This window comes from Macaca nemestrina, chromosome 16 (genome assembly GCF_043159975.1).
Source record: "Macaca nemestrina isolate mMacNem1 chromosome 16, mMacNem.hap1, whole genome shotgun sequence".
Classification (NCBI taxonomy): Eukaryota; Metazoa; Chordata; class Mammalia; order Primates; family Cercopithecidae; genus Macaca; species Macaca nemestrina.
Window position 1 is genome coordinate 74,116,516 of NC_092140.1, and position 144,179 is coordinate 74,260,694.

The 144,179-nt window shown below is 40.3% G+C and overlaps 2 protein-coding genes across 3 annotated transcripts; one reads left to right on the forward strand and one right to left on the reverse strand.

The window, feature by feature from the left end:
• The first annotated feature begins 26,807 nt into the window (after positions 1 to 26,807).
• CNMD (chondromodulin) lies at positions 26,808 to 63,020 on the forward strand. Of its 2 annotated transcripts, none has more exons than XM_071081276.1 (7): positions 26,808 to 27,006; positions 27,460 to 27,600; positions 33,310 to 33,450; positions 42,035 to 42,148; positions 53,569 to 53,722; positions 57,740 to 57,906; positions 62,502 to 63,020. In XM_071081276.1, the coding sequence occupies exons 1-7, from the start codon at positions 26,854 to 26,856 to the stop codon at positions 62,712 to 62,714; spliced, it is 1,083 nt and encodes a 360-aa protein (XP_070937377.1). In that variant the 5' UTR covers positions 26,808 to 26,853; the 3' UTR covers positions 62,715 to 63,020. The 2 variants fall into 2 exon arrangements, with proteins under 2 accessions (XP_070937377.1, XP_070937376.1); XM_071081275.1 differs by having other exon boundaries at positions 26,809 to 27,006; positions 62,499 to 63,020.
• Positions 63,021 to 78,559: 15,539 nt separating this feature from the next.
• Positions 78,560 to 114,360, reverse strand: LOC105485613 (SGT1 homolog, MIS12 kinetochore complex assembly cochaperone). Its single transcript, XM_024794009.2, has 13 exons — positions 114,216 to 114,360; positions 114,071 to 114,128; positions 109,508 to 109,598; positions 108,638 to 108,707; positions 107,855 to 107,925; positions 104,717 to 104,770; positions 104,299 to 104,315; positions 103,370 to 103,392; positions 101,615 to 101,711; positions 100,436 to 100,543; positions 90,470 to 90,560; positions 86,294 to 86,475; positions 78,560 to 78,685 (listed from the first exon to the last, which is right to left on the reverse strand). The coding sequence occupies exons 1-13, from the start codon at positions 114,251 to 114,253 to the stop codon at positions 78,584 to 78,586; spliced, it is 1,002 nt and encodes a 333-aa protein (XP_024649777.1). The 5' UTR covers positions 114,254 to 114,360; the 3' UTR covers positions 78,560 to 78,583.
• Between the last annotated feature and the right edge of the window lie 29,819 nt (positions 114,361 to 144,179).

Here is a 144,179-nt window from a genome sequence, read left to right on the forward strand (position 1 = left end):
CTCTCTTGCCCAGGCTAGAGTGCAGTGATGCCATCTCAGCTCACTGCAACCTCTGCCTCCCAGGTTCGAGAGATTCTCATGCCTCAGCCTCCTGAGTAGCTGGAATTACAGGTGTGCACCACCATGCCCAGCTAATTTTTGTATTTTTAGTAGAGACGGGGTTTCAGCATGTTGGCCAGACTGGTCTCAAACTCCTGACCTCATGTGATCCACCCGGCTTGGCCTCCCAAAGTACTGGTATTACAGGCGTTAGCCACCATGCCCGGCCTACAAAAAAAATTTTTTTTTAATTAGCTGGGCGTGGTAGTGCACACCTGTAGTCCTAGCTACTGGGGAGGCTGAGGCAGGAGGATTGTTGAGCACAGGGATTTGAGGTTACATTGCGCTATGATCACAACACTGCACTTCAGCCTGGATGACAGAATGAGACCTGTCTACAAAAATAATCTTAATAATCATGATCATAATAATTGACCGAATTACAGGATTTCTAGAATGTCCAAGCATTCTATGGAGGCCCCAGCAGCTGTTGCCCCTCTCCCTCCACCAGCATCATATCCCTGCATATCTTCTGAAGCACCCCAGAAAAGCTGAGTTCTCCGTGGCTTTCGGCTGTAGCCTGCAAGGTGGTGGAACATGACCCCAACTTGCAGGAGACAGGGGTGGGTGAGGAGGGCTTTGCAGAGTTATGAATCCACTCCTGCTCCACCTTCACCGACTTGGAAGGCCGTAATGTTTGTTCTCTCAAGGGTGGGCGAAAGAGTTGAATATACTAAATAACCATTTTTTAATTTAAGTTGGTGAAGCATTTGGGAATATCAATGGTGTGAACAATTCTCACAACCAAATAACATTCAAGGCACCCACCACAGTGACTACTTATGTCTCAACACTTGTTTCTTTCCTTATCATCCCTCTATTGCTTCAAGCCATGATTTGATGAATCTCGGTGCCAGAAAAAAAGCAAAACTTATTAAAATTGTGCTATCAAACTGTTGTGATTTTACTTCATCATGCGTTCGACTGTTTAAAAACAATGTTCCCTCCCCAACCCTTGAGCCCTAAGCTTGGAAACAATACCCGCCTCAGGTTCTTCTGCTTCTTTCTTGCACAAACAGAAGTTTCTCCTATAATACTGGGGTCTATAAAGGTCCAGAAAGGGAAATCTCTTGTTGTTCCCCCTTCCTTTAACTACATGTGGGTTGTCATTACTGTACACATGTGGCATTTTGAGATTGAAAAATTACAGCAATCAGAATTCTGCCATGCCATGCCCCAGGAGGATCCCCTGGAAAAGGTCTGAGCAAAAGGCCCTGATCTCTATTAGATTTTTGTTTGTTTATTTTTTTGAGACAGAGACTCGCTCTGTCACCCAGGCTGGAGTGCAGTGGTGCAATCTTTCCTCACTGCAACCTCCACCTTCTGGGTTCAAGCAATTCTCCTACCTCAGCCTCCCAAGTAGCTGGGATTACAGGTTTCTGCCATGATGCCCAGCTAATTTTTTTATTTTTAGTAGAGATGGGGTTTCACCATATGGGCCAGGCTGGTCTCGAACTCCTGATCTCTAGTGATCTTCCCACCTTGGCCTCCCAAAGTGCTGGGATTATAGGCGAGAGCCACCACACTCAGCCATCTATTGGGTTTTGACCATATCAAGGACCTGGGCCCTGCAAATGAGCTGAATGGTGTAAATTCAGGAACTCTCGAGGTGATCCTACAAGATCCTAGACCTTGGAAGGTATGGGATCATCCAGTCTTTTCAGGTGAGAGAAGGCCATTATCAAGGGTGATGGCTCCCTTCCTGGAGACCTAGTGGCCACTGGTGAGCCTAGGCCTTTGTGACCAACTACGCTAAACCTACCCTTCTTGAATCAGCCTCAAAAAGAAGCTGGTGAAAGTGTCTCTGTGAAATCATACCAGGAAATGCTGGGGAAAAAAACAAGCTGTTTGGGGACCTGGCCAGCAGTGGCACCCAGACTAATTGGTGACAGAACTTTCGTGAAACTAAAGTAAGGAATCAGCACTCTATGATCACATTCATTTCCTCCCTCTTGTATTTCTGTGTTGTCTGGTTTGGATTTGTTTTTCCAGTGCATTTTCTAGTAAGATTTCCTTGGGAAAAATTCAACTTTACTTCAGCTGAACCATGGGCAGAAAGGATGCAGACACCTGGACCCGAGTAATGAACAAAGATCAGTCCACCTCCCCGCATTGGTGCTTGGAGGAGTGGTGACTAAAGCTCAAGTGGAAACGGGAGGGCAGGCAGAAGACGGTGGGGTAACCAGGAGAGAAAGCAAAATGTCAGAATCAGGAGCTAGAGACCCTCCTGGGCTCCTCCTGGGGCACTCTCTCTCACCCTCTTTAGCTCCTCCAGTCTCTCACCTACACTGACTGCACTGAAGAGCATGGGCTGCCGGCAGGGGAGAGAGAAGAATATTAAGAGCACAGACTTTGCACTCAGACACGCTTGGGTTCAAGGACTCGCACTGCCACACTTGGCTGTGTGACCTTGAATGTGACATTGAATATCCCTAAGCCTCTTTTTTTTTTTTCATTTGTTAAAACAGAGTAACTAAAGTACTGCTACTGCATGATAGGTTGTTGCTGGAATGACATGAGATGACACATGCAAACACTGAGTGGAATCGTGTGGCTCAGCCAGCCCATCACCTCTGCCTCTTCTGGGAAAGCATCCTTCTTCTCTTGGGGAATTACCCTTCCTCCCCCAACTTCACCATAGCAATCCAAATGGGAGTTGCTGCCTTTTTACATGACCTTGAAGACAGTGACAAATCAAGAGGTGATCACCCATTCCAAGTTATGCCAAGCATGGTACACACCCCATAACTACCCTCACTGGTCGAGGGATGGGTGTGTGTCCTAAGCAGGTCAATGAGACTCTTCCAAAGGAACCTAGATGGCAGATATTGAAACCCCTGGCTCCAGTCACCCGGACCTTCTGTAGTTGGCTATATGCTAATTTGAATTGTGGTTATGCACCATACAGGCAAAAGGATCCTGTAACAGCCACAAGGGGGTATTTAAAGTAACAGAACCTGAAATGTGGAACTGGCTGAATTCAGGATATGGGGGTTTTAACAAACATCTGCAAATTCTGTAACACCCCTTCCATCAAGAGGTAGAGTCTCTGCTCCTTCTTGAAGTTGGGCAGGTCTTGGTGACTGCCTGGATTAACAGAATGTGGTAGAAATGACACTGTATGATTTCTGAGGTTAGGAAAGAAATAAGCCATGGGGCTTCTGACAGTTTTCCTTGGGACTCTCACTCTGGGAGCCTTCAGTCACCACAGAAGAAATTCAGATCCCCGAGGCTGCCATGTGGACAGATGGCGTAGAGGGGGTTGCCTGAGAAGCCCCAGCTGTTGGAGTCTTCCCATTTCAGTCACCGCCTTCATGGCATGAAGTCTTTGCAAGAACCCCTTAGCTTCTGTCTGATACCATGAGTAAGGCCTCCCTCGCTGAGCCCAGTCAACCCCCAGAATCGTGAGCAAAATACATGATTGTAATTGCTTTAACCACTGTTTTGGGTGATTTGTTGTGCAGCAACAGATAACCAGAATAGCAAGTGAAGGCAGTCAGGACTCCTTCTTTCTGATAGCAATCTTTGGTAAGAGTCAGTTAAGCTCTTTGTTAAGTGATTACCTGCCGTGTCTGGGGACTCAGCCCACTGAGACTAGAACTTTAGAGATTCGGGCAAATTGAGAGTACTTAAATGTATCATATCATCTATAAATTGCAAGATCCTAAGAAGCTTCTCCTGGAACTAATGAAAAGGAATGAACGTCACCAATGATGTGGTTGGGTATACAAGATATATATGAGTTAGATATGACTTTGAAATATTTCAAGATGCTGAGGAAATAAGTAAGCATGTAATCTTTCCATGAGATAGTTGCATTAAATTGGACGAGACATTTCTGGAAATGCCTTGAAAGGACTGTGAGTGTGTGTGTGTGTGTGTGTGTGCACATTCATACCCAGACACTGAATAGCCAAGGATATGGACTGTAATGGATCTATTTTTCTCTTTACCCTGCATTATTTCCTTTTAAATACAACCCTTTCTCTGTCTTCTCCTCAGGTTTACCCTCAGGAGAGCCATCCCTCCTGTCCATTCACTAGAGGATCTGAAGCTGCCATTATCTTAACATGATGGGTTAGGAGGTAAAACCTGGCCCATGCTGGGCCTCCCAGAGGTCTTCCCAGCATTGCTGACCTGAGCAGGAAGGCAAATAGGGGAGTGAGAGGGAAAGACCCTTCGCGCTCTGCACTTGAATCTGTAATAATGAAAGACCAAATCTGAGAGCGGAAACGCTCCTAGCCTCATGCAGGATGAAGCCAACACAGAGAGAAAATAGTTGGTGGGAGACCAGAAAAGCCCATGTGGTGCTTGAGTAGCTACCTTTGCCACCACCGACTTACAGCAGCCAAAAATTCACGGCCAACACTGTTTGATTTAATCATCAGCAATCAACAGAATCTTTTAACACAGTTCCAGGGCCACAGAAAGCACCCAATAAATGCTTTTCAAACCTGTTTTCTACTGTTGTGCTTCAGCAAGAAGGAGAAAAGTCAACTATGCATGAGAAATGTGTTCAAAGCCACACTCCATTGGGGCTCAGTGGGCCACGAAGTCAGCTCACTCCATCAGCCTCCTGTAGAGCCCTTAAAATATAGCAGTGCCCAGATCCCACCCCGGATCCCTGAATGAGAATCTTTAGGGATGGGGCCTAGTGCCTGTGTATTGTTAAAAATTTCATAGGTGGATCCTGACTAAGTAAACACAGGTGCTTATCTCCACTCCTTCCTAAAACCCCATAAAATGACAGCAAAAAGAATTAAGGAGCTAAAAATATACAAAAGCAAAAAGAACAGGAGTAGAGCCAACAGCAGATGAGAAATGTCAATAACATTTTGTACCATGGAAACTGCATGGAAGAGTCAACAAAGAAAACCGAATCTAAATGCCCACGGGAAGATAAACAGAGGCAAGGCTGTTTGCACACAGGACCCCAGAAAGGCCCAGAAATTGATCATATGTACCAGGTACCCTGAAAGACAGAGGGGCAAAGTTGGGTTGAAAACAGGAGGATTGGTTACAACCCTGTGCAAGAAGCAGTTTGTGCCCCGATAAATGTCCCACCCACATTGCCAGGCAACAGCCCTTCCTTCAACAGGCAGAAGATAAGGTTCGTTCTCTAGGGAGGATCAACAAGCCAGGTGCTAGAATCTGGGACTCAGGCACAGGTGAGGGCAAGAGGAGATGTCCCTAAGATTAGGAGAGTTAAAATATCACAGGCTGAAAGGAGAGAACCTCCATCCCTCTTCCCTTCCTGCTTCCCCAGTGCTGGAACTAAACTTAAACCTTCAAGACAAGAGCATAGAGAGGAATCCTCCCAGAGAAAATTGATAGGCCCGAGAGAAAGACCCACAGGTAAAGACGTTTGGGTGTCCCCATCAAAAAGCCAAATCCCCACCCATTGACCATATCAGGTCATGATCCTACCCATGTGCTCCAGGCTTCCATTTAGCTTTTCAGAGACTCACATTTAGATGTGAATGACAGCCAATGATCCCCAACACGTGAGGAAAACTACTTCAGGAAAAGAGACCAAAACCGTTACATGGGACAAAGACGCCTGGAAGAAAAAAGGCAATGAAGGGAGTAAAAGAAAACTTCTTTAAAAATTGTAATTAATCTGCTCACAGACAGAAGATATTACAGCAATGAAACTAAAATAAAATGCTATTTTTAAGAACCATTTGAGAACAAGAAAGATTATGGCAGAATAAAAGAAGTAAAAGATAAAGTCGCAAAAAGCTCACAGAAATTAGAATTTTTTAATGGAAAATAAAAGAGAAAAGATGAGTGGCCATTCAAAAAATATTCCAAAAAGTGAAAACTTAGAGGAAAAATTTAACCCCCCCCCCAAAAAACTACAAGAAAAATCATTAGAACTAAGGACATGCATTTCCCTTTTATGATGGCAGGAGGTAGAAACTCCAATCTCAAAACCCCAAAACCACTGGTTAACTGCTCATTTTATCTCTACAAACTTACATTCACAGGAAATACATGGGGATAATAAAATAATTACTACTTACTGAGAACTTACTCTATGCCCAGTGCTTGCTGTGTCTTACATGCCTTATATCTCATTTAATCTTCATAGCAATCCTATGAAATGGGTGCTATTATTTTTCCTGCTTGCAGATGAAAAAACTAGAATTCAAAAAAGTAAAGTGATTTAGGGGCTATAATTCAACCCAAGACTGCCTGTCCTAACCTATTCTGCTTCCTGCCTGTTAATACAAACTGCATATATGCACACATACACACACACACACACACACACACACACACACAGATCTTTACCGGTGCCGCCCCTTGCTCTTACCTCTTGGGTAGCTGCTAACCAGTTTTGTTACTTGCTTTCTTTTGTTATTTTACTTTTCATAAAGACTTAATCCTTTTTGCCACTTCACATTCTCAATTTTTAACTAAATTGGCCATTTTCTGCTTTTCATTTGGGAGCTTTGCACACAGAAATGTGAAAAATAGCTCAGTCCTTGGGCTTGCTGTACCAGCTCATATGGCCCTTTAACCTCACAGTCATTCTTCAGAAGTCAAAATCCCCTGAAAAAGAAAAATCTTCCTTTTGTCCCTATTTGATTAGGTAAGAGGCTGCTAAGGAAGGACTTTGCAGAGATGCAGAAGAGTTCACATCCCCCGTGAAATGCAAAGACCAGCTGGGAGACAATATTGATAGATCTTGGGATAGGAACAAGACCGCCTTTCACCAAGGACTGCTTTATTTGAAAGTGTGAAGATAATGTCAACAGTGTCTGTCTTTGGGCTCCTCTCTAAAGAAAGGGTATGTGTTCAGCTGGGCTGAGCCGGCCCACTCCGAATAAAGGCAATGACAGAATCTTTCAAGGCACGTTGGCTCTTATGTGAACATTATGGTACATTGGCACTGAAAGCTTATAAAATACCTCAAAGGCTACAATGTTACTGCACAGCAAGGAGAGGTTTTTCTTCAAGGATGCACACATGCAATTTCTTCAGTCCTATCTGTCTATCTAGGTATTCTTTTATTTTTAAATTTTATTTATTTATTTGTTTTTGAGGCAAAGTCTTGCTCTATTGCCCAGGCTGGAGTGCAGTGGCATGATCTCGGCTCACTATAACTTCTGCCTCCTGGGTTCAAGCAATTCTCCTGCCTCAGCCTCCCGAATAGCTGGGATTGCAGGCATGCACCACCACGCCCAGCTAATTTTTTGTATTTTTAGTAGAGATGGGGTTTCACCATGTTGGCCAGGCTGGTCTCGAACTCCTGACCTCAAGTGGTCTGCCCGCCTTGGCCTCCCAAAGTGCTGTGATTACAGGCGTGTGCCACCACGCCCAACCTATCTAGGTTATTTATTTATTTATTTATTTATTTATTTATTTATTTATTTTTGAGGCGGAGTCTCACTCTATTGCCCAGGCTGGAGTGTAGTGGCACAATCTCCGCTCACCACAACCTCTGCCTCCCAGGTTCAAGCGATTCTCCTGCCTCAGCCTCCTGAGTAGCTGGGACTACAGGCACATGTCACCATGCCGGCTAATTTTTGTATTTTTAGTAGAGACGGGGTTTCACTATATTGGCCAGGCTGGTCTTGAACTCCTGACCTCGTGATCTGCCCCCTTCGCCCTCCCAAAGTGCTGGGATTACAGGCATGAGCCACCACGCCCAGCCCTATCTACATATTTTTAATGTATCTGTTTCCATAGTGGGTCAGAGGCTCTTCTGTTCCACAAAAACTGTGTGACTAATGCCGACTTTTTAGCAGGGACCATCTCTTCCAGATTCACAAAGGGCGAAAGGAATAATGAGGCAACTAGGGTTAGCTCCCTAATATGTGTCATCACTGAAGCAAATAGAGAGGTTAGAAAACAGATGATATCCACCACCAAAAGGAGAAAAGGTAGGTACAGTGACGGGTCGACTTTCAAGACGGGATTGTCCTGTGAGTCGTTGAAAACAATTCCATAGTAACAAAAGAACATCATTTTGCTAAGCCACCAATATAATTATGCCTTTGGCTATTTATGGGATTATGAAAATCTTGAAAATCACCTGTAGATCAAATTAAATGAATGGCAGCATTTGACAAGATATAAAAATCATTAAATTATCCCAAAGTTTATAATACTTAGGGCATTCCACTTAAATATTCTTAAATTAATTTGAAAAAGAGGCCAAGCATGTTGGCTCATGTCTGTAACCGCAGCACTTTGAGAGGCCAAAGTAAGAGGATCACTTGAGTCCAGGAATTCCAGACTAGCCTGGGCAAAATAGCAAGACCCTGTCTCTATAAAAAAAAGTTTAAAAATTAACCAGACATGGTGGCACCTGTAGTCCCAGCTATTCTGGACGCTAAGGTGGGAAGATTGCTTAAGCTAGGTGGTCAAGACTGCAATGAGCTGTGATCACATTGCACTCCAGCCCGGGGGATAGAATGAGATCCTGTCTCAAAAAGAAACCAAGAAGAAAAAGAAAAAGTTGTTAAAATAGTATTTTGCAGACTACCCAGTGTTTTTCACATCATTTTGTTTGGAGCTTTAAGATACATTTATGAGATGGATATGTCTCCTGTTACTCTCCTCATTTTACAGAGAAGGAAACTAAGGCTCAGAAAAGCTAAGAGATTTGTCCAAGATCACACAACTAGTAAGAATAATGGCTAAATTACTATAGTACTTTACAAGACACTAAGTGCTTTTAAATTCACCATATCCTGTGGAACTCTCCCTATAGTCCTATTAGAACAATGTTTACTAGTAGGCCCATTTCTCAGAAGTAAACTGAGGCTTTGATAAGTGAGAAAGTTTTCCTTTTCAAGGTCTCACCATTGGTAGGATTGGTCAATTCAATACCCACATCCCAGATTCCAAATCTCACTCTCTATCTACTAGAATTCAAATCCAGGTCTACTGACTACGAATCCATTGCACTTTCTGCTGAACCACCTGGCCTTGAAGAGAATAGAGAAATAAATATTCTCCCCTCTTAACTGGCATTTGTTGGGCTGGATATTTTGAAATCCTTAGCGTCCTTGGGCTCCATGTTGATTATTTCAGCTCATTGGGTATTACAGCAATTGTCTACCCAACAGCACTTTTAAACTGATTTACGAATAGAAGATGCCTTAGAAACTACAGAAGTCTTAACATATGGAAGTACGGCTATAGTACGGCTATAGTTTGGATATTTAACCCTCCAAGCTTCATGTTGAAACTTGATTTTCAGTGTTGGAGGTGGGGCCTATTGGAGGTGTTTGGGTTACATGGGCAGATCCCTCATGAAAGGCTTGGTGCTGTCCTCACTCTATTATTCCTGTGAGAGCTGACTGTTGAAAAGAGCCTGGCACCCCTCTGTGTTTCTCTCTCGCTTCCTCTCCGGCCATGTGATCTCTACACATGGGCTCCCCTTCCCCTTCTGCCATGAGTGGAAGGAGCCTGAGGCCCTCATCAGAAACAGAGGCTAAGGCCATGCTTTTTTTTTTTTTTTTGGAGGCGGAGTATCACTCTGACACCCAGGTTGGTGTGTGCAGTGGCATGATCTCAGCTCACTGCAACCTCCGCCTCCCGGGTTCAAGTAATTCTTCTGCCTTAGCCTCCTGAGTAGCTGGGATTACAGACACCCGCCACCACACTCGGCTAATTTTTGTTTTAGTACAGATAGCATTTCACTATGTTGGCCAGGCTGGTCTCGAACTCCTGACCTCAAGTGATCCACCCACCTCGGCCTCCCAAAGTGCTGGGATTACAGACACGAGCCACCGTGCCCAGCCCGGGGCCATGTTCCTTGTACAGCCTGCAGAACTGAGAGTCAAATAAACCTCTTTCTTAAATAAATTATGCAGCCTCAATAATTCCTTAATGGCAGCACTGAATGGACTGAGGCAAGTACATTCATATATAGCATGATATTTGAAATTTTACATTGAAACCAAGACCTATGATTTTAGAAGACCTAAGCATGCCTCAAAATGCCATCACTAAGCCCTCCACCAGGTCAATGTGTTGAATTGAAAGCATGCAGTAAGGTAGTTTCAAAGCAACACCCACGCGGCCACCTACAAAATACCCTGTTGTTCTGAAGACCCTAAACACTCCTCTTAGAGTAATCTAAATCTCACCAGGTCCAACTGGGAGACAACAACGAATCTGTTAACAAAGTCCAAAGGTTATTAGTCCTAACATAGCGTTCTGTCACTTTTCTTCTCTTTTTAATTCAAAGTTAACTTTATTTTGGCATTGATTTTGGTGTCTGGTATAATTTCATTTTTCAAGCAAAATTTAAAGACTGTCATTTCCACACACTTGCACCCAATGAGAAACAGCTTTGGTGACAACTTTTTTTATTAAAGTTCCTCATGACCAAACAATAGTGCTTCATTCATCTGAATTGAAAGACAAGGTTGTCAGAAAATCTGTAAACTGTTTCCTCACAAATCCCCAAGCACTATGAATAGTGCCTCTGTCCAACTTTTTTCAGAGGTCTGGCTTCAGCACAAAACTTGGCTCAGTAGGTTTCATAAAACCAATCTTCAGATGCCACAAATACCCAGCGGGTTTTCTGTTGACTCTGAAAATATCATATACTGTATTTAATCTCTTCATGGGGCACGTTCATTAGTTTAGTTTCCACGTTTCTGATCTATTCGAAGGTTCTTACATGCTCAGGGTATAGTTTTAAGAAATCAAAATGGTTTATTGCTTTTTATGTTTAATACAAAATAATAGGTGTCACTTTTTCTTTTCAACATTTTTACTTTCCTAAACAAAGTGAAGGTAGGGATGAGGGGGAAAAAAACTTAACAGTGTGTTACAAAAGTCCATCATTTTTCTGTTTTCATTTCTCTAATTCTTATGTAACTATGTAGATAGTCTTTGAATTAATACCGAATCTCAATGTCAGTGGAAATCTTGGTGCTGAGAGAACTGCCAGGGATTTAAAACAGAAAGTAGCTCACATGATATATGTAGCTGGCATCAATCTAAGAAGCCAGCTTATTAGGGAAGCTTTTCTTTGAAATGCAGCACGAAAAGGCTTAACTCATTGCTGCACATGAGATCTTTCTTGGCTTCACAAGAGAAGGTAGAGCAGGTGCCTATGGTGATTCTCAGATTACGTATTTGATTTTTTTTGCAATTAAATGAAAACTTAGGAACCTCTTGATTGTTCAGATTTGTTTTTGCTACAGTTGCTCCCAGGAGAAACAGTATTTCTGCCATTTGTAAATTGGCAGTAACTCCCAGCTTTTCCTTTATGTCGTGGCATATGTTATTAGCAGTCTTCTGTTTCTATGATATTGATATGTTCTTTTTAATCCCTGCTTAAAATTCACTTTTCCTGTGCTTCCGTGTGTGAAAACCCACCAGCTTGCGCCACTCTGCCACTACTGTGCATCTTCATTTAACTCAGCACCTATTACATGCTGGCCACTCTCACTGGGCATCTCCACATGTTAGTTCATTTCTATGCTCTCAATAACTTTCAGGGATAAGTGTTTTGTTTTTTTTTTGTTTGTTTGTTTGTTTGAGACAGAGTCTCATTCTGTCACCAGGCTGGAGTGCAGTGGTGCAATCTTGGCTCACTGCAACCTCTGCCTCCCGAGTTCAAGTGATTTTCCTACCTCAGCCTCCTGAGTAGCTGGGATTATGGGCACGTGCCACATGCTCGGCTTAGTTTTGTATTTTTAGTAGAGATAGGGTTTCACCATGTTGCCCATAGGGATAAGTTTTGATGTTCTGATTCTACAGATGTCAAACCTGACATTCAGAGATATAAAAAGTAACTCGTCAGCCAGGCGCAGTGGCTCACACCTGTAATCCCGGAACTTTGGGAGGCCAAGTCAAGCAGATCACTTGAGGTCAGGAGTTCAAGACCAGCCCAGCTAACGTGGTGAAACCCCATCTCTACTAAAAATACAAAAAAAATTAGCTGGGGATGGTGATGCACGCCTGTATTCCCAGCTACTTGGGAAGCTGAGACAGGAGAATTGCTTGAACCCGGGGGCAGAGGTTGCAGTGAGCCGAGACCGCACAACTGCACTCCGGGCTAGGCAACACAGCCAGACTCCGTCTCAAAAACAAAACAAAACAAAACAAAACAAAAGTAGGCCGGGCTCAGTGGCTCACGCCTGTAATCCCACAACTTTGGGAGGCCAAGGCAGCCTGATCACCTAAGGTCAGGACTTCGAGATTAGCCTGGGTAACATGGTGAAACCACATCTGTACTAAAGAAAACCACAAAAATTAGCCAGGAGTGGTGGCGCGGTAATTCCAGTTCCTCAGGAAGCTGAGGCAGGAGAATTGCTTGAACCCGGGAGGTGGAGGTTGCAGTGAGTCGAGATTGCTCCATTGCATTCCAGCCTGGACAATAAAAGTGAACCTCCGTCTCACAAAAAAAAAAAAAAGTAATTCATCTACAGTCACAAAGTTCATCCATAGGAGAATTGGGATTTGACCCCAGGGCTAGTATACTCCAGAGCCTGGCCAGTCCATGTCAGCATGTTGTTCCTTAGATGATGTGTTACATCTGCCTAGAGCAGTAAAAGAGCTATGAATACTGACAGCATCTACATGTGTGTATAAAGGTCACATGGATCATGACTTAGATTCCACAGGTCTTTGAGATCATCTCTTTCAAACTTCTACACCCTAATAAGCAATTCCCTCTACAACATTCCAAGTAAATGGTTTCTCAGTCTGTGCTTGAGCTGTTTTTAAATGAAAAAAAAAAAAAATGTAGTAAATGGCTGTGAATATGATCACACTTACATATAAATATTCATCCCGTGGTTGAGTTTCTGCAGCAACGCTCTATTTGGGAGCAATTGTGCAAACAGCCATGCTCAGGGTGGATCAGAGAATTCCCACCAGCAGAGCCAGGCACCCAGGAGAGACCCAGCAATGAGGTATAATCAAGAATTGCAGTCCTTGTTGTTGTTTATGTGCCTTCCTGGGACTGACAATCTTGAAACTTGTCCCCAAAAGGGCCAAACAGCATCCTTTTAAGATGGCACAAACAAGATCAACATAACACAAATTCAGAAAGAAGGGGGATCCCTTACAATCCCACCGGCCGAACTCATCTGTTTCCATTCTTCTTGCTTCCAATCCTTGCCCACATGTAAACATGATTTTTAGAGTTGTAATCAAGTATACTTGCAATTTGCTATTCCACTCTGCATGTTTAACATTATATCATCACATTTTATGATGCTACGCAGTCTGCATAATTACAATTTTTAGTGTCTATATGGTAGTCCATCAAATTGACACAATGTAATTTATTTAACTACTCACTCTTAAGTAGTTTCTGGTTTTTCTTTATTATGAATTACTCCACAATGATCATTTTCATTGTTATTGATTTGCCTCTTATTTTGGATGATTTCCTTGGAGCCAGAAATCGGTATATTCTTTTTTTTTTTTTTTTTTTTTTGAGACGGAGTCTTGCTCTGTTGCCCAGGCTGGAGTGCAGTGGTGCAATCTCGGTTCACTGCAAGCTCTGCCTCCCGGGTTCACACCATTCTTTTGCCTCAGCCTCCCAAGTAACTGGGACTACAGGTACCCACCACCATGCACAGCTAATTTTTTTGTATTTTTAGTAGAGATAGTGTTTCACCATGTTAGCCAGGATGGTCTCAATCTCCTGACCTCGTGATCTGCCCACCTCAGCCTCCCAAAGTGCTGGGATTACAGGTGTGAGCCACCGCGCCTGGCCAAAATCCGTATACTCTTTAAAAAATAAATGTAAATGGATTCTGTTTTAAATTTTGTAACACACCAAAGATCCAAGGCCTTAGTGGAATTAACATCATGTGTGGTTATTTTTTTGCATTTTATTTAGTTTAGGTATCTAACAGATTTGTGCTGTAAATAGATAAAATCCTGTTCTCGCGGAGCTTACTTGCTAAGAGAAAGTACAAAGAGAATTTTTTCAAGAGTAAAATAATTTCTAAGTCTTCCCCAAAGAAAGGGTTTTTTTTTTTTTTTCACTTTTGTTATCTTTCTGCCTTTTGTTATCTTTTCTCTCTTTTTAAAATTTCAACTTGTATTTTAGGTTCAGGAGTACATGTGCAGGTTTGTTACATGGGTGTGTTGTGTGATGCTGCAGTTTGGGGTACGAATGATTCTGTCACCCTGGTAGTGGACACAGTACGCAATAGGTAGTTTTCAACCCCCTCCCCTCTCTCCCTCCCTCCTCCCTTGAGTCATCCCCAGTGTCTATGGTTCCATCTTTATCTACCAACACTATAAAAATGCTAGAAGAAAATCTAGGAAATACCTTCCTGGACATAAGTCTCAGCAAATAATTTATGATTAAGTCGTCAAAAGCAATTGCAACAAAAACAAAAATTGATCAGTGGGACCTAATCCTTTCTATTTTTAAAGTCTGCCACATTCACCTCACATGGCTCAGCAAACATTGGTTTTTAAATAGGAGGTTTTTGTTATTGGACTTGTTGCCAGAGAGGGCCCCAAGGTGGGAGGAGGCCTGGACAGGGTGGAGGTGTAGCAGGGGTCCAGTTAAGAGACCACAGCAATATCCATGCTCACAGGATGAAGCCCTGTGAGGTATATGTGGAGATGTGAGGACAGGAAGTAGGAATGGTCAGAAGGGTGCAAATGCAGGTGACATTTCTCAGAATGGTCAGGGGTTGAAGATCAACTCGGTGTGCAATTGGATAAGTATGCTTGTTTGGCAGCTCATTTTCTTTTCTTTTTTTTTTTTTTTTTTTTTTTTTTTGAGATGGAGTCTTGCTCTGTCACCCAGGCTGGAGTGCAGTGGCACGATCTCGGCTCACTGCAAGCTCCGCCTCCCAGGTTCATGCCATTCTCCTGCCTCAGCCTCCCAAGTAGCTAGGACTATAGGCACCCACTACCATGCCCGGCTAATTTTTTGTACTTTTAATAGAGATGGGGTTTCACCATGTTAACCAGGATGGTCTTGATCTCCTGACCTCGTGATCCGCCCCCCAGAGTCCTGGGATTACAGGCATGAGCCACCGTGCCTGTCCTGGCAGCTCATTTTCAAATGATCCTGCCCCAGGCTTAGGAGCAAGAACAATAGATACCTGCAAACTCAGGTTCACCTGAAGTATTTCCAAATCTCTGAGCTCACCTGCCAAAAATGCTGCCCCAAAGGAGTCACTTGTTTAAGGTGACATCCCACCTCCCCATCAGCTTCTAGTTACACTGCAACCCACTCTTGAGTGAATGACATATTATTATATCATCCACAAGGTGCCCTGAGGAAGAAGCCACTAGGCTAGGGAGTCAGGGGACCTGAGTCCTAGTCTTTGCTATATTGTTGTGGTAAGTCCCTTGATCTTGCCCAAATTCAGTTTAGTATCTGTACAATGGGGGTAGTAATGACTATCTGCCTGTTTGACAAGGTTTTGAGCTTCATGTGAAATCTTGCATGTGAATTCTCTTTGTAAACTCTGATGTACTACAGAGATATTGGAGGCGTGAGGGAGCAGAAAGGGGAGGCAGGAAGCTGGTCATATCCCCAGCTGGATGGTGGATGGTAGAAAGCAGAGTCCTAAATGAATAAGATACAGGATAGGTAAATTCTGATGAGTGAACCTGAAAATTTGCCTTAGGAAAAGGCTGCTGTTATAACAAAATTCCATGGACTGGATAGCTTAAGCAGCAGATGTTTATTTCTCACAGTTCTGGAGGCTATAAAGTTCAATGTCAAGGTGCCAGCAGATTCAGTTCCTGATGAGGGCTCTCTTCCTGGCCTGCAAACAGCCACCTTCTCACTGTGTTCTTACATGGTGGAGAGGGTGGGCTCTGGTTCTCTTTCTCTTCTTACAAAGACATGAATTCCATCATGGGCTCTCCACCCTCATGATCTCATCTAAACTTAATCATCTCCCAAAGGCCCCGCCTCCAAGTACCATCACATTGGGGGTTAGGGCTCAACATATAAATTTTAGAGAGACACAAACATTCGGTCTATAGCAAGGGCTAACATTTGAGGACAAAGCACTGAGGGAAACAGACCTGAATGGGAGGCTGATGGGGCTTCAAGCACCCAGGACAAGAGGATGCCTGAGGATCCTCTTGGTGGTGAACAATGTTGTGAATCCTGCTTCTGTCACTTTCTAGAGTTGTACAAGCTGGACAGGTTACCAACTCTGCCATACCTCAACTACCTGTTCTAACATGGAGACTCATTTATTCACTCACCAGATATTTATTGAGCAGCTACTGTGTACCAGAAACTGTTCTCAGTGCTGGGGATTATAAAAAGGTGATTAAGACAGACTAAGTCCCTGCTTTTATGAAGCAAACATCCCCATGAGATGTACCAGTGCCCTGCGGGGGTCTCATGTAATCTACATGGCATGGGCATAGTAAGTGCTCTAGAATTGCTAGCTGCTATTATCATCTATTTCACCATTTTTCCTGGGGCTTGTCCTGTTAAGATGCTACGTGAATAGAACAAATGCATAGAAAGCCAGGGTATTAACCCAGAGGTCCATTCATATATTGCATCTGTTTGTATTTGCTTTGTGGATAGAACTTCCAGGGTCACCCCCGCACTGCTCATCTCACTGGGTAGCCAATATCTGTGCTATTCAACCACTCTCTGGGCTGTCTTCTCCAATGTGTCCAGAAGGGCATCGCTTATTTAGGAAATGACATGTTCCGAGTTATTAATACATTCCAAATATTAAAATTTCAGCCGAAGCACTGGGAAAATCATGGCAGGATCATAATTTAGGGAGGCCAGGTGGCTAATGAATGCTTGGTGCCCAGGAATATCTTGATTCCTCTGCCCCTCTCTCTCAATTAACAAAAGCGCTGATGATCTCGGGGCTGTTTCTGGCCAGCTGGGATAAATCAGCCCTCTGGCAGCTGCTCAAATGATGTATTTTAAGGGCACAGGCCATGTGGCTCACGATTGCAAAGCAATTGGGGTCACTGTGTTTGCATATGGATTAACTTGCTGTGCAGGGATCCTACCCGCTTACTGTGCCCGCTGTGGGTTAACACTCAGTAACTATTCAACAATGATAAAGAGGAGCCGGACCTAATGACCCTTCAGAATGCTCCCCATCTTCATTTCTCTCCATTCCTCTTTTTATTACTTGCAGCACAGAGAATTCAGTCGGCTTTCCTATTTTCAGAGTCCTTATTCTTCTTAGAAGTTTTCTACATTTGACAGAAAAAGGTATCTGGGTGACTATGGTTGGGAAAAAAACATACTGATAGGTTGAAAATTATTGGCCTGGCCCATTCTCCTTGGTGATTCCAAGGCAAGTCGCAAAAGTTAGAGTCGTTTTGAATAAACTATTAATTGGATGCGCTGTTCTCTGGGGAAATCCAGGGTAAGTCCCATTGATGGGCTTAGGTGGTAATTGCTCTGCTGTGAACAGTGTCTAGAAGTTCCCGAATAGTCTGTCTCCAGTCCCCTGAGCAATCATCTGTGGCACCAAGGAGGTAACTGACTTAGTCCCTATTTAGCCATTCAGTAAACATCTACCAGCAATCTACTGCATTCAACACACCATATTAAACATGGGAAGGTTCCTACGATGTAGAAGACAGTCCCCAGCAAGCCAAGAGCTTGCTGTCTTACAAAAGGGATCACGGATTCACAAAATAAACACAACACAGTTCATACAGTTTAGGCAACAACAGTTTCATGATCATTGTGATGTGTGATCACAGGTCCTGGATTTTCTGAGCTCATTCTAATACTTCATTTTCCCTATTATTATCCCCATAAATCAATGAAATATTCCAAAAATTCCAATAGTTAAAAATCCAAACTACATTTCTCAGACTACCTCTACTATTTGAAAGCAAGACAAAAATCCTCTGTTAAAGCAGAAGTTCTGGTTTTTACCTAAAATGATGGCCACTGGCCACCTAAGTATTCTTACCATAGGTGACTGGCCCGCTGATGATTCTGCAGTGGTGATTAACAAGGAACATGAGCCTCTTCAGCAAGGTCTTCTGTACAATGACTTGGCGCATGTTTTCAATGGTCCTTGTCCCACTTTCTTTTCTTTTTCTTTTTTTGAGATGGAGTTTCACTCTTGTCACCCAGGCTGGAGTGCAGTGGCGTGATCTCAGCTCACTGCAACCTCCGCCTCCCGGGTTCAAGTGATTCTCCTGCCTCAGCCTCCCGAGTAGCTGGGATTACAGGCACCCACAATCACACCCAGCTAATTTTTGTATTTTTAGTAGAGACAGGGTTTCGCCATGTCAGCCATGGCTGGTCTCAAACTCCTGACCTCAGATGATCCACCCACCACGGCCTCCCAAAGTGCTGAGATTACAGGCGTGAGCCACCGTGCCCGGCCCACTTTTCTCTTCATGTATTAATTTACTATCCTTCTGCCCAACGAACAACAGTAAATAAGACGCAGACCTGAACTCCCAGAAGCTTACTTGATGGTCTAGTGGGGACAACAGGCAATTAAACAGGTCAAGAGGAAAGCAGGGAAGGGACCAGAGCTTCAGATGTGCTTCAAAGGCATTTGGACTTGACTCTGATGGAACTAGGAGACACAGAAGGGTCTTGAGCAGAGGTGCGAGTGGACGTGAGTTGCACTTCAGAAAAGGTGATGTCACCACAGGGGAAGAGATGAAAAGGAGCAGGACTGAAGACAGTGAGGAGGTTCTTGTGTCATCCCAGAGATGACTGCCTCATAAAGCTCCACTGAAAGCGGTTTGAGTTCTTGAGAGCGGAAGGGTGAGATGGAGTCCACAAGCCAAGATACAGTCGCCGTGAGGGGTGCAGGGGCAGAGCATAGCTCCAATTATTTATACATAGTCTTGTATCACTATGCTCTGTGCAGGTCCTGCACACTCTGGTATTTGAATGAGAAGGAGGAAGCTTAGAGACACTCGGTAAAGATAACTTGAAAATTAACCTATCTGTGTGGACTAATATACTTTTAAAAGGCTCAAAATTTGCTAAACTAAAGGGAAGAAACCCTGTTTTGATGATTCCAAAAGGCAGATAATAAATGAATACCTGGTATTTGGCTTTAGAATATGACATTATTTTTTCTGGAGTGTATCTGTCATCAGTGCAATTTTTTTTTTATTTTGCCAATGTAAAAATGTTCCCTGCAGTAACTCCAAATAGGCTAGACAACAGGAAGTAGAAAAGGAAAAGCAAATAGAGCCCGTGAGCCACAAGGATGTAGGGTCTGTAATATGCACAAAAAGTTAATTGCCGGGCTGGGCGTGGTGGCTCACGCCTGTAATCCCAGCACTTTGGGAGGCCAAGGCAGGTGGATCACCAAGTCAGGAGTTCAAGACCAGTCTGACCAACATGGTGAAACCCTCTCTCTACTAAAAATACAAAAATTAGCCAGGCATTGTGGTGGGCACCTGTAATCCCAGATACTCTGGAGGCTGAGGCAAGAGAATCACTTGAACCTAGGAGGCAGAGGTTGCAGTGAGCTGAGATTGTGCCACTGCACTCCAGCCTGGGAGACAGAGCGAGACTCTGTCTCAAAAAAAAAAAAAAAAAAAAAAAAAAAAAAAAAAGTTAATTGCCTATGACAGCCAGACATCAATGCCCTCTCACCTCCCCTCCACCTAGGTTGTAAACATCAGTATCATCATCAGAAAATTCTAGAGATGCTTCAGTTGCTTGACTGGAGTAATTATGTTAGTGACATGGTGAAATTCCCTTAAAGGCTCTCCTTTATCTTTAACCACTTGTCCCTAAGCACCCTCCTTCTCCTAATCTAAACGCCGAGGTGTTCAGAAAGCTGTAGTGATGGAAAGCTGTACGTAAATGTAACTACAATAATAGTGCCATGAATTGGAGCTCTCCACTGCTCCCCAACCCTTCTGGAAGAGAGAAGCTCTGTATGGATTCCCAGGAGACAAGGGGCTGTTTCTGGTTCTCCACTGTCCATTCCAGGACTTGTTCCAGCACCCTCTATCTGCAAAATCTCTTCTGACATTCATGCATCCATTCATACTACCTTCTTCTCTCTCTCATCTCTGGCTAGGGAGTTCCACATAGAACATATTGCCACTCTCTGTCACAATTTCTGCAACTCCCTCAGAGGTTTTTTGGTTTTATCCCTGTCGGGTCCCTATCATGCCCACAGCAACTGCTGTGGTGTAAATGTTTGTGTGCTCCCTGCCACATTCATATGTTGAAACCTAATCCCCAATGTGGTGGTACTGGGAGGAGGGACCTTTGGGAGATGGTGGGTCATACGGGCTCCTAGAATTAGTGTCTTTTTAAAGAGGACTGAGGGAGCTTGTTTGCTCCTTCCTCTGTGTGAGATGCAGTGAAAATGTTCCATCCTGAACCAGAGACTGAGCCCTCATTAGACACAAAGTCTGCTGGTGCCTTGGTCTTGCACTTCCAAGCCTCCAGAACTGTGATCAGTAAATTTCTATTGCTTATATGTTATCCCATTTAAGGTATTTTGTTATGGCAGCCTGAATGGATGAAAACAACAACTTCAAAATGCATGCTAATTTCAACACCTTTCCTTCAATATCCTCAACTCCTAGATGTGTCATGATCTCCAAACCTTTGTTAGTAAGTCCACACTTTAGACCACATTTTTACGCAAAATTGGTCCACCCCTAAAATCTCAAAGTCTGAGTTCTCCTTCTCTGATTACAGACTTCTTAATTTCTCCCTCTCCTGTCCCATCCAGACACCATCATCATGCCAGTCCTTCCCTATTCCTGGTTCATAAACCTTTCCTCACTTCGTGGACCTTCCTTCCCAGCCCGTGTTCTAGAATCACCTAGACCCTGACTCTCTCTCCTTCTCAAGACAGCCTTCAATATCCAATACCCCACTGGGCACGGTGGCTCACACCTGTAATCTCAGCACTTTGGGAGGCCGAGGTGGGAGAATCACTTGAGGCCAGGAGTTGGAGACCAGCCTGGCCAACATGGAGAAACCCCGTCTCTACTAAAAATACAAACATTAGCCAGGCGTGGTGGCAGGCGCCTGTAGTCCCAGCTACTCGGGAGGCTGAGGGAGGAGAATCGTTTGAACCCGGGAGGCAGAGGTTGCAGAGAGCCAAGATCATGCCACTGCACTCCAGCCTGACAGAGCGAGACGCGTTTCAAAAAAAAAAAAAAAAAAAAAAAAAAAAAAAAAAAGCCAGTACTCCTAACATCTTCCACGTTCCTCTAACCTGCTCTGTCCGTTCAGTGCTGATGGGGAGTCTTGGCTCCTTCATGTTCTCCAGCCCCAAATGGTTGCTGCTCTTATAAATTCTTATTGTATTTCTCATGCAACTGATGTCAACTTCTCCCACACTCCCTAAACCCTGCTGGCTGCTCCAGCCTCTTTGTCTCAGCAGATGGTCTTCTTGGCTTATTTACTGACACTCTCAAGTACAACATCTGCACTTGAATTTTCACAGCTCTTCAACTTAACACGTCCAAAACTCATCCAGTCATCCTGACTTCCTCCCTCACTCACCTCACACTCAGCCAGTCTCCAGAGCATGTCGATTCTACCTCCTGCAGCATGGATCTGAAATCCTAATGGACTCCTTCGGATTAATATTTCTTCCCATCTGTATCACTTACAATTATTCTAGTTCAGACCAACATCATCTCTTGCCTGGACCACTGCAAGAGCCTCATAAAGGGTCTACTCTTGGCCAGGTTCAGTGGCTCATGCCTGTAATCCTAGCACTTTGAAAGGCCAAGGGAGGAGGATCGATTGAGGCCAGCAGTTCAAGACCAGCCTGGGCAATGTAACGAGACACTACCTTTACAAGATAAATATATGTGTATATTAATTAATCAGGCATGGTGCATGCCTGTAGGAAGCTGAGGGAGGAGGAACACTTGAGCTCAGGAGTTCAAGGTTACAGTGAGCCTTGATCCCACTACTACACTCCAGCCTGGGCAACACAGCCAGACCTTGACTTTAAAACATTAAAATAAGGCCAGGCACGGTGGCTCACTCCTGTAATCCCAGCACTTTGAGAGGCAAAGGCGGGCAGATTACCTGATGTCAGGAGTTCCAGACCAGCCTGGCCAACATGGTGAAACCCTGTCTCTACTAAAAATATAAAAGTTAGCCAGGTGTGGTGGCGAGCGCCTGTAATCCCAGCTACTCGGGAGGCTGAGGTAGAAGAATTGCTTGAACCCAAGAGGCAGAGGTTACAGTGAGCTGAGATCGTGCCACTGTACTCCAGCCTAGGCAACAGAGAGAGACTCCATCTCAAAAGAAAAAAAAAAAGTAAAATTAAAAAAAACTACCCCTTCTATTTCACCCACTCCAGTTTGATTATTCTACTCCACAGTGACCAAAATGATATTTTTAAAATGCAAACCAGATCATATCATTCCACTGCTTTAATCCCCTTAATGACTTCCCAATACTAAAAGGAAATTTTTCAAAATTCTTAACATAGCCTAGAAGACTTTATTAGCCGAGGTAACTGTCTCTCTCTGTAGAGTCATCTCTGGCCACTCTTTCTTTTATTCTCTACAATCTAGCTTTCCCTTTTTCCAATGCCAAACTACCATTTCATGGCCTTCTAATACGCTGTCCCTCCACATTTCCCACACCCTTTCACCCATCTCCTTTCCCATTTGGAAAATTCCATTTCCCATCTGGAAAATTCCTCTGCTCTCAGTTTTCAACCTAAATTACACTTCTTCAGGTACTTTCCCCCTTCCCCACTCAGGGTAAATTAGATGTTATACGATCTTAGTGTAGCCTATGTTTTTTCCTCATACTGTGTGTCACAAATGCAATGACATCATATTTTGTGATTACCTGCTTAATGACCATGTTTTCCACTATTCTATAAGCTCATCAAGAGCAGGAGCCATGTCTCATTTGCTCAATACTGTGTGCCCAGACCTGGCACAGTGCCTGAGAGCAGAGTTGGGTTATAACCTCCAGAGAATGAGCCTACGGGTGGGCCCAGCAGCAAGGTGGGTGGAGGAAAGCAAGCCTGTGAAAGGGGGCACCCCTTTGATTTCATTCTTCACAAGTGTCTAAGTTCATTTTGTGCTGCTAAAACAGAATACCACAGGCCAGTTAATTTATAAACCAAGCTTATTTGGCTTATGGTTCTGGCAGCTGGGAAGTCCAAGAGTAAGGTGCTGTACCTGATGAGGACCTTCGTGGCAGAAGGTGGAAGGGCAAGAGAACACATGCCCATGTGAGAAAGGGAAAGGGGGCCGAACTCCTTTTATCCTTTTATCAGGAACCCACTCTCACAATAACTAACCCACTCCTGCAGTAGTGGAATTAATCCTTTCACGCAAAGGCAGACCCCTCATGACCTAATCATCTCTTAAAGGTCCACCTCTCGACACCTGCTTTGGGAATTCAGTTTCCAGCACATGAATTTCGAGAAACACATTCAAACCACAGCAGTGAGCCTCCCAGTCTTGCTCCCTTACTGCTTTTTCTACTGCCTTTTCATTATCTATAACCATCATCATGTGAACACACCACCTTAAAGTTGTTGAAAATATGCCACTTTAGGAGAATGTGCTCAGAGGAGGCAACTGATTTCCCTACCCACTCGTCACCCCTCACGCCCTGGTCAGCTACTTTCTGTATATTATGTGTTAAAAATGTATGAATGAGACAAGGTCTTGCATTTCCCCTGATTCCTTGACCTCTCGTCAATGTCTGTTTGACCCCAAAGTATCCACTCACCACTCATTCCCTCAAGTCCTTCTCTCCTTCTCAAGGTTCATCAAGGGAAGGTGGTACCTTCCTTGATCCTCTAACTCCCCTCATCTAACCTCCTTAGATTCATCCTTCTTCCCCTCAAGTTGAAAGTTCTTGAAAGAATTGTCTCCATTTGTAGCATTCACTTCCTCCCCACCTACTCACTGTTATTTAGTGCTTTATTCACTCAGTTCCTGAGTAGCTAATACGTCTTCACAACATAGAATTCAAAACATTCCAGAAGGTTCACAGTTAAGCATCTTTCTACTGGTCTCCCCAAGCTTCACATTTTCCTCAGCAGCAACCCCCACTACCAGCATCTTGTTTGTCTTTCCAGAAAGCATGTACTTACATTTATTCTTGTTTGTGTTTCTTTATACAAATGGAAGCATTTCTATGCATTTTCTACCTTTAGCTTTTTTCACTTAAAGTATCTTAGAGAGTGTTCTATCTACATCACGATATCCAAAGCTGCCTCATTCTTTTAAAGGGCTGCCAAAGCCCCATGGTGAGAATGGATCATAAATTCTCTACTCTGGACATTGAGGATATTACTCGTGCTTTGTTCTAACAAACATGCTGCAGTGAGCATCGTTGCACATACAGGATTTTTCCACCCTTGTGAGTGCATCTGTAGGATAAATTCATAGAAACGAAATAGCACTTTGCATTTTGAAATCAAATTGCTCTCCATAGAAGTTGTACCAATTCACCCACTACAGTAGTCCATAAATTCACTGCCCCTCATATTCCTCAACAGATTGTTTTAACAAGCGTTTTTATGTTTTTCCAGTGAACCAATCTACTTTTAATTTGCATTTCCTTGTATGAATGCAGTTGTTGCCGGGCGTGGTGGCTCATGCCTGTAATCCCAGTATTTTGGGAGGCCAAGGTGGGCGGATCACTTGAGGTCAGGAGTTCAAGACCAGCCTGGTGAACATGGTGAAACCCCATCTCTATTAAAAATAGAAAAATTAGTCAGACATGGTGGCTGGCGCCTGTAATACCAGCCACTTGGGAGGCTGAGGCAGGAGAACCACTTGAACCCGGGAGGTGGAGGTTGCAGTGAGCCAAGATCGCACCAGTGCACTCCAGCCTGGGTGACAGAGCAAGACTCTGTCTCAAAAAAAGAAAAGAAAAGTAGGCAAAACAATGCTGTTGTGCATTCTTCTTACATTTAAGAGCCCTTTGTACTTCTTGTTTCACCGACTCTCTGTTTCCATTCTTTGCCCATTTTTTCTACTACATTTTTGGTCTTTTGGTTTTCCTAGGAAAACACTATACAAGAAAACTAGTTCCTTGTCGTGGTATAAGTTGCAAATATTTTTAATTACTCTGTAACCCTTTGCAATGTGTCTTCTGTGTCCAGGGAAGCAAATGGAACTATTGTCTCGCTGGTTCCCCATGGCCTCCTGGTTGTGCCCTTCCAAGGCCTTTCTCTGTGCTCATTTTTTTTTTTTTTCAGCATTTGACAATGCTGACCCACCCTTTTTGAATGTGCCTTTAAAAATTACATGTACTACTTTGTATTGCACCATCTCCCACCTCTCTGATGGTTACTTCTCTTATTACTTCACCAAAATTCCTGTGAAGAATGCCCTTGTGAAGAGATCTTTGAACTCTGCCTCAGCAGTCCCCAGGGATGAGCCCTGGCAGAAGATCTTGCTGGAGTTTTTTCCAAGCACCTTAAGTCTAGTGTGATGCGCAGACAGTTATTTCCATAGCTGAGTCCAAGGCAGGCTCAGCATATTTCCTTGGCTCTTTTACTTTTCATCCCCACATCAAGCTCAACATGTCTAAGACTGTTCCTTCCAACTTTTTCACTTCCCTGGGGTTCCTATCACTCTCCCAATCCTCCTAGGTCTGAATCCTCCAGTTCCCACAGCCCAGGAGTTGCCAAGTCCTATCAATTCTTCTGTGAAAGTCATCTCCTCCACTTCTGCCCTCCTTCCCAGACCCAGGTCATCATGCTTGTCACCTCACTCTTTATCATGTGTCTTGGATGATTCTTCAACACTTTTTCTTTCTGCAGTCCTGCACATGCAATCTCCCACTGCCCTTTGGGGAAGCCTCAATCCCTCCCATGCACCAGTGCTCCTCACTTACACCTCACCAGAGGGCTCTGCACAAAGCTAGAATCGAATGTGAATTAAGGAAGCCTGGATCCAAATGAAGTACCATGTATCCTGGAACTGGAAGATGGCATTTCCAAAAGTGAAAATTTTATATATATATACACACACACACATATATACACATATATAACATATAGATATATACACACACACACATATATATATTTGTGTTATTCCTTTGGACACATCAGTTCTCTCTCTCTCTCTCTCTCTCTCTCTCTCTGTGTGTGTGTGTGTGTGTGTGTGTGTGCGCTCGCGCGCGCTTTGCCATTATTGCTTTTGTTTGCACTTATTTAATTTATTCAACCAACCAGCGTGTACTTTTATTCTGGTCTCCCAAACTCCTTCCCTCCAGCCCCGCTCTACTTAGCTCTCACTTTTGCTGCAGGTGTACCCACCCCCTAGAAAAATTGGTGGCAAGGAGCCATCTCCAAGACCCTGCTCCGTTTTCCAGTCCCAGGGACCATCCAGCAATGCCAGGCCAGTGAGAAGGTGGCCTAACCCTGACACTCTTAGGCCAGTGTCTCCTGTCCACCTGCGCCACTCTGCTGTCTTCTCCTTCACCTTCCATGAGCCATCTTTCCCCCACCCCCACCCCAACACACACATACAAAGACCCTGCAGGAAATGGCCTCCAGCCAGGTGTCACAGCAGAGTCCGCTGACATTCTAAGACATCCTCGGTGCATGGCTAGTTGCTCTGGCACTTGAGTATTTCTTTGGGTCCCAGGATTCAGCATCCCGCTCTGAGGGACGCAACCACCCTCACACATTCAGAGTCACCGGGATGCTGTTTGGGGGTCAGTAGACAGGATAGAGTGAGGAGAAAAGGGGGCATCCGGGAGTGCAGGACTAGCTGCCCGCGGCAGGAGAGAGAAGGGAGGAGAGAGGTGAGGCCCTGGAAGGGGTGGGGACCGCTGGGCTGGCCCAGGCGGGACCGTGCACCCTGTGTGCGCGCGGCGTTGAAATGCCCTGCACGTCGGGGCAGCGGGACAGAGCTCAGGGCGCCCAGGGAGTCTGCGAGTGCCTCGCTCCTCCTGCCGCAACCATGACAGAGAACTCCGACAAAGTTCCCATTGCCCTGGTGGGGCCTGATGACGTGGAATTCTGCAGCCCCCCGGTGAGTACCGCCAGGGATTCCACACGCAGGGTCCGGGGTGAGTATCTGGTTCCACAAGTCCGACTCAGGGATGCGTGCCACCGAATGAGTGTGTTGGCGGGGGGGATAAATTTGGGTTCCAAATGTGTGCGTGGGGTGTCGCCCCACGCGTATGAGTGTGCAGGGGGCACGGCATCCACAGGCGGGTACGGAGGGGCGTCCCGTGGCCAGTGGAGGGTGCAGGTCCTGGGGCGAAGGCCCCGCGCTGCGAGGTTTGCTCACCGCACTTCCTCGCCCGATGGCAAAGGACCCTCGGGAGCGAGCGCGGCGAAAGAGGCACCCGTAGGAGCCCGGGCCAGCTGTTTCCCGCCCGACTCCCCACTCCCTGGGGGCCACCGTGTGGGCCCGGGTGCGCGCGGGGCGCAGGTGCGGGCGGCACAAACGTGACGGTCCCTCTCCCACCCCGGTCCGCAGGCGTACGCTACGGTGACGGTGAAGCCTTCCAGCCCCGCGCGGCTGCTCAAGGTGGGAGCTGTGGTCCTCATTTCAGGGGCGGTGCTGCTGCTCTTCGGGGCCATCGGGGCCTTCTACTTCTGGAAGGGGAGCGACAGTCACGTAAGTCCAGAGGGCGGCGCGCGGGGACACCCGTGTTGCCCACGGTGCCCCTAGGGGGAGCCCAAGCGCGGGCCAGCGAGGGGCGCGCGGCGGCTGCCGCAGGACCCCTCGGGGCCAGCGTGAGCTCCCGTCTCCGGTCCCACTCTGGCACGCAACTTTCCGCCTTAGGTCAACTTTGTAGAAAAGCAAGTGAAGGATTCACGGGAGAAGACTGAAGCGTAGAGTAGGGGAGAATGCAGTGGACGGTCCGAGAAAGGCCGTTTTCGGTCATCTCCCGCTAAGCAGTGGCGCGACAGTGGGGAAGGCACGTTACCTTTTGGCCTCAGTGTACTCCTCCTTAAGGGAAAAAATGGAACTGGATGATCTCGAAGGCCTCTCCCTGCTGAGAAAGGCTATGGATGTAAAATCCAGGACAAAGATAGTGGAGGAATATTCAGACCCATATTCAGACCCATTGGGAAGGAATTTTTGCCTTTCAGAAGGTTTTTTTGTGACCTAGCCATGAACATTCGCTTCTCTCTCTGGAAAACAAAAACAAAAACAACAAACAAACAAACAAACAAAAAGTCTAACTTCCTTAAAGGTGGAAAATCTCTTTAACAATTAATTCTGGCCTAGTCATCACATGTGATTTAATAGTAGGTGTTTTACTGACTGCTGTCCTACTTTCTTTGTATGCAACTATTTATTTTAAAGCTCCATGGCTCTCGAGGAGTATAAAGACTGCCTCTAAGTTGACTGGGCAGAGCTCCAGTGTGTTCTCTAAATACTCTGAATGTGTTCACCTATGTAAAAGGGGGCATTTTATCTTGATGACCACTGCCAGGTCTGGTATAAGCTTATTTCGACTAATGGAAAAGAATTCCATCTCCAGGGCACACACAAAGGGTTCTTTCATAATCACTATCCTCAGAGGATCGGTGATTGCTGTTTTTTCCTCTCTCTCCTACCATGGAATGCAAGGCATGAACGAATTCCAGTACTTACAGAAAATGGTGCTGAAAGCAATTCAACCATTTTACACATCACATCTTCTGCAGTCACTGCATAATTTGTATTTTTAACTCAAATGTCTAATGTAGATAAGCATGCCATTTAGCACCGAGTCTGTTTTAGAGACTATATCAAATTTACAAGCATCGATTTGTAAGATCTGAATTGCACTGTATTTTGTGGGTATTTGAAAAGTGCCTTAATGTATTTGTATTTTAAATATAGAAGCTGGGCCAGATGCTCATGTTTGAAACAGCAAATGTGAATAAGAGAATGATTTCAATATCTACATCTCCATTAATAGCAGGGTTTAGATTGTCATCTCTTTGGGGAATTCTGTGGTTTTAGGATGTAAACGATATCTTTTTTTTTTTTTTTTCTTTTGAGACGGAGTCTTGCTCTATCGCCCAGTCTGGAGCGCAGTGGTGCCATCTCGGCTCACTGCAAGCAAGCTCCGCCTCCCGGGTTCACTCCATTCTCCTGCCTCAGCCTCCCAAGTAGCTGGGACCACATGCGCCCGCCATTGCGCCCGGCTAATTTTTTGTATTTTTAGTAGAGAAGGGGTTTCACCGTGTTAGCCAGGATAGTCTCGATCTCCTGACCTCGTGATCTGCCTGCCTCGGCCTCCCAAAGTGCTGGGATTACAGGCGTGAGTCACCGCCTGTAGATAGCATTTAAAATGCTATCTTTTAAATAACAAAGCCTCAGTGGTATAGGTCAATGGGGGATAAAAATAGCTATGCTTTTTTTGGGTAAAGATTCTGGACATGATATATATTTTAAAATGAATACCACTTGGCATTTAATTATTCAAGGTAAACTTCACTAATTGACAAGCTTCTAAAAAGAGAGATTAAACAATCATACTGAATAAGCACAACTCCCCTTTTCATATCTTTTACTTTACTGCAAGATGATTGGTTGTCTGGTTCAGGAGAGCAGTATTAAATTCTAAGAATTCAGAGGAACAGTGACACACATTTTATTGCCAACAATCAAAGTTATTACTATATCCTATACAGACAGGAGAATGAAGAAAATCACGATAGTTTTTTTCTCCCTGATCCATATGACTTAAGTATGAAAAACAAATCACAAAATACTAAATAGAGTAACTTTGGCACCATCTAGGCATAGCACATACACAGGTCTCTTTGCCTGAATACAAATCTAGATAGCTCAGACAAAATGTAATCAAAAAAGGTAAGTCTCTGTCAAACAAAAAGACTTGTCATACCAGATGGATTATCCACTCTTTGGGGATTATCTGTGCCTCGGCTCCTCTGTATTGGTTTATAGAGGAGAACCAGCTGTAATTCACCACCTATGCCTTTCATGTGGGGAAATCTCCTTAGGACAGGTTTACTGAAATTTAGTTGGAGGACTATGAAGCACCGGAGTACTAATAATCAGGGTACAACTGAACTGGTCTCCAATATTGAGGCCATTTTTCATCCACATTATTGTAAATGGAACAAGGCACTGAAATATGGGAGATTTCCACCAGTATGAGATAACTGACAACCCCACCCTGTGGGATGAGGGAAGGAGATCATTGCTTGGGGCCTTTCCTCTCAGACTAATTTTTCTAGACATTTTCCCAAACATGTAATTAATCTTATAGAACGTAGGCCTTGTTAAAAACTCATTAGCAAATATCCTTGGCTGTAAAAGGCACCATATTGAGCAGAATTTTGGGAAATAATAAATTTCATCTTATTTGGATAAAAATATCCTTGGGTGTCCACAGTTCCACGGACTTAGAGCAGATAAGGTAAATGCTGCTCCAACAGCCCAGCCTCGTCCCCAGCTCAGAGTCTAGTCTGTTAGAAACTGGACTGCCTCCTCCCCCTCCAACCTCCCCCAGTAGCTTTAAGAGGGCATGAGCTTTTCACTGCTGTCCCCATGCAGATGGCGCGGTGCACATAAAAGGTGGGCTGCAGGCTGGCCATGGTGGCTCAGGTCTGTAATCCCAGCACTTTGGGAGGCTGAGGCAGGAGGATCACTTGAAGTCAAGAGTTCAAGACCAGCCTGGCCAGCATGATGAACTTCCATCTCTACTAAAAATACAAAAAAATTAGCCAGGCATGGTGGCGCATGCCTGTAGTCCCAGCTCCCTGGGAGGCTGAGGCAGGAGAATGGCTTAAACCTGGGAGGCAGAGGTTGCAGTGAGCCAAGATTGTGCTACTGCACCCCAGCTTGGGTGACAGAGTAAGACTCCATCTCAAAAAAAAAAAAAAAAAAAAAAAGGTGGGCTGCAGCTGCACAACCAAGATGCCCTACTGCCCTACGTCAAGCTTGTCCTGCATGCGGCCCAGGGCGGTTTTGGATGCAACCCAACACAAATTCGTACTTTCTTAAAACATTATGAGATTTTTTTTTTAGATTTTTTTAAAAAACTCATCAGCTATCGTTAGTGTTAGTGTATTTTATGTGTGGTCCAAGACAATTCTTCTTCTTCAATTGTGGCCCAGGGGAGCCAAAAGATTGGACACCCCTGCACCTAGTTAGGGAGGCTTTGTTGGGGAGAAGACAGCCAGAGGTAGTGGTGGAGGAATGTGAAATTCAGACCACAGACCACTCTTCTAGTGTGACAACCTTGTCTCCTTAAGAACTGCTAAGAATTTAGAAATGGTTATGTTCTTAAATGTTGCATTGCTTCACTAGTAAAAGCTTATGTGCAATGTTCTTAAAAAAAACCAAAAAACTGAACCTCTTGTCACATGAGTGGAAGATACTCACATGGGTGTTGCCTGCCAGGCTCCTTCTGACAGTTGTCACTGACCCATATGAACACTGACTGCTCAGAGAGCACCGGACAGAACAGAGCCTGCTTTCCAAACCTCGCCTGCAGGAGTCTCACAGCCAAAGAAAACAGGTTTCCCAAACCTGGCTGATCATAAGGGCCACCTGAGGGGCAAGGGGAAAAGAGACTGGTGGGCTGTGCTCTAGCTCCACTAAATCAGAACCCCTAGGAGTGGTTCTTGTGATCAGGGAAGCCTAGGAGACAGTGAATTGCAGACATCTAAGTTCCTCTTAAAGAGACAGGGAAGGAGGGGCGATGAGGGATGGTGGAGCTGAAACAGGACACTGGTATTTTCTGTCCTGCTGAATGAATGCTATTCCTAAAAGGGTGCTGGATAGCAAAGCCATTTCTGTATCTCTGCTGATAATAAAATAGTGCACTGTGGGTCTTGTAATAATGAGTCTTCTGCAAGAAATAGATCCAACAGTAACAGATCCTTTTTCCAGTGTTTGTGCACGTAGCAGTCACTTTTCATAATGAGGAAGAAAAATCAGACTTGAATTGGATGTGAGCTATTTGCAGTTTTGACTGGCTGACCTGACATTAAGTAGCAACAGTTTTTCATCAGTTCTCACTCCTCCCCTTTAAGGATTTATATATATGTGTACATATACATCTACAATTTATATATAAGATATGTAATATATCATATGTAAGATATATAGATATACATCCATATGCATCTAAATCCAAAAAACAAACCCACCTCCTAGCCCTGACACACAGAAAGGTCTACCAGGACAGCAGCACACCGAGCAGGAGCAGCATCTGAGTTATTTTGAAACCAGTGCAGTAATCAGGTGTCTGAGCCCTTTGGGTCGGCTAATTAGTGGCAAACTTAAAAAAAAAAAATGTTTTAAGTGTTGAAATTTGTCTTTCTAACAAAATGTTACTCAGAAATGCAACACATAAGACAGAAAAAGCAGAGCCACTCTGGTTAGACTGTGGATGGACAGGAGAGAACAGAGTGCTACAGTGCCATCCTCACCTCTAGGTCATGCCCATGAGATCCCAACAGTTCTAAGTACACGGATGAAAGCCACCTATGAGGTCCAACTTCATTCTACACTCGCGGCAACTCACAAGATCCAGAGATGAGTGGTGTGGCCACCTGTTTTCCTGATTCCTGGACCGGTGCTGTTCTGCAGTGCCAGGTCCCTTCCCCTCTTCCACACACCCCACACATCTCATAACAAAATGCCCTACAGCACCATGGGCCTGCCCCATAGAGTCGTTCAGGGAGTACTACTGTTTTGAACTGAAACAAACGTGCACATTGGCCTTCCTCTCCACACATGCTGCTCTATATCAAGCGTACCCTGGTCCTGTCTGCAGTCCTTTTCATATACCTAATACCATATACCATATGCCTAAGGCACTCCATGCCTAATCTTGACCAAAGGATGAAAACAACTTGTGAAATTGAGCTGCCACTGCAGACGTATTCAGCTGGGAGTCCAATTAACCTTCTGCCTCCTCAATTTCCATTTATCCATCAATAGTTCTCAACCCAGTTGCATAATAGAGTTGAGCTTTAGAATAAGAAAGACCTATGCCCACGCGCCCTCCCCACAGCTTCTGATTTGATTTGTCCAGGGTGAAACCCAGGCATGGTACCCAGAGAGTCTACCCAGATGCTTCTAAAGTACAGCCAGCATTACAAATTACTGAGCTATTGGAATATATGTCAGAGACAACCAAAGGTTTTACTCGTAAGGTGTTTTTAAGGAAATCATTGCATTAACTGATTGCTGTATGAATGAAGTCTTCGTATAGAAATGTATTATTATTAAGGACTATCCCAAGTATCTCTGAAACATATGGACGCTACCTCATACACTGCCGTTCTAAAGATGAGCCCTGAATTGCTCAAAAGAGAAAACATCACTAACTCTTATGCTCACTTTCAGATTTACAATGTCCATTACACCATGAGTATCAATGGGAAATTACAAGATGGGTCAATGGAAATAGATGCTGGGAACAACTTGGAGACCTTTAAAATGGGAAGTGGAGCTGAAGAAGCAATTGAAGTTAATGATTTCCAGAATGTAAGTATATTTCATGCATTTACAGAGTTTAACCAGGCAAGCCTGGGGGACTTTTCTAATTCATGGAGAAGCAGCATTTCTCACACACATCCAAACGGTAACTGTTCTTTATAGCAGCTGTAATACCACTAATCCACATACGTCATATAGCATATTCTCTTTGAGAAAGGACCAAACTTTGTCCTTCATATTTGCGAAAGAAAAAACAACACTTCAGTTGTAAAATACCAAAAACAAAAAGAACCACCTTCATTGAATTCATGTACATAAGGATTTAGCTGTTTTGAAAAAATTTTTTTACTTCTAGGAAACTAAAGGTATTTCCTGGAAATCAAAATAAAACTTGATTTTTAAATGTGGAAAAAAAAAAAAACCATAGCACTGAAAAGAACAAGTTCTTCTTAGAATTATATAAAGTCTTGGCAGAAAGACTTGAAGGAGCTACTTCTTTTCAAGCGAATTTCTGTAACATGATGAATGAAATGCTCAAAACTATCCAAGAATGTTGTGAGATTTGAAATTTAAATTTCTGAAGTAGAGGGAAATTTTAATGACCTAATAATCTCATCAGCAACAAGTGGGATCTATTTACATACTTTTCTCAATTCCGATTTCCTATTTAATCCGGAAAATTACCATGAGCAAATTCTCCTATTATAGCATATGTTTTCTGACCATAGCATATTAGAGATAAAACATGCACACCTCCTTTGAAGAGGAGAGACTGTTTTGTTTTGATTTTTTAACAAAAATTTCATTTACAGGCAATTTGAGACATTAAGCTGTGCAGCAATGTTTCAGTGTACATCTGCAAACCAAAGTGTCACTCCAGGCCGAATTTCCTGTTGGTCAACACAATTTTTTTTTTTTTTTTTTTTGAGATGGAGTCTCGCTGTGTCGCCCAGGCTGGAGTGCAGTGGCGGGATCTCGGCTCACTGCAAGCTCCGCCTCCCGGGTTCACGGCATTCTCCTGCCTCAGCCTTCTGAGTAGCTGGGACTACAGGCGCCCGGCACCATGCCCTGCTAATTTTTTTGTATGTTTAGTAGAGACGGGGTTTCACTGTGTTAGCCAGAATGGTCTCGATCTCCTGACCTCGTGATCTGCCTGCCTTGACCTCTCAAAGTGCTGGGATTACAGGCGTGAGCCACTGCGCCTGGCCTGGCCTGGCCAACATATATTTTATGCCCTTTCATGTTTTATGATGAGGAAGAGGCATTACTATTTGTGTTCTCCTGTTAAATCTGCAGATGGAGTAGGTGAAACTTCATAATGAAAAAAGACTCTTGAAAATAATGTCTCTTCTGATAGTTTATTGGTCCACAAACACCTCATCGACCCATCTTCCTCTGATTGATGAGAAAAGCTAAAGATGCTTTTCATTTGAGTGAAAGCACTCCTCTTGTTGGTACCAAAATATACCTCATAAGTCCATTTGAATACCCAACAGATGCTAACATTAGAGCTGCTGTGATGTTAGATATTATTTGATCATGACAAGGACTGACTGACTATGTTCAGAATGATCTCTGCCCTGGGGACAGCCTCTGCAGCTCTGTATGTGCCCAGCTGCGCTTTGTTTAGTCATAGCTTTGCCAATGATTCTGGTCAATGCACACGTATAATTTCTCTGCACTTATTAAAGGCTTTTACTGCAAGACACAGGATAGGGTAAAATCATTTTTTCTTTGTACTACTCAATATAAACTAATAAAATGTGACTCCCCAACACACATTATTCAATCCAGAAATTGAATGCCTGTGGTATGCCGCAATACTAAGATATGCAAAAGGAGCTACAGAGATTAATAAGAAAAGATTCGTCTTTCTTGAGATGTTCATGTATCAAAAATATTCTTCTAACATATTTTAATCCCAAACCTGTATTTCTGTTTTATAATCCTTTGGTTCTTTTCTCATAATGGTATCGATTGTGTTTTGTTCTCGTAGACCAGCAGGGCCACAGATATTTTATAAACTGATCAATTCTCTTTGATAGCTTCCACATTTCTCTAAGTCAGAACTGGTGAGTAGAACATTTTTTTGATGGATAGAACCTGTTGTGGGTTTAAACAAGCCTGAACTTTTGAAAACACATGAATCAGTCACTATGGTACCTATGCTATTACTTTCTCCTGTATTTTGAATCAACAGTCAAATTCAAGAAGCATTTATTGAGACATACTGTGTGCAAGGGATGGTGCTAAGCAGGGGGAATGCAAAAATGATTGACCCTTCCCTCAAGGATCCTTCAGTTCAGTCCAGGAGGCAGACACACACACAGAAATAGCTTCAGGTTCGCCTGGAAAATGTGTTCCAATGGGCTATGAACAGAGAGGAAACATCCTTGCTGAAAAGGGGACTGGAGCAGGTCTTACAGAGGTGGTGATGGCCAAATCAGGTCCTGAAGAATGATTAGGATTTCAACCGTCAGACAGGTAGGGGAGAGCTCTCCAGGCCCAGGGAAAAATAGTGAACATGAATGTGCAGGCTTGTTCCAGGGTTCTAATTCTAAGTAGCCCAGTTCAGCCCAGCTTGGGGAAGGAAAGAAGATGGGGATACAGGTGGGGCTAGATCACAAAAGGTTTTGAATTGTAAATGAACAGTCTCCCCGGTTCATCCAGGACCCCACCAAGCTTTTAGTAGAACCCAGTGGGAAAAAACAACCCCCAAGGAAGGATAGCACTGAAAAAAGTGCTCCAGGCTCTCCACCCTGAGAGATAGAAAAGCCAAGTTCATTCAAGCTGTGTGAGTTACACTCCAGTTATACTCTCACAAACACCAGCGCTGTGCTTTAAGCCAACCCCCTTAGACTGAATGCCCCATTTATATAACAAAAAGCCTTAGAAATTGAAAGAATAAACTGATGGGTATATGGGTGTTCACTGTATAATTCTTTTAATTCTGTGAATATTTGAAATTTTTTATTTAAAAAGCTAGAGAAAGTAAAGACAGCATAACCTATCAATTCAGCCTCCAACTACAAGGTAAAGGAAAAAGAAAATGAAACTAATTTATATTAAAAATATGGACTTCATATGTAAATGTTCAGCCAGATGCACTAAAAGACATAAAGTCAAATACTTATAGTATAGTAGTAGTTGAATGACTGTCAGTGCCACAGCCCAAAATGCAGACAGACACAAGTGTGTGTTGGCAATTTAAATGCTATGTAATTTTCTCAAACAGTGACGAAAAGCACTGTTTTCTCTCCATTTCACAGTAATTGCATTCCTAGGAAATTTGTTGTACATTAAGACTATGCCAGAAATTACTTTGTGTATACATATAAAACAACATTGAGTGCTAGGCACTGATATTTACAAACAGGTTTTTTTTCCTCCAACCCAGGACAATTAGTTCTTCAGGACTGTCCCAGGCTCTGCAGGACCTGACGTCCCTGGGCCCTGTGCAGTAAAGGTCAGGAGTGCCCCCAATCTTTGTGACAACAAAAAACTCCTCAAAGGATTTCTAAAGTGCTGTCTTGGGGACAGGAACTCCTACCATCCTTGGGAACCTCTGGTTTAAGCCATAGAAATAGATAGATGAGATACGTTAGAAAGAAAAAAATGTGCAGCCAAGGTAAGATTACCTCACTCTTTTGAAAAAAGAATGTTAGATTCTTGGACTCTTCACTCATCACCCTTGCTAGCAAATTTCTTCATTACCACTAGCTTCTAAAGCCTGTTTGTTTGCAAAAACAGAAGGTTTGCTCGGCTTTCTTGTGCTTCTTTCAGTTCCCTCTATTTAATCTCTTAATATATCTGGCTGCTTGATGTGGAGTTTTAGCTAGACATGGTGGTAAATATGTGTGAATTGTTTCCCACACTTCCCACCCCATGGGGGTTTCAGTTCTCGCTGAGGTGTGTCGACTGTCAGAACCAACTTAATACGAGATTCCCATTCAGGGCTGTGAATCCTTCAGTAGAATCAGCTCTCCCCTTTGGGGATATCGTGACGGTTGTATAGCGTTCCCTCCACACATGTCACATTCAGGGGATGTGTCTGAAGTTAAGAGAAAATGTCACATAAGGAGAATCATCTCCCTCCCTGCCTTCTGTTTTTCAAACTATGAGTCCTAAATTTACATGCCAAATAAGAGCAGTGGCCCTACAGGAGGTAGCATAGAGAAAGCAGTTATTCTCCACGTGTATTCCTCAGGCTGCCAGTGGAGCATCACTGGAAGGCTTGTTAGAAACGCAGATTTTAGGCCCCACCCCAGACCTACTGAATGGGAAACTGGGGGTGGGGTACAACACTGTTTAATTTAACAAGTCCTCCAAGTGATTTTTTTTTTTTTTTTTTTTTTGAGATGGAGTCTCGTTCTGTTGCCAGGCTGGAGTGCAGTGGTGCGATCTTGGCTTACTGCAACCTCCGCCTCCTGGGTTTAAGTGATTCTCCTGCCTCAGCCTTCCGAATAGCTGGCACTACAGGTGCATGCCACCATGCCCAACTAATTTTTGTATGTTTAGTAGTGACGGGGTTTCACCTTGTTGGCCAGGATGGTCTCCATGTCTTGACCTCACGATCCTCCCGCTTCAGCCTCCCAAAGTGCTGGGATTACAGGCATGAGCCACTGCGCCCCGCCCAGGTGATTTTTTAATTTGCCTTTTTAAAATTGTTACATAATATTTTATATATTTATGGGTTATATGTGATATTTTGTTACATGAATAGAATGTGTAATGATAGGGTTTTCATTTCTATGTGTTGGGAACAAGTCCTCTCTTATAGCTACTTCGAAACATATAATAATACACTGTTGCTAACTATAGTCATCCCACTCTGCTATTGAACATTAGAACTTACTTCTTCTATCTAACTGCATGTTTGTACCACCCATTAACCAACCTGTCTTCATTTCCCCAGCTCCACCCATATACCCTTCTCAGCCTCTGGTGTCTATCATTTTCTGCTTCCATGAGATCAACTTTTTTAGCTCCCACATAGGAGTAAGAACATGTGACATTTGTCTTTCTGTGCCATTTGTTTTTCATTTAACATAGTGACCTCCGGTTCCATCCATGTTACTGCAAATGACATGATTTCATTCTTTTCTATGACCAAATAGTATTCCATTGTGGATATATAGATATATATACCAGTGATCCTTCTCCCTTCCAAGTAGCTGGAACTACAGGCACACACCACCACACTTGGCTAATTTTTAAGTTTGTTTTGTAGAAATGGGGTCTCACCATGTTTCTCAGGCTGGTCACGAACTCCTGGGCTCAAGCAATCCTCCTGCCTCAGCCTCCCAAAGTGTTGGGATTAGAGGCATAAGACACTATGATTGGCCCTTTTTAAATCTTTTTTCTTTATTTTTTTCTGACTGGGTTATTTCAAAAGACTTGTCTTCAAGTTCTGAGATGCTTGAAATAGTCTATTGTTGAATCTTTTTTTTTTTTTTTTTTTTTTTGAGACGGAGTCTGGCTCTGTTGCCCAGGCTAAAGTGCGGTGGCGCCGTTTCAACTCACTGCAACCTCCGCCTCCTGAGTTCAAGCAATTCTCCTGCCTCAGCCTCTCGAGTAACTGGGATAATAGGCATGCACTACCATGGCCAGCTATTTTTTGTTTGTTTTTTTATTTTGTATTTTCAGGAGAGACAGGGTTTTACCATGTTGGCCAGGCTGGTCTCGAACTCTGGCCTCAGGTGATCCACCTACCTTGGCCTCCCAAAGTGCTGGGATTACAGGCGTGAGCCACTGTGCCTGGCCTCTATTGTTGAATCTTTTAAGTGTATATTGTATTTAATTCAATGAATTCTTCAGTTCCATAATTTCTATTTGGTTCTTTTTTATAATATACATCTCCTTATTAAATTTCTCATTCATATTCATATTAAATTTCTCAATCCTAAATTTTCTGATTTGTCATGTTTTTCAGTATTCTCTTGTATCTCATGGAGCTTCTTTAATATCAATATTTAAATTTTTTTCTGGGATTTAATAAATTTGTTTTTGATTGCGATCTGTTGCTGGAGAATTATTGTATTCCTCTGGAAGTGTCATATTTTATGGCTTTTTCATGCTTCCTGTGTCCTTGTGTTGATATCTGTGCATCTGATGTAATAGTTGCTTATTACAGTTTTTTAAATTTGCTTTCATGGGGTGGACTTTTGGTGTTGGGTAGGTAGGGCACTTAGGCTTTGATTCTGGGTGCACGCAGTAGTATACTCTCTGTATTTTTTTTTTTTTTTTTTTTTTTAGCTGTAAGCAGCATCAGTGGTGTCTGTGATTTTCCTTGGTGGCTTAAGGTGTGGATGTTAATGAAGACTTCTGAAGTTTTGCTGGGGACCCAGGGGATTTTTGATACAAGGGAAGGTTTGTGAACCACTGATAAAAAGAAACTTGGGTCCAAAGGTTATTGCAATCATGTTAAAAGCTTTGTTACCTTGAATACCTTTCTCTTTCATATGGTAGTCTTCAACCCTGGCATCAACCCTTTAAATTATAAACACCTGGGGAGTTTTTAAGACTACCATTACCTGGGCCCCAAAGCAAACCAATCAAATGGGAATCTCTGGGAAGGGGCACAGGCATCTGTGTTCTTAAACCCTCTCCAGTGAATTCAAGTGCGGTGAGAGCAAAGCCTCAGCAGTGAGCCTCGGAGTTCCTCCCCTTCTGTAAAGTGGGGATAATGCCCCTGCCTCTCTCTGAGTGAGCAGTAGTGCTGGGAGAAATAGGTGAAATGAGTTACATATGTATGCATGATTAATGAAGCCAAATAATGAAGAGCTTGAGGAAGAATGAGCCCTTTCTTCTGTGTTCTGCAGTCCTTTACTCACCAGCTTCTGTAGGACTCCTGGCTCTGGGACTGCATAAGGTAGAGCTATCCATGAATCCCCTCCAGCATGACTTACATTTAATTTTCTTCTTCATTGTAAAGGGCTGAATCTTGAGCCAGGATCCCTAGATTTTAAGTGTTTTCTTCCCCCATTCCTTGTCACTGGACCTGGTACCATTTCTATATCATCCCAACACTTGCCTCAACTCAACAGAGGACTGATAAGGTTCAGATTTGTGCTAGTATCTCCATTATTATACCATAAAAATTGTAGGCCTTTAATATTATTTTAGGTTCACTACTCCTGAAACTAATAGCAGCAGGGGAGAGTAAACATTCTTGGGACAGAACGTCCTGTTACCCATCATGTCCTCTGTGGGTAGAACCGGGGCTGTGCTGTCAGCCAAGACTGGAGCTTTGAGGTTGATGTTTCCCTTGAGGCAGGTTTTAGGCAGACCAAGAGAAGATATTGTTTATATCTCTCAGGAGACAAAAAAAAAAAAAAAAAAAAAAAAATCCGAGTCCTTGGGTAAGGTATAGAAGGAAAGTTCAGGACCAGGTGCTGTAAAAAGTTTTACTGTTTACTCTGGGCTCAGTAATTTAGGAAAATTCTGAATTCATAGAATTAATTAATTTGACCAACATCTTTCGAGAACCTTTGTGGGATCACCAAAAAAGAAAACAAAAAAGATTCAAATACTGATCTCAAGAAGCTTGTAACTAAGTAGGCTATGTCTAGTTGAGTAATTATCCCAGTTGAGGAATGAAGAGGGGAGGACTTACGGGAAAGCAGAGGAAAGATAGCTGCTTAGGCCGAGATGTTCAGAGAAGGCTGCATGGAGACGGTGGCATTTCATCTGAGCTTGTGAATATAGATGGAATAACTAACATACTCTGTCCCAGCTCAAATATCATGCCCTCACTGAGTCACCTCCCCTGAATATGCTGTCTAAATTACCACCTCATCATTCCTGTCTTATTTTTCTTCATAACAGTTATTACCCGACTTTATCTCTGTTTTTGTTTGTTTCTGTTTTTTTGAGACAGAGACTTGTTCTGTCACCCAGGCTGGAGTGCAGTGGCTATCTTGGCTCTCTGCAATCTCTGCCTCCCAGGTTCAAGCGATTCTCCTGCCTCAGCCTCCCAAATAGCTGGAGTTACAGGAGCTCGCTACCACACCCCACTAATTTTTGTATTTTTACAGAGTTTCACCATGGTGACCAGGCTGGTCTCAAACTCCTGACCTCAGGTGATCTGCCCACCTCAGCCTCCCAAAGTTCTGGTGGCATGAGCCACCGTGCCCGGCTGTTTTTGTTTTGAGACGGAGTCTGGCTCTGTCGCCCAGGCTGGAGTGTAGTGGCGCGATCTTGGCTCACTGCAAGCTCCGCCTCCCGGGTTCACGCCATTCTCCTGCTTCAGCTTCCCGAGTAGCTGGGACCACAGGCGCCCGCCACCTCGCCCAGCTAATTTTTTTTTTTTTTTTTTTTTTTTTTGCATTTTTAGTAGAGACGGGGTTTCACCGTGTTAGCCAGGATGGTCTTGATTTCCTGACCTCGTGATCCACCTGCCTCGGCCTCCCAGAGTGCTGGGATTACAGGCGTGAGCCACCGCGCCTGGCTGCTCGGCTGTTTTTTATTATTGGTAAATAATGCTAAAAGGTAAGTTCCATCAGGGCAGTTTCATCTCTTTTGTTCATCCCTATCCCCAGCACCCAGAAAAGCATCTGGAACACAGTAGACACTCAATAAATGGAATAAATAAACAAACGGATAGATAGATGGATACACTTTTGTTTCATAGGGCATCACAGGAATTCGTTTTGCTGGAGGAGAGAAGTGCTACATTAAAGCGCAAGTGAAGGCTCGTATTCCTGAGGTGGGCGCCGTGACCAAACAGAGCATCTCCTCCGAACTGGTGGGTACCAACATGCCTGAGACAGTGAGACTGCTAGGCAAACATTGTTCGAAGGCACAACCCTTTCGGTTTTTATTTTTATTTTTATTGAGACAGAGTCTCACTCTGGAATGCAGTGGCGCTTTTGGCTCACTGCATCTGATTCTCCTGTCTCAGCTTTCCAAGTAGCTGGGACTACAGGCACGCCACCACGTCCAACTCACTTGTATTTTTAGTAGATACGGGCTTTCACCATGTTGGCCAGGCTCTTCTCGAACTCCTGGCCTCAAGTGATCTGCCCGCCTCAGCCTCCCAAAGTGCTGGGATTACAGGAGTGAGCCACCGCGCCCAGCCTAAAGGCACAACCCTTTTGGTTTCTAGTATCTGGATAGGTTCATGACTAGATCGTAAATTCTATTTCTTCTCTGCCAAAGGAATTTAAACTGTTTTTGTCCTACTGGGGTCAAGGGATACTTCTCACATGATATAGCATATTTAAACGTTTTGGGAAGCCACATTTTAAAGTGCATAAAGGGGCTGGGTGCTCATATGGCCTTATTTGCCTGCGGTTAGGGAACTATCTGGTCTGTGGTTAAGACTCCACAATAGAGGCAGGCATGGTGGCTCACGCTGGTAATCCCAGCACTTTGGGAGGCTGAGGTTGGCAGTTCATCTGAGGCCAGGAATTTAAGACAAGCCTTGACAACACAGCAAAACCATGTCTCTACTAAAAACACAAAAAATTAGCTGGCCGTGGTGGTGCGTGCCTATAGTCCCAGCTACTCAGGAGGCAGAGGTGGGAGGATCACTTGAGCCCAGGAGATTGAGGCTGCAGGGAGCTAAGATTGCACCACTGTACTCCAGGCTGGGCGTCAGAATGAGACCCTATCTCCCAAAAAAAACCCAAAAACACACAAAAAACAAAAAACAAAACAAAACAAAACCCAAAAGAGACTCCACAATAAAGACAAAGGACTCCACAAGATAGAGTCTTCATTAAAGGGACCCACGATAGCGAATCACACAGCCTCCACTGGAAAGCAGCCACAGGGCACTCATCCCCCACCCCAATGCCAGCCAGCTTCACTGAGGGTAGTTCTAATTGTTTTGCCCTACATTAAGCTGAGATAGCTCCTCCTACAACTTCTTCCCACTGGTTCAGGTTCAGCCCATTGAAGCTACACAACATATATCCAATTCCTTTTCTATGTGTCAAACCTGTGAGGTTTTAAAACATGTTTCTTTCATTTATTATTAATAACTTGCCTTTGAGCTTGATTTTTTTTAAAATTTAGGAATTGCATACAGTGTTCTAAAGACACATTTAACAATAATACCTTTCTTTTAATAGTGGTTTAGGGCTTACAAAGTGGTCCCATTGATTATTGTCTTTTATTTGAGTTGTGGCAGGAGAGGGTGGAGAGAAAATGGGCTTTGAAGTCAGAAAGACGTGGATTTACATCCCAGCTCTCATACTCCCTATGGATATTGTCATCTGCAAGCTGGGGGTATGCACACAGTACCCATGGCCCTGAATCTACCTGATGGTTGACAGATGGCTGCTGCTCATTGTTAATTTTATTATGATCATCTTTGATCCTCCCAGTATCCCTGAGAGGAGGTAAAGCAAGTATCAGCTCCCTCAAGGCAAAAGAGGAAAACTATGGGTAAGCAAAGGTGCCTGGAAACTGCCTGATTGTTTGCCCCCATAGGAGCAGCTGCAGGCAGTGTCTCAAAACAGAACAAAACAAAAGCTAAAAAACAAACCTGTGAGTTTGTAAAGCTGGCTACCATTCCTCTGTTTTCTCTTTTCTACTGTTTCCCATCCATCCTGTGAGATGTATTCCAGACCTTCCTTGCTCTGGTCATTCTCTCCTGATGGTGTTCCAGCTGGTTCCTTATGAGCTGTGCTGTTCAGAATCAAAGGCCATCTTCTCGGTGCGAATATGTTATACTAAGTATAAAAATGGGACCAAGACCTCCTTTGTTCAGACCCTTGAACTTCTCTTATTGCATTACCATTTTTTATAGTCATATCCCTCAGTTTCTGTCATGAAGACTTCAGTGAACTATAATCCTTGCCATTTTCCCTATAAATGGACCCAGAACTTGTTCTCTCCTGCCTTCTACAAGGACCAATTCCCCAACAATGGCTGACCCAAATTTAATCATAAGTTTGCAGTATATTTTCTGGGTTTTTAAATATATTTTTCCCTGATTTTTTTTTTTTAAAAAGACTTTGTTACTGTAGGAAATTTGAGAGATACATAAAAGTATATATACAGATGGCCAAATAGGAACAGCTCCGGTCTGCAGCTTCCAGCATGATCAACACAGAAGGCGGGTGATTTCTGCATTTCCAACTGAGGTACCTGGCTCATCTCACTGGGAGTGGTTAGACAGTGGGTGCAGCCCACAGAGGGCAAGGCAAAGCAGGGTGGGGCATTACCTCACCCAGGAAGCTCAAGGGGTTGGGGAACTAACTCCTTCCCCTAGCCAAGGGAAGTTGTGAGGGACCATGCCATGAGGAACAGTGCCTTCCGGCCCAGATACTATGCTTTTCCCATGGTCTTTGCAACCTGCAGACCAGGAGATTCCCTTGGGTGCCTACACCACCAGGGCCCTGGGTTTCAACTGGGTGGCCATTTGGGAAGATACCAAGCTAGCTGCAGGAGTTTGTCTTCATACCCCTGTGGGGCCAGGAACTCCAGCACGACAGAGCCATTCACTCCCCTGGAAAGGGGGCTGAAGCCAGGGAGCCAAGTGGTCTACCTCAGTGGATCCCACCCCCATGGAGCCTAGCAAGCTTAGATCCACTGGCTTGAAATTCTTGCTGCCAGCACAGCAGTCTGAAGTCGACCTGGGACACTTGAGCTTGGTGGGAGGAGGGGCGTCCACCATTACTGAGGCTTGAGTAGGCGGTTTTCCCCTCACAGTGTAAACAAAGAGGCCAGAAAGTTCAAACTGGGCGGAGCCCACTGCAGCTTTTCAAAGCCGCTGTAGCCAGACTGCCTCTCTAGATTCCTCCTCTCCCGGCAGGGCATCTCTGAAAGAAAGGCAGAAGCTCCAGTCAGGGGCTTATCGATGAAACTCCCATCTCCCTAGGACAGAGCACCTGGGGGAAGGGGCAGCTATGGGCACAGCTTCAGCAGACTTAAACGTTCCTGCCTGCGGGCTCTGAAGAGAGCAGTGGATCTCCGAGCACAGCACTCAAGCTTGGCTAAGGGACAGACTGCCTCCTCAAGTGGGTCCCTGATCCCCCATGCCTCCTGACTGGGAGACACCTCCCAGCAGGGATTGACAGACACTTCATACAGGAGAGCTCTGGCTGGCATCTGGTGGGTGCCCCTCTGGGACAAAGCTTTCAGAGGAAGGAACAGGCAGGAATTTTTGCTGTTCTGCAGCCTCTGCTGGTGATACCCAGGCATACAGTGTCTGGAGTGGACCTCAGCAAACTCTAGCAGACCTGCAGCAGAGGGGCTTGACTGTTAGAAGGAAAACTAACAAACAGAAAGGAATAGCATCAACATCACCAAAAAGGATATTCACACAGAAACCCCATCCGAAGGTCACCAACATCAAGGAAAAACCAGTGCAAAAAGGCTGAAAATTCCAAAAACTAGAATGCCTCCTCTCCTCCAAAGGATCACAACTCCTCGCCAGCAAGGGAACAAATCTGGACAGAGAATGAGTTTGACGAATTGACAGAAGTAGGCTTCAGAAGGTGGGTAATAACAAACTCCTCTGAGCTAAGGGAGCATGCTCTAACCCAATGCAAGGAAGCCAAGAACCTTGAAAAAAGGTTAGAGGAATTGCTAACGAGAATAACCAGTTTAGAGAAGAAATTAAATGATCTGATGGAGCTGAAAAACACAGCACGAGAACTTCGTGAACCATACACAAGTATCAATAGCCAAATCCATTAAGCGGAAGAAAGGATATCCAAGATTGAAGATCAACTTAATGAAATACAGCATGAAGACGAGATTAGAGAAAAAAGAATGAAAAGGAATGAACAAAGCCTCCAAGAAATATGGGACTATGTGAAAAGACCAAACCTACGTTTCATTGGTGTACCTGAATGTGACAGGGAGAATGGAACCAAGTTGGGAAACACTCTTCATGATATTATCCAGGAGAACTTCCCCAACCTAGCAAGACAGGCCAACATTCAAATTCAGGAAATACAGAGAACACCACAAAGATACTCCTCGAGAAAAGCAACCCCAAGATACATAATCGTCAGATTCACCAAGGTTGAAATGGAGGAAAAAATGTTAAGAGCAGTCAGAGAGAAAGGTCAAGTTACCCACAAAGGGAGGCCCATCAAACTAACAGCGGATCTCTCGGCAGAAACCCTACAAGCCAAAAGAGAGTGGGGGTCAATATTCAACCTCTTAAAGACTTTTCAACCCAGAATTTCATATCCAGCCAAACTAAGCCTCATAAGCAAAGGAGAAATAAAATCCTTTACAGACAAGCTAATGCTGAGAGATTTTGTCACCACCAGGCCTGCCTTACAAGAGCTCCTGAAGGAAGCACTAAATATAGAAAAGAAAAACCAGTACCAGCCACTGCAAAAACATACCAAATTGTAAAGACCATCAACACTATGAAGAAATTGCATCAAACGGGCAAAATAACCAGCTAGCATCAGAATGATAGGATCAAATTCACACACAACAATATTAACTTTAAATGTAAATGAGCTAAATCCCACAATTAAAAGACACAGACAGGCAAATTGGATAAAGAGTCCAGACCCATCGGTATGCTGTGTTCAGGAGACCCATCTCACGTGCAAAGACACACATAGGCTCAAAATAAAGGGATGGAGGAATATTTACCAAGCAAATGGAAAGCAAAAAAAAAGCAGGGGTTGCAATCCTAGTCTCTGATAAAACAGACTTTAAACCAACAAAGATCAAAAAAGACAAAGAAGGGCATTACATAATGGTAAAAGGATCAATGCAACGAGAAGAGCTAACTATCCTAAATATATATGCATCCAATATAGGAGCACCCAGATCCATAAAGCAAGTTTCTTAGAGACCTACAAAGAGACTTAGACTCCCACATAATAATAGTGGGAGACTTTAACACCCCACTTTCAATATTAGACAGATCAATGAGACAGAAAATTAACAAGGATATTCAGGACTTGAACTCAGCTCTGGACCAAGCAAACCTAATAGACATGTACAGAACTCTCCACCCCAAATCAACAGAATATACATTCTTCTCAGTACCACATCACAATTATTCTAAAATTGAACACATAATTGGAAGAAAAGCACTCCTCAGCAAATGCAAAAGAACAGAAATCATAACAGTCTCTCAGACCACAGTACAATCAAATTAGAACTCAGGATTAAGAAGCTCACTCAAAACTGCACAACTACATGGAAATTGAACAACCTGCTCTTGAATGACTACTGGGTAAATAACGAAATAAAGGCAGAAAGAAAGATGTTCTTTGAAATCAATGAGAACAAAAACACAATGTACTAGAATCTCTGGGACACACCTCAAGCAGTGTTGAGAGGGAAATTTATAGCAGTAAATGCCCACAGGAGAAAGCAGGAAAGATCTAAAATCGACACCCTAACATCACAATTAAAAAGAATGAGAGAAGCAAGAGCAAACAAATTCAAAAGCTAGCAGAAGACAAGAAATAACTAAGATCAGAGCAGAACTGAAGGAGATAGAGATATGAAAAACCCTTCCGGCTGGGCGCAGTGGCTCAAGCCTGTAATCCCAGCACTTTGGGAGGCCGAGACGGGCGGATCACGAGGTCAGGAGATCGAGACCATCCTGGCTAACACGGTGAAACCCCGTCTCTACTAAAAAATACAAAAAACTAGCCGGGCGAGGTGGCGGGCACCTGTAGTCCCAGCTACTCGGGAGGCTGAGGCAGGAGAATGGCGGGAACCCAGGAGGCGGAGCTTGCAGTGAGCTGAGATCCGGCCACAGCACTCCAGCCTGGGCGACAGAGTGAGACTCTGTCTCAAAAAAAAAAAAAAAAAAAAAAAAAAAAAAAGAAAAACCCTTCCAAAAATCATTGAATCCAGGAGCTGGTTTTTGGAAAAGATTAACAAAATAGATAGACCACTAGCCAGACTAATAAAGAAGAAAAGAGAGAAGAATCAAATAAACACAATAAAAAATGATAAGAGGGATATCACCACTGATCCCACAGAAATACAAACTACCATACTATAAACACCTCTACACAAATAAACTAGAAAATTTAGAAGAAATGGGCAAATTGCTGGACACATACACCCTCCCAAGACTAAACCAGGAAGAAGTCGAATAACAAGGTCTGAAACTGAGGCAGTAATTAATAGCCTACCAACCAAAAAAAGTCCAGGACCAGACATATTCACAGCCAAATTCTACCAGAGGTACAAAGAGGAGCTGGTACCATTCCTTCTGAAACTATTCCAAACAATACAAAAAGAGGGACTCCATCCTAACTCATTTTATGAGACCAGCATCATTCTGATACTAAAACCTGGCAGAGACACAACAAAAAAAGAAAATTTCAGGCCAATATCCCTGATGAACATCAATGCAAAAATCCTCAATAAAATACTGGCAAACTGAATCCAGCAGCATATCAAAAAGCTTATCCACAATGATCAAGTTGGCTTCATCCCTGGGATGCAAGGGTGGTTCAACATACACAAATCAATCAACATAATCCATCACCTAAACAGTACCAATGACAAAAACCACATGATTATCTCAATAGATGCAGAAAAGGTCTTCAATAAAATTTAACACTGCTTCATGCTAAAAGCCTTCAATAAACTAGGTATTGATGGTATCTCAAAATAATAAGAGCTATTTATGACAAACCCACAGCCAATATCATAGTGAATGGGCAAAAACTGGAAGCATTCACTTTGAAAACCGGCACAAGATAAGGATGCCCTCTCTCACCACTCCTATTCAACATAGTGTTGGAAGTTCTGGCCAGGGCAATCAGGCAAGAGAAAGAAATAAAGGGTATTCTAATAGGAGGAGAGGAAGTCGAATTGTCTCATTTTGCAGATTACATGATTGTATATTTAGAAAACTCCATCGCCTCAGCACAAAATCTCTTTAAGCTGATAAGAAACTTCAGCAAAGTCTCAGGATACAAAATCAATGTGCAAAAATCACAAGCATTCCTATACACCAATAATAGAGAGCCAAATCATGAGTGAACTCTCATTCACGATTGCTACAAAGAGAATAAAATGCCTAGGAATACAACTCACAAGGGATGTGAAGGACCTCTTCAAGAACTACAAACCACTGCTCAAGGAAATAAGAGAGGACACAAACAAATGGAAAAACATTCCACGCTCATGGATAGGAAGAATCAATGTTGTGAAAATGGCCATATTGCCCAAAGTAATTTATAGATTCAATGCTATCCCCATCAAGCTACTACTGACTTTCTTCACAGAATTAGAAAAAACTACTTTAAATTTCATATGGAACTGAAAAAGAGCCCGTATAGCCAAGACAATCATAAGCAAAAAGAACAAAGCTGGAGGCATCATGCTACCTGACTTCAAACTATACTACAAGGCTATAGTAACCAAAACAGCATGGTACTGGTACCAAAACAGATATATGGACCAATGGAACAGAACAGAGGCCTCGAAATACTGCCACACATCTACAACCATCAGATCTTTGACAAAACTGACAAAAACAAGCAATGGGGAAAGGATTCCCTATTTAATATGGTCTTGGGAAAACTGGCTAGCCATATGCAGAAAACTGAAACTGGGCCCCTTCCTTACACCTTGTACAAAAATTAACTCAAGATGGATTAAAGACTTAAATGTAAGTCCTAAAATCATAAAAACCCTAGAAGAAAACCTAGGCAATACCATTCAGGACATAGGCATGGGCAGAGACTTCATGACTAAAATACCAAAAGCAATAGCAACAAAAGCCAAAATTGACAAATGGGATCTAATTAAATTAAAGAACTTCTGCATAGCAAAAGAAACTATCATCAAAGTCAACAGCCAACCTACAGAATAGGAGAACAAATTTTTGCAATCTATCCATCTGACAAAGGGCTAATATCCAGAATCTACAAGGAACTTAAATTCACAAGAAAGAAACAACCCCATCAAAAAGTGGGTGAAGGATATGAACAGACACTTCTCAAAAGAAGACATTTATGTGGCCAACAAACATATGAAAACAAGTTCATAATCACTGGTCATTACAGAAATGCAAATCAAAACCACAATGAGATACCATCTCATGCCAGTTAGAATGGCAACCATTAAAAAATCAAGAAACAACAGATGCTGGAGAGGATGTGGAGGAATAGACTGTTGATGGGACTGTAAATTAGTTTAACCATTGTGAAAGACAGTCTGGTGATTCCTCAAAGATCTAGAACCAGAAATACCATTTGACCCAGCAATCCCACCACTAGGTATATACCCAAAGGATTATAAATCATTCTACTATAAAGACACATGCATACGTATGCTTACTGCAGCACTATTCACAATAGCAAAGACTTGGAACCAACCCAAATGCCTATCAATGATAGACTGGATAAAGAAAATGTGGCACATGTATACCATGGAATACTATGCAGCCATAAAAACGATGGGTTCATCGGATTTGCAGGGACACGGATGAAGCTGGAAACCATCATTCTCGCGAAGTAACACAGGAACAGAAAACCAAACGCCGCATGTTCTCACTCATAAGTAGGAGTTGAATAATGAGAACACATGGACACAGGGCGGGGAACATCACACACTGGGGCCTATCAGGGAGTGGGGTGCTAGGGGAGGAATAGCATTAGGAGAAATATCTAATGTAGATGATGGGTTGATGGGTTCAGCAAACCACCATGGCACGTGTATACCTACGTAACAAACCTGCACGTTCTGCGTATGTATCCCATAATTTAAAGTACAATTAAAAAAAATTAAAACAGTTGAACTCATGGAGAGAGAGAGCAGAAGGATGATCACCAGAGGCTGGAATGGTTGGGGGAAGGGAGGATGGTAATGGGCACAAAAAATAGTTATAAAGAACAAAAAATAGAAAAACTAAATAAGACCTAGTATTTGCTAGCACAGCAGGGAGACTGTAGTAAAAAATAATTGTACATTAAAAAAAAACTAAGAGTATAACTGAATTGTTTGAAACAAAGAATAAATGCTTGCAGTAATTACCCTCATGTGGTAATTATGCATTGCATGCTGGTATCAAAATATCTTAGGTAACCCATAAGTATATATCTACTATAGATCCACAAAAATTAAAAATAAAAAAGAAAATAGGTGTAAGAATCTTAATTAAAATATGAGTAAAAGGAATATAGCAATATGTTGAATAAGTAACGTCATGACAAGGTTTATTTCAGGGCTGTACAAATGGTTCAATACTGGGACATCTTAGGGAAAAAAAGTATAGATAATAAAAATTACATACAATTATATAATTCACAAAAAGCTAATGCTAATGTTTTGGTGAATTTTCTCCGTTGTGTGTGTGTGAGAGAGAAAGTGATAGTCTTTCCATAAGTGAAATTATACTGTTGTATAGCTTATTATTGTCATAACTTTAGTTCTTCTAAAATGTAGATTATAATGGACATAATGCTTTATCACATGATTATAATTTTAAAAGTCTTTTATTCTTAAATACTTTAGATATCTTCAATTTTTCATTAGTTTAAATAATAACAATAAAAATTACTATTTTTAAATAACATCATTTACCATGGTAAATAAATTCGCCATGATGGTGAATGCTTTTATATTTAAATCTTTGTCTGCATCTGATTCTTAGGCCAAAGAAGTAGATTATTTGTCGTGTGTTTCAGTTGTTTATGTCATGCATAATGGATCCTCTAGTGGACAGAAACAAATTCAGACAATACATTTGTGTGAATTAGGAATATATTTGGCTGTCAGTAGCAGAAAACTACCCTTAGAGTAACTTACACAAACTGGGATTTGTTTTTCTCCACAGTAAGCAATGCGGAGGCAAGTGGCTGCAGGCATTGGCTCAGTGGCCAGCATTTCTGTGATTTTTAAAAATCTTGCCTTCCAGCTCCAATCGGTTGCCACTGCTCAACCTCTTCCTGACTTCCTTAGTTGGCATTCAAGTAAAAATGTCAGGAAAAAAGAGGTTGAGCAATGCCAACCACGACTTCCCTTTAATCAGGAAAAGCAGAAGGCCTCCCAGGCCCTCAGCATACTCTGGATCTCGCTGGCTAGCACTGGTCACCCGGGCATCCCGGATTGCTGGAGAACTAGAGAAAGCAAGTGTCTCTCCTGGGGCTGGGCTCACTGCTGCTTCCAATAAAAGGACTATGTTACAAGGCAGGTGAGGGAGGAAGGAGATTGGGTAGGCAACCGAAAGTACATACTTCAAGATTTATTTAACATTCTTAGCGTGGAGGATGCATCTATATGCATTATCCCAATCACCCCACTCTTCCCCACACACTTTAGACTAAGATGGGGTAGATTTATGTACCACTTGCTTTCATAAATTTTTCATCAGTTTTGTATAACTTTAAAAAGCTACAGTACTCAAAGAGCATTCATTTCCTGGATGCAGCCATTTAATTTAAGGTAAATAACTGGATTACCTGACTGTTAGCTTCCTCCAATAACTTTAAGTTGTTTTAATGCAGCCATAAGCCTGAGGGAGAAAGCATAAATGAAGTACCGCTTTTAGCTAAAAATTAGGAGAAAACATTTTAATTTCTCCAAGCTATTGCAAACTAATAAATACATGAAAGGAACAACCTGGCAAGATAAATTTGTCTCCTGGGTTATCAAACCATTCTCAGCATCTCACTGTGGAAGAAAATCCAAGGTTTAACTTTGAAATCTCAGTGGTGTGCTTGATGCAAGGAACATCTGAAATATGTGTTGTTACAGCTGGGAAATGGAGAAATGGTTTATGTTAAATAATACTTTGAACCGAAGACATTAAAGAGGCAATCACTTGCTTTTTCCATTGTTGTTCAGAAGCTGCAGAACAAAACCCCACAAGATTTTCACTTCAAATGAAGGCTTCCTCTATCCTTTGTAGGATTCCAGGGTTCGTTCAATTGCTTTTCCTCAAAAACATCTTTGATCAAAAACATCAGATTAACCTAAATCTCGAAGTTGGTATCAAGTAATTTTCACTTCAACTCAGGGCACTTATGTTCACATGGTATAGCTATCCAGAGTCAGGGCAACAGGAGGAGGCGTGCTGAATATTGTGAAAAGAGCTACAAAGAGAAGAGATTAGAACTGTAAAGTGCACGACTGTACACACGCACACTCGGAATTCTCATTAATTTTTTATAAGGCAAAATAACCTTTTAGCAACACGTGACTCTTAATATGCAGCATGTTTCACTGTCCTCTTTGCTCAAATGCAATCGTTTTTACTTTCAGGAAGGCAAGATCATGCCAGTCAAATATGAAGACAATTCTCTTATCTGGGTGGCTGTAGATCAGCCTGTGAAGGACAACAGCTTCTTGAGTTCTAAGGTCTTAGAACTCTGCGGCGACCTTCCTATTTTCTGGCTTAAACCAACCTATCCAAAAGGTAACATTTTAAATTATCTTAATGCTGTTTACAACTCTCCCTGTTCATGCATGTGAGGTTCCTCCAAGCCCCTCCACAGGCCTGAGCATGTAACAAGGAGGATAAATCAGGATGCATGTGGCAGTATCTCAGTAATTAGCATGAGAGATGAAAGCAGGAAAATAGCCCATGACTATTGTAGGGAAGGGAGGGAGCAGTGGGGTTAACAGGAGGCAGATTGGGAAGACAACGCCAAGGCATTACCTGCAGCTTTTGTTTATGACACTCTCACTTCTTTCTGCTCTGCCCCTTAATCTCAGTTGTTTGCACCTTCCAATTTTACATTTTTTTATTTCTAAGGCATAGAATCAAGGGACTAAGAAACTGTCATACTGCCGAGTCTTTATTGTGTTCAAACCTAGAATTATGGGACAGCCAAAAGCTGCTGTGGGTATTGGCTGAGATTCCTCAAATTCAGAGCTTGAATATTAGCTTCCAAGTCCAGTGAAAATAAATGCAGACTCCCTGGAGTTCACAGCTAGGCTGGAGCATATCTTTGAGCTATTTCTGGGTGATGAAGGGCAGGTGAGCTCGGTGGACCTCGCTCTGCCTCCTGAGTTTCTCCTGTCCCCCGAGTTCTCTCACTATTTCTACTGCAGTCACCACACTGGCCTCCCAAAGGCCTATTTTGTAGCTCTGGTTCAAGTGTGGGAAAAAAAGGCCTTTCTCCTAGCACAGCTGAGATAGGCTAATGTTTTCTGAAAGATTTTATGGAACACTAGCAGACAGCAGCATGGAAATAAAGAAAATATAGGCCTTTAAAAGCACTAAGCTTGGTGGGCACGCAGGGAAAAGACTGGGCAGTTAGTGTTTAATAGGTACAGTTTCATGTTTTGCAAGATGAAACATGTTCTAGATGGTGATGATTGCACAGCAATGTGAATGTACTTCATGCCACTGAACTGTACACTTAAAAATGGTTAACGTGGTAAATTTCATTATGTATATTTTACAATTTTTAAAAGTACCCACCAGGCTTAGGAAGTACAGGTCGCTGATTCTGCCATGACTAACTTATTCTTATGGTTCACAAGTCCCATTCTGTCCCAAAGCTGGAGAAGATGGCTCCTCTCTAGCCTGGGTGAGGCAAATAGGATTCAGTGACAAGCCACTGGCAGTAACTGCCCGGCACAGTGGGCTGGGAAGGAGCTCGAGACCATATGCAGGCTCAGTAAGAAAGAATTCCAAACTCAGTCAACACGGGCTGGCTGGCTGAAGCAGGCAGGAGAGGGGCTGCCAAATGGGCTGTGCTGTTGCCATTCCTTCTCTTGCTCCTGTGGGTGGTCACAACTCACAGTTCTATGATGGCTTGCCAAGTTCTGGCTTTCTGTTCCACACCTGCCGCCACCTGGGTGGGCCTTCTTACTTTCCATCGCCCAGGAACTCCCACCTTTTCCAGTTGAGGACGAGAGTCTGCAGTGCGCTACCAGTTAGGGCTCTCCCTGATCACGCTGAGGACAAGCCTCTTACCCAGAGAGTTCATTCACTCATTTGACAGACATTCATGAGGGCCTAGTATGTGCCATATACTTGTCATAGGTACTTGAGGTGCATCTGTGAATAGAATAGACAAGAACCCATGCCCTCAAGGAGTTTTGCATTGTAGCAAGGGGAGACAGCAAATAAACACTAAATTAAAATAAGAAAATTGTATAATATGATACAAGGTGCTATGGAAAACACCAGTGCAGGACCATGGGGTGGGCATTGGCGATCAGAACACAGCATTATCGGCAATGCTAAGACAACTGGTATGATGAGTAATTTCTCACTTGGGGAAAGAGCTTCTTCCCTACACATTCAAGATGTGGTTTGGTCCCTCCTAGCCCAATAGCATGAACACATTTTAAGTATTCAATCACCACAACATCCATACAAGAATCACACATATTATGTACACAAGAAAAGTGGAAAACACCTCAATGCCCCCAGATTAGAAAGGTAAATGTTGATATATCCATAAAATGGAATATCATAGATATGAAAAATGGATTCCCCCATCTCTCATAAGTACAGTTATATTTTACAATACAATCAAGAAACTAAGTCCCCCTCTGATGATGCCAGGCTTCCTACCACCTAATTCTAATAAAAGCACCACACTCCAGGGTCCAGTGGCCCATGTCCTTGGATCTTGAAGCCAGCAGGTCATCAGTGTCACACAGCTGTATTATCAGAGACACTGGGAATGACAGCTGGACACAGGTCAGAAGGGAAGGGGGAGAGCTGACGCCTGCTGAGCTCTATGTGTCAGGCATGACACTAGAGCATTACGCTTTGTCCTCATTTAATCTTTGCCAACAACTGTGGGGGTAACTACTCGTTCCCATTTTATAGATGAAGAAACTAAGGTTCACAGAGGTAAGTAATTTGCCTAAGGTCATTTAGTTAGTTAAATGAAGCAGAACTGTGATCAAATCCAGGTCTCACTTGTGCCTCTCCAACCATGCTATCTGTGGAAGCTACCAATGGCTTTAAAGCACATCTGAGTTCTCCTAAATAACAAAGCATGATATAATCCTCATCACCTAATAGTTCAGTGCTTATTATATGCAACACATTGTGCTTAAACCTTTAGACAGATTCTCATTAACCCTATCACTACCCTATGAATTAGATACTATTATTATCCCCATTTTACAGATAATGAAACTGGGTCTCAGAGAGACACCAAAATCCAAGCTGTGTGGTACTTTCTACTTTTTTTTGAGATGGAGTTTCACTCTTGTCACCCAGGCTTGAGAGCAATGGCACAATCTTGGCTCACTGTAGCCTCTGCCACCCGGGTTCAATTGATTCTCCTGTCTCAGCCTCCCGAGTAGCTGGGATTACAGGTGCCTGCCACTGCGCCCGGCTAATTACTGTATTTTTAGTAGAGATGGAGTTTCACCATGTTGACTAGGCTGGTCTCAAACTCCTGACGTCAGGTGATCTGCCTGCCTCAGCCTCCCAAAGTGCTGGGATTACAGGCGTGAGCTACTGCTCCTGGCCTGTATTTTTGTTAATTGGCAGCCATCAGCCCCGCTGCAGGACCCATGAGGCTGTGTGGTAAACTAGACCCAGGGTGTTCACGCTGGGCACGTAGCTATGCCAACCATTCTGTGATCTTGGCCAAGTCACTTGGCCTTTCTGAGGCTTGATACCCTCATATATAAAAGCATTTGCTTTTTCTATCCCATAGGATTTTTAAAAAGCATAAGCCAAGATATTTCCCTTGCAAACTGTAAAGCTTTATACTGATATAGTCAATCCATTAGGAATACTTAGGGCTATAATTAACAGAATATTTGATCAACAGTGGTTTCAACAAACACAGGTTTATTTTTTTCATATAGCCAGAAGTCTAGAGAGAGGAGGTTTTTGACACTACCTGCTACTCAATGATACGATCAAGTCTCTTCCCAGTTACCATTTTACTACCTGTAGCATGCTGGCTTATGATGCCTATCACTTCACAGTCACAAGTTGACTCTTATAACTCCAGATATCACATCTGTGTTCAAGAAAGGAAAAACAAGACAGAGAAGCCTGTCTGTCCCCTTTTACCGAGAAAGCAAAAGGCTTCCCAGAAACTGCACTAGCATATTCTGCTGATGTCTCCCTGGTCAGGTATGTCTCACCTGGCCACTTCTAATTGCAAAGGAAGCTGGGGAAATGAGGGTGTTTTACTTTCTCAGCCCCAGTAGCGAAGGCAGACCAAAAGAAAGGAGGGAGGTGGTGTTGAGGTTTGCCAGGCCATCTTACAATGTCATCCTCAATTAGTATTACAAAACCAAATTCAGATTATCTGTATGTTTAACTATTAGCCCAAGACTCTAAAACATGCTTTATTATTACAAACATCAGTACAAAAATTTTAAACCATCTGGTTATGCACAAACTTTGATATCCTTTTCTTATGTTTTTCACCCTGATAAACACAGATCTAATTTCCTTAATTATTCAAATAAAGGGATTAACTTACGGAAATTTTTGCAGAAATCCAGAGGGAAAGAAGAGAAGTGGTAAGAAAAATTGTTCCAACTACCACTAAAAGACCACACAATGGACCACAGGGCAACCCAGGCGCTGGAAGACTGAATAATGAAACCAGACCCAGCATTCAAGAGGACTCACAAGCCTTCAATCCCGATAATCCTTATCACGTGCGTTCCGGTGCTTTATGACATGATTAGACAAATGCATTAAATATAGTGCCAAGGCCAGGTGCGGTGGCTTACACCTGTAATCCTAGCACTTTGGGAGGCAGAGGTGGGCGGATCACGAGGTCAGGAGTTCGAGGCCAGCCTGGCCAACATGGTGAAACCCTGTCTCTACTAAAAATACAAAAAATTAGCCAGGCATGGTGGCACACGCCTGTAATCCCAGCTACTCCGGAGGCTGAGGCAGGAGAATCACTCGAACCCACGAGGCGGAGGTTGCAGTGAGCCGAGATCGGGCCACTGCACTCTAGCCTGGGTGACAGGGCAAAACTCCGTCTCAGAAAAAAATAGTGCCGAAATGGTGTTTGTACGTGAGGTTTCAAACGAGCATTTAGGTATTCAACTTAGACTTTTATTCAATTATTTTAAAAATACATTTTCATTTGTTGCAAAGTTTTTTTGTTGTTTCACTGCAACCTCCGCCTCCCAGGTTCAAGCAATTCTCCTGCCTCAGACTCCCAAGTAGGTGGGATTACAGGTGCCCGCCACCATGCCTGGCTAATTTTTTGTATTTTTCTTTTTTGGTAGAGACAGGGTTTTACCATGTTGGGCAGGCTGTTCTCGAACTCTTGACCTCAGGTGATCCACCTGCCTCGGCCTCCCAAGGTGTTGTTGGGATTACAGGCGTGAGCCACTGCACCCAGCCTGTTATAAGGCTTGTAATTAAGGGTAAGAACACTTAAGCATTACCTCTGTAGTGTAAAATCCTGATTGGCTGGTAACCCTTATTCAGTTGTTTTCTGTGCTCTCTTTTTTGAGTCACAGGCAAATTCATGAAAACAAATTCATATGAGAAATTTGATTATTTGAAAATGTTTCCTAGAGTGCTCCCTGGAGGAAACATATGGAAGTATTCTCCTTCCCCCTTTATATCCACTTTATTCATTCATTCAACAGACAGTCATTTAGGCACCTGCTCTTTCCCAGGCTCTGTGCACAGTCAGGAGAACCTTCTGCCCTCAGGGGCTCTCAGTCCAGTTAGAGGATAGACCCACAGTTAGATGTAAAACGCTTTAGGCTGAAACACTAAAAAGTGATGTTTGTGAGGATGACACAAAGGTGCTAAAAACTCAAATCTTCCACAAAGTATTTACCCTTATACTTTTCAGGGAGTGAAAAAGTAGAATAAGTATTTATTTGTAGCTAGCTTTTAAAATAAAAAATACAGGTTGGGCGCGGTGGCTCACACCTGTAATCCCAACACTTTGGGAGGCCGAGGTGGGCAGTTCACCTGAGGTGAGAAGTTCAAGACCAGCCTGGCCAACATGGTGAAACCTCATCTCTATTAAAAATACAAAAAATTAGCCAGCACAGTGTCGCGCACCTGTAGTCCCAGCTACTCGGGCGGTTAAGGTAGGAGAATTGCTTGAACCCAGGAGACTGAGGTTGCAGTGAGCCAAGATTGCGCCACTGCACTCTAGTGTGGGTGACAGAGCGAGACTTCAACTAAAAATTAAATAAAATTTTAAAATACATGCAGAAATTTTTTTAAAAACAGTACAAAAGATATATTATGAAGTGTTTTCCTTCCACCCAAGACACCCTCCCCAAAGCAACCTATTAACAATGACTATTTGTCCAGTGTCTTTGCTTAAGTACACACAGACACAAGCACACACATTTAACACAAAAAAAGTTTTAACACAAAACTTTTATACCTTGCTCTCTTTCCAGTTACAGTATTTTGGAGACTGTTTTCCTACATAGTACCTCATTCATTTAATGACTACTATTCATTTAATAGTAATTCATTGTATACATAAATGTACAGAAATTTAGTTATGCTTTCATGACTATAAATTATTTCCGTCTTTTGCTGTTTGCAAATACTGCTACAGGATACAATCTTGTATATGACTTACAGGATTTGTACAGGATTATCAACAGTAAATCAAGGTAATGCAGGTGGAGCTCTTAGCACAGGGCTTGGGACACACAGGTGAGCAGTAACTTTCTCAATGTTAGCTATTAGTATTGTGCCGCTTTGTACACACACGGAAGTCTATGTTTAGCATAAATACTGAAGCATGAGTCTGCTGCATTGAAGTAGATTTACATTTTAATGGAGGATACCAAATTGCCTTTCAAGAAATTACATCAGCTATATGTCTGCAAACAGTAATGGAAGGACCCACTTATTATCAAACTTAAAAAAAAAAACTTTCACCAATCTCTTGGGTGTAAATTTTATCTCCTGGTTGTTTATCCTGCTTGTCTTTAATTATGTGTAAGGGTGAGCATCTTTTCATATACTAAGTCACCTGCACGTTTTTCTATGTAGCCTATTCAGTCCAACACTATTTCAGGTGTTGCCAATATATTTCCTAGTTTATCATTTTAAAAATATTTTAGAAAACCTTGGAGCAAAAAGTATTTTCTAAATAACCAAAGGCTTATCATAAAATCCAGGACACCATAATACTACCTTAGCTTGAAGAAGAAAAAAAAAGAATCTGAATAGATGAACAAAATTTAATATTGTTTATTCCCTGGGGAGCTGGGCTGGCTGAATCTGGCTCAAGGGGTGAGGGCATCAGTCCCTTTACAGATGGGCAGGATGTGACTTTGCCTTGGATCCAGTCTTGAGTGACCTGTATCCCTTGAAAAACTCCAATTATATCAATTTTTTCCTTTATTATATGTTGGACTTTAAGCAGAAATGTTTTCAAAGCATTTATCTCCATGATCTCAGTCCTTCAGTTATTCCTTTAAAAAAATGTATCTTAGGGTAACAACATGAGATTTCCTCCCAACCTTTCAATCCTAAAACTTTGTCAGACCCTCAGATAAGGAAGTGCCTCAACCGACAGGCCTTTTAACTCTCCCTGCCCCATAATTAATAAATGAGGTTGTTGTCTTTTTGCTGTCCCAGATTAACTTATTCAAGAAATAAGGCAAAGAACAGAGAGAGTCTGATGAATTAAAAAACGAATGCTTTAAGAGTAAGATAATAAATATTTTGATGACATAATTTGAATATAGGTTGCATCAGATCATGTTAATTTTGTGATAATGGCAATCTGGTTGTAAATTTAGGAAAACATCCTTATTTTGGGGGGCACATTCTAATTATTTATGGATGAAATGTCACAATTCCTCCAATTCTCTTTAAACTCACTTCATAATTCACTTTAAAATACTAGTTTTGTTTTGATGGACATTATTTCCTTATCTTTTGCTGTTGCAGGAAGGGGAAAAGCAAATTTGACAATAGGTTAGCAATTGTCCAGTCTAGATGAGTCTACTGGTGTTCAATATATTTTTTTTCCTGTACTCTCCAGTATGTTTGAAATTTTTTTTTTTCCAAGACAGTTTCACTCTTGTTATCCAGGCTGGAGTGCAATGGCACAATCTCACTTCAACTTCCGCCTCCTGGTTCAGAAGATTCTCCTACCTCAGCCTCCTGAGTAGCTGGAATTACAGGTGTCCACCAACCACGCCTGGCTAATTTTTTTGTATTTTTTAGTAGAGATGGGGTTGGTTTCACCATGTTGGCCAGGCTGGTCTCAAACTCCTGACCTCAGGTGATCTACCTGCCTCAGCCTCCCAAAGTGCTGGGATTGTAGGCGTGAGCCACTGTGCCTGGCTGAAATTTTTAATAACTTCCTCCCCATCCCAAATTATGATTAAAGACTTTTTGTTTCAACACCAGAATCAGCTAACTTTAGGAAAGAGGCTTAAATTGAATCAAGAATTTTAAGATAAGGGCTTCTTGGGAATGTACTTCAATACTATATTAAAAATAATGCAGAATCTCTACCCTTAGAAGTCCCCTAAAAGGAAAACCAGATATGTAAACTGGGCAGGGTTAGAGGGATGGGAGTTCCTTCCAGTTCTGTAATCTCACCAGCAGTGAAGATGGAGATTTTTACTTCAATATAATCTTGTGTTTATATAACTATACTTACATAAAAAACTAGAAGGTAAAGTTTAAGGTCTTGAATTTTACATGTTTTTGTGGAGTCTTTTCCTGAGACCCCTTTGTCCCTATAGAGATAACATCCCCATTCTGTTACTGAAATGAAAGCAGGAGAAACTAAATGACTTGACAGTGTTCTCAGAGCCAGTGTAACTGGAACTGAAATCTGTCTTTAGCCTAGATTGATGAGTTTCAAAATGTGCTTCTAAAGAGCCTGGAAGCCATTACTGCAAGAAGTCACAAGCATTCAACTGACTTAGAATTAGCAGTGGCAGAAATGCTACTTTTTATCATAATGCTTCCTTTCTTGCTTTCCTACTTAAAACAAGCTGAGTTACTGAGTGGTAACCATGGTTCATTAAAGGCATGGAGAAACTCCAGAATATCATTTTAAAAGACAAAACAACTTTCTAGTCAGTGACAGGTGAGATAGGTGTAGATTCCTTGGTGTCAAAAGGAATTACGAATGACAGCAGGTAAACAAGATCAAAACTCTTTACAGCAGATTACAGTATCTCGTAGTAGTGAAAAATTCAGAATCTTACTTAAAAATAACATGCATGCTATGACCTTCTCATTATGCAGTTATCACAAATAATTATCTTTTATTTCACAGCAGCAGGAAGGGGAAAGCATGACATTCGACCCTAGACTGGATCACGAAGGAATCTGTTGTATAGAATGTAGGCGGAGCTACACCCACTGCCAGAAGATCTGTGAACCCCTGGGGGGCTATTACCCATGGCCTTATAATTATCAAGGTTGCCGTTCGGCCTGCAGAGTCATCATGCCTTGTAGCTGGTGGGTGGCCCGCATCTTGGGCATGGTGTGAAATCACTTCATGTATCATGTGCTGTAAAATAAGAACTAGCTGAAGAGACAACCAAAGAAGCATAAGGCATGCTGATGCTGATGGGACCACAAAATATTTTTACACTCTGAGCGGTTCTTCTTGACACTCTTAACAGAATTTTTTTCCAGAACTTTAGTATGTGCAAATGTACTGAAAGGGTAGTTCAAGTCTAAAATGCCATAACCCCTTTATTATTTGTCATTTTTTGCTTTGCTTTGCCATAAGTCTTCCCTTGCTTATATCTTCCAAAGCTATTTTGAAATAAACATGAAAATTTACAATTTGTCAAAAATCTCAATCGTACACGAGTTCCTTTTAATTAAGTCATGATGAAAATAAGTCATTGTTGTTTGTACAGAATTTCTCAATTGTTCTTAATCTTTTTTGCCCTTCCTCTTGTAAACGTGCCCCCAGAATTCCCAGATAAAAACACATAAAAAGGAAAGGATATATAATGGAATCTATCTAAAAGTGAACATTTTTAGCCTCAATGTGGAAGCTCATGGGGAATTATTTGAGTGCACTGGCATGTGACCTGTGTTAAGAGTCACCTCCAGGAAAAGAGCACTAGGATAAAGAAAAATGCAGTCGAAGATAAATCAGACTTGTGGGGAGGAAGGACTTTATTGACATTCTGAAAAAGTGGTCTTCACACCTTTCTCAATCTGTTTTCAATAAGTGGTCACTGGGCATGAAGCAGCATAATGATTTTTACCTTTGTAGTACAAATCAGGCTGCGGCTGTAGTCCAATTACCAATAAGTTACTCTCCTAGTAACAGGGCTGACAGTGTTGCTTGGCAGATACAGCTGAGGAGGAATAGTTTATTTATGTATAATGACATATAGAAAGTCTCTCAGGAACAAGGACTATCTTTAGAAACTGAAATATTAGATCAAGAAGATGAGCAGGTATATTTTTGACATTTCAGTTTTGCATCCCACAGTTTGAGAGATAAACAAATTTCCTAAGGAAAATAAAAGTAAGTTTTCCAAAACACAGGATTCTGAGATGACAGAAAGGTCTTGATGCCATGATCTCACTACACACTCATATTCAGAATACACCTTATTACTGTGTATTCCACAGTAAATCCCTAATACTGGTGTTTTCCAATTAAAGTCTATAATGATACAATTTTAAAAACCTGGTTTTCAGGTGAACACTCAGATCCCTCCATTTAATGAAATACCCAGCAAGCCTAGGTCTCTGGAGAAAAGAGATGAAGGAAAGACACCGCAATAACATGTAATGGTCACCTTGTTCTCAGGAAGCAGCTACTTCCTACAGCTACGAATTTAACATGTTTAGTCTTTAAAACTGTTGTTACTCTATTAACTAAAGAAATATGCGTCAATGGTTATGCATATCATCTCCCACCCCCATGGCTCAGCAACCTCTACTGGGTTCTAAAAATAAAGAGAATGATTTAGTGATCCCAGCCCAGAAGAGCATATGGTCTCATGAGAGAGACAGATAATCAGGGTTCAGCACACCAGACAAAGCCTTGATAAAGATGGAGGCAATGGGCTCCTTGGAGAATGCCTGCTCTCTAGATTTTCAAGGATGAGCAGGAGTTAGCCAAGTGAAGGTGAGAGATTTGCATTCCAGGCAGAGGGAGTTTGAGTAAGACCAGAGGTGTGAAGCTGCATGGTACAAGCAGGAAAACAGCATTCAGGTCAGGGTAGGAAATATCAAGATGGAAACGTAGGCAGAAGCTTTAAGTGGCATGTTAATTTGGGGATATCGTGTGTGTGTGTGTGTGTGTGTGTGTGTGTAGGAAATATCAAGATGGAAACGTAGGCAGAAGCTTTAAGTGGCATGTTAATTTGGGGATATCGTGTGTGTGTGTGTGTGTGTGTGTGTGTGTGTGTGTGTGCGCGTGTAGGAAATAGGGAACCAATGAAAAGTTGCAGGCAAGGAGGAAGCTGGTTAAGTTTTCACCTTAGATGAATCCCCCTTGGTGGCTTCCCATGTGAAAACTGAGCAGGTGCCATACAGTCCAAAGAGGCATCTTAGTAAGGACAGCAGGTCATAAGGAAAGGTTGCCTTTTGAAAAGATGCTCCCTTTCAAAGCTTCATAATTAGATGAAAATATAGGAGATGGATCATTTACTTCTAACAGGTAAAGGGACTATGTTATGTTATGAAATGTCACTAAAATACCCAAGGACATCAGTTTAACAGAAAAAAAATCAGGATGATTTAAAAACAGAGGAAAAATTCAAGGTTGGATTAAGGACAGGAATGACAAAGGAGACTTAAATTGTATTCAAGGATGAAAATAAGGGTCTACTTTGAAAGAGAAGTGGACAGATGAGCATTCAATAAAGAAACTGCAACAGGGAAGAATTACAAACTTCTTCACAACTTGGTACTAATTTCCCAAATTACTTTTAACCAGGCCAGTCTAAAAGTTGCAAATACAGCTCAGTTTGCTGTGCTGAATCTTGACTGAAAAGTTAGCATGTGTGTATAGACATATGACTTACTGGTACTTTATTACAGGTACTCACTTAATTCTCAGTAGTGGTACAAGCCAATCCTGATGGAACATCTCAAATTAGATTTCAAGGTCCTAGTTTGACTTGGAAAGGAAGGAAAAATGTGACAACTGCCATTTAGTAAGCATACCGAAATTTTTTTTTTTTTTTTGAGACGGAGTCTCACTCTGTCGCCCAGGCTGGAGTGCAGTGGCCGGATCTCAGCTCACTGCAAGCTCCGCCTCCCGGGTTTACACCATTCTCCTGCCTCAGCCTCCCGAGTAGCTGGGACTACAGGCGCCCGCCACCTCGCCCGGCTAGTTTTTTGTATTTTTAGTAGAGACGGGGTTTCACCATGTTAGCCAGGATGGTCTCGATCTCCTGACCTTCTGATCCGCCCGTCTCGGCCTCCCAAAGTGCTGGGATTACAGGCTTGAGCCACCGCGCCCGGCCAAATGTTTTCTTTTTGTTTTCTGGCTGCAAAAACTTATGTTTTTACACCTCCCCTTCCACCAACACCTCAAATAACTGTGACACTAAAAAAATAGATATACTAAGAATAACCACTTAACCCACTCAACAGTTTCTTACATCAGATTTTATTATACTGAAATACAAGCTACATTTTTACAAAATAGAAATTCTTTGTGAGAGTGGATTGACTTAATTTTATTTCTGTATAAGCTAAATATGTTAATCTGTTTTATGAACATGTATTTTATAAAAATGGTCACAATATATTTTTTAAGTTAACTGATTTACTGAGGGAGGAGGAAGGAGTTGACCAAAGTCTACATGCACAGACAGTCCTAAAAGTATATCTCAAACATGAAGATGTAAATTTGAGAGTTAATGATACAAATTTCAGCAAGAAAATTTACAGGCAGAGAGTGTTTTGGTGTTTATAAAAGCTGAACTCCTTTTGAAGGGCTTCTGTACATATATGCATGCTCATATACTATATGCATATATAGGTGTGCTTCATTTTGAGAAAGTCCAGTATAATACTAGCATCAAATTTACAAAACAGGTTTAGTGTTGACTGACTGAAGAACTCACTACAGGTTTTACTTCAACTGCTTACATTCAAAAGTATTCAATTTACAATTTTTAGATACTTACTGTGTAAGGTAAGTACATCTATACATAAATACTTTTATGCATGTATAATCTAAACATAGCAAATAGCTGAGGCTATTTTCTAAGGTGTTTGGCTTAGTGAACCTTTTTTACATCTTAATAGTTTTAAAATCAAATACATAGCAGTCTTTATTTGGGTGTATGTTATCACAGAGGGATAAAAATCAGTAATGGGACTGGAAACAGTATACCCACTAAGTTAAATTAAGTCATTGGTTAAAACACCAAACTATTCAAAACCATTTAAGAGATATGCCCCCACTAAATTCCCTCTGAATTTAGTAATTTACAGATGTTGTGTTTCATATTCCTGTTCTCCCCTTTATGCCCGCTCCTTTGCAAACATTCTTTTCACACCAAATTCTTACAACTGAATCAGAACCACAGAAAATCCAACACCTTTTCTCTCCTCTGCACATGGCTACAAAAATTCTAATAGTAACAAGATAGTTTGAAAGACATACCTCTATACACTTTTTACTAGCATTGCATTTGCAAATTTACTTGAAATTACTTTTTTAAAAAAACAGGATCTCTATGGCTTCCTGTCCTTCAGGGTTCCTTCTAAGGTATGAATGCTAAGAATTTTCTTTTCAGCTGCCTATATTTCATCAGCCTAGATAATTAACCATCTTTTATACTAAATTTGCCATATGCTGACAAAGTCAAAGACCTGTAATAAACTAGACAAACAAAAACTTCCTCTTAGCGGGACTAACGCTGTTAAAGGCAAGTGGTTTCGTTTCCATTAAAACTATATTCCTGCCTGTTAAGTTACTGAGGTAACTCTAAAAAATTAAGGAGTAAAAAATATCTCCATGGGATGTGCCCTAACACAAGTTCTACTCTGCCTATTCAACCAGCACCATAATTTTTAACATTCACTTAGCACCTATGGGTAATTAAACAGACATCATCTGAGAATATTCCAGTCGCTCAATAGTACCTCATTATTAATTAGTACTATGTCATGGCTCTCTATGACTCTTTCTCTGCTCAGTTCTAGTAATATCTTAGCAGTGATAAAGTAGTGTTTTGCCCAAGTAGTTATTCCTATTTTGTTTCACTTCGACTGAAACAAACATCTGATTTTCTTTCATCACGTGCTGTCATATGGCGATATGGATTCAATAACTTAATCATAATGACCCCCAAGGTTAAGAAGAAAAAAAGGATCATTCAGCATCTCTCTTCTACCTTTTACGTTAAGAGGGAAACAAAACCTTCAAAGGAGCAAGCCAAGTAGCTTTTCCCCTTATCTAAACGTTACTGGAAATAAGGCATGAGAGGTGATTAGTGCTAATCTCACTTCTGTTCTCTCCTTTACTCCTTGACATCACTGTGTTCTACATGCAGTCCTCCAGGTCACCTGCTTCAACACCATCAGTTCATTCACAACAAAGATTTACTGGACCCTCTCTCAAACGTACTGATTCAAAATCTCAGGAGGCAAGTAATGAAGGTCTACATTTTTAAACGTAAGCTTCCCAAGTGAGGGTTACTCACCAATAAGCTTAAGAACCACTACCCTATATATTATACAAAATAGCTGCCCAATGTTATAATTTTAGTTGTCTTGATATCAGAAGGTCAGCAGAGGATTAGGGTAAATCAGCTAAGCATGGTGGCTCATGCTTGTAATTCCAGCACTTTGGGAAGCCAAGGCGAAAAGGATTACTTGAGGCCAGGAGTTGAGAGAGCAGCCTGGGCAACACCGCAAGACCCTGTCTCTACAAAAAAAATTTAAAAATTAGCTTAGTGCACTAGTAGTGTAGTCCCAGCTACTTGGGAGGCTGAGGCGGGAGGATCACTTTACTCCTGGAGTTGGAGGTTACAGTGAGCTATGATTGAGCTACTGTGTGCCTGGACAGCAGAGCAAAACCCTGTCTCTTAAAAAAAAAAAGATTAGGATAAATAAGTTTTAAGAGAGAGTCTATCACCAACTATCTGAGTGAGTTACATTAAAAACCTGTTACAAATAAAAAAGTATATGAGATGACAGCACTCTGGAAAAAGTGCATCTGTAAAACCAAAGGTTTGGACTATGTAGTATTTAAGATCCATTCCAGCTCTAAAATCCTGACTTTGTTTTTGTCTCCTCATATTGACAGTGGATGGAATGCAAATACATGTTTGCATTCCAGAGAATAAGAGGTTCCAAAGCTACCTCTAGTCTTGGTAGATGGCCCATAAAAACATGCTCTGTTGATCTGATTTTAACAACTCTAAAAAAAAATCCTATGCTACACATATTCCTAAGTCCCTGTTCATAACTGGTCATTCTCCAATCTTGCCTTGGTACTTATTCTGTTGTAACTGTACTTACATTCCAGAACAAGAAATAGCTTTGCTAAACAAAGATTAGACTCACATATGCCATTATCTATAGTTTAATGTGTTAAGAAAGGGCAGACATAAGTTGAGTATTCAGGCTGAGGGCTTCTTTCTACCACCACAAGCTAAGCTCCATGAAGGCAGGGAATTTTGTTTACCTAGTACCTAGCACCTAGCTCAGTGTCTGACGCATATTTGGCAATCAATGAATACTTGCTGAGTGAATAAATGAATGAGTAGATGTCATGAACTAATTTCTTTTTCAGTTACCTATATTATTCTATTACATACCTAAAGTAAAAGCCCACTCAAAGAAAAAGTATATGGTTTTTGACAGCAAAGACTTCAAGGGCCTCAAGGATGTTAATACTGTTTAAAAATAAAGTATACAACCCTCATCAAAGAGGGCTTTCTAGTATTCAACCTCTCAAAATTTCTTCGGGGATTCCAGAAAAAAAATGGACTGGGGAGCAATTCAGACTTTTGTCTCCAAAGACTGGTATGCTTATAAATTGACTCACTCTCTGTTTCCAGATTGCCATATATGCTCAAACCTAATTCCATGCCTGGCTTTTAAGATCTTGCCTCCCCTGTACTCCACCCAAGACATTTGGGCTCATAACTTTTTTATGAATGGAGGGCTAACCTAGTTAAAAAGTAAACTTCAGTCTGTTCCATTGAAAAACAAAACAAAACAAAACAAAACAAAAATCAGCCAGGCACGGTGGCTTACGCCTATAATCCCAACACTTTGGGAGGCCAAGGTGGGAGGACTGCTTGAGCCCAGGAGTTTGAGAGACCAACCTGGGCAATGTAGGGAGACCCCATCTCTACACAAAATTTAAAAATTAGCTGGGAGTGGTGGCACATACCTGTGGTCCCAACTACTCAGGAGGCTGAGGAAGGATTGCTTGAGCCCAGGAGATGGAGGCTGTAGTGAGCTGTGACCATGCCATTACATTCCAGTCTGGGCAAAGAGCAAGACCTTACCTTAAAAAAATAAATAAATAAATAAATTTAAAAACTCAGGACACCCCTCCAAAAAATGGTATCTCAACTCCAGCCTGAGCAACAAAGCAAGACCTCATCTTTTTTAAAACAAATCACTATTCTACTTACATTGACAAATACATGATCCACTTTAAGGGGCTGATTTAAAAACAAAACAAAACAAAACAAAAACCAGTTTTAAACACTACAGTTTGGGATGAATAACTTCCAATATTTGAGTACATACTATGTGAAAGGCACTATGCTATGTATCAAAGATCCAAAGCTTAAGTAACACTGACCAAGACACACAAGGTAATACAGACACAGCTGCAATTAACCCTAAAATATGTGACACCATGAGGTGTCATCATAGAGGCATAAATGAGGCACCTCCACATCACAACTAGAGTGGCAATGCATTTCAGCAGAGGGCTTGGAGCAGGGAATTCCACAAGAGTACTGATATTTTAATTGAGGTCTCATAGAATGAATGGAAGAAAATAAGGGCATTCTGTGCAGTGATAAGACCATGAGCAAATCCATCCAATTCTGAGAGCCTGTTCTGTATGCACCAGGTGCTACACATACAAAGATGGAAGCCAGCCCCCACACTCAAGAAGCTCAGTCACACGGGGGAAGAAATGAATCAATTAATGTACTGATCTGACAAACAAGGAATAGATCAGCACTCTCAAGCATGCTCATGACACACTGTAGTTTTGGTATGACTCCATCAAAGGATCCAATGATGACTCAACCATAAGCAAATAACCCAATCCAATGCCACAAAAGTCAGTAACAGAGTAGCAAAAGACTAGGTTGCTTTCCTGGAGGTAGCATACAAATTCAGTTTTGACACATCAGTATGAAACTGGAGATGCCCAGGAGGGGCAGAAAAAGGAATGAAAATACATAACATATTCAGATACAGCAGATGTCTGAACACTAAAAACAAAGAATATGCAATAGAGACTGTAAGTCTCCTTTAAAGAAAAAGTTTGACTATGTCTAAAAGATTTGTGTGTGTCTGGGAGCTTTAGTACACAGCAAAGCAGTGACAAGAGATGTGGCTAAAAATTTTGGCTGGGATTGAATTCTGAAAACTCTTGAATAGCAGGTAAATGCCTGACTCACCCTCCTTTGAAGAATTTCAACACCAAACAGGACTGAGGGGAAAAATAAATCAAAGACTTTACACTTAAGTAGCATTTATTGATCACATAATTTGAGTCAGGACTTAGTTATTAAATCCTCACAATCCTGAGGGTTATCATCCAGTGTTATAAATAAGAAAAAAGTTCAGATAAGTCACTTGCCCTCAAAACACACAATTATTAAAGTATCAGAACTGGGATTCTAAGAGTCTAGATTAGTAAGTTACTCCTCCTTCCATTACAAAACAACAACTGTCTCTGTGGTGAAGTATAATTTTTTAAAGTCAATTGTTTTGAAATAGCAAACTAGTAATAATAATAATAATAAAGTCAAGGAAATGCACTCATTTTCTTAAGCATGTTTCATCCCCCACTGGATATATATCCTCGGCCTAAGCTCATTACTTATGAATGTGTTCACTTTCAGTCAATTCAAGTCACAGAAAAAGTTTAGAAAACAGATAATCAGTAAAAAGTGATAGTTGTGAGAACTCCCAGCTGAGAGTGAGCCCATATTAATGTCTATACACTTGTATCTGCTGCACACTGATTCATTTGGGGTAAGAAGAAGATTGATGAACTAACTCATAAAAACGTCTATCAGCTTCTTTTCACTGATGGGAATAACAAGATAATCTGTGGTTTATAAACAGTGTGATTTTGTACCTTGCATTTTTTACAGATCCTAATAGTTTTACCTTCTGTTTTGAGCTTTGAAATTGAAATGAAAACCAGAGAATTTCGGAAGGAAGTCCCTTAACATTCTACAAACAGTTGATATTTTCTGCCACCATTTTATTTTACAACTCTTTATAAAGTGCTGCTGACAATACTTACATAACTAAGATCTCTGTAAGTAAAATTATTAAAATTTATTAAAAACTTTTCATGAACTCTTATGCTCTCCAAAGTAGAAATTTTATAAATTACAGTAACAGTTGTTAACTGGCTGATATACTTTCCTCAGAGAGAATTCCAAATCTTGCAAGACTGAACTTACAACACAAAAAAAGCTTCTCTAGGATTTACACTTTCCAGCCTAGGATCTCTGATGTTATCTGTTACATGAAGCACTGCTCTTTGCACTTCACACACATAGATACATAATTCCAAAACCTTCAGACCAGATGAGTTTTTGAAGTCAGAATTTTGGATTTTAGAAGATAATGCAATATAGATAGACCATTAATAGTAATTCCCCTTTATCCACGGTTTTGCTTTCCACAATTTCAGTGACCCATAGTCAACTATTGTCCAAAAATAACTGTTTACATAAGTTTTATTGCAGTATATTGTATATTCTATTTTATTATTAATATCTTACTGTGCCTAATTTATAAACTTTATCGTAGGTATATGTGTATAGAAAAAAATGTAGTATATACAGCATTCAGTACTGGGGGTCTTGGAATGTATCTGCCACAGATAAGGGGCAACTGCTGTATTTTGTAACAATTTCAGCAGGATCAGTGCTAGCATTCTATAATTAAACATTTAATATTTCTGCAGCAAAATCTGACTATACATAGTATAAATTCAGGTTGGGTTTTATATCACTCGTCATACAAATGTGCGCGCGCGCGCACACACACACTCACACACAAAACCTTAGTATTTTGAGCCTTTTGGATTAAGATAACTGTGGAGTTACATGAATTCATTCAACTCAGACCATGAGGCATGAGGTGGATCCTATTATCTCCTTTATAAAGACACAAAAACTGAGGCACAGAGACATTAAGCACCTATCCACTGTCACACAGCTAGTAAGCAATGTAGCCAGGATGATCCCCACAGGATGGCTTCAGAGTCCACGAATTTAACCATTATGCAATACTGTCTTTTCATGTACTTAACAAAAGCATTAAATATATATTAATAGTATGCACAATTGTTTATTATTTAGAGCTTTTGTGGCTGCATTGTAGGGTACGGTTAAGAAAACCCCATATAGGTATTAAGGACCATTTTCCTAACTCCTTCTAAAGAAACTGAAAATTGGCCGGGCGCGGTGGCTCAAGCCTGTAATCCCAGCACTTTGGGAGGCCGAGGCGGGCGGATCACAAGGTCAGGAGATCGAGACCACAGTGAAACCCCGTCTCTACTAAAAATACAAAAAATTAGCCGGGCGCAGTGGCGGGCGCCTGTAGTCCCAGCTACTCAGGAGGCTGAGGCAGGAGAATGGCGGGAACCCGGGAGGCAGAGCTTGCAGTGAGCCGAGATCGCGCCACTGCACTCCAGCCTGGGCAACAGCGTGAGACTCCGTCTCAAAAAAAAAAAAAAAAAAAAAAAAAAAAGAAACTGAAAATTACCTTTAGGTAAATAGTAGTGTTTCTGAAACATCTTTTTGTTATAACTGAATCCTTTAATCATAGGAAAAAATAAAGTCAATGATATAGGCAGAAGTCTCAATGTAAAAATAAAACCAAAAATTCATATGTGAAGGCATACCAAGTATCCAGAAGACTCAAGACAAGCCAAAATTTAAAAAAAAAAAAGAAAAAAAGAAAAAAAATATATATATACACACACACAGAAAATGCTAACTAACATAAGTTAGGAAAAAGGAACTAACCTGAATTATTCTAATTTTATTGGAGAAATCAGTGATACACAAATCCTAACATGTCTGTAGGAATAAAACCTTGAAACAATCTCAGCATTTGTACAACGGAACTGGTATGAGAGCTCTCAAGTTAAAGGAAAAAAAGAATTTCACTGACATCATGTGCCAGTCTTCTTACACATGCAACAGTTGTTAAAGGTATACTGTTTCTCTGTAATCTGGATTTGAGAAAAACATCACCCTCTCAAAAATCAGACTACTTCTTTGCATTACTTTCTGTATGAGGCAAGAGATTTGGATTCCTAATAAGCTTTCCTACTTAAAGTGAGGATCTCTAGGAACATATCTTCCCAGCTCATATATAAGAATTAGTTCTTGGCTGGGCACAGTGGCTCACACCTGTAATCCCAGCATTTTTGGGAAGCCAAGGTGGATGGATCATGAGGTCAGGAGTTCAAGACCAGCCTGACCAACATGGTGAAACCTCGTCTCTATTAAAAATACAAAAATTAGCTGGGCATGGCAGTGTGGCAGCACACACCTGTAACCCCAGCTACTCAGGAGGCTGAGGTGGAAGAATCGCTTGAACCCAGGAAGTGGAAGGCTTCAGTGGGCCGAGATTGCACCACTGCATTCCAGGCTGAGGAACAGAGTGAGACTCCGTCTCAAAAAAAAAAAAAAAAAAAAAAAATTAGTTCTTTAACTTGCATATTCTCTGCTTCCATTTCCAATCAGCTGATTTGGTAATAAAAATCATTCATTCCACATCTGATGAGAAGACTGCAGTTGTATGGGTAATGGAGTCTGACAGGTCTGGGTTCAAATCCCAGCTACTGCAATTACTTACTAGTAGAGTGACTTAGGCAAAGAGCTTTACTTTGGCCCCATTATCTTTCTGATTTGCAATAATGGGATGCTATTGAAGGGCTATTAAAAATGAGATAGTGCCACCCAGTCCATAAGAAATGCTAGTACACAGTCACTACCACTATTTGCAGTAACGGGTTAGAATTGTATATGATTTTAGCTGACTTGGAGTGGCAACTTTACTAAGGTAGGAAGTGAGGCTAAGAGTTAAATTAATCTCAGAAACAAAACACAAGGATGGCTCCAAATAGTAACATTTGTAGGTAAATCAATATTTTCCCCACAAGTTCCGAAAATAAAATCTCTCGGTGTAAAATGATCTTACGATTTAAAAAATGCACAGACGGAGAATGGGAAACCGCATCAAAAGAGATGATCCCTTTTATTTAAAACTACGTATGACCCTTCCCTGCACAGAAACCAGCATTTTGTCCTTCTAGCTTTTATCATCTCTCTAGTTCCTCTAGGCAGAAATAACTTAAATCCATACTCTCATATGGTTACAGTAGCAGGTATGAGCAAAAGATGTACTTCTTTAGAGCTAGTTACAAAGGGTAAGTGGCTCTAGGAACTAAGAAAACTTCTACCTTTTTTTGGAAATGTCAGTAAAGCTACAAGTTCAGAGAGATGCACACTAATCTGAACAAGAAAGATTCCAAAGGAATTTAAGTGCATTAGGCCGATTAGATGGTAAATTAATATGCAGTTTTGCTCTGGGTCAGAGATATATCTCAGAGATCAATAATCTAATCCAGTATGTAGGTAACTGAGGAGGGAGTAGAGAAAGGTAAAATGGGAAAGCATAGCCAAAAAATATTTAAGTACTGAACTAAATTAACATTTCTATCTAAATAACTCATAATAGCATTGTGATATATCTCCATTTTAAACATTTACTTGAAGTTCATGACCGGGCCACTGTAGTGGCTCACTCCTGTAATCCTAGCACTTTGGGGAGGCTGAGGCAGGAAGATAACTTGAGCCCAGAAGTTCGAGACGAGCCTGGGCACACAGTGAAACCTGGTTCTACAAAAAAAAAAATACATAAATTAGCCAGTCGTGGTGGTGCATGCCTGTGGTCCCAGCTACTCAGGAGGCTGAGATGGGAGAATCATTTGAGCCTGAAAGATCAAGGCTACAGTGAGCCAAGAAAGAAAATGTGGGCCAGGCACAGTGGCTCACACCTGTAATCCCAGCACTTTGGGAAGCTGAGGCAAGAGGATTACTTAAGCTTAGGAGTTGAAGGCTACAGTGAGCCATGATTGTGCCACTGCACTCCAGCCTGGGTGATACAGCAAGACCGTGTCTCTAAAAACTTTTTTTAAAAAGGAATAAAAATGTTCTTAAAAGCTAAGTTATTAATGCAAGCTATCCTCTTTCTCCATTCCATTTCATTCCCTATAGAGAGAAAACAGATTGGCCAGTAAGTGTCAGTGCTAAAGACTGAGTTTGTTAGTTGGCAATCAACTCTGAATGGGTATTAAGACGTAAGACAGGAAATTATCAAAATTGACCTTGATGTTTCAAACTTGTGGTATAGATACCTAACGAGATTACTAGATAGCAGAGTTCAAAGCAGCAGATAATTCTCTTTGAAGACAGTGGGAGAATTCTGGAGTCATCAAGGCGCCAATTATTATGGAAATCAGAAGAGATGAAGTCTATAAGACCAAGAAAGATATGTATTCCAGGGCTAACCTTAAAAGGGAAAGGAAACACTTAAGAGGAAAAATACATACATTCTGAACAAACAAAAGGCTACTAAGAGCACTAAGAGAACCAAAATTTGAGAAATGAAAATTGGAGTCTAGAAACAAAGAGGGAACAATTAATAGCTATAATGAGATAGCAGAGAATAAGGATAGAGTTAAGAGGCTCTCAATCAGAATGAAGTTTTTTGTTTTAACTTTCTGGAGGCTTACAAGCTTCCATTATCTAGAATGATTAAACAAAGCAGTACTTTAGAGTGGGATTCCTGAGCAGCAATCTAGCTTACTTTTCAAAATTCCCTTGACCTATAAATCTAATGTATTTGACAAGGTGCGTTTTATAATGCTTTCAGTCATGTGTTTTACAAACTCCCTTTAGACCAGCAAAATCCCAAATCCCACAACACTTAGCAAATCTAGCCAATAGGTAAGCATATTCTAGATAATATGTCCTTTAAAAACAACCAAAGATAGTACTATATTTTTTTTAAAAAGCAGCTATTTTATTTTTTTTGAGATGGAGTCACCCAGGCTGGAGTGCAGCAGCATGATCTTGGCTCACCGCACCCTCTGCCTCCCGGTTCAAGCAATTCTACAGGTGCATGCCACTACATCTGGTTAATTTTTGCATTTTTAGTAGAGACAGGGCTTCACCATGTTGGCCAGGCTGGTCTTGAATTCCTTACTTCAGGTGATCTGCCCGTCTCTGCCTCCCAAAATGCTGGGATTATAAGCATGAGCTAAAGCACCTGCTCAAAACAGCTATTTTAGTAGTGTCATTTTTAATAAAGAAAAAGTTAAGCGGCAAAAATATGCTTCTGTATTTAGAATCATGGACCTTTAATTATAACACTTAAGACTCTATGGATTATTTACAAAGGAACTAAGAAAGGCCTAAACCTGTTGAAGATTATGAAGGCAGCAATGACAGAAGATCTGCTAGAGCTAAGCATTCCTGTTTCTGGTGTAGTGCTGTACGTCCTCAACTATGCCTCTGCAGCAATAGCCTTCCTCCTCATCTTAGGATTATTGGTACTGAGAAAATTTCACACACAGAATACAAAAGTCACTATCCTATTTCCCTAAGGAGAAAACTTTAGAAATCCATCCAACCAAAAACTTAATTTTGCCTTTTCCTTCAGTGTTCAAGAACAAAAAATGTATCTAGTAGCTCTAAGTGGACAAAAGGACACATGAAAACTCTAGAATGCTTAACCAAGCTATAACAGGTTTGGGCACTATCTGGTATCACCCTACTGAAACTTTCCTTAGTAACTCCCCTACACCCCACAACAAAGGACTAGAAGGAAGGAGCTGAATTCCTACTGTTTTGGAGGCTGAAATGATGACCTGTTTGCCTCCCACTCACCCTGCTCTGATGGTACAGGGTAGTGCTTTGCCATAAAAATGTTACTGACACCTAACAGAGCTGAGACCAACCTCTGGGGTATTACAGTTGAGAAAATTATGGTGAGAAAACAAAGTCAGATCTACAGGTCATCCATAGCCTATACTTTATAACAGCTTAGACTGTAAACAATTTTAATCACAGAACACTTTCCTGTCCCTAAAGTGTATTTATGCTGAGTTCAGCATTCAGTCTTTACACAGTTCCTTCATGAATGTTATTTTTTCCCTGCTACATTTATAAGCTCTTTGAAGTTAATAATCATGTCTCTTACTTTTTGTATTTTCATGATATCTATATATTCTAGGCACAGAGTAAATAACAAACATATACACATTAATTTACTCACAGCAGTTACCATAAACCAATGAAACCAAAGTAATCATGGGGACGTGACAACAGAGATTTTCTAATAAAGAAGAAAAAAACACACCAAAAAAACCCACCAATGCTGTAATTTCAGGAATCCTGCTGTGATAAAAGAAGCAAGTGGAGTTGGGCTTTCCTAGAACCTTCTTTGTCCCACCTTTGCAGATTACCCTTAGTATAAACTTGCAGTGTGTTAAAACTCAGGTATCTATGTTTTATACAGAAATTTGCAAGGTAAGGACCAAAATATCTCAGTGCAATTAAAATTACAAATTCTTCCCATGAAAAGAACTAAATGGGAACTCCCTGTGATAATTTCTCAAAGTTCTCATTAAAAACTTAAGAAAAAGGTAAATAAACCAAACGTCTTCATAGAAAAATTGTATTTACAACTCCATTCAAAAGCAGTTTTTAAAAGCAAACACAATGTAACACTGAAGGCGAAAAATCTATGCTCACCCAAAGCTGCCAGATCTAATAAATTACTGACAGAATACTGCATCAAAAATAAGGCAATAACCCAAAATATACCATTAAAGATTTCTCCATCCCCACAACTAGATAGAATGAATCTATCTAGGAGCAAGTGATACGCTTTATTCAGTTTCACCATGTCTGAAATCTTTAAGGACAGAAGTGATAAAATGTTATCTTCATTCTTCATTAGACTTGAACACTTGAAGGAAAATAATTTCTAAAGCACAAAGAGGTAAAGAGGTATAATCTTTCAAAAAGATATTCAGTGTTCAAAATTCAAGAATGCAATATCAATACACGACGGGCATTAGGTGAATATACATAATACAGTGAGAGCAAATTAATTTATTTAGTACTTTTTCCATTCCATATCATCAGGAGGGTTGATTTCAACTTTCCTTTTACCTACATCAGACCAGTTGGTACTCAAAACTGTACCACCCGACTCCATCTGCAATGAAAAATTAAAATGAGATTAATTCCTGGACCATATAATCAAAATAGAGTATTTTTCTAAAAATGTTCCAAGCATAGAGCCCCAAATATTGGCTATTATATACAGCTCAATATAAACTCTATACAATACATATATATAACAGATTACACACAGACAAAATACATAGCCCAATATAAACTCAAAACAGTATTTTTATTTAATTTTAGGCATTCCAGAGGTTAACAAGTTAAATAAAATCTGAAAAGGAAATCCTAAAGTAGTCAGGGAGGTGCACTACATCCTTTGCTAATGAGCATAGACATATACGGGGAAAAACGACCTTCAAATGAAGGTTCAAATTAAACTACCTTCAATTATTAGCTCCCCCAAAACAGTGATTATTGTAATTTCTTTTGCTGAAGACCATAAAGACCAGTCAAAATAATCTCTTTCTATATCAGCTGAAGAGAACTTTAAGGCCTCTACTTTGTGCTCTCTTTGTGCCAAACACAAGCAAGTTTATCCAAAATTCTTTAAAAATCAAGGTACATATATGCAGGTATAGAAAGTCAGTGTCTCAGTGAAAAATTGGTCATTTATTTACCATCTACTGAATATACCACCCACTAACAACCCAAGAATATTCATTAATATATTTAAAAAACATCTGGACATTTCTTATTTTAATATGATAAAAATCAATGGATTTGAACCCAGCGAAGAATAGTGCAAATTATTAAAATATAAACACTTAAAAATAACCAATTGGGTTAGTGGCCAATGTATACAGCTACACATCCTACACACTGGAACCTCAATGTAACCCATGTCCGACACGCTCTACTGAGCTCCCTTACATGGGCTTTTTTGCACAGCTGTGAGTTTTTGTGTCCTTAGTCATCTTCCAAACATGAAATGTCATCACCTCTCCGTGGCTTTACTCTGACCTCTTATTTCTCTATTCCTGTAAATTCGTCTACGTAAGCCTAATTACACTTACATAACATGTGTCCCACTGCATTGTTGCAATTTAAGGTTCTGTCTTCTTATATCTGCTTTCCACCCTCGACTTCAACTAATGCTGAGAGCTCATTAAGGGCAAGGAGTACATTTTACTAATATTCATATCCCAGTTCTAAACACAGTGGCCTAGCACATAGTAGGCTTTAAATAAAATGACTGAATTACATTTGACAAATCTGTATAATAAACTACCCCAAGGTTGAGCGTAGTGGCTCACGTCTGTAATTCCAGCACTTTGGGAGGCTGAGGCGGGCAGATCACCTAAGGTTACGAGTTCAAGACCAGCCTGGCCAACATGGTGAAACCCCGTCTCCACTAAAACTACAAAAATTAGCTGGGCGTAGTGGCACGCGCCTGTAGTCCCAGCTACTCCAGAGGCTGAGTCATGAGAATCACTTGCATCTGGGAGGCGGAGGTTGCAGTGAGCTGAGATCGCGTCACTGCACTCCAGCCTGAGTGACACAGCGAAACTCTCTCTCAAATAAATAAACAAACAAACACAAACTACCCCAAGAGGACCTTCAGTTATAAAACTGAAAAAAAGTAGATTAGTTTACAATCTGACCATATTTGCTGATGACACTTATCGTGCTCCGCCCCCTGCCACCGCATCTCTAATAGACTGCAGGGCAATTTAGCATTTCCCTGTGATTATTTTGTATATGTTGGTCTTTTGTCCCAACTAGATAAGGAGATTACAGAGAAAGAGGTCTAGTTTCTTTCGTATTCTCACAAGGACAGAAGCCCCTGGTATAGTCCAGATCAATGTTGCTGCACAGATGGCTTATTTTATGGGTATACATAATTTGGTTATAATTGTCAAAGTTTCTATATGAAAATGATTGCAGATTCTATCTTTGATCTTTGATTTGATGTGACTTGACATCTTTGATCTGATGTACTGCTACTTTTGTCTACCATACTTTCAAAAGTCAAAAGTGAGAACGACTTCTCCTGGGAAGATCGAGTAGATGTACTTTTCCTATTCTTCCCAGTAGTAAATCGACTAAACAGCCTAGACGCTACATATGAAACAAAGATAAAATGACTCTACAAGGGGCCAGGTGCAGTAGCTCACACCTATAATCCCAGTATTTTGTGAGGGCAAGGCAGGAGGATTGCTTAAGTCCAAGAGCTCAAGAACAGCCTGTTCAACACAGCGAGACCTTATCTCTATACAAAAAAAAAAGAAGAAAAATAGCCAGGTGTGGTGGCACACACCTATAGTGCCAGCTACTGAGGAGGCTCAGGTGGGAGGATCACTTGAGCTCAGGAGTTCAAGGCTGCAGTGATTCATGATCGCACCTCTGTATTACAGCTGGAACAACAGAGCAAGATCCTGTCTAGAAAAAAAAGTAAAGACACCAAAAGGTAAAGTGAAGACAGACCTACCAAGGACCCTGGGACTCAAGAAATGACGTGGTGGCAAATTCTGGGTTTTCCTTTTGCCTCATATATCCTAGACTTGGAGCTGAAGAAGCTGGAAACACCAGGGAGGACAAACAAGAAAAAAAAAGTCCCAACAAACCCCTGCTCTCTCTTGCCAAGAGATCAGGAAAGGACGCTGCCTAGGAAAACAGAAAACTTTCAGACAACAGGCCAGGCATGGTGGCTCATGCCTGTAATCTCAGCACTTCGGGAGGTCAACATGGGAGGGGACTGCTTGAGCTCAGGAGTTCAAGACCAGCCTGGGCAATATGGGGAGACCTCGTCTCTAAAAAAATTTTAAAAAATTAACTGGGCATGGTGGTGCATATCTGTGATCCCAGCTACTCAGGAAGATTACTCGAGCCCAGGAGGTCAAGGCTGCACTGAGCCATGATCGCACCACTACACTCCACCCTGGCGACAGAGGGAGACCCTGTCTCAAAAATGAGTGAATACATAGAAATAGATAGTAGATAAATGTACATCTTAAGAACCTAAAAAAATAAGGACAAAATGCACCTAAAGCAAGCAGAATAATAATAATAATAGAAATGAATAAAATGTAGAACAAAAAATAGAGAAAAAAATGAAACAAAGAGCTAATTCTTTGGGAGAAAAAATTCAATAAAATAAGCAAATCTAGCCGATGGGTAAGCATATGCTAGATAAGGTGTCCTTTAAACCTCTAGGAGACTAAGAAAAAAGAGAAAAGACACAAATTACCATTATAAGAATGGTAAAAAAGTATCACTATAAACCCTGCAGACATCAAAAGAGTAAGCAAGGCCGGGTGCGGTGGCTCACTACTGTAATCCCAGCACTTTGGGAGGCCAAGATGGGTGGATCGCTTGAGCTCGGGAGTTACAGACCAGACTGGGCAACATGGCAAAACCCCATATCTACAAAATAAAATAAAATAAAAATACATTAGTTGGACATGGTGGCACATGCCTGTAGTCCCAGCTACTAGAGAGGCTGAGATGAGAGGATCACTTGAGCCTGGGAAGCTGAGGCTGCAGTGAGCTATGATCATACCACTACACTCTAGCCTGGGTGACAGAAAAATGCCATCTCAAAAAAGACAAAAAACAAAAAGAATAAGGGACTAAATAAACACTGACAACTTGGACACAATGGATCAGTTTATCAGAAACACAAACCACAAGTCACCCATATGAAACAGACAATTTGAACAGTCCGATAAAAACTTTAGGTTAACTAAATTCATAACTTTAAATCTCCTAGTAAAGAAATCTCCAGTTTCACTGGTGAGTTCTGCCAAATACTTAAAAAAAGTTAACACCAACTATACACAATATCTTCTAAAAAATTGAAGAGGATGAAATGCTTCCTAATTCATTTTACAAAGTATTTACTCTGACACCAAACCAAAGATAGCACAAAAAGTACAGACTCATATTCCTCATGAATATAGACACAATAACCCATAACAAAACATTAGAAGATAGAATTGAGAGATACACTATATGACAAAGTAGGGCTCATGCAAGACTGTCTCAATACTTGAAAATCAATCATATTAATCATATAAAATCACATTAACAGGCTAAGGAAGAAAAATCATATAATCCTATCAACACAGAGAAAACATCTGACAAAAAGTCAATGTTAAAAGTTAATGATAAAAAAATTTCAGAAAAATAGGAATACAACAGAACTTTCATAACTTGACAAAGATCATCTACCAAAAACTTACAGTTAACATTCTACTTAATGATGAAACAATAAATACTTTTCCCTTAAAATGGGAAGCAAGGGGGATGTCCACTCTCACTACTCTTACTCAACACAGTGCTGAAGTTGCAGCCAGTGAAACACAGCAAGGAGATAAAAGGCACACAGATAGAAAAGGATGTAATAAAACTCTATTTGCAGATAAATAAAACTTCCATATTTGAAGATGATTGTCCACATTAAAAAAGTAACAATCCAAAAATATTCCTACAACTGAGTCCAGCAACATCATAGAATACAAGATAAACATAAAATTAACTGTATGTCTAGATTCTAGTAATGAACACCAAAATTACATATACATCACTTTATTTTAAAATTTACACAGAAAGACAAATGAGTTAGAGTATCTAAAAACAATTGTGAAAATAAAGGATAAAGTAGGAGGAATGAGTCTGCCCAATTTCAGACTTATACAGCTACAGTTCAAGACGGTGGGACTGACAGAGGAACATACATATAGATCACATACAGCTCAATCTAACAGAACGGGGAACTTAGAAATAGACTCACACAAATATGCTCAACTGATTTTTGAGAAAGGTGCAAAAGTGATTCAATGAGAAGAGATAGGTGCCAGAACACTTGAACATACTATCCACCCCACAAAAAGGAATCTCAAGTTAAATCTCACACTTGACATAAAAGTTCAAAATGCATCACAGACTTAAATGTAATATGTAGGCCAGGTGCTATTGCTCACACCTGTAACAATAGCACTTCAGGAGACCAAGGCCAAAGAACTGCTTGAGGCCAGAAGTTCGAGACTACCCTAAGCAAAACAGAGACCCCCCCCTCCCGATCTCTACAAAAAATTTTAAAAATTAGCCAAGCATGGCAGCATGGATGTGTAATCCCATCTACTTGGGAGCCTGAGGCATGAGGATCACTTGAGCCCAGGACTTTGAGGTTACAGTGAACTGTGACTGTGCCACTATACTCCAGCCTGGGTGACAGAATGAGATCCTATCTCTAAATAAAAAATAAATGTACTATGTAAAACAATATTACTTTTATTTATTTTTTAAATAGGAGAAAGTCTTTGAGATCTAAGACTAAGCAAAGAGTTAACAGACTTGAAACTAAATGCATGATCCATAAAAAGCAGTAAATTAGACTTAATCAAAATGAAATCTTTTGTCTCTATGAAAGACCCTGCTAAGAAAATGAAAACTACAAACTGGGAGAAAATATTTGCAAACTACATATCTGACAAAGATTGCCAGATGTGTGATCATCAGGGATCATGGAAGGGTAGATGTGGGGTGAGTATAGCCATAAAATAGCAACATAAGCGATCCTTGGAATCCATGAAAATGCTTTCTGTATCTCTCTCTCTCTCTCTCTTTTTTTTTAAGAGATAGGGTCTCACTTTGCTGCCTGGGCTGAGTGTAGTGGCATGATCATAGCTCACTGCAAGCTTGTACTCCTGGGCTCAAACAATACTCCTGCCTCAGATGCCTGAGTAGCTGACAGGGGCACAACACCATGACAACAAGCTAGTTTTTAAATTTCTTGTAGAGACCAGATCTTACTACATTGCCCAGGCTGGTCTAGCCTCAAGGGATCCTGTGGTCTCAGACTCCCAAAGCACTGGGATTAAAGGTGTCAGCCACTGCATGCAGCCACGTTCCCTATCTTAACTGTCAATATCATGGTTGTGACATTGTACTACAGTTTTGGCAAAATGTTTCCATCGGTGGAAACTTTGTAAAAGGTAGAAAGAATCTCATTTCTTAGGATTGCATGTGAATGTACAATTATCTCAAAACTAAAAGTTTAATGAAAACTTTTTTTTTTTTTTTGAGAGGGTCTCTGTTGCCCAGGCTGTAGTTCAGTGGCACAAAAAATAACCCACTGCAACCTTGACTTCCCAGGCTCAAGAGATCCTCCCACCTCATCTTCCCAAGTAGCTGAGACCACAGGCACATGCCACCAGGCCTAGCTAATTTTTTTTTTTTTTTGGTAGAGATAAGGGTCTCTCTATGTTGCCCAGGCTGGTCTCAAGATCTTTAGCTCAAGTGATCCTCCCACCTCAGCCTCCCAAAAGTGATGGAAAAAAAAATTTTAATTAATAGTGAGGCTGGTTGAGGTGCCTCACGCCTGTAATCCCAGCACTTTGGGAGGCTGAGGTGGCTAGATTGAAGCCAGGAGTTCGAGACCAGCCTGGGCAACATGGCGCAACCCCATCTCTACAAGAAATAAAGTAGCCAGGCGTGGTGGTGTATGTCTATGGTCCCAGCTACTGCAGAGGCTGAGGTAGGAGAATCACTTGAGCCTGGCAGACAGAGGCTGCAGTGAGCCGAGATCACGCACTGCACTCAAGCCTGGGCAACAGGGCAAGACCCTGTCTCTAAATAAACAAACTGTGAAAAGCACAATCATGACCAATTACCACGTATTTCTTAAGTGTGAAATACCTGAGCCTCAACCACATTAACTAAATATTAAATTATTAAATGCTAATTTTAACTTTCTACTGTAAACACGAATGTCTTAAAAGAGTCATATTTCCAGAGCTACTGGTATTAATAAAAGTCACATGATTACAACTGCAAGCTAAATAATCTATAAAGTTCTACAGTGACGAATTGTTACTAAAATCTTGAGGTCTAATTTAGGTATTTATGCTGCCCTGACAAAAAGCCTGAATTCTCGGCCGGGCACGGTGGCTCAAGCCTGTAATCCCAGCACTTTGGGAGGCCGAGACGGGTGGATCACGAGGTCAGGAGATCGAGACCATCCTGGCTAACACGGTGAAACCCCGTCTCTACTAAGAAATACAAAAAACTAGCCGGGCGAGGTGGCGGGCGCATGTAGTCCCAGCTACTTGGGAGGCTGAGGCCGGAGAATGGCGTGAACCCGGGAGGCGGAGCTTGCAGTGAGCTGAGATCCGGCCACTGCACTCCAGCCTGGGCTACAGAGTGAGACTCCGTCTCAAAAAACAAAAACAAAAACAAAAACAAAAACAAAAAACAAAAAAAAAAAGCCTGAATTCTCTTAAGAGAGTTGTTAAACCAATGAATAATGTGCACCTTCTACTTGCAAACACTATTCTGGAAAGTTTCACATCTATATTCTTCATCTCTAACATTGACACTACATAGAATCTAGAAGGGACACAACAGAAGTTCACTCAGCTACTGTGATAAATCCAAGTAAGATGACTCCATATCAATCTAACTCATTGATAAAAAATACCTACTTAGGATAAACTACTTGTTTCTCATCTCTTCCATAAGTTTTCAACTTCCTCAAAAATTACTCTTAGAGCAAAAAGAAACGTTCAGACAGACCTTATTCAAAAAGTTCTCCCAGCTATAGTACACGCAATTTGGTCTCACATTACCAATTTTCTCTTTTAAAATATGTAAAATTTGCTCCCATATATATATCTTAAAAAGTTTATATTCTTACAAAGGATTTGTTCATGGCACGTTTCACTTCATCAGAACCATCTGAATAGATCTGCTGAAATAATCTGTTTAAAGCTGCATCTCCCTCCAACTTTTCATTCTTTTCTTCTTCTTTGATCTCACCAACCAATTTATCCCAATTTCTTGTATAAGGAGATGATGATGGATATAGGTTCTTTACATCTGTGAAGTAAAAAAGGCAGAAGTAATTAATCAACATATTTCAATTATGTCAAGAATATGTAAACTTTGTGACTATGTATATGGAACATCTTAGCAAACAGTTTAGGTTACTGAATTTCACGTATGCAGTAAGTGTCTTTCTGGTATACACATCAGTAACAAAATTTACATTTCTAAAAACTGAGTCAGTTACCATAATGTAAAATCTGGGGATTTCTTTTGAGTACAATAACTCAATAAAGTGTAAACTTCTGACACATTATATAAAATTAGATTAGATTAAAAGCAGATTCTTCATGCTGATAACAGGAGAAACTAGACGAAAAATATACAGAACTTTTATGTTTTCAGAAAAGTTGCAAAGACAGTACAATTTTAAAAATAAAAGTTTTTTTAAAGGATACCTATGAAATCTTTCATAACTAAGATTTTAATAAATGTTAAAAATGTGGCTTTTTCTAAAGTATTTAGTATCTTTCAGAGTATAAATAGCCTGAAAATATAAATAATCATCCATGCCACTGCATACTCTCCCCACATCAAAAATATAAGATTATTTCAATAGGCAGTAACAATAAGTAATGCCTAAATGTTTAAAGTACTACACTTGATGATCTGAAGTTCAATGTCCACATGCCATACACCTAGCAAATAACAGTATTTGTAGGGCACACTGGGGTTTGTAAACAGAGGCTGCTTGCAGCCAGAAAGGCCACTGGCCCAGGGGCTCAGGGTACTGCCAAGATTGCTCCAAGGACCAAAGGCATCAAGATCTTGGCACACAAATAATTAGAAAATAACTAGCCAACCTAGTAGCTATAGGAGCAGCTCTGTTCACTGTCCAATAAAAATATGACAGCCTCAAATGCGAGTCACATATATAATTTTAAAATTTCTAGTAACTACATTACTAAAAAGAATCAGGTGAAATGCAGTTTAATAATATATTTTATTTAACCTGATATATATCACATATAGTATCATTTTGACATGAAACCAGCAGAGGCTGGGCATGGGGGCTCACGCCTGTAATCCCAGCACTTTGGGAGGCCAAGGTAGGACGATTGCTTGAGGCCAGAAGTGTGAGACCAGCCTGGGCAACATAACGAGAACCCATCTCTATGGGAAAAAAAAAAAAAAATTAGCTGAGCATGGTGGCACATGCCTGCAGTACCAGCTACTTGGAAGGCTGGGGTGGGAGGACTGCTTGAGTCCAAGAGGTCGAGGCTACACTGAGCCATGACAGTGCCACTGCATTCCAGCCTGGCTGACAGAGCAAGACTCTCTTTTTTTAAAAAAAAAAAGAAACCAAAAACAACAAAAAGAATATATTTTACATTCTTTTCTTTTTTTCATACTAAGTCTTCAAACTGTGGCATATATTTCACATAGCAGATCTCAATGCAGACTAGTCATATTTCAAGTGCTGAACAGGTAACGTGTGGCTAGCAGCTACTGTGTTGGACAAAACAGCTGTAGTCTTCAAAAAACCCAATTCAAAATTTCCCCATCAGCATGTATTAGGATACATTAATACTAATCTAAATGTTCCTCCCAATACTGCTCTCTATATCCCTTTTGTCAAAATAGCTGAGAAACTATTTAACATCCACTGTTTTTCTACGCTTTCTCTTCACTTGTAAACTGACTTTCTCCCTGCCCATTCCTCCTCAAAACAAGACAAAACGACACACACACCACCAACACATAGTTTTTTTTCAGGGCCAAATATATTGTTTTGAAAATCCTATCCACCTTCCTTCTACTAGACATCCTTCTATCTTTGTACATTTTCACTAGAAGCCAGATAAAACAAAAAAATGCATGCCATGGTAAGTTAAGAGCCCGGGAAACACGGATTTAATTAATCCTAACGCTGACTCCCAGGAAGCATGAGCACAGAGGTTTTAATCTCCATTTTACAGATAAGCAAGCTGGCTCTCAGATAGGTTAAGTGACTTGCCCTTATCTACAGTCTCCAGCTTGCAATACACAGGAATCTGACAAGCATATTAATTTCTTACAAAAACAGGACAGGAAGAATATCATCTTGAATATCTAAGGTGTTGAGTTTAGAAAAAACATGGTAACTGTAACACTAAAAAACCTTGATCTTTAATCTCAGAAAAACTTTTAACACCTGGAGATGGTAGAACTACTACTGAGAGATGAGTAACCTCCCTGCTCATTCACTATAATATCAAATAACTGGCCAGGCGCAGTGGCTCAAGCCTGTAATCCCAGCACTTTGGGAGGCTGAGACGGGCGGATCACGAGGTCAGGAGATGGAGACCATCCTGGCTAACACGGTGAAACCCCGTCTCTACTAAAAAAATACAAAAAACTAAGCGGGCGCCTGTAGTCCCAGCTACTCCAGAGGCTGAGGCAGCGTAAACCCGGGAGGCGGAGTTTGCAGTGAGCTGAGATCCGGCCACTGCACTCCAGCCCGGGTGACAGAGCGAGTCTCCGTCTCAAAAAAAAAAAAAAAAAAGAAAAAATCAAATAACTACATAGATACTCATGTCGGCAAAGACTGTTTCCATTGTTAGAAAATGCAACAACAAGCCGTATGCAACAAGTAGACAAGGGGTTAACAGAGTAACCGGAACCAACTGAGAAGACCTAGATTTTAGTCCTAGACAATGAGAACTGCTGGATAATCTTGAGCTTAACTTTCCTGAGCCTGCAAAATGGGAGGAGTACTAAGGGGCTGCCTGTTATGCAGGGCTGTTAGAATCAAGTAAGATGCTACATTTAAAATGATTATATTTTTTTAAACCTTTCAGCTACATATAAACCTCAGCCTCAAAATCTCTTGGAGTCAGTCCTAAAAGAAGCACATATATCTTTCCAATAAAGTGGGAAGCAGATGCTTAACTAAATACCTTAAATACCAACTAGATATACTTCAGTCCTTAGAAAGTATCTGTTGGTGTTAATACCCTGATTTTGAAAATTATACCATAGACTACTTAAGAGGTAATCATTGGACTAGTTAAGACCCTATCACCGGGGGAAACTGGGTGAAAGCTACATGAGAATCTCTTATTTTTGAAACTTCTAAACATCCAAAATTATTTCTAAAGAAATAACTACATACACACACACACACACACACACACGAATGATCTGTTGAATAACTTGGTGTTTTCTAAAAGGTGCCACAAGGAATATGTGTTTTCTGTTACAGAAGAAAGCAGTCAAAATCAGAAAAAGTAGCTGAGACACATGTTAGCTTGTTTCAGTCATTAAATCAGACTATTACTTCTAATAAAAAGAAATTTCCCTCCACTCATTAATGAGGCTATTGCTATAAAACATAATCTTAGGTTGTAGTTCTGAGTGTGCTGTGAATTAGTCTATTACAAAAATTCTTATCTAGTTATTGCATATACTTAAAATTGACCTCAACACAAAGTTCTGTCTGTTTCTTACAGGACTATATATACAATGAAGCCTGGTTTTCTACTCTTTTCCTAGACTTTCCTTTGGCATTTATTACCTATTTGTGTTCATCTCTAAATTAGCAATAAGAAATGGGGTAGATACCGTACCCTGTAAAGCCCTGAAAATTCCAGGAAATCAGATGACAATATCAGTAGAAGGAATAGAAAGGAGTAAGTGAGAGAGGGAGAGGGAAGAGGGGGAAATACATCAGCTGAGTAAACCAACTTACAACCCAAAAAGAAACAACAGGAGGGGCCAACACACAAAAATAAACATCCTTCAACTGATGTCATAAACTTTACGTGGTAAACAATAAATCCGAACTCCCTCTGGGATTTTGCTGCCATTCATTTTACTCTTAGAATTTGAGACGTTAGAACTTTCAACAGAAAGGCTACTTTATATTCATTATGGAGCAACCTTATTATACTCAATGTATCTTATCTTCAGAACATAAATAATGAAAGCAAAAAGAATGTTCATTACTATTTAATTTCAGTTACACAACACAATATGAATATAAAGCTATCAAGGCCAGAAAACAAACCTGCTACGAATTGTTTTGGCGTAGGCACATCTCCTTGCCCCTCTAGCTTTTCCCATCTCACAGCCTCTGGCTTTTTCAGTTTAATTTCAATCTGGAGGAAACACCAAATAAAATCCATTACTCGATGTAAAATACACAAAACAGTAAAAAATGCAGTTTCCTTAAATTACACAAGGTTAAATTTGAAGAACTATGAAACAATTTTGTTTCTACACTCAAAATTCACCCTTGAAAAAAACAACAAACATACTATACATAAGCTACAATCAAGAAGAGACTTGAAATACATATGCTTTTTTTCATCCAAAGCAATCTGAGCCAGGGATGATTCTGCCACCCAGGGGACATTTAGCTATGTCTGGAGACACTGTGGGTTGTCATACTGGAGTGAGGGAAGAGGTGGTAGTGACATCTAGTGAGTAGAGACCACGGTTGCTACTAAACATCCTACTATGTACCAGGCAATCCCCCAAAACGTCAATAATGCCACTACAGAGAAATCTGATTCTAAAAGAATTACTGCATTTACATGTGCATTAACCTGTTTCACGGTGGAGAAACTTATTTCACTGTATAAACATAATACAACTAACACTAACATTCTGGCAATCATTCATTCAACAAATAATTACTAAGCACCTGCTATGAGACAGTATAGTCTTCAAGGCTGTGGGAGGTTTTTGTTTTATTTTTAGAGACAGGGTCTTGCTCTGTCTCCTAGACTGGAGTGTAGTAGGGCGATCACAGCTCACTCTAGCCTTGAACTCCTGGGCTCAAGTGATCTTCCAGCCTCAGCTTCCCAAGTAGCTGGGACTACAGACAACTGCCACCACTCCTGGCTAATGTTTTTAAATTTTTTTGTAGAGTCTCACTAGATTGCCCAGGTTGGTCTCAGACTCCTGGCCTGAAGCCATCCTCCCACCTCAGCTTCCCAAAGTGCTAGGATTACAGGCATAAGCCACCATGCCCGGCTGGATTTTTAAAATACTAAACACACATCCTCGACCATTTCGAAGTATGTGAGATACTTTAAGAAAGTTACTAAAGTTGTAAATAAGTAAATGTTCTAAAAGCTCAGGAGAAGCACACCTGACTGTGAAGAGGAAAGGCTTTATATGCCTTGAAGGGCTTTGAAGGGTAGAAGCGTTTGCAAGAGTGAAGGCGTAGGTCTGCAGAGGCACAGGGAACGGCCTAACTGGAGCACGGGTAGAAAGGACACTGCATCGGGGAGCAGTGTGAAGACTAAGTTCACTTATTTACCGAAAAGACTAAGTTAACTTATTAAAATGAAAAGTTGGCCAGGTGCAGTGGCTCACGCCAGTAATCCCAGCACTTTGGGAGGCTGAGGCTGGCGGATCACGAGGTCAGGAGATGGAGACCATCCTGGCTAACATGGTGAAACCCCATCTCTACTAAAAGTACAAAAAATTAGTCGGGCGTGGTGGCAGGTGCCTGTAATCCCAGCTACGCAGGAGGCTGAGACAGGAGAATGGCGTGAACCCAGGAGGCGGAGCTTGCAGTGAGCCGAGATCACGTCACTGCACTCCAGCCTGGGAGACAGAGCCAGACTGTCTCAAAAAAATAATAATAAAAATACAATGAAAAGTTAATAGTATCCTAATGGTATCTCTTACTCTAATTAACGCTAGCCCCCAGAGTCTATCTTTACCCCTAACACACACAATCACATAGCATTTTATCTACCTTTTGTTTTCTTTATTCAAATAATGCTCCCACCTCTATTTTAACAGGCTAAAATCAGCATTTTTAGTACAAATATTAAAGCAAGGACTACAATAAACATTATATGAAACACTTTAAATGAGCAATTGAATTAGAATTTTATATTCTCATGTTATTTTCCTATGAAAAGGATCACAACTTTTGTAAGCAGAATTAAAAAATCAAAAGGCAGACTTAAAAAGAGAAGCCTATTCACCCTTTGGTTCTTCTATCTTTTATCAGATGACTCATTTAAACTAGCAATTCCTGGTAATATTTATACCAAACGCATTCAGCAAAAGGACCTTCAAAATTTGCACCTTAAAATACCTTAACAAGTGCTAACATAGGGAAAACTGCCAGTATTTTTAATCAGAGATAAAATGATGGTATATGTATGTGGCGTATGTGGTCTCAAGTGTTTATTTTTATTTTCTTTAGGAGCAAAGAAATGTAATAAACAACTGTTTTCGTAATAGGAGAAAAATATGAAACAAATGTCACTGGGATAAGAGCTAAGAGTAGTAATCCCGAACGTTAGGAGGCCGAGGCAGGCAGATCACCTGAGAGCAGGAGTTCAAGACCAGCCTGGCCAAAATGGCAAAACCCTGTCTCTACCAAAAATACAAAAAGTAGCCAGGCGTGGTGGCAAATGACTGTAGTCCCAGCTACTCAGGAGGCAGAGACAGAATTGCTTGAATCTGGGAGGTGGAGGCTGCAGAGAGCCAAGATTGTGCCGCTGCACTTCAGCCTGGGCAACAGAGCAAGACTGTCAAAAAAAAAAAAAAAAAAAAAAAAAAGTATAGTATCTTTGGTGTAATTTACTTGTTTAAACTCTACATACATAAAAACATATTTCATAAGAATTTCTAGAATTCCCTAAAGTGAACTACAATTAATTTTTTATAAAGTAATATACCACCAATATTTTCTGTACTCCGGTTACTTTGTCAATGCTATGGTATTAAGAGGGAACACAAATCAAATAGATGGCAATGACACAGCAACAGTTACTGAAAAGAACTATTAATATTATCTGAAATTAAAATTGCATCTTCTTTAATTTTCAGCTGTCTAAAAAATGAGGGTCTGGAAAATACTGTGTACATCACCACATTAAACTTGGCCACAGGCCACCCTATATTCACACTTCATGTTCCTGTAACTATGAACATACTGTCTATAAAAAGTTCCTTGTTTCACCTGAAGAGCAGCACAGAGTAGCATTCGCATCTACTGAAAATCACTATAACCTGAATAACTGTGCAGTATGAAGAGGACTTTATAAAGCCAAAGGCAAAGCTCTTAGTAACAACCTGCTTCAGCTGAGACAAGCTGACCTCAACTTGAAATTACACTTAATACATTCATTAAAATAGCTGCATGTAATAAACCACTTAAAGTAGCTTTTTAAAAAAGGTAAAAGGGGCCAGGTGTGTTGGCTCACACCTGTAATCCTGGCACTTTGGGAGGCTGAAGTGGGAGGATCACTTGAGCCCAAGAGGTTGAGGCCACAGTGGGCCATGATCACTCCACTGCACTCCAGCATGGTCAACAGAGTGAAACCCTATCTCCCCCAACAAAAAAGAAAGTAAAAGAAGGGAGGGACTATTTCCTATGAAATCCTTTTTACCCTTAATTCACTTTCAATGTTCGTACATGCTTTTAAAAATGAAGTTTTAAGTCTTGATGATTCTGGCACATAGGTCTAGAATTAGCACCAGTCCAATTTCAGAGGTTTTTATTGCAACCATTAACAAACCATTCTATTTTCATTTAAGTCAAAAATACTTTAAAAGTAACTTAAAACTTTGGTAGTTTGCTTGAATATTGTTCTCATATGTACAGGGAAGGCTCTCAAGGTGCTAATATCCCAAAAGAGTATTCACAGTTTACACATAAGAATCCTTTCTGTGCTGGATCATTAGTTCTCAACAGTATATGTATTACCATCCACTTCTAAAGTCTCCTCTGCATAGCAGTTTAATTCTTTCCAATGAAAGAAATTTCAGATTTAAAGAGATGTCATTACGCTTAAGCAGTCATGATATCCTGACACCACCATCTTAAGTGGTAAGTCAGATCCCACCTACCACTACAGACTGACATGAAGGGATCTTTCCCAGAGACTAAAGAGCTGGGCCAATTTATTGGCAAACTTTTGAGACCCATACACTTCAAGACTGTACTCATTAAATAATTGTTCCTCTAATCTTCAGAATACAGTCTTCCCAACATACTCTTACTGAGCTGTTTGCACGTTTAATTGCTACATCAAATTCCTTTGTCTGATAATAGCTCAGTCTTTGAACCCAGACTAATACATCTACCTTGATTTTACACTAAAATATTTCTATTATCATTTCTTAAATGCAAAAAAATGGCAATGAATGGAGAAGACCGAAAGATCTTCTCCAAACTTCTAACAGCTCATTTCAAATATTTGCTGAGTAACGACTCTGTGCCAGAAACAGTGCTGGTACATAAGGACACAGCCTCTGTTCTTAAATTAATCAATCAGGAGAGACATTCCCATAAACAAAAAGATTCCAGTATGTGTCAGGTGTAGTGACTGACCTATGTATCAGGAAATACCGAGTTATCTGAAAGGAAACATGCTAGAATTTCATCTGAGTGGTGAGTCTGAGTGATTACTTCCTAAACTCCTTTATCTTTTCCAGATTTTCTATGATACGCATTTGCTGAGTTTACAGCCTGAATAAAAATCGAAATAACTAAAATAAAACAATAAGAAAGGTACTAGTAACATTTATTGAGCTCTTATTACATATCCTATATGCCACATGCTTCACATATATCATCTGACTTAATGGAATCACCCTACAAAAAAAAGATTGTTATCCATATTTTAGAGATGAAGGAGCCAAGATATGAAATAATTTGCTGTAAGTGCCTTTTTCAGCTAGGATTTTTACTTATTTCCTCAGAAACAAGCAGGGGTTGAGAATAAGACAAAAACAATCAGTTGTATAATTAGAAGAGTCACAAATAGGTGCCACTGGTTGGATGTATGATCACAAGCAAGCAACTCAATCTCAGGGAGCCTCAGTTTCTCCTATAAAATGAGAACAGCAGGCCCTGACTCATTTAGGGTTCTCAAGAAGATTAAATGACATTATGTATGAAAAGACTAAAGAACCGTGTCTGGCAAATAACAACAGACTGATATTATCAATATCCTGATCAGTATAATCGGTTAAAAAACCTGGGCAAATTATTGAACATCTCTGGGTTAAGTTTCTCTACCTGTAAACTGGGGATAAAAATACCTACACCATGCAGTAACTATGAGAACTATATGAGATAATACACAATACAGTGCCTGACGTGATAAAACAGTCAAAACACCTATTCTAATTCTCCACAGGTCAAACAAAATGGGACTAACTAAATAAGCTACAGTATATGCATATGCCGAAATGCTTTGCTGTTGAATATGTAAGGATGTGATAAAAATATCAACAAAGTGTAGCTGTTTGAAAATTATGTAGAGTAAATTCTTCTTTTAAAAATGTATGAATATACATTACAAAATATACAAAAAGAATACATTCCAAGATCTACAATTGATCTTTTTAAACCAATTCAGTTAAAAAAAAATCAAATCTCACTATTATCACCACCACTGTATTAAAAAAGCAAAACAAAACAATAATTTTAAAAACTCCCATATTTACGTATTCAGACCAGCAGAAGCATCACGCCCAAATACCCCATTCCATTACATTATTACCAGGACTTTTCTTTAACATACATACATTCTTCTATGAACATTAAGAAATAGGATTCACTCTAAAACTTCTCAAATTTTAGTGGGAGAAGAAAAAGGAGGCTATTTTGTTTCTAAGATACACATTTTTATTTCTCACAATTCCAGGCCTTCATATTTTATATTGTATACATTACTGTGACTAAAAATAAGAACACAAGAACATTTTCACAAGGACAAATTCACCCCAAAAGACTGAGAATTCTAATTCTTTCTTTTCTTTTGGAGATAGAGTCTCATTCTGTCACCCAGGCTGGAGTGCAGTGGCACAGCATGATCTCAGCTCACTGTAACCTCCATCTCCCAGACTCAAGTGACTCTCCTGCCTCTGTCTCCCAAGTAGTTGGGACTACAGACACCTGCCACCACGCCCAGCTCATTTTTTGTATTTTTAGTAGAGACAGGGTTTCACCATGTTCACCAGGCTATTCTCGAACTCCTGACCTCAACTGATCCACCCGCCTTGGCCTACCAAAGTGTTGGTATCACAGGCATGATCCACCTTGCCCAACTTGCAAATCCTAAATCTTAAAGGGAAGGAAAATTAATTTTTAAAATGCATGTTTCACAATATGGGTGCCACTAAAGTCACAATTCTAAGATTGTGACCAGAGAATATTGTCATGAAATCAACAAGATGAAATGAAAGACATATAGTTTCTTAATTTCTAAAAAATTAATAGGCTGACATTAAAGCTGATATTCAGTAAAAAGTAGCAATAACTATCAGAGATACTGAAAAAATATGAATCCTGGCTTGGAAAAACATATTGGATACTACACTGTAAAATAGTTGAGAAATGCTATTTCATTAATTTCAGGGTTTTACCTCTTACTACTTTCATCACTAATTACGTATCACTCAAATTAGTAATATTTAGCCACCACTGGTTATACATGGATATGCAACATTCAATCTTGAAGGTGGGAAAGAAAAGAGAATTCCCAAAAGCAAAGAAATCGCCCTTTTAAGCTGCAAATTTTACAGAATCTCTACTATTAAGCAGATTCTCCTCTGCAAAATGCATCCTTTCTCAATTCACAAAGGTCCAAGACATTAGAACAATCAAGATATCTGAATACATGAAAACCAAATTATTTTAGTACTGCTGTCTCTTAAGTGTCCACGAAGTAAGCCTCAGTAACCCAGAGATTTTACTTTCAGTATTTTAATATTATCTTCCTCTACTGTATGAAAAAGGAAATTCAAAGATTTTATCAATTATTTCCCCAAGACATAATTAAGAAAACTTCTTTCAATTTGCTTCCCCCCAAATAGCTTAAGAGTAATCTAACAAGATTATGTGTGTACACACACACACACACACACACATATATGATATATAAAATATGGAGATTCCAGGGTCAGGACAAGAAAAATAATAATTCTTTAGAACATATCCTTAGAATCTAAGTTCTCCAATTCAAAACTTAGAAAAACCTAAGCAAAGATGCACTAGTTTGGTTGGCAGTCAGAAGTGTATCTATGTCTCCTGGGTCAGGCCAGACAATTTACTTAACCAGGTAAACTTGGGGAAAGTATTTAAAGTCCATTAACCTCAGATTTTTTTTCCACCTGCAAAACTAAGAATAAAAATACTCTGCCAATGTCATGGGACTAAAACCAAAATCCAATTTTAATTCATTCACTGAACTAAGCACCCACTGTACAATGTACGTGGTGAGGGCTGCCAAGTTTGACAAATAAAAATATAGCATGAAACATACTTACATAAAATATTCATTGTTTATCTGAAATACAAACTTAAGTGAGCATCTTGTACTTTATCTGGGGATCCTAACTGGGGCACGTACAAAGATACAAATAAAACATGCTTCTTATCCTCAAGGACTTGCATAGAAATGAGGGACATGAAATGTATACATAAACTACTATACAAGAAAGAAAAGCAGTCACTTAGTATTTAAAGAGGAAAGGGGCAGAAGAGGCAAACTGAGAACACAGTAGTATGGTTGAAGAATGGTTAAAATTAACAAATCCAAGACTCAAAAGAGAAAAAAGAGGTAAGAATGCTTAATTATCCTCGACTCTTGCCACACATCTGTGTATTTACCACACATGATATTCTTCCACCATAGGAGGTGGCTCAGTAATATAAGTTCTTAAGTCATTTATCATTTATTCACACTCGATTTAAATAACTCCAAATGGACATGCATTAACTTTTTTTTTTTTTTTTGAGACAGAGTCTCTCTCACTGTTGCCCAGGCTGGAGTTCAGTGGCGTGATTTCGGCTCACTTGCATTAGCAATCTCGATAGACATATCAAAAAAAGTCAAATTCATAATTTTCTGAACTATATCCCTCTCAAATCTACCTATTTTGTGCTTGATTACTCAAAATAATTCTTTTATTAAACAAATTCTATACTATGTGGATAGGACCAGTGACAGACCAAAATCCTGGTAAGATTTTGTCCCTTTCCTCAATTTCTACTGTCCCAAGCAGCTATTTCAAAAATCTGCCTCATAATTAACCAGCTTTGTTCTTGACAATCTTCAAATAAATAGGCAGATCCTTTTTAACTAGATGCAAAAACTACTTCACTTTGCACTTCCTTCTCCAACACTCTGCAGCTGTCTCCTTTTTGCAAGCCCAACTATCATTCTTCACGACACAGGCCAGCCCCGATCCTGTTCCACAACAGGAAGCTTCACATGTCCTTAGAGCTTCAACCTAATAAATAGTAGCACAGTATGCTGCAGGACTTGTGTATAAAAAAGTAGTAGGCCAGGTGCGGTGGCTCACATCTGTAATCCCAGCAGTTCGGGAGGCCAAGGTGGGCGGATCACGAGGTCAGGAGATCAAGACTATCCTGGCCAACATAGTGAAATCCCGTCTCTACTAAAAATACAAAAATTAGCTGAGTGTGGCAGTACGTGACTATAATCCCAGCTACTCAGGAGGCTGAGGCAGGAGAATCACTTGAACCCGATTCAAGGAGGCGGAGGTTGCAGTGAGCCGAGATCACACCACTGTACTCCAGCCTGGTGACACAGCTAGACTCCATCTCAAAAAAAAAAAAAAAAGTAATGGAAAAAGCCTACCTATATCATTTATTCCCATTAACTCATTTATCATATACCTTCACACAATTCTACAGCTGAAAGGACTCCAGAGTTCATTTGATCCACAGCCCTCCTTTCAAAGGTGCTGAAAATTCAGTCTTATAGTCATTTTGTGCCTAGACTAAATTCACAGGGCAAGCAAAGATCCAGAGTCAGATTTTTAAATTTTCAATTCAGTATTTTTCCTACTAAATTACACTACTATCTACATCTTTTGAGTGATACTCTCTGAACATTAATTCTATTGTATATCTCTACTTCTTTTAGAAACTATAAAGGAATCTAAAAACTACTCAAACTATAATTTATTCATTGTTCCCTCATTACAAAGTAATGTAAAATTCATTTTAATTAAAAAAAAAAAAAAAAAAAAAAAAAAAAAAGGACAAGGTCAGGACCTGGAGACCAGCCTGGCCAACATGGTGAAACCCCATCTCTACTAAAAATACAAAAATTTAGCAGGGTGTGGTGGCACATGCCTGTAGTCCCAGCTACTTGGGAGGCTAAAGCAGGAGAACTGCTTGAATCCAGGAGGCAGAGGTTGCAGTGAGCCGAGACAGTGCCACTGCACTTCAGCCTGGGCGACAGAAGAAGACTCTATCTCAAAAAAAAAAAAAAAAAAAGGAGGATTCATCTTTATAGTAGTTTGTATTTTTAACTGCATGAGGTAGGGTGAGAGAAGTATGTGTACATCAAAACAAACAAAACTGACAAGTTCAAGGGAAGAGACACTGTCAGTATCCAATCTTTTTTTTTTTTTTTTTTTTTTTTTTTGAGACGGAGTCTCGCTCTGTCACCCAGGCTGGAGTGCAGTGGCCGGATCTCAGCTCACTGCAAGCTCGCCTCCCGGGTTTACGCCATTCTCCTGCCTCAGCCTCCCGAGTAGCTGGGACTACAGGCGCCCGCCACCACGCCCGGCTAATTTTTTGTATTTTTAGTAGAGACGGGGTTTCACCGTGTTAGCCCGGATGGTCTTGATCTCCTGACCTCGTGATCCGCCCGTCTCGGCCTCCCAAAGTGCTGGGATTACAGGCTTGAGCCACCGCGCCCGGCCAGTATCCAATCTTAAAAGATAGGCTCATTATTGTATCTTTTAAAAAAATCTCTTTATTGAAAAACATTATATCTGTTTTAATAAGTGCACAAACACCACACAAGCTAAGTGGATTTTTACACTTTACTGTACTAGAATTTGAGAGGTAAAATAACCCTTACACTCAAAAGTTATCATTCTTTTCCCTGTCCCTTATAAATATAAAGGGCTGAAAGAATCCACAAGCTCATAAACACATCGGTGATCAGTTCACCAGTATTTCTATAATTCTGAAAATATTACTAGCAACAAACCTTTTCAATTGTCTTACCTTTGTTGAAAGTACTTTAAACGTGCTCTGTTCTGGTATTATAGGATGAAGAAGTTCCAGTTTCAAATTGTAATCCTCTCCAGAAGGAAGTTTAACCAAAGCAGACAACTAATGAACACAAAATTACCATCACATTTTGCAAATGTATATAATGGAGGGTAAAAAACCTAGACAAAATAATTATAAATCTTCAATGTTACAAATTATTTTAAACATTACATATGGGATTTTAGATTTAAGAACCTCAAAAGGTTCTGAAAGATTTAAGAACCTTTTTTTTTTTTCCATCTGTTATCCTTGACATGAATTCTTATATATATCATTAAACAGCAGAAAAGAGTAAGTTTCATAATATTTGTCATATAATCACACCTATTTGACATTTAAATATCAGGAAAACATACAAAAGCAAAATGATATATAACAAAAAGTAATTCATGTGCAAAACATACAGCTCTATCACTATCTCTTCTAAATTATCTATTAAAAGGTTCTCTACTAAATGCTAAGAAATCAAGTTGTTAAAAGTCATACTCAAGAGGCTGGGCACAGTGATTCATGCCTCTAATCCCAGTACTTTGGGAGGCCGAGGTGGGTGGATCACTTGAGGTTAGGAGTTCAACAACAGCCTGGCCAACATGGCGAAACTCCATTGCTACAAAAATTCGCCAGGCACAGTGGGATGGGCCTGTAGTCCCAACTACTCAGGAGGCTGAGGCAGAAGAATTGCTTGAACCCAGGAGGAGGAGGTTGCAGTGAGTCTAAATCGCGACACTGCACTCCAGCCTGGGCAAGAGGGACACTATGTCTCAAAAAACAAAAAAAAAAGTCACACTCATTTAACATGGTTAGTCAATTCTAAGACATGTGTGATCACAAAACTAGATCTTTTTCATGAAGTACACCACAAAAGTATAAACAAATCACATTATCTTACTAATGTAACGAAATTCTGCTCTAAATTTCAAATCTGAAGGGAAAAAAAGCACATCCAGCTATAACTTACCAACATACATATTCTTATCTCAAAGCAATGGCTTCAGATTTTACTCAGCGTTTTCCACATCATCTCAGGAAGAAATGACATTTATCTGATAAAGTGTTATAGATTATTCTGCAATATACTAAATTTACAAATAATAGTAATTAACATTGAAAAATGATTCAAAGTCTACTGACCTCTTTTTCTGAAAATTCCACATTTACATCATTCTTCTGAACATTCTTGATCATTAGTGTAATAACTACTTGAGATTCGGTTTGATACCAGTCATACCTATTAAAAAGAAAAAGAAACTTAAATAACACTTCTAATTTTCTTAAAGCTATTGTCAAAACAAAAACTAGTCTGATAAACAACAAGAGCTCCACCTGGAGGAAGAAAACAGCAAAGCAGCTATTGATTCACAGAAACAACTTTACTTTAGTTTTTTATGCTCTGTACTAAAGGAAAAAAATGGTAAGGCAGATGATGCTCACACCTTTCCAGCAGACTTAAATACTTGCATGATTTTCTGGGTTCTGACTCATCTCCAACACTGTTGTGCTTAAACTAATATAAATATTAAAGATGCCATTTATTTTAAACAGCTAATATTTACATGTCATTAACAGAGTTTTTACACTCATGTCATCCAAATACTAAAGATAATCACTTAAATCCCTATTTTACAGATGATAAAACTTAAACTCAGAAAGGTGAAGCAATAAGCCTGAGTCAACACTCCAAGCTCTCATAACTAAAGTTGGAAGCTGATAAGACTTTAGCACAGGAAACAGGGGCAAATGAGCTAAAATTAAAATCATATAAAGTTTAACTATGTCAGGCACAACACCATATACAACACTTTCCTTCAATTTCAAGATACATGGGAAGACTAATGGGTCTAGATTCTAATTATGTGCACCTTTTGTACTGAAACTCTAAGAGTTTTTTCCTACTAAATTACACTACTATCTACATCTTTTGAGTGATACTCTAAAAATGTGAAGAGTTTGAAACTCTAAAAACAGAGTTTCAGTACAAAAATAGGGAATTCTCACTTTCAAATTAGACTAGATTAAAAACTCCCTGAGGGCAAAACTGTTTATCCTGTCACTATTATATTCCTAGGACAAAGCACAGTGTCTGGTACACGTAAATTAAGTCAGATGTTGGATTATTTTATGCTCTGAACACCTTATTATTTCATGGTTATGTGCCCTACCCCTGCTGCTGCTGCCAGGGCAAGTCAAAGTTCCTCATCTACTAGGTACTTGGAGTTTTATCCTGTATCTCCCCACAATCACCATGGATAGATTGTTTTTAACATTTCCAGGCCATTTTAGGTAATTATATCCAAAACCAACTTGATTAAAGAAATTAACTTTAAGAGTCTCAGTTTCCCTTTGCAATTCAGTAAGGATGCAAAGCTCCAGAGCAATGGCTTGTTTCTGTTACAGTCCTAAGAATACAAGCTGTACACAGGCTAATGAATAATTAAAAGTCAGAAACTTGCTAGTTGCTTATTCATTATTATAATTGCTGCCCTCAGCAATTAACTTTCAACTCATAGAGAATGTTCCTATAAAAATTTGCTCCAAATACAAAAGGCAGGGTAAGTTACAATTCTGTTAGGTCTACTACTAACTTGTGTATCTGTGTAGTACCATAAACTTAACTGGAAGAGACGCTCCTTAACATATGCAAAGGTAACATAGTATGAAATCAAGTGAAGCAACTTTAAAGATGAGAAATGATTTGAATTTAACTTAAGTATAAATATTAATTCTTAAACAACCTTAAAATTAGCTTTACATAAAGCTATTACCACAATCTTAGAAAACAAAAACTTAAAAATCACATGGTAAGAATTTACTTACTATTAAACTACAGGGTTTCTTCTTCTTTAGGAATATCTATCATGCATTGTTTTATGAAAAAGAAACACTTACTTGATTTTTGACTGGTGAGTCCACTGGGATGCAGATTGATTTCGGCAAGTTGAAAGAGAAAGATTTTTACAAGTCAGTTTAGCAACTGTATATTAAAATGCACATATTATTAATTTATCCAACACTGCAGTTATTTTGATACAAAATAACTACATGAAAATTTTATTCAAAGTATGGTAATTGTAATTGTTAAATACTAGTTTTCAAAAAAAATTACAATGTTCAGCACTTAAAAAAATCTTAGTTTCAATTTCATAAAAGATTTTTCCTCTAAAACAACAGAGCTTTAAGTAACAGAAAACTTCTAAAGGCATGATTAGAAAAGGTTGCTTATATAAAATGGCCAGTTCTAAGATTGAACAACTCCCTAAACTAAAACAACATTGTTTTAAAGAAACAGAGTATATCAGCCAGGTTTGGTGGTGTACACCTGTAGTCCCAGCTACTTGGGAGGATGAGGTGGGAAGACTGCTTGAGCCCAGGAGTTTGAAGCTCAAGTGCACTATGATGGCACCACTGCACTCCAGCCAGCATGACAGGGCAAGACCCTGTCAATTTCCAATTTTCTTTAACTTTTGTCTTAGACTATCACAAAAAGCCCTTCAAGTGATTCAAACTGTTTAACCTAAATAAATGCAATAAGGTTTTAGCAACAAAAAGATAAATAATCATCCTGACCATACTAAAACACACGAAATCAACTTTAACCACACACTAAATTCATTAAAATAGGCCAATAATTTTCATGACTGGAAACTTCTATATTCATCAAAAAATGATTTTATTTCAGTTCCTAGAGGAACCAGCACTTAAACGAAATTACTCAATATTTAATTATCAGACAGCTCATCCTGAGTCTTGTCTCAAATATATTTGGTATTTGAAATTTAAAATAATAAAAACATGAAGAATGAAAACTGTGGACTTACCACCTCAGATTCTGAGCCTATTAAAACATAAAAAGGAAACATTTTCAGGTAACAGTGCATTTATAAGCAAAGTTATTTATATGATTCCTATAGCACAAACATACTGATTAAGCAAACAAATTCTACATACTTTTCAACTAAAGAAAACTAACCAAAAGAAAGTGGTTTCATTTTGCATTCTGAACTCATCTTAGACTCCTTGTAATTTCTTACTGATACACCACACAAACAAATCCACCCTAATCTCCCATTCAACATAAGAAGCTATGCAAAAACCAGTGTATCTTTGGAAGTCCACATCTAAGGAAACACATACTATTTAAAAGAAATTATAAAGGTAAAAACAAATTTGTTTAAACCGAAAAAAATTCAGATGTTTATTTCTTTTTAAACTAAATACCAAGGGAGACCCACATACCATTCTGAGCTTCTTGACACCTTTTAATCCAGACACTGAAATTAGCATCTGCACCTAGAAAGAAAAAACTGACTATAACATCACTCATCTGCACAACCTATTAATCAACAAATACTTACTGAATACCTACTACATCCCAGGCACTGTTCTAGGCACTGGGGAGTCAGTAGTGAACAAAATCTGTCTTAACAGACCTTATTGCCAACCCTTCTATAGTTATCAATATACCAATAGTTTAACATTTAGTTGTTCATCATGTAACATTTTGATTTTTTAAAAATTTTAACTACAGTCAACCTTATTAATTTCACAGATAAAAATAATCTACATTTCTCCCAATCTCGCTGCTCTTAAAGAAGTTTCCTCACACACACAACAAAATCAGACGTAAATCAAACTCTCAATATGCCATCAGTTAGGGTGGGGAGGAGGCTTGGTAACTGGGAGCTGAGTTGAGGTCCAAAAGCCCTTCCCAGCCCCACTTGCTCTTCAATGCAGATACCTATTCAGTCCACTATTCTCTCAGTGGCTTTATCTGTTACCATGCCCTTCCTACCAACACTAAGTATCCTTAAATTCTGTGAAGTTTGTCATATCTCCAAGTTACACGGCAGTCGAGGGGCTATAGGTGATGTATCATATATTTACAGATAACAGTGTAAATGAATGCATAAACAAATTATTCATTTCTGGAGACACAGAACAATGATTACATTTAAACAGTCACTGTACATAGTAAGATATGTTAAAAATATTAAAAGTACTCTAAAGAAAAGCTTATTAATTCAAGTTAACTTCAGGGAAGATTAATTTGAAAATTTTAAGTTAGAAATTTCTTAACAAAAATTTCTACTTTACTAATATATAAAAGAAATTCAACTATACCCGCCTTAATAAAAATTCTAAATACACTCTCTCACACACACTGTATTCCAGAGAACTATTATATCAAAATCTTAGATTTGAGTAACCTATTATTTTAAATAATCAGTAACTAAAACCAACCAATTTATCACACAAAGAGGGGAAAAGGTAAAAATTCTTTACCCTGTCTGATAAAAATAGAAGCCTAAAAGCTTAACTTAACTTTTTCCCAGATTTTGGCCGGGCATGGTGGCTCATAGCTGTAACCCCAGCACTTTGGGAGGTCAATGCAGGTGGATCACTTGAGGTCAGGAGTTTGAGACCAGCTTGGCCAACACAACGAAACCCCATCTCTACTAAAAATACAAAAATTAGCCAGGCATGGTGGTGCATGCCTGTAGTCCCAGCTGCTCAGGAGGCTGAGGCAGGAAAATCACCTGAACTCTGGAGGCAGAGGTTGCAGTGAGCCAAGATCGCACTACTGCACTATGGCCTGGATGACAGAGTGAGACTGCGTTCCAAAAAAAGAAACAAAAAACAAACAAACAAACAAAAAAACCCCAAAAAACAACAAAAAAAGTCTTCTGGATTTAAAGACAAATTTATTTTTAAGTGAAATATCCTCAATAGCAATTTTACCAAACAGGTCCTCTTCTGAAGGCCACCTCTGAAATAACTAAAAAATAAATGTCAATGGCATGATATTAAGATCTTAAGAAAAGAATTCAGGGGCCAGACACAGTGGCTGGTGCCTGTAATCCCAGCACTTTCGGAGGCCAAGGCAGGCAGAACACTTGAGTCCAGGAGTTCAAGACCAGCCTGGGCAACGTGGCGAAACCCCATCTCTGAAAAAAATAAAATGCAAAAATAAGTCAGGTGTGGTGGCATGTGCCTGTAGCCCCACTTACTCAGGAGGCTGAGGTGGGAGAATCACTTGAGCCCAGGAGGTGGAGGGTGCAATGACCCGAGATCGCATCATTGCACTCCAGCCTGGGCGACAGAACGAGACCCTCGCTCGCTAAAACAAGAAAGAAAAATGAAAATGTAGAGAATGGTATGACTCATGTTTCTTCAGGATTTTCACATATGTATCAAGGCACTACATAATTTGACTCTAGAATTTGCTAAGTATCAAAGCACTACATAACTTGACTCTAGAATTTGCTAAGAGTGCAGATGCCCTGTTTGCTGACTGAATAGCCCTAATTATTCACGTACCAAAACTGAGATAAGCAAGTTTGAGAATAAGCCTTAACACCCAGACCTCTCCTTTTTTAATCTGTAGCTTCCATTTGCATAATCAGTGCTAAAATCCTTTTTTCTGAATAGGTACACAACAGAAAAGCAAACATTCAAAACAGTAGAGTAAGAATGTAACATAAAATACTAAGAGTGAAGTTTCTTATTTTCAGCACTACCGACATTTTGGACCAGATACTTCTTTGTTAGGTAGAACTGTCCTGGGCATTATAGGATATTTAGTAGCACCCCTGGTTTACACTCATTAGATGTCAGTAGTACATCCCCCTCCACCATTCACGATCATCAAAAATCTCTTCAGACACTGCAGAGTTTCCCGGGAAACAAAATTGTTTCCAGTTAAGAACCCCTTCTTTAAGAGAAATGTGATAAAACTCTATCATAACATAAAGATAAAATGATAGTACAAGTAGGATTATGTAGTTTCCAATTTTCTGAGATTACTCACAATCTCTTAGTATTTTTCAGATTTAAAAATTCTTGGCTCTCACAATTTCTGTATGTCCAGATATCCCTACCACTGTGATACTTTTCATACATTTCCCTCAAAAATGTAACATTAAAAGTCACAATACTCTCAAAACTGTGTTTCTTCTGTACCCTCTCATAATTTATTCAAATATACACTTCACTTCTCCATAAAAACCTTTAATGTTAAGATTTCACATCTCAGCAATCTGAATAAAGTAAAATGAACAGACTTCTGACCAAGAAGGCAAATTAAACTTTCACTTCTCCATTAGAAAAAAAAAAAGCCAGACTAAGTAGAGACAGCATAAGTGTTTCCATAGAGTTTTTTACTTCTAATGGTAAAGTTCATCTGTGATTTAAATGCCAAAAGGCTAATCAGTTTTAAGTGATCTCGTATCTGCAATCAATATGAAATGTAATTAAGATGAGAAAAACAGGTATTGGGTTTCTACAATTAACCTGAAATTAACATTACCAAAATTCAGCTTTGGTATTTAAGACAGAAATAGATAAGTTTATTAAAGTATAATTTTTAATACTTACTATCTAACTTTTGTCCTTCTGTAAAAGTTTCTAGGGCAGCAGCATAGTTTTTTTCATGGTATTCACATATTCTGCATGAATGTATTTAAAACAAATTAAGACACACAAAAAATCTGGAAAATAGCCTTCTTTCTAAATAAAGAAACTTAGTATTTTCTACTGTTGAAATAAAAAATTTATTTTAAATATATGTTAATAAACCAAGAGACTTTCTAATATACTCTTAACATCTAGTACAATTCCTAGTAAAATTCAGTTTTGGAACTCACTTCAGAAAGAATCTGACTTTAATTATACAAACTTGCTTACTCCAAAATATAATTATACAAAGGAATTAAAGAAGTTTCTTAAAGAATAGTTATACTTATCAACAGAAACAAGATGGGACATAAAGTACACAGATATAGAGCTTTCACAGCATTAAATGTCGCCTATTTGGCTTGGCAGAATAGGATGCTGTCCAGTCAATTAAATACAGTAAATTCCAAATGATTAAAAAAAAAAAAAAAAAAAAAGGAATGTGAAATCTATCAGCTTCATCTATACCTTTCAATTACTTCAATCATCCCTTTTAAAATTTATTAAGTATAGATCTCATATTATGTATTATGGTTAACAAAATAATAGAACCATAAGTTGTATTTAAAATTGAATCATATCTCTGCTATATAACGTATAAATACAGAATTTTACAACTTATATAAAGCTTGCAATGAACTCATTCAACAAATTAAACACCTACTATCTATACTAAGCTCAACAAGAAGAGTAGCTATTGCATACCCTTTTCTCAACAGAGCAGTGGAATTATTTGGATTGAGTCTGAGAGACTTCTTTGCATCAGCAACAGCAACTATGTAGAAAAAGATGGGTTTTAGTCAGTTATTTACAGATCCTAGCAAATACATATAACATATAAATCAGTTTTAGATTTCTAAGTTTTCAAGTTGGTAGAAATGCCAAATGGTTTTAAATTAGGAAAAGCTAATACAAGATAGAATTCAAATAAATTATTACTCTTGTAGCTTCCTTTTGGCTTAACATTTAGCTTCCTTCTTAAAGCTCTTCAGTCAATGAATACAGCTGTGTCACAAAATTCACCTCCTTGTCTCATTAACATCGTCTACGTAATTTTACTCAAGGTATTCGGTTTTACCCTATTCAGATTCTTGATCAGAATAATTTTTTAAAGTTACAAAACACAGAAATATATTACTTTTTAAATACAGGTGGTCTTGTTATGTTGCCCAGGCAGGTCCTGAACTCCTGGGCTCAAGTGATCCTCCTGCTTTGGCCTCCCAAAGTGTTGGGATTACAGGCGTGAGCCACCATGCCTGGTCATTCTTTTTTATAAAAAAATACAAACAAGCATTTCATTTTAATACTCTGTCAAATAGTAAATGTGATGCTATTTTTTATCAGCATACCCAATAACTATGAATGAAATCTGTATACATTCTCCACCCAATGAAGGAAAAAGCGACATCCATAAAATTTAAATGGGTGTTGCTCAACGTGTCTGTCACATTTGAGCTACTTTACCTTGTATCAAAGACCAATTTAAAAATTCTCAAAGACAACCTTTAATTTGTCATGGGTAAAATGTGTAAGTAACTTATTAAAAAGGGCAATATACTTTATAAGAAAAGTTACCACAGTAATTCCCAAGAAGAATGTGACAATAAGCTCTTTGACAATAATACTGTGCATCATCTGGTTTCTCTTCCAAAGCCTTAGTCAGCTCCTACAAAAACAAACATGTTGAGTGTCAGTAAAAGTTTGTAAAAAGCCATCAAATTCTAATTAAAACATAATTTTTAATCAAGTAACTTATTGTCAGAAGCTATTTGGAGGAAAGCTAACAGGGATATAACCTTGGAGTTTTTCCTTATAAAAGGATCAGTATCTCCCCCACTTCTCTTGCCCCTCCTCCCAAAAGTAGACAATCTAATGTAGTATCTGTGTACCATAAAGTATGTAGTTCCTGGTCTACAGAATTCAATAAATGATCATTATTATCACCTCATATATTCTTAAGAGTTTAATTGTTATACATTGACCATTACAGATTTCCTCCTCCTAATCTGAAGAAGATTCAAACACCACATAGAATTTGAGATTCTAGAAAATGTGAAGCTGTGCAATAAAAAAAAGACGAGAAGTTAAATCTAGCACTCAGGGAGGTTAAGACAATCAATACATACACAATCAAGCTTACCTGGCCCTCTCCTAGCCTCTATCAATAGCACACAACTCTAATAAAACCCAACTAAATATTCTGTTCAAAGCCCAGACACAATCTAATAGATGGCTATGTCAACTATCAAGAGTTAGAGACTGAAACTTTTTCAACCCATGCAGTCACAACATATAGGTGTGGTAGCTGGAAAAACAATGATGCAAAAGATTACACAACTTGGGAGATCAAGGACAAGTGCAGGAACACTTTTATTTTCTGCCAACTGACTACAAACTCTAGGGATTTGGTAGTTTTCTTTAATGGTAAAATTATTTCAAGAGCCACATGTATCATTGACTTTGCTTTAACCTAGTAGTGTGACTCTCACAAAGCAACATGTACAGATGCTCCTCAAATTACATGGGGTTACAATCAATCAACAGAAAGTGTGGCTCAAACCAAGAAAGCAAAGAAGCTGTAACCTGCTACACTTCAAGGGCCTCACTTTGTAGGCTGCAGACTGTATAAGGAATTTGGACCTTAGGTGTGATGGAAAGCCATGGAAAGTTCACTGTAAGAGCATGGTCCAATTTACTATTTTTTTAAATGTCATTCTGGCTGCAGTCTGGTGAATACATTATCAAATCAGGACTGGAAACGGAGACTTCTTAGGAAACTACTAAAGTCTAGGTTAGAAAAGCATGTTAGCCACAGAGGTGACGAAGAGAAATACCGTAAGTTGGAACATATTAGAAGCAGCGAGACTTGCTAATGGGTGAACATGTGAGATAAGATAAATTGAAGATGACTGCAGGGTGCTGGGCTTGCCTAGATCTGTATGTGGCATCCAGTAACCATTCAATGAAAAGTATTGATTTTTCTCCTTGCAGATTTTTTTTCAGACCTTTCCCTGGTCTCTGCTTTGACCTCATCTTCTTTGCCACAGAATACAAAAATATTTGCCCCTCTAGTCTTAATCTTCTCAAAATCACTAATAACCCCTTATCAAATCCAACTGATTCCTATCTGACTTGATCTCTCTGCGGCCCTTGACAATAATAACCAGGCCTTTCGGCTTACCATTCTGTTGCCTCTTAAAAACTAATGTTCTCCTTGGGATCAGTACTTAAGGCTTCTTCCCCTCTACAAACATTCTTTGATTCCTTAACTATTGGGGGGCTTCACATATGTGTTGATGCATGCTGATGACTCAAGTCTATTTTGAGCCTAGACAGTGCCCCTGAGCAACAGCAGCACATAGTTTTCTCTAGACTACCTGAAATGTCCCAGGGGCAACTCATGTACAAATATTCACAATCTAAAACTACTTTCTCTCCTCAAACCTGTTCCCCAATGCTGAATGCAATCTTCTAAGTGCTATCATCCTAAATGCTATCTAAATGAATAGCACCAGTTCCTACTACATTCCCCCAGCCAGAATCTCAGGAGACATCCCTTATATTCCAATTGTTACCAAGTCCAGTGCATTTTACATAAAACAACTCCCCTTCATGCTCTCAATCACTACCCTACACGCAGATATTATTCTTCGATCCAGTCAGCACCACCATCTTCCTGCTACCCACTATCCCTTGTTCCTCCTCCAATTAACCATCTATTCTGCTTTTAAAGTAGGTTTTGTAATTCAGAAAATTTCATTTTCCTTTCTCCAAATTCTTGACACATCTCCACGATCATGTAAAACTGAAAACGCTGTGCCGGGATTTAATGCCTTTGATGGCCGGACCTCACTGTCACCTGGACTGGAGTGCAATGGCACAATCTCAGCTCACTGCTACCTCTGCCTCCAGGGTTCAAGCGATTCTCCTGCCTCAGCCTCGCGGGCAGCTAATTATGGCTGCCCACCACCACGCCCGGCTAATTTTTTGTATTTTTAATAGAGACGGGGTTTCACCATGTTGGCTAAGCTGGTCTCAAACTCCTGACCTCCTGATCCGCCTGCCTCGGCCTCCCAGAATGCTGGGATTACAGGTGTGAGCCACCGCGCCCGGCTGCACTTCTAATTAATTGCCAGGTGATACTACTACTGCTGGTCCAAGAGCCACACATTAAAAACCAAGGTACTAATACTAGCCACATGACTATCCTAGGCAATTCTTCTCCTAGGTACATACAACCAAAAGAAATGCATGTGTTCACCAAAATACACGTACAAGAGTATTCACAGAAGCTTTATTTATGCTAGCTAATAACTAGAAACCCAGATTTCCACTGTTAGAATAAATTGCGCTGTACTTACAGCTATACAACATATATTTATACAATGGAATATTACACAGCAACGCAAAAGAACTACTGCTTCACACAATATGAATGTATACTCACGTAACGATTAAAGCAAAAACAGAGTGCCTACATTCAACAAAGCACCTACTGTATGATTCTGTTTATGAGTAAAGAACAAGCAAAACTAATTGATGGTGATGGAGGTCAAAACAGGAGTCAGCAGGACAGTAAGAAGAATTACTGGCTCAGAAGGAGCACGAAGGAGCATTATGAATGGAGATACTCTGTATCTTAATCTGGTGGTGTAAACATGTGAAAATTCATCAAACTATAGATTTAAAATTTGTGTTATTTACACATATCATATATGCCTCCATAAACATTTTTAAAAGTACAGTAAGATGGAAAGTGACAATAAAATTCATTATGTTAATATTGTTTAAAAGCAACTTTTATATAAAGCGGATTTCCAAACGAAGCACTAGGTCTAACAGGACAATAACAAATGTAAATTAAAAGTAATAGCTGTCTAGCTAATACAAGGAATTATGGAGAAAAATTATCAGTGCTTTCTGTAACATTATCCCCAAACTGATCCCAGAAGCCTTACTCCCAGTATCTAAAGGTCTATATATTTAGGTACAAAAAACACCTGGACCCTAAAAGGCCTTATAGGACCTGGCTCCTAGTTTCCTGTCCAACCTTATCTTTTAATCAAATGGGCCCTCTAATAAAAAGAGCCTTTTTGTTGCTTCCCATACAGGCCCAACTTCATTCCTACCTCAGGATTTGCACTGGCTCTTGGTCCTGCCTGGAATACTCTTCCCCCAGAGCTTCCAAGTAATATCCCTTGTTGCTTCAGATCTCAGCTCAAAGATCTTCTCAACGGAGGCTCTAGTACCATATGGCACATTTCTTATAAAAGTCATAGCTAGAAAAAACGCTGTCTTGCCTCAAAGTGTTAAACATAACAACAAAACAGGTTTCCTCTTCTCTGTGATGTAACGCAAAAAACAAACTCCTGGCTAAATTCTGTGACCCACACCATCATTTATCTTTAGGTTCTCCTCTAATTCTTATTATTTAATTCTTGCTCTTTTACATTCCTTTACAGCTTTATGGTTTGTCTTCACTGCACACCTACAAAAAGTGATTTCTAAGTTAGCTAAGTATATAACGAAGACTTTAACCCATAGCAATCAGCGCCTTTGCACACTGCACTCAAAAACAATTTTTGATGTATATACAAATGAGTGAATAATGAACTGTGATAAGACATCTGGAAAGTTTCAGGGACGTGAGGGAAAAGGTTTTTGCTCCAATAAACCGACTTCATACCGACACTTTTACATAAGAGTGGCAAGAATGATTGTCAAACGAAAAACTTAACTTCATCGAGCCCAGAGTCCACTTTTCTAGTCACAAACGTCATTAAAAAACAAAAATTCTTTCAGCCCAGCCCAGAGCCCACTTTTCTCTTCTAGTCATAAATGCCATTTAAAAAAAAAAATTCTTTCAACCCAACTACAAATGCCAACCATGCTCCCAAGAAATACAGGTTTTTCTCAGGAGCTGTAGGGAGTGGAAAGGGCGAGATAGGAGTCTAGGGTAACGCGGCTACCGTGGAACAGAGAAAGGAGACCCAGAATCTCAATACCGGGGCTGAGACGCAGCATCAACAAGAGCCTGGGTCCCTGTCCGGCGGTGCTGGGAGAAGGCGAGTCAGCCGGGCCCCGAAGTGGCCCAGTTCCCCTAAAGAGAGTGGAGGAAGCAGAAATGGGCTCTCTCACCTCTAACGCCGCCTGGGGGTCCTCGTCGATTAGGGCATCCGAGAAGCTCTGCAAAAACCTGTCAGGAAAACAACGACTTCAGCACGGCTCACTAGCCAAGGAAAGGGGGATAAAATAAATAGCAAAGGGAAAGAAAAACACGCACCTCTGGGATGTTGCAGTTCCTGCTGCAGCCGCCGCCATCCCTCGTAGTCACTGTTGCTGCCGCCGGAGTTGCTACTATCGCGGTTACCACCTCCACTACCGCCCAAGGGGGAAACTTCTGGAGAAACACCAACCGAGCTTCCGTCCTAAATAGCCAACGAGCAGCCACGCAGCGTGCTGCTAGCGGAAAGGGAGGCGACACGCCGGCGCGGGGCCAGCCGGGACAGTGGAGGACCGATTCCTCCCAGTCCCACCCCGGCCCAGGACCAGCGCTCCCAGTCCCCGCCCCTCGCAGCCATGGTTACTGAAGCCTGGGGCGTACACGTTCTCCCTCCCTTCCACGGCGCCCACGCCAGCGGGCACTCCCACGGAGCTTTCAGTAGTAGTTTAGAAGCACTTTTGTAACGTACTGTCATCCCCTAGGAACGTGTGGCGGTTAGGGGCGTTTGTATGTCAGTTAATAACGCAAGCTACTTCGAGCTTCCATTTTCCCTAGTTTCTATCATGGCTGCCACAGGTAGCCAAGTCCTTTCGCTTCCATTACCTCATTCGCGGCTGCGTTGTCGCTTCCGGGAGCAGAGGCCCGGATGACGCTTGGATTCCCGCGATCTTTGGGCTGGGAATCCTAAACGGCTGGGACTCACCGGAAGTCATTCTGCCCTAATAGCGGCAAAAAGCCTTCTGGTTCCTGGGGCAACGCGCCGGGCGGCCCCACAGCCCAGGATTTCTTCTTAGTGGGCTTCCCAGACCAAGAAGGGAAACCTTTTCCATCCGAAGGTACTGAGGGGAGGAAGGTGGCCTAAGTTATCTCAGTGCCGCTTTGTTTCCCACGCCAGTCGGTCAGCCCTTCCTCAGCGCTCTTTACGCTTGCAGATCGGATGGAGAAAGCTGCCAGCATGTTCCAGGGATGGGGGCAGATTGAGGAGCGAGAGGGAGTAGTGTTTGTCTAACTTTATACCAGTACCAAACTGTGTTAACTTAATGTAGTTTTATAATAAATCTTTAAGTCCTGTAACTTATTCTCCCAAGATTGCTTTGGCTCATTCTACGACCTTTGTATTTCTAGGTGAATTTTGGAATTAGGTTAAATTAAAAAATGGGATTTTTGCTGGACTTGCATTGAATCTATAGATCTGTTTGGGGAAAACTAGTATCTTAACATTAAGTCCTTCAATCCATGAGTATCATTCTACCCCACCATTTATTTAAGTGGTCTTTAATTTCTCCTGGCAATGTTTTGTAGATTGCCCATATATCTATATTTTAATGCAGCTGTGCTTGGATAGATTGCAGTATAGAGATGATACATATCTTTCATTAGATTTATGTTAAATGGCATTTTGACTTTTTAATATTCTGCTTGTTGTAAGAATAAACAATATTGATTTTTACATACTGATCTTATATTGAAGCATCTTGCTAAGTTCCCTTGTTACTTGTAATAATACTGTGTAGATTCTTTCGGAATTTCTGCGATCAAAATCTTGCAATCCACGAATAAAGATGGTTTAACTTCTCTGTAACCTTTATACCTTTTATTTGTATTTATTTTTGTTGTATTTATTATTTTGTATATATTTTGTATATTATTTTGTATATATTATTTTGTTGTATTTGTATTTATTACTTTTGTTGCTGGCTAGTATTTCCACTATTGAGTAAAAATAGTGATAATGGACTTCCTTGTCTTGGTCGTAACATCAGGAGGAAAGCATTGAATATCAAGTGCTTTTTCTGCCTTTATTGAAATGTGCATTTGTATTTTTTAATGTTACTGTGAATTACACTGGTTAATTTTCAGATGTTATCTAAATGGCCAATTGTTCTTCTGGACCCACTGACTCCAGTTGGGATGGCACTATAAGAAGAGAGGCAGAGCCAGTGAAGGAGACAAGGTTTATTCAGGACTTACATACGAGGGTGGTCCAGTGGTGGGCTGGCCTGGAGAACTGATACCATTTGTAAAAAGCATGTAGTGTATATACCATTTTCACTTAGCACCCTCCTAGCAACCTCCATTTAACCCAAAAACAAAGGGCCTTGATTTCCTGTACAGCCTAAGATATGGGCCAGGGATGTGGATGTCCTTCATAGATAAGGAGTGAATCTCTGGGTTGGCTATTCCTGGATTCCTCAGCCCAGGACTCCAAACGTAGGTTCTTCTTAGACCACAGGGTTAGTCTCAGGTATGCTCCAGTTATGGCTCTGCACTAATGTGTGTACACCAGCCTCTGCCATGCACCAATACACATAAATGTATGGCCTCTGAAAGGGTGAATTCCAAGACTGACCTATAGGCCCAACATGAGAAAAAGTTCTATATATTGTGGACATTGAAATCAATGAGTTACCAAGACTACCACCAGAATGGCTTAAATTAAAAGGACTTCCAATACCAAGCATTGACAAGGATATGCAGCAACTATATCTTTCATATATTGCTGGTGAGAGTTTAATCATTTTGGAAAACTGTGGTACTATATGTCTGTTCTTGCATTGCTATAAAGAAATACCTGAGACTAGATAATTTACAAAGAAAAAATGTTTAATTGGCTCTTGGTTCTGCGGACTGTACAAGAAGCATAGCAGCTTCTACTTTTGCAGAGACCTCAGGAAGCTTCCAATCAAGGCAGAAGGCAAAGGTAAAGCAGCCATCTTACATGGCAGGAGCAAGTAGGGTGGGGGGAGGTACACATTTTTTAACAACCAGATCTCACAAGAATTCACTGTTGCGAGGACAGTACCAAGGGGGGTGGTACTTAACCATTCATGAGAAACCCACCCCTATGATCCAGTTACCTCCCACCAGGCCCCACCTCCGACATTGGGGATTACAATTTGACATGTGATTTGGGTGGGGACACATATCCAAACTATATCAGACACTACTAAAGCTAGTTATACATAGACCAGAACCCAATAATTCTACCACTGGGCATATACCCAAGAGTATTTATTATTTATGATCATGTAGAAGAATATTCACTGCAGCATTACCCAAGGTAGCAAAAACTGGAAATAATCTAAATGTCCTTAAATAGGAGAAAAAATATTATATAGCAATGAGTAACAATGAACGACTACTACACACAACGATATGGATGAACATTATATACATTAAGTTGTGGTAAAAAAAAAACAGACAGAGTACATCATGATTGATTCCACTTAGATGAGAGGTATCATAAGGGAACCTCCTGGTTGTCAGGGAGGGTGGGGAAAAGGAGCATGAAGAAATCTTCTTGGATGCAGGAAATGTTACATATCTTGATCTGGCTGGTAATCACAGCAGTGTATTCAAACAAAATTTTATCAAGTTATGCACAAGATTTATGCAGGCTGGGTACACGCTCACGCCTATAATCCCAACACTTTGGGAAGCCAAGGCAGAAAAATCACTTGAGCCCAGGAGTTCAAGACCAGCCCAGGCAAGGTGGTGAGATCTCGTCTCTACAAAAAATAAATAAAAAAGCATTAGCCAAGGATGGTTGTGCATGCCTCAGCTACTTGAGAGGCTGAAGCAGGAGGATCACTTGAGCCCAGGAGGTTGAGACTCTTACCGTGTTACTGCACTCCAGCCTACATAACAGTGTGAGTCTCTTAACAACAACAACAAATTGTTCACTTTGATTTTGCAGATTCGTTTGAGAAGAAATGATATCTTTCCCTTGTATTGCCTCTTCCAATCCATGAACGTAATTGCTTGCTTCATTCAGTTACTCATATCTATCTTTCAGTAAAGTTTTTATAATTTTCTCCATAAATTCTTGGCATCAGTTTATTGAAGTCTTGGGAGGAAGGAGAGACAAATGCTTAAGAAGTCATTAATAAAATGTTTTCGGCCGGGCACGGGATTACATGCCTGTAATCCCAGCACTTTGGGAGGCCGAGGTGGGCGGATCACCTGAGGTCAAGAGTTCGAGACCAGCCTGGCCAACTTGGTGAAACCCCGTCTCTACTAAAAAATACAAAAATTAGTGGGGCCATGGTGGCAGGCGCCTTAATCCCAGCTACTTGGGAGGCAGAGGCAGGAGAATCATTTGAACCCAGGAAGCAGAGGTTGCAGTGAGCTGAGATTGAGCCATTGCACTTAAGCCTGGGAGACAAGAGTGAGACTTCTCTCAAAAAAAAAGTTAAAAAAAAAATGTTTTCATATGCAAATGACATAACTAAATATGCCAATGTACTTAGCTTTGGTAATTTAAAGAAGGGGAGGAGTAACCATGCTGGATTAAGTGGGCATTTATTGAAGGATAATTCGTCTTCAAACTGAAGAGTGAAAATAGTCATCTATACTGTGTTACTTAACATCTTCCTAGGAAAAGGATCCTTTCATTTAAAAGAGAAAACCTTCCCAGTCTAACATTGAAGCCATCCTTAAGTGTATTATACTTGATAATTTCAAACTGAATCTAACAAAATCTCTTATTTGTGTCTTTTTCACAATAAAGCTTTCCCAAAGAGAAGTTTTTTTTAAAAAAAGAAAATTTTAAAAAGATTTGTGCACTTTACAAAGTTTATATTTCAATAGAAAAAAGATTTAAAACAAACTCAGTAATAATCAAAATTTAAAATGCTAAAAGCCATGACATTTATAGTAACATCAAAATATTAAATACTGAAAAAAATCTGACAAAAGATATGCAAGATGTGCACTGAAAACTAAAAAATATTGCAGCCAGGCACGGTGGCTCACGTCTGTAATCCTGGCACTTTGGGAGGCCGAGGTTGGTGGATCACCTGAGGTCAGGAGTTTGAGACCAGGCCGGCCAACATGGCGAAACCCTATCTCTACTAAAAACACAAAACAAATTAGCTGGTTGTGGTGGCAGGTGCTTGTAATTCCACCTACTTGGGAGGCTGAGGCAGAAGAAATGCTTGAACCCGGGAGGCAGAGGTTGCAGTTAGCCGAGATCGGGCCATTGCACTTCAGCCTGGGCAATGGAGCAAGACTCTGTCTCAAAAAAAAGAAAAAGAAAAAAAAAAACAACAACATTGCCGAGAGAAATTAAAGAACACTAACAAATGGAGAGCTCCTCCAAATTCATGAGTCAAGAAGACTCAATATTGTTGAGATCTCAGTTCTTCCAAGATTGACCTATAGACTCAACATGATCCTAATCAAAATCCCTAGTTGGGCATGGTGGCTCATGCCTAATCTCAGCTCTTGTTGGGGCTGAGGCAGGAGAATCACTTGGAGGCAAGGAGTTCAAGACCAGCCTAGACAATAGAGACCCCATCTCTGAAATAAAATACATTCAAAAATCCCAGAGCTTTTCCCTTTTAGAAGTTGACAAACTGATTCTAAAATTCAAATGGGGGAAAAAATTCAAACGAAAATGCAAAGGACTTAGAATAGCCAAATCAGCTTTGAAAAATAACAAAGTTGGAGAGATAACATTACTTGATTTCAAGACTTGTCAACCTTGTGGTATTGGCGCAAAGATAGATTAATGCAACAGAGAATCCATAAACAGACCCAAACCATATGTAGACAACTGATTTTTAACATAGGTCCAAAGGTAATTCAGTGGAGAAAAAAAGAGTTGAAAAGGAGAGACTTTACAACAGATTGGATATACATGTGCCAAAAAGTGAGTTTCCATGTATATCTTGCACCATGTAAAACAATTCACTCAAAATGGATTATAGGGCTACAACTCCTATAAAACTTCTAGAAGAAGAAAATCTTTGTGATCTTGGGTTAGACAAAGATTTCTTAGCACACCAAAAGCATGATCCATAAAAGAAGAAATTTGCAAATTAGACTTCACCAAAATTTAAGAGATTCTACACTACGAAAATATTTGCAGTCACATCTCTGATGAAGAGTCTGCATCCAGAATATCTGAAGATCTCTCAAAACTTAGAAACTGTAAGTCAATAGGGAAATAGAAATTAAAACCACAACCATATACCACTACACACCCATTTAAATGGCTAAAATGAGAAAGACTGACCATGTTGGCAAGGATGTAGAGCAACCAGAAGACGCATACGCCACTGGTAGGAATGTAAAAAGGCACAACCATAAAATGACTTAGACTGCTGCTACACAATTAGCACCCAAGAGATATGAAATAACATGTTCATGCAATGTTTGTACAGGAATGTCTGTTTATAGCAGTTTTAATGGTTAACAGTTGAAAACTGGAAACAACCCAAATGTACATCAACAGGTGAATGGATAAACAGTAGTACAGCTGGCCGGGCACAGTGACTCATGCCTGTAATCCCACACTTTGGGAGGCCGAGGCAGGTGGATCACCCAAGATCAGGAGTTCGAGACTAGTCTGGTCAACTCTGTCTTGTCTAAAAATACAAAAAAATGTGACATGCACCTATAGTCCCAGCTACTCGGGAGGCTGAGGCAGGAGAATCGCTTGAACCCAGGAGGCGGAGGTTGCAGTGAGCCAGGATCACGCCTGAGTCACAGAGCGAGACTCCGTCTCAAAACAAACAAACAAAAAACAACAGTAGTATAGCCAGTATAACCATACAATGGAATACTGCTCAGCAATAAAAGGAATGAAGTATTGCTACACACTACAACATGGATGAATCTCAAAATTATGCTAAGTGAAAGAAACCAGACAAAAATAGTATTATTTTGTATGATTCCATTTATATAAAATCCTGAAAAATTTTAAAACTCATCTGTATGACAGACAACAGATCAGTGGTTTACTGGGTGGGGGTGGGGGTTGGAGAGCAGGGTGGAATTTTAAGAATAAAAGGGGCATTAGGAAACATATTGGGGTAATAGGTATGTTCACTATCTTGATTATGGTGATGATTTTACGAGTGTATACATATGTAACACTTCAAAATGTATACTTTAAATAATGTGTGTGGTTTGCTTTATGTCAATTATAGCCCTATAAGTTTTTTTTTTTTTTTTGAAATGGAGTCTCACTCTGTCACTCAGGCTGGAGTGCAGTGGTGAGATCTCAGCTCACTGCAAGCTCCACCTCCCAGGTTCACGCCAGTCTCCTGCCTCAGTCTCCCAAGTAGCTGGGACTATAGGCGCCCACCACCACACCCAGCTAATTTTTTGTGTTTTTAATAGACATGGGGTTTCAACGTAGCCAGGATGGTCTCCATCTCCTGACCTCATGATCTGTCCACCTCAGCCTCCCAAAGTGCTGGGATTACAGGCGTGAGCCACCACGCCCGGCCTAAAGCTATTTTTTAAAACACATTTAGAGCTGTAGATAAGAGTTGATAGTCATAAGCATATGGACGGTGGTAAGCAACATGAGAACACTAGCACAAGGAGGCCAGGCATAGTGGCTCACACCTGTAATCCCATCACTTTGGGAGGCCAAAGCAGGAGCATCCCTTGAGTCTAGGAGTTTGAGACCAGCCTGGGCAATACAGTAAAACACTGTCTCTACAAAATACATTAGCCAGATGTGGTGGTGCATGCCTGTAGTCCCAACTACTCCTGAGGCTGAGGTGGGAGGATTGCTTGAGCCCAGGTCGAGGCTGCAGTGAACCGTTACTATGCCACTGCACTCCAACCTAGGCAACATAGCGGGACCCTGTGTCAAAAAAGAAAAAAAAAAAAGGCAAGAAGAAAATTTAGTTTTTTCACTTAATAAATACTGAATCCCTACTACGTATAGATATTATGTGAGGTATTAGGGATACTAAAATGACTACAATCTTGGGGTGCTTAATAATCTAGTGTTGGAATCACACATACCAACAGGCAGTTATTGCAGTGTCATATATGTCTAAATGGGAGAGAGTAAAGGGTTCTGTGAGAGCAGTCAGAAGATTCTGAAAGCTCAGAGAAGTAATGTCTCAGCCGAAGCCTGAAGAACATATAGGAGTTAACCAGCATGAGATAAACTGCTGAGCAGAGTGGGCTGGAAAGCAGAGGTAGCCCAGTGATTTGGGAAATACAGCTTCAGGGATGTTTATTTGCAAAAGCCCCTTCAAACCCTCTATCTAATTTGTTAATATAATTTTGTATGTATTTTTCCTAAATAAATCCCCTCCCCACTCCCACAACCCCACCAAATTGTGTAAATTTTGGCCCCACAAAACCTGGATTTGTCCTTAAGTAGGTCTTTCTTTTGGGTTATTTAGAATTCAGCTCTTTCTTATGTTTGGGGAATTCCTTGAGTCTTCCCACTGAGCCAGTCTCCCTTTATAAAAGCTGAAAATGCAAACGACTTAAGTTGAACTTGTACATACTTTAAAATTGGTAGCTAGTTAACAACAATAAATCAAGGAAGGACCTTAGTGTATCCTCTCCAGATGCAGTAGCACATGTGTCAAGATTAAATTCCCAAAGCAGCAGATAGTATTACAAAGCACAGTGTGTCAGTGCTTGGCAACAGCGGCTACAATCTCCTCACCCAACCAGTTATGCAGTATAGTTCCAGGATTTATTCCCAGCCGTGTGGCTCAGACTGATGCTGATTCTCTAGTCCTTTTGGCCATTCAGCGAGCAGCACAATATTCTTCTAATACAATTTATCTTATGCTGAAAACCAGAATCCATCTCTGTTGCTTATGACTAAAAATCCAAACTGACAGACAATTTGGTATTTGGAAGTGGAGTACTACTAAACAGACCTGGAATGGTGTGTAACTGGCTGAGTGGGAAAGGCAGGATGGAGGGCAGAGACACAACTGTTTCGGGCTAGGAAACTAGTGACTCTGAGACAGGACACCAAGGTCACACAATCAAGAAATGTACTCTAAAGCTGAGCAGCCTTAGAAAGAGTCTTCCCAGTGCTCATATTAGATGTGGCTGTTGAGGACAGAACACCAGAGAGCCACAGCCACCAGTTGAAAAAGCAGCCTGTGTATTCCACCAGAGATCTTAGACATGAAGCTGGATAGAGTATCTGGATGAGATTCTGGTTGATTCTCTTTGGGAAACAAATACATTTTTCATATGGGCATGAACATTTTTCAGTGTATGTACAGGAAGGACAAGTATACCTAACAGTAAGATACTTCACTTCTCCTCCCTTCTTCCTTGCTGTGGAGCCCCAATTTTGTTTCTCCAGCACATGACTAAGTCATTTGTGGTAATCCCACAATCCACACTATTGGGATCCCCAACCCCACAGTGGCCATTATGGCCAACAATATGGTTTACGAAGGGTATATAACTAATCTAGCCATTTAGGCCATGCGTGAGATATCTGCTCAGGGATTCTGGGAAAGGTCTCCTTATTGATAAACAGAAACATAGAATAAATTACTGCAGCTACCTTTAGCAGTAGCCATCCTGGAAGACCAAACCAATATCCCAAGGAAAGTGAAAGCAGAAGGATGGAGAAACCTGGTTCCTCAGTGTTACCACTGAGCTCCTGAGTTAACCAACCCAGAAGCCTCCAAACTCTTGACTTTTTGTTTTGTGTTATTTAATAATTTTCAGTTAGGTTTTTCTGTTTGCTTCTTGCAATTGAAAGCATTCTTATTCTAATTGCTATTATGTCTGGGAGTGTAGAATTTGATCATAAGGCTGGTGGAATAAAGAAGAGGTGAGACCACATAGGGCCTCAACTCCATTTGAAAAGACTAAAAAAACCACTGAAGGCTTGACATAATTAGACCGACACTCCTGTTGCATTGGGGAGAACAGATTGGAAGCGGACAAGTTGAAAGCAGAGAATAAGAACAGTGACCTTTAGACAAAACTTGGGAGAACTCCAATCTTTGAAAAAGTCTCTGGAGCAACCCAAAGGGAACATTAGGAAATTATTTTTTACATGGTAAAAGGGGGAAAATATTACAGAAGCAGGAGGATAGGAGAGTTGGGCACTTCAGATTGGGCAAAACTGAAGGCAATAGAGGGTTTAGAAGAAAAGTGAGTTATGAAAGGTTATCAATTGATCAAGAGGTCCAGGAAGAGAAGGAAGGATGGGATTCAGCGATATGGAAATTGGTTACTCTTAGTGACCTTTGCAACAACAACTTCAGGGTAATAAGTCAAATGCAATACTACAGCGGGTTAAAGAATAAATGGAAAGTGAGGAAGGCAGCAAGTTTACAGGTTAAGGACAGTGACAATAGCATCACAGGTCCTTCCTTAATAAACAATGTTGAGTTAATGATTTGGTGTGGAGAGGCCAAGTACTGAGAGCCATGTCCTATTCAGGAGCTGATGACTAGATTATGTTAGGGCTACAGAAAGTCAAGACGTAATATAGGGACAGATCATGCTGGTCCTTGTAAACCCTGTTCAGAAGTTTGCATATTCCTGGTAAGAAATCATGGTAACTTAAACTAAGGTAGAAACATGAAGATGAATGACACATTAAAAGCTTTTGAGGAGGTAAATTACCTGGGCTACATGATTGATGGGATGTGGATCTCAGATGTGACTGAGCCATGGAAATAGATGAGATTCTCAAAGGAGCATGTGCAGTGGGAAGAAAGCCAAGAATGGAATCTTAAGAAATACCAGGACATAAGGCAGAGCTCCCCAACTAATGTACTATGAATGGGTTATGGCTGTGCCCAAAATACTGATCCCTTTCGTCTAAATGGATGGTGAGAGTCACTGGCTGGTCACACGCAGCAGTAAGCAACTTCACTGGTTAACCCCAGTGTGTCTCTGGAGGGCAGACATTATATTCTGTCAACTTTGTACTACAAGTTCCATGACTATGTGGAGCCATCCTTGATACCTTACCCAATACATGTTGGTTAAATGAATAAATGTAGAGCAACATTGAGGGACAAACTTAAAATGATAGGTTGGGGCCAGATCAGTTATTCTTAAACTTCCAAGTGTACATTAAGATTACCTAGTGCTTTTCAAACTTGAATGTCTATATTATTCTGATTCATTAGGTCTGGAGCAGGGTCTGGAGTTCTATTTTTCCAAAATGTTTCCAGTGATGCTGATGCTAATTTGGGACCACTCTGAGTAGCAAGAAATAAACAATACTAGTTAAAAATACAACCTGTACAGCTTTCCCATGAGAGACAAATTCAGTAGGTATGGGGTGGAGCCAAAGAATTCGCATTTTAAGAAAAACACCAGCTGGGTGCAATGGCTCACGCCTGTAATCCCACCACTTTGGGAAGCCAAGGAGGGGTGGATCCCTTGAGCCCAGGAGTTGGACACCAGACAGGGAAACATGGTGAAAACCCCTTTCTACAAAAAATACACACATCTATTAGCCAGGTATGGTGCAGGCCTGTGGTCCCAGCAACTCGGCAGGCTGAAATGAGAGGACTGCTTGAGCCCTGGGAGGTGACACTTGCTGTGAGCCAAGATTGTGCCACTGCACTCTAGACTGGGTAACAGAGCAAGACACTATCTCAAAACAAACAAACAAAAACAAACAAACAAAAAAACAAGAACAACATTAACTCTGCAATAGTCGGCCTAGGAACCCAGTTTGATGGAGAAATTTGAACGTTAAGCTAAGGATTCTGGACTTTATCCTACAGGTAGCAAGAAAGGCATTGAGGTTTTCCATATACAAATACTACGTATTCCCAAGGGATATTTTTATTTATTTATTTATTTATTGAGACAGGGTCAAAGAGAGAAGAGAACAGAAAAAACGAGAGAAAAATTAAGGAAGGCCAGGAGTTGGCAAGCAAAGACACACTCAAGAGTGCTTCTCTTTGCTTCCTTGCCCTCTGAACTGTTCAATAAATAGTGAAGAACACAAAGCTAACTGCAGTATTTATTTCAGACCTGCTGCTGCTCTCCAATTTAAAAGCAATACAGGTTCCATTAAATTTGTCACAGTTGAAACTGGTAAAGGTAGATCTCTACAGGTGCTTCTCGACTTACAATGGGTTTATTGGGAGGGGAAATTATCGTAAGTCAAAATGCCTTCAATACACCTAACCTACTGAGCATCAGAGCTTAGACTAACCTACCTTAAACGTACTCAGAAGACTTACACTAATCTACATTTGAGCAAAATCATCTAACATAAATTATTTTTTATTATAGAGGGTTGAATACCTCATGTAATTTATGGGAACAACGTCCTAAACATGAAAAACAGGATAGTTGTATGGGGACTCAAAGTTCGCCTTCTTCTGAATGTGCATCACCTTTGGAACCATCATAAAGTCAAAAAATTTTAAGTCAAACCATCCTAAGCCCCGGACCGTCTGTATATGAAGTGCTCCCTAAGGGGCACTATGCCAGATACTATGCCTAAGTGTTTTCCAACTTCCTGTACCACATTCAAAAGGAGCATCTTCATAAAGATGTTACTGACATCATGGAAAATATTAGTCCTTCCTTTCTTTGCAGCTGACAGGATTTTTAAAAGAAGCTGTAAACCACAAGCGTATTCCAGCAGCTGTTTGTTCTTCCTGGTGTGAGTTACTTCCTCCCTCTGCCACTATCGCTTGTATTCTGGTTTGAAGAAATATTAAGCAGCACAGTAAATCGATCTGTTTTCAGAAATTGCTTAGTCCTGGAATTAATACATTTTACAAAGCAGGTTTGCTTTAGCTCCTTAAGATTTGGTTACTTAGAATAAAATCTTCCCAATTTAATAGCCAATTTGCATACATGTATAAATACATGAACTTTAAAAGCACCTTCAGGATTAAGAGGGTTTTGTTATCTGTTTTTACAGAATGTAAAGCTGATTACCTCAGCAAGTTTTAGAGCAATTTTAAGAATAGTAATAACACAAGAATCTTAAGATAATACATTCTTTAGAACCAAGAATCTAAGGATAATACATTCTTTAGAACCAAATGTGTAAATGGTTAAATAAAGGATGTTTTAACAACATGGTCTCAACTGTGGAGGTATCACCATCTTTCAAAGCTACCTGCAAAAAAGGGACAATGTCCTCACTGGCTAGTAAAAATCAGAAAAATTTAAGAAATTCTCAGCAAATTTCTTATCTTTTAAAATACCCATGGTCATCCCCTAAGAGGGTAAATCCACGTGTCATTAATAAGCAAGTAAGTGAGTTCATAAGCCATACTAACCTCCAGGATTTTTAATTTCTTGGTAGGGATAATGGACGTTAAAAGGAAGCTTATACTTTCCTATTAATAAGGAGATTTATTTACAACAAATTTCTACTTCAAAACACTTCCAAGCATATAACAAATACCATCCTTAAAAGAGGGATTCCCTATTTGATTGTCTCAGTTTATTAGAATATGGATGGTCTTTTCATTCTAAATAACATGTCCTTTGTTTGCTTGTTTTTGTATAGGAATTATCCTGGAATCTGATAACGCTGGGACCCTACTGATGGCTAGGCACTGCGTATCTTCGTTATGTGCCATTTCCATTCATTCCTTAAAATATTATGAAACATTGTTACAAACAAAAGAATATCATGTATAATTATAATATGGGTAACACATATTATAGTATAATATATACAACATATAATAACATAAAAGCATGATGAAATGACCACCTGTGAACCTGCCGTCCAACTTGAGGAACAGAATGTAGTACTGTCGAAGCCCCTGGGTGTCCCTCCTCAATTACTCTGCCTTCCTGAAATACCGTGTTATGTTGATCATTTTCTTTATAGTTTTATCACCTTTAGAGCTAACAAAGTATATTCAAAATTTGGTTTTTGAATTTTATAAAATTCTATTATATTGCATGCATTCTGCTGCAACTTATTGTCTTTAGGACACCGTGAAGATATCGACAGAGTGTTTTGAAATTCATCTAAGTATCTACACTCTAAAAGTGAATATCTGACAGAAATAATCTCAATCAATGAATTTTATAAACCCCGGCAATTAACACTTACCTGCTTATTGTCAATCGGGAACTCTCAGTTTCCCCTCTTTTGTCCACTGGATCAGCACTGCAATCTCATTTTAAAGGGGTTGTTCATATTCTGTGGCTAACTGCTTATCAAATTCCATATCCCAAAGTGAAGGTGATGTGTCTGTATAATAAGACATTTTAAATAAGAACAAGTCAATGTAAATATCTTTTTAAAAAATGTTATAACCAATCCTGGACTGATCGTGTATTTTTCATAACTTGACACTCATAATTACAGTATATAACAAAAAGTTACTCACTGAGAGATAACAGCAACAAAAATTATAGTAAAGATTATAACTGGCCAGGCGCGGTGGCTCAAGCCTGTAATCCCAGTACTTTGGGAGGCCGAGACGGGCGGATCACAAGGTCAGGAGATCGAGACCATCCTGGCTAACACGGTGAAACCCCGTCTCTACTAAAAAATACAAAAAACTAGCCGGGCGAGGTGGCGGACGCCTGTAGTCCCAGCTACTCGGGAGGCTGAGGCAGGAGAATGGCGTGAACCCGGGAGGCGGAGCTTGCAGTGAGCTGAGATCCGGCCACTGCACTCCAGTCTGGGCGACACAGGGAGACTCTGTCTCAACAAAAAAAAAAAAAAAAAAAAAAAAAAAAAAAAAAAAGATTATAACTAGGCTGGGCACAGTGGCTCACACCTGTAATCCTAGCACTTTGGGAAGCCAAGGTGGGGAGATCAGGAGTTCAATACCAGCCTGACCAACATGGTGAAACCCCATCTCTACTAAAAATACAAAAAATTAGCTGGGCACAGTGGTGCGCACCTGTAATCCCAGCTTCTTGGGAGGCTGAGGCAGGATAATTGCTTGAACCCGGGAGGCGGAGGTTACAGTAAGCCAAGATCGGGCCACTGCACTCCGGCCTGGGTGACAGAGCGAGACTCTGTCTCAAAATAAATACATACATACATACATACATACATATACACACACATACTACAACTATAATAATGGCAAGCTTAACTTTGGTTTTACCACAATGTCAGGTAATCACTACCCCTTCTACTGGAAAAAAATAAATAAATTTGTATTTTGTTTAAAGGTATTTTTATGAATATGAATATTTTTATACAATATGTGACTTTGATTTTTAAAATCTAGGCTGTTTACTTTTTACTCTATCAAAATTAGTCACTAATGTACTACTGTTCACAACCAAAGAAGTTAGATCAACAGAATAACAATAAAACTGCTAATGAACACTGAGTACTTCGTCTTTGCTTAAATGTTTTTTATACATTAGTACATTTAATCCTCACAATCAACCCTATGAGTTGGCTAATTACCACCATCACATTACGTTTCAATAACTTTTTTACTTTTGAAATTTCAGATCATCTTCTGAGAATGAGCCATATTCCCACCAGTTACTGCTGCTGGGAACATAAAATGGTACAAACATCTTGGAAAACAGCTTGATGGCTTCTTAAAAAGTTAAAAATACATCTATTATTCATCATAGTTATTTCATTCCTGGATATTTACCCAAGAGATAATACATGTCCATACAAAGACTTGTACACGAAAGTTCATGGCAGCTGTCTCTGTAACAGCCAAACGTGGGTTGTAATTTGGGAAACAATCCAAATATCCACTAACAGGTGAATAGGTACAAAAATGTAATACATCGGCAGGGCACGGTGGCTCGCAGCTGTAATCCCAGCACTTTGGGAGGCCGAGGGATCGTGAGGTCAAGACGGATCATGAGGTCAAGAGCTCAAGAACAGCCTGACCAACATGGCGACACCCCGTCTCTACTAAACATACAAAAATTAGCTGGGCATGATATGGCAGCTACTCAGAGACTGAGGCAGGAGAAATGCTTCAACCAGGACCCAGGTGGCGAAGGTTGCAGTAAGCCGAGATCGCGCCGCTGCACCCCAGCCTGAGCTACAGAGCGAGACTCCGTCTCAAAAAAAAAAAAAGTAATACAGCCATACAACTGTATACTATTCAGTAATAAAAATGCATTAGTAGTATATGGAACAACATGGATGAATCTCAACTCATTAGCTGAGTGAAAGAAGCCAGACGCAAAAGAGTTCATACTGTGTGATTTCATTTATGTACAATTCTAAGAGATGCAACCTAATCTATTTTAACAGAAAGCAGATCAATGGTTGCCGGCATTGTGTGCCTGTGTGTGTGTGTGTGTGTGTACTGTAAAAGGATATAAGGAAACTTTTAAGGGTTATGAAAATGTTCACAATTGAAAGTGGCAGTTTCATGGGTGTATCTATTTGTTAAAACTAGTCGAGTTACATACTTTAAATGTGTGCAGTTTGTTGCACACAAATAACTTAATAAAGTTGTAAAAGGAAAACGAATATCAGTATCTATCCCTTGGCTACTTTTTTCCCTAATTGTTGGTCCTTAATTAATTTTTCAAACATTTTTTATCTTTCTGGGCTAGAGGTATACATTGCATATGATTTATCCTCCAGCCTACCTGTTTATACACTTTTGTCAAGCCCCCTAAAGCATGTCAACAAATGGCTAGCTCATTTACTCTTCCACGTGGGTAAGCCTTATTTTATCTATTTGCTTTTTCTGAATCTGTTTCTATAAGCCTTTGTGTGCAGAGATGTGTCTAACCACATGCTGACTAGTAGATATTAAGTATTTTGGCCTAGATCATCTGATACTGAGTAACTATTACAATTGTTAGCCACATTTACAGAGCAATCACATCAATAATATAACTATCTCAGTTATCTTTTACTTGGTGGACATTGACCGACCTATGTCTTTTCTATCATCATTAGGATCATCATGTTTTTACACTTGCTAATAGTTGCAAACATTTATTAAATGTGTACTATGTTCCAGGCACTGTGCCTCACACTTCTCAGATGACCTCATTTAATCCTGGAGAGGTATGTACCAACCTTTATTTTACAGTTGGGGAAACGTAAGTGCAGCAGAATCGGAATTTGAATCCAGTTCTACACAACACCAACACTCTTTCTGTTAAGCTATACTGCCTGTCGACTCTAGGATAACCAGTAGGGCCTATGACTATATCCTTTGTAGCAGTGTAAGAATTTAGTGGGGAACAAGACGTGGGAATCATGGAACAGAATAACTCATTCAATCGGTCAATAAAAAAATTACTGAATGCCAACTATATTTCCAGCATTCTTTGGGATGGTAATATAACAACAGTGAACAACTGCTAAATTTAAGTTTCCATATTTTGCTATTCTTGTACTTAACTGGAAACAAAATCATTCTTTAGACTCATGAAAGTATAGCACAAACAGTACCTTCATTAGAGTAAATTATTACATAAATTTGTGTGCTACTTTCCTCACTACAGTATAATCATTTGATACTATTTTATAAAATACATAAAATTTCAATGCCTCCTTGCCAACTAATTTCAGTTTTAGAAATAAGATTATTTTAAAAAGCAAGCTGGCTCCTTCAAGAATCCAAGTGTCTTGGCTGGACAACAGCAGCTGCCCTGACAAAAAATTCCTTTCTGATGCATACTTAACGGACACGATTTGAGCAGGGGAGAGGTGATTCATTGTCCCTATGCATTTTGCATTTCCTTTTTATCATACACAACAGAATGCAGTTTTTGTAATACAAGGGGGTTGTTCTTTTAGCTTCACCTTCAGTTCTAATGAACAAACGTTAACTGAATTAACTACTTTCCTTTAGAGATGTATATTTTATAGTACAGTTTGTTCAAAAAAGAATTTAAGATTTAAGATAACTAGTTCCTGTGATCTGTAATCCACATGAGTAGATGCTACAGGGTATACAGTCATGAATGAGATCTAGCCTCTAATATAGTTTATTAAATAGGGGGAAAATCAGAAGTTCATATAAGTAACTGCTAGAAAGATTAAGTGAGCCATTAGAGGCTGGCCTAGGAACTTATCTATCACATATAACATTTTTCCCCCCTTTGAGAGGGGATCTCGCTCTGTCACTTAGGCTGGAGTGTTATGGCACAATCGTAGCTCACTGCAGCATCGAATTCGGGGCTCCAGTGATCCTCCCACCTCAACCTCCCAGGTCGCTAGGACTATAGGCATGCACCACCATACCCAGATAATTTTTTTCTATTTTTTAGAGAAAGGATCTCACTATGCTGCTCAGGCTGGTCTTGAACTCCTAATCTCAAGCCACCCTGTTGTCTCAGCCTCCTATGTCCATATACAACATTATTTCTACCAAAATCCAAAAAACTAACTTCTATTCGTAGAAATGCTCATCACTTACACTCTGGAGAACATCTGTATTGAGTTTCTTCATTTATATTACTAGTAAACCAAATTTAATGTCAAGCAAGAGGACACTCATTTCTCTTTTAGACTTAAAATGGTAAATTTCTTACCCAAAGAAAAGGGGAAGAATAGAGAACAAAGACCAACCATGTGTTAAGAAAAAAACACTACAAGTCTGTTATATTCCTTCAATGTTCTTCCCATCTCCTGAACAATCACTAAATCACTTCAATAAGTTATTTTATAAATGCTAGCTCCTCTTCTAGATAGCAAGCTGCCTAGGGGCAGGAACCAGTATATCTTTATGTAATAGCATAGAGATACGCTGCAAATGATAGGTGATTAATAATGTTCTAACCCAAATTAATGGCTAATCTGGACCTCTGGATTCATGTAATTCGTAGTACTTACCTCCCATTGTCTCACAGAATGCAACATTTCAAGGGGGAAACCGAACCACAACTAGCAATATCAACAACTGTAGTGTGGTATGTCCCCCACCAGGTTACTGAAGGGTGTATATGTGTTGCTTGAACCCTGAAGGCTCAGCAGGGAGCCAAAACCATAATGCCTAGCTGAGGGGCAGGTGTCCCTGAGAAGCCAAATATCCCAGGGCATACCTCAAAACATATCAAGCAAAACAGTCTCATCATGCACACACAGTAGGCAAATAGCCAGAATATAAGCTTAAAAACAGCTTAGAGATAAGAGGCAGGTTGACTCCAGAGCTGCCTAGAAAAGTCCAGTATGTAAATCCTAGTAAACTCATCTATTCATCAAGCTGGACTTGCCCAAATTATTCTTTGGTCTCTCGATGCCTTCCCAATTTGGGGGACGTTACAGTCCCAAGTTTTCCTTCTAACAACCGCCACATTCATGATTCGAATCCAGGCCAATGACAGGCGGGAATATTAAAATATCCAACTATTACACCATCAGAACACTAAGGACATCCTGAAAAGATGGAGTATTTTTCCACCTGAGAAATAGTTATTCTTAACAAACCTATTCAGGTGCTTATCTTTAGTAACTGCTATAATGTTAAAACTATTACGTCTCTTCCCTGTGAATATATTTTTCCATATATATATATTTTAATGAATATAAACTGTCAACAAAAATTATGAAAAAAAAATTCAGTGAAATATTATACATAAAAATTAAAAATAATTCCACTGATGCACATCAAACGTCTTAGCTAAACTGCCACATTTTTAGGACTGATAGGCTGAAAACAGAAATGTTCACTTGAAGTTTTGCTTCATAATACAACAAATCAGTTACAGCAATTTAATTTCCAAAATATCTAATTGAAAAGATTAGCTTAATTTGCCATAATTTTTATTTGTTCCCTTTTATATTAAGTTTTAAAAACTCCATGTTGTGAAAAACTATAAAATTATGCTAAAAAGAAGCTGTTAAAGTCAACATTTGTTTTTAAGGGCAGAAAACACTGCAATGTTTAATTACAAATTATAATTATAAAAGAATGTGTAGGTAAATCACAACATTCCCTTTCATAAAGCAATCATTCTGTAAAATAATTAACTTTCTTTACATGACTATTTTTAATGATTGAAATTAATATCAGAGTTAATAGGTAACATTTTCTTGCACACTTGATAATCAACTGCTTTATGCATCAATTTACATATTTACTTGGATATACTTACTGGCAGATTAAAATTCAGTTTATAAACTGGAGGGTTATTTTTAAAAATTTTAACTTCTTTTTTTATAGACTAAATTACTTTTCTCTACTAAACAGAATTAACTGGAAAAAACGGAAATATCATATGAACGTTAAATAATGTGATCTCGAGTCATACAAGTTTTCCTCTAGCAGGTTCCCAAGTTACTTGTAAACAAAGGCTTTTCTGCTCCAGAACTTTCCTCAGTCCTTGCATTCTTCTCCCTCAACTGTATGTCCGGTGAACAGGATGGTGGATTAAAGTAAGTCACAGCAGACAGGGAATGCCTTGGTAAAGCACTGAACTTCAAGAGAGGAATGTACAACAAAGAAAGGGAATGGACATTTGCTGAGCACCTACTATGTACCAGATAGTTGATACGTGTTTCTTTTCTATTCCTCAAGAAAGCCATTTCAGCTAGGTTTCACTTTCAGCATTTTATAGCTGGGGAAACAGGCTGATGGAGGCTATAAAAGATGCCCTGGTCACAGAATTAGTCAGTGGCAGTGCCAACATTCTGAGGCAGGCCAGTGTGAACTGTCAATTTCCAACAGAAGCAATCAGTCCAGGCCTGGGTTGTCTGGGGTTGATACCCTAGACCCTGCCCGAGTCATAGCAGCGTGAACAACTTGGCATCACACCACTGCTTCCCCTTACTCCCCTTTAGCTGGCTTCTTAACACACTGAAGGCACAGGAACCCCTTTCCTACTTGTTTTAGCTTCTCCTTTGCCACTTAATTTTCAAAATATTAAATATCTAATATTAAAAATCAAATATGCCATCCCAATGTAGTTGCACAGTATTATATGCAATACGAATTAAGTTCAATTTTCTCGAGTATTAAGTGACTCAAATATTCTAAAGTAAAACTCCAAGAACACTTTCTACTTTATTCAACAATATCTAACAGATACTAAATCACTTTAAATTAGTAATTCAAATAATATTCCAAAGTCACCATAAACTCTTGAACTTCCTGTGTTAACTGCTGACCACCTTTTCCAACTTTCCTCTATAATCAGTAATTTAACACTCAGGAGTTAACTCAAGTGCCTGATTTTACTTAAAACAAATCTACGGAATACACAATGTATTGAAAACACTCCAATTGCGAGCATATCCAAGTATAAAGACAGGTTAGGCCAGGTGAGGTGATTCACGCCTGTAATCCCAGCACTTTGGAAGGCCGAGGTGGGCAGATCACTTGAGGTCAGGAGTTACCAGCCTGGCCAACATGGTGAAACCCCATTTCTACTAAAAATACAAAAATTAGCTGGGTGTGGTGGCACGTGCCTGTAACCCCAGCTACTGGGGAGGCTGCCAGGGGAATCACTAGAACCCAGGAGGCAGAGGTTGCAGTGAGCCGAGATGGCGCCACTGCACTCCAGCCTGGGCGACAGAGTGAGACTGTCTCATAAATAAATAAATAAATTAATTAATTAATTAATAAACAAACAAATAAATAAATAAAAGACAAGTTAATTTTTGTCAGGCCATGCCAAATATCTGGGTCCTCCTTCGCAACTACCACTTTCAGGGTTTAAAGGAGAGAAAGAATAGAAACTTTATGTAAATACAGAACAACTTTAGATTCTAAAATAACTATGTAAGACATGGCTCGGCATCTTTAAGAACTTCAAATCAGTAATTTCAAATGGCCACAAATAATCTACCATTTTAAGGTATAGGGTGCAGTGGCATGATCTTGGCTCACTGCAACCTCCGCCTCCCAGATTCAAGCAATTCTCCTGCCTCAGCCTCCTGAGTCCTTGGGATTGCAGGCGCTCACCACCACATCTGGCTAATTTTTGTATTTTTAGCAGAGAAGGGATTTCACCATGTTAGCCAGGCTGGTCTCGAACTCCTGACCTCATGATCTGCCTGCCTCGGCCCTCTAAATTGCTGGGATTACAGGTGTGAGCCACCACGCCGGGCCTACGCCTTTCTTTCTTTTCGTTGATGGTGGGTCATTTCTAAGGTGTAACAAAAGATAAGCATGTACAGAGATATAAAGGGTAAATGAATACACCGTATTAGGCATTTATATTTAAAATGAAAAATCATGTTCCTCACAAAATATTCGTTTGTTCAGAATTCAGGCAGCTCTACTTATTCTTTGTTTTGTTTTTTTTTTTTTTTTTTGAGACGGAGTCTCGCTCTGTCGCCCAGGCTGGAGTGCAGTGGCCGGATCTCAGCTCACTGCAAGCTCCGCCTCCCGGGTTCCCACCATTCTCCTGCCTCAGCCTCCCGAGAAGCTGGGACTACAGGCGCCCGCCACCTCGCCCGGCTAGTTTTTTGTATTTTTTAGTAGAGACGGGGTTTCACCGTATTAGCCAGGATGGTCTCGATCTCCTGACCTCGTGATCCGCCCGTCTCGGCCTCCCAAAGTGCTGGGATTACAGGCTTGAGCCACCGCGCCCGGCCAGCTCTACTTATTCTAAATCAAAGGACCCCTATTCACTGTGGGTAGATGTGAAGCATGGCCCAGTTTGATTTAAGGTATAGAAAAATGGCTGGCTAAATCCAGCACATGGTTCCCTCTCTAGGAAGTGGTATACAGAGAGTAAGAACACAGATGTAAATGCGTTCATAATGCTCACAGTATCCAACAGCAATAATACACACACACAATAAGGTAAATCTACAGTTAAGGTAAAACCAAACTACACAAACAAAACCCAGCAGACTACAAAGCCTGATACCTGTTTCTAAGATCAGCGGTCTTCTCCTGGTCAGGATAACTGTCAAAGACTTGGTCAAACTGAATCTGATGCTCTGGTCTTAATATTAACTCTAGTTGTAGCACATCTGGCAATTTTCGTATCTGATATTTTGTTACTGAAACTGAAATAATAAAAAGGTCAAGTGCATTAGAAATCTTAGCTACTGCCGGGCGCGGTGGCTCAAGCCTGTAATCCCAGCGCTTTGGGAGGCTGAGACGGGCGGATCACGAGGTCAGGAGATCGAGACCATTCTGGCTAACCCGGTGAAACCCCGTCTCTACTAAAAAAAAAAAAAAATACAAAAAACTAGCCGGGCGAGGTGCCGGGCGCCTGTAGTCCCAGCTACTCGGGAAGCTGAGGCTGGAGAATGGCGTAAACCTAGGAGGCGGAGCTTGCAGTGAGCTGAGATCCGGCCACTGCACTCCAGCCTGGGCGACAGAGCGAGACTCCGCCTCAAAAAAAAAAAAAAGAAATCTTAGCTACTGTGGGGCGCAGTGCCTCACGCCTGTAATCCCAGCACTTTGGGAGGCCAAGGCAGATTACCAGAGGTTGGGAGTTCAACACCAACCTGGCCAACATGGAGAAACCCCGTCTCTACTAAAAGCACAAAATTAGCCGGGCATGGTGGCAGGTGCCTGTAATCCCAGCTACTTGGGAGGCTGAGGCAGGAGAATCACTTGAACCCGGGAGGTGGCGGTTGCAGTAAGCCGAAATTGTGCCTTGCACTCCTTTGTCTCCAAAAAAAAAAAAAAAGAAAGAAACCTTAGCTACAGAACAGTAATAGACTTTCTGAAACAGAAATGTGATTATCATTTAATTATTTCATTTTTATCCACTAATTATATAGCGTACAAGGTTATGTTTAAATAAAAAACATTCACATAACACAGAACATTACAATTTTTGTTTATTTGCATCTTTTAAAGATGTTCTTCAGAAATCTTCATTTCAAACATAAAAGTGTCACATGAAAAATTACTCCGAAAAGATGAAAGTACAATCAGTATCTGTATACCTATCACCTACATTCAATAACTAAATTAAAATCAATAGATAGATATATTTATTTACTGCCGTGTATTTGTTCAAACACAAACAAAATGAGTCACTGAACTGACATTCCAGATACCTATGGTTTTTTCTTTTAAATATAATTTCTTTCAGAGATAGGGTCTCACTCTGTTGCCCAGGCTGGAGTGCAGTGGTGCCATCATAACTCAGTGCTGCCTCAAACTCTGGACTTAAGCCATCCTCCTGCCTCAGCCCCCAAAGTAGCTAGAACTACAGGCACACGCCATCATGCCCAGCTAATTTTTTTTATGGTTTGTAAAGATGGGGTCTTGTTTCGTTGCCCAGACTGGTCTCAAATTCCTGGCCTCAAGTGCTCCTCTTATCTCAGCCTCACAAAGTGCTGGGATTACGGGCATGAGCCACCACACGATGCCATTTCTTTTACCTTCCTGAAATACATCTGGTACATATGCTCATTGGGAACAACAGATTTAGATCATTTTCCAAAATGAAGCAGTGCTACCACTTACTACAATGTAGGCAGCAAAGAGTCTAACATAGTATAAAATAATGAGAGATGAAGAGAGTAAGTGGAAAGATGTCAGCTTAAACATAAGAATAAGAGGAAAAAGAGAAGGAAACAGACCTGAAGATTGCCATACTGTGCATAATACCAGCAAACTATTTAACTGGAAAAAAAAAAAAGTACTTTTCTCAGAAAAGCTATCTTATTCTGTTATTTGTAATAACGTTACTGAATTTATCATTTCTTTTTTCATGGACAAGAAACTGTAATTTCCTAAAAGGAAAGTAACTATTCAATTGGTCTCTTAAAACTATAATCTTACTTAAGACATAAATTTTTTAAAATCTTGAATTGCTAAAATTCCACTTACATGGTATATTCTATATGTAAATTCCCTTATGTGGTATATATTATATGTACTACTTACTAGCCACATGAAAATGGCCTATTTTGAGATATAAACATTACTGACCTAATGGTTTCATTCACTTACCTAATTTTAGGTCTTTCTCCACCTCTCTGTGCCCGACTCTTCCTCATGCTACGGAGCTGCCTGAGCAGCTCTGGCTTGTTTGTCAAAAGAGGGCAGCAGATGCAGCTGCCACCAACTCAAGACTCAGGGCCTCATTTCTGAAAAAGAAAATGAAAACCAAATGAGAAAGAAAGAAAGAGAGAGTGATTATTATGCCATTAGTTTAGTGAAAAGTAAAATGATTTTGGGGGGAAAATTTTCTGTTGATCAAAAAAGTATTCAATTCAATTTCTGACAAAAGTAGGAATTCTCAACTATTAGGTACCAGTTTTAAATAAACTTTGAAATGTTAGCTCAAAACAATACATTAACGTGGAGGGATGCGGGATCAGCCTCAAACATCATAAATTAGTGGAATTTTCAATTAGATGCTATTGTATTTCAAAAACAATATATACTGCAAGCAAATATTAAGGCAGCTTAACCTGCTCACGGAAGTTTTACTCATAATAGCCCCAAACTGGAACCAATCTAAGGTCTGTTGTTAGAAAGAAAAAACAAACTGGAGGATATCTAAACAATGGAAGAGTACTCAGCTCATGCCAACATGATTGACTCTCATAGACATTAGATCAAGTGAACGAAGGTGGACACAGAATATATTCTGTATGATTCCATTTCTGTCAAGTGCCAGAACAGGCAAAACTAATCTGAGGTGAAAAAACAATCAAAACAGCAATTGCCTCAGGAGAGAAGGCTACTGACTGGGAAGGTGAAAATGGGAAACACAGTGTCTTGGTTAAGTGTGTGGGTCACATGGGCTTATCCATTTGTCAAAATCCTCCAGCTAAGATTTGTACACTTTAATATATGTAAATTTTACCTGAAAAAAAAAAAAAGCCATCAATCATTATCAAGTAGGAGATGGAAAGTGGGTGAAGGTATAGATAATACAAGAATGGCAAAATGTTGATCATTGTTGAAGCTGGGTGACAGTATCAAGGGGTTCACTGTACCATTTTGTGTTCTTTGCATATGATTTAAATTTTTCATAAGAAAAAGCTTTTAAAAACTTCCTAAATTAGAGCAAGTTCATACAAAAACATTCTATTATAAAAAGTAAGTAAATTATATATAACATTTTTTCCTTTTTTTTTTTTTTTTTTAAGAGATGGGATCTCAATACATCGTGAAGTCTGGCCTCAAAGTCCTGGGTTCATGCAATCCTCCCACATCATCTTCCCGAGTAGCTGGGACTACAGGCATCTGTCACCATACCTGGCTATTTGCAACATTTTTAAACTCACTGAGAACTGCCATCTCAAAATTAATATTTTATTATGCCTGGCTTTCTATATTATGATCTATTACCTAATACGCAAATTAAAGTTCCCAAATTCCTACAGTTCTTGGAAAAAGATTTTAAGGACTTAACTAAGATATGGAAGATCTAAAATCTGATAGGAATGGAAGAAAAATAGAAGAATGAAAAAAGGGGTTGAGCATGGTGGCTCATGCCTGTAATTCCAGCACTCTGGGAGGCCAAGGAGGGAGGACTGCTTGAGCCCTGGAGTTCAAGACCAGCCTGGGCAAGATGGCGAAACCCCATCTCCACAAAAAGAAAAAAAAAAATTAGCCAGGAGTGGTGGCATGCGCCTACAGTCCCAGCTACTTGAGAGGCTGAGTGGGAGGATCACTCGAGCCTGGGAGGTTGAGGCTGTGGTGAGTGATGAGTGTTCCACTACACTCCAGTGTGGGCCACAGAGCAACACCCTGTCCCCCCTCCAAAAAAAAAAAAAAAGAAAACGAAAAAGAAAAAGAAAAAAGGAAATATAACAGTTAAAATGAAATGTACTTTCAGAACTGTTATCTGTAAATAAAGCTTTAACCTTATTCCACGTCATTGTTACTTCTTTCATAAACCACTTGTAAACTTCATTTCCAAATTTTAACATATGTATTTGATCAGAGTATGCACAGAACATAGATGAATATTCATTTTCTAGAATCATGCATTTCATAACAATGGTTTCCTTCATAGTTATAGTCTCTGGCTTTATAATTTATAATGTTCTAATTAATAAAAATTGTAGGGAGCCTGTGTCATTGAACAAGATAATTTTTACATACAAGGATCTTTCTTCATAGATTTTAACAATGTAAAGAGAACTTGTTAAAGTATCTTTTAGGGCTGTGTGGTGGCTCACGCCTGTAATCCCAGTACTTTGGGAGACCGAGGCGGGTGGATCACCTGATGTCAGGAATTCGAGGCCAGCCTGGTCAACATGGTGAAACCCCGTCTCTACTAAAAACACAAAAAATTAGCCAGGCACGGTGGAGTGCACCTGTAATTCCAGCTACTTGAGAGGCTGAGGAAGGAAAATCGCTTGAACCTAGGAGGCGGAGGTTGCAGTAAGCCGAGATCACACCACTGGACTCCAGCCTGGGCAAAAAAAGAGCAAAACTCCATTTCAAAAACAAAAAAGTATCTTTTCACAATCTATTCAATCCTGTAATTAAGACTATTTCATGAATACATACTTTTCTCCTTCATAACCTTTTTTTTTTTTTTTTTTTTTTTGAGACAGGGTCTCACTCTGTTGCCCATGCTAGAGAGCACTGGCACAATCTCAGCTCACTGCAATGTCCACCTCCCAGGTTCAAGCGATTCTCCCACCCTCAGCCTCCCGAGTAACTGGGATTACAGTCACATGCCCCCACACCCAGCTAATTTTTGTATTTTTTTGATAGACATAGGGTTTTACCAGGTTGACCAGGCTGGTCTCAGCTCCTAACCTCAAGTGATCTGCCCTCTTTGGCCTCCCAAAGTGCTGGGATGACAGGCGTGAGCCACTGCTCCAGGCCCCTCGAGAATATTTTTAAATCATCTCTAGATTACTTGTAATACCTAATATAACAAATGCTACATAAGTGGTTGTTATACTGTATTTTTTAATTGGTATTTTTTTCTGTGTGTTTCTCAAAAAATGTTATCAGAGGTTATTTGTAGATGCAGAACCTACGCATAGAGAGGGCCAACTATATATTGCTCCATTCCTATCAATGACTTTATCATTGTTAAGATGGTTTCTCAGAAGTGGTTGTGGTAAAAGCAAATATCCCAGGAAAATGAAAATCAATGTGGAAGAGGGTAAACATGGTAATGTCCAATCTTATATCAGCCTAGGTCATTAAAAAGAAAATACAACTGGCCGGGCTCAGTGGCTCACGCCTGTAATCCCAGCACTTTGGGAGGCTGAGGAAGGTGGATAATGAAGTCAGGAGTTCAAGACCAGCCTGGCCAACATGGTGAAACCCCATCACTACTAAAACAAAACAAAAATTAGCCAGGCATGGTGGCAGGCACCTGTAATCCCAGCTAACTCGGGAGGCTGAGGCAGAGAACTGTTTGAACCCAGGAGGTAGAGGTAGCAGTGAGCCAAGACCATGCCACTGCACTGTCTCCCCTTGCCTGGGAGACAGAGTGAGACTCTGTCTCAAAAAGAAAAAAAGAAAGAAACAAAATACAACTTCTTCTTGGCTCACTTTCTCTTGAGACACCCACCCTGGAACCCAGCACCATGCGGTGAGAAAGCCCAGGCCACAAAGAAAGCCACATGTAGGTATTTCTGCTAACACCCTCAGCTAAGGTCTCAGCTGACAGCGGCATCAACTGCCAGACCTATGAGTGAGCAAACTTCAGATGATTCCAGCCTCAGACTACTAAGTCTTCCAACTAAGGCCCCAGATATCATAGAGCACAGACTAGCCTTCCCCACTGTGTTCCAGCCAAATTGCTAACCCACAGAATCTGAGAGCATAATGAGTGAATGTTTTATGCCACTAAGTTTGGGAGGTAGTGTAACCATGATAACCATATCAATGGGGATTTAATATACGATACAAAGAAAGAAAAGTAGGCTGTGCATGAAGCTATGATGACAGTGCCTCATGAAGCAAAGATCATGACTAATCTAATCCCATGCACCCTGGAGTCCTTGAAGAGCGGGAAGGGGAGGCAAAAATAATTACAAGACACCTTCCAAAAACTCAAAACAAATGCATCTCATTCACCAATCTTTTGATGTAGGACCAAAGCCTCTTTTTGAAACACAGGACCACTGATAAAAGGTTCTAAGACATATCTTTTATATATATCACACCCATCCGGCAATATTTTCAATTTTGGTTTAAGTGGAAAAGTGGATCAAGAAAGTAAGAAAGCTTACAAAGCAATCTAAGGGTAAAATGATTTTTGGGGGAAAATTTTCTGTTGATCAAAAAAGTATCATTCAACTCAATTTCTGACAATAGGGTCATAGTAGGGAGAAGGTCAGCAGAAAGACATATGAATAAAGATCTCTGTGACATGAATCAGTTTAATGAAAAGTGCTGTGCTTTGATGTGCATATATGCAAACATCTCCATAAACATTTTCAGTGCATAAAGAACAGCATTGCCACTAGCACGTCCCAACTCCAGCCCTAAGGTGGTTTTCTCCTATCTCAAGTAATTATTAGAGTCCCTGTGTTTACAAGCTGATATTTATTCTTCATTAATTTAACATCTCCCAAGTACTTGTATTAAAAATATTTTTTGCCAAAAGAAAAAGCTTACTGGAGTTTCAAAAATTAGTTTCAAACTGCCAGGCACGGTGGCTCACGCCTGCAATCCCTGCACTTTGCTTGGAAAAAGCAATTTAAATAAAAACGAGTTTAGGAGGATTTTTATGTAGGTTTCAGTTCTCAGAATAACCAAGTATGTGAGTTTTGCATGTTGTTATTCAAGATTCGGGGGGCAGGCACAAGGTGGTTGGAGCTTGAGCTTCAGGCTAGTAAATTGCTTACTTTAGGCCCCAAAATTAGGTAGGTTTGAAGAAATTAAGGAGGTGTAAAGAGACAGAGTATGGGAAAACACATTCTGTGGAGCGAGAAAGTAAGAAAGCTTACAGAGCAATCTAAAGGTATGATGCTCCTGCGTATGTATATTTGTCTCACTCGTGCCTAATTGGAAATAAATTTTTTACATGACCTTTACTGACTCTTTCCAAAGCATTCAACTCACTTTACCATTTCTGTAGTAGTTAGTTAAATTATAATAAGGGGCATGAGGGTTCATAAATAGGTCTGGGAGCCTTAAAAATGTCATTCTTGACAAGTATTTATGTATGTTTGCGTGTGTTATTTACTTCCACACACTTATATATAACTGTTTTGTTTCTAAAGGAGTAGGAGGAGGAGGAAGTATCTATTATGGGTAATGATTGTCTGAATTAGCTTACTCTACCACCCAATTATGCTTTCCAGAGGTATTTTTGATACCATGTAGAAACCAAGAAGTTCCATTAAAATGTTAAGCCATTCTGGGAAACAGAAGCCTATATTATCTGTTTGTTCTGACAAGAGAAGTCAGTGATGGGTATCCTGAAGCCACACACCTCACTACTTGAATTAATGACATCACTGAAATACATCATTATGTATCACTAAAAAAAATACTGCCATTTAACCTACGATACAAT

Coding starts and splice junctions, on each gene's coding strand:
- LOC105485613 (XM_024794009.2), bottom strand. CDS start 114,253: ATGGCGGCGGCTGCAGCAGGAACTGCAACATCCCAGAG. Junction 114,129..114,215: donor GGAACTGCAACATCCCAGAG/GTGCGTGTTTTT, acceptor TTTTCCTGACAG/GTTTTTGCAGAGCTTCTCGG. Junction 107,926..108,637: donor ACTGCTCTGTTGAGAAAAGG/GTATGCAATAGC, acceptor ACATTCATGCAG/AATATGTGAATACCATGAAA.
- CNMD (XM_071081275.1), top strand. CDS start 26,854: ATGCCCTGCACGTCGGGGCAGCGGGACAGAGCTCAGGGCGCCCAGGGA. Junction 33,451..42,034: donor AAGTTAATGATTTCCAGAAT/GTAAGTATATTT, acceptor TTTGTTTCATAG/GGCATCACAGGAATTCGTTT. Junction 57,907..62,498: donor ATCCCGATAATCCTTATCAC/GTGCGTTCCGGT, acceptor TTTATTTCACAG/CAGCAGGAAGGGGAAAGCAT.